General features: G+C 47.1%; 2 protein-coding genes and 1 non-coding gene across 9 annotated transcripts; 2 read left to right on the top strand and 1 right to left on the bottom strand.

Moving 5' to 3' along the window:
* Positions 1-527: 527 nt before the first annotated feature.
* On the bottom strand, positions 528-3,273 carry SOWAHB (sosondowah ankyrin repeat domain family member B). The gene is given in 2 exon segments (XM_056111294.1): positions 528-2,239; positions 2,241-3,273. Coding segments are annotated over 2 exon segments (2,223 nt in total). The 5' UTR covers positions 3,117-3,273; the 3' UTR covers positions 528-892.
* Positions 3,274-41,916: 38,643 nt separating this feature from the next.
* On the top strand, positions 41,917-143,185 carry SEPTIN11 (septin 11). 7 transcript variants are annotated; one of them, XM_056111124.1, is made up of 11 exons: positions 41,917-42,026; positions 92,237-92,351; positions 102,074-102,269; positions 114,437-114,623; positions 118,503-118,664; positions 121,925-122,021; positions 124,352-124,520; positions 130,488-130,620; positions 134,234-134,421; positions 140,255-140,319; positions 143,035-143,185. In XM_056111124.1, exons 1-10 carry the CDS (start codon positions 42,000-42,002, stop codon positions 140,274-140,276), a joined length of 1,296 nt encoding a protein of 431 aa, XP_055967099.1. In that variant the 5' UTR covers positions 41,917-41,999; the 3' UTR covers positions 140,277-140,319; positions 143,035-143,185. The 7 variants fall into 7 exon arrangements, with proteins under 7 accessions (XP_055967099.1, XP_055967097.1, XP_055967098.1 ...); XM_056111122.1 differs by having other exon boundaries at positions 140,252-140,319; XM_056111123.1 differs by lacking the exon at positions 143,035-143,185 and adding an exon at positions 142,380-142,844.
* On the top strand, positions 109,413-109,519 carry LOC130020862 (U6 spliceosomal RNA). The gene has a single exon (XR_008792057.1). It is a non-coding gene; the product is annotated as a U6 spliceosomal RNA (small nuclear RNA).
* Positions 143,186-143,581: the final 396 nt, after the last annotated feature.

Raw genomic sequence — 143,581 nt, 5'->3', positions numbered from 1 at the left:
CAAACTCAACTTCTTATCGGTTGAGTGGAATGGAGGCCCAAAGAGGCACTAATTTCATGAATTAGCCACAACAGACTGCAGAGGACAGCCAGAGAACAGGGGGGAGGAATTCCTTAGCTCAAGTTCTACTGTCCAGTAGTAATTTTATTTCTCTGATTTGAAAGCAGAGATGGTGAGACAGCGACAGTGAAGAGGCCAGGTAGATCGCTCAAAAGTTTGATCTCCAACACCACACAGTTCCCTGAGCACTGGCAGGAGCAAGTCCCAAGAAACTAACTGCACTGGAGCAGCCCTTGAGCGGGGAGGTATTCAAAACACTGAGTCAGAGAGGGAGAGAGAGAGAAAGAGAGAGAGAGAGAGAGAGAGAGAGAGAGAGAGAGAGAGAGCCATCATATTTCAGATGGTATACTTTTCACATTCAGCCAAGATTCATCCTCCAAATGAATAGAAGCCAGTGAGAGACTGGCCGATTGGCTGGGGAGGATTTTGCTGGAGTTTCCTCAATTCTTCAACTTGCCTCCCTACTTATTAGACATCTGTTCCCTCTGGGGCCAAGACTTGGGATTGCTCCTTCAGGCATGATAAGGCTTTCTCTGCCCAGGTAGGTGCATGGCGCCATAGGAAGAGAAAGATCACCTCCTAGGCTTTAAGCGCCTATTCTGTCCTTGTCTAAGCTTCACTGACCCAAGGACTTGAGCCCTCAGAAAGCAGGGGTGAGCCCCAAGGTCTGGGATATGGAGGACCTAGATCCAAACCAAGCTGGAGAACACCAGGCAGGCCAGCTTCTCCGACTCACTTTTAACCAACGGCTCAGCCCGTTTTCTGATGCCCCCTGAAAGCCATCAGCCCAGAGTAGGGGGGCAGCGGCTGCTTATTGGAGAGCGGCCCCTTCTCAATCACTGTACTCTTCCCTCTCTCTGAGGGCGGGGAATTTCTCATGCTGGTTGGCCATTTTCCATTTGTGGTGCTGACTTTTGAGGAGAGCAGCCAGGGAAGTCTTACGGGTGACATTTCTAGCTATTTCCTGGCTCCTCACCTTCCTAGTGGGGGAGGAGCTTGAGACTAAGGAGTAGACGGGGAAGATAGGCTTGCCACGAGGGCCTCCCAGTAGCTGCCATACTTCCCCAGAGGTATTACTGCTCAGGTACTGCCAGGGCTTCTTCCCACTGCTGTCCCGGACATGCACCCGCGAGGCCAGCCTCTGCACCAGCATTCTGATGACCCCGTGGTGGCCGTGAATGGCCGCAAGGTGCAGTGGCGTGTACCCACAGCTGGATTTCACATTGACATCCAGCGTTATCCCCGTTTCCTGCGCCCCCGAGACCAACTCCTGCAGAGCCTCGAGGTTCCCGTGTTTGGCTATCCAGTGCAAGGCCGTGAAGCCCGTCAGGAAGTCTCGGTGCAGGGCCAGCTGGGGCTCCTCAAGGAACAATGCCCACACCCGGCCCCAAGAGCCACAGGCCAGCATCACGATCCACTCGTGCTCCCGCGCGTCCAGAGGCACCAGGGACGACTTGTGTTCAACGGGCCTGTAGGGTGCCAGAGCTGCAGGCCTCTCCCGAGCCGGCGCCCAGAGGTCCGCCGGGCCGCCCCTCTCTGCGACAACCAGCGCCTTCGAGTCTGCGGGCCTGAGTGTCAGGGCAGTGTCCACCCGCGGGCTGGACGCCGCCCCTGCCCGGGAGGGCTTCCTGGAGCGCGGTGGGCGCCGGCTCCTTCTGAGCACGTCCTCCTCCAGGCGCTCCTCATCCGACGACGACAGTCTGGCTCTCGGGGTCCGGGAGCTCCTCCGGAGGGACCTCCTGAACCTGGGGGCGGGCCAGGGCAGAGGTTCCTGGGGGTGACCAGCAAGCCCGTTAGCCCTAGCCAGGACTTGCGGGGAGAGGGGACCCTCCTGTCGGCTCCTGAGGTCCTGCGGGGTGCGGTCGAGGCGCGCTTCCTTCGGAGAACGGTCCCCCACCGGATTCCTGAGCTTTCTCCCCTCCGAGGGGCCCGGGGCCACCTGCAAGCCCTCTTCGGAACCCCCGGGGGACTCTTTGGGCCCGCTGCTGCTCTCCTCGCTGCTGTGGCTCTCTTGGTCCACGAAGTCCTCCAGATCTTGGAGGGACAGCTGGCAACGGATGCTGCGGAAGATTGGCACGGGCGAGTCCCCGGGCCAGGATCCGGGACCAGCAGGAACGCAGGGATGAGAGGCAAGAGGGGGGGCCCAGGGGGGCGGCGCTGGGGGTCGGCCGCCCTAAGTCCAGCTCCGGGGGGAGCCCGGGGAACGAGTCGGGCAGCACACACCACGCGCGGGTCGGGCCCTGCTCGCTGGCCCTGGGCACCTGGCGGTGTCTGGCCACCCACTCTCGGGTGCGCTGCTGCTGCTGCTGCAGGGTGGGTCGGCGCGGGGACACCCCGCTCAGCGGCTCCGGGGATTCGGCAGGCGAAGCAGGTCGGGACCGGGGGGCGGGCGGCGAGGCCGGGCCGCTGGCAGTTTCCACCGTCGTAGGGGGCGAGCGGGGCGCGGCGGGCCCGGGCGGGGGCGGGGCGCGCGCGTCTTCCCGCGGCCGCGGGTGGGCTCCGGCGGCAGCGGCCGCGGCGGGGGGTCCGGGGGTCTCCCCCAGGCCGTTCTGGACACACTCCCGGCCGCGGCGGCCGCGCGGCGACTCCGCCGCGCCCAAGGGCACGGGCTGGCGGGAGCTGTCCCCGCCGCCCCTGCGCGCCGCCTCCCGGGGCCCGGGGCCACCTGCGTCGGCACCTGGCGGCTCCTCCTCCGGCTCCGGGTGGCGCCGCCGCCGCCGGGACTGCTGCGGGGGTCGCGGCGGGCCGGGGCGGGGGGCGGCGGCGGCGGTGGCCGGGGGCGGGTCGCCGGCGGGCTGCAGCCCCTCCTCCCCCAGCAGGTCCCGGTACCTCCTCTTGAGCACCACGTACTTGGTGCCGTCGGGGTCCTGGCGCACTGCGGCGACCGAGTTCACGAAGCCCTTGAAGAGCTCGCGGCGGCGCTGGTGCTGGCCGGGGGGCGCGTCGGGGTCTCGCAGGAAGCGCTTGAAGTGGCCCAGCAAGGCGGCGTTGGTCACTCGGCCCCCGGCCTGGCACAGGAAGTCCAGGAGCGCCTCCTGGCTCAGCTCGCGGGCCATCTCCGTCCCCGAGGGCCCCGGGCCCGCCGCGTCTCGTCCTCTCGGCGCTCGGCGGCCCCGGCCTGGCGTGTGTCACCTGCGCCCGGGGCGGCGCCACCCGCCTCCATCAGCCGCGCGGGCTGGCGCGCCGGGAGGGCCCCGCGTCCCCTCCCCTTCGCACCCCTTCTCCCCAAGGTGCCGGGGAGCAGCGCCCCCCACCCCTGCCCCGCCCCGCGCCGCCCCTGGGCGCCGCGTCCGGAGCGAAAGTTCCCGGGCTAGGTCCGAGTCAGTTTCACCTGCTCGCCGGCGACGCCTCCTGCCTGACTCGCGGGGGCAGGGCCCGGCCCGCCTCCACCCGGCCCTCCTCCCCGCACCCCTGCCGCCCATCCGGGGTGAGTCAGGCGGCGCGGAGCCCGCGCGCGCGGCGCTAGGTGAGATGCGGGGCGCGCGGGGTGGGGTGGGGGGGGTGGCCTGCAGCGGGGCGCGGGCAGGTAGGGGACCCGCCGCCCCTCCGGGTGTCGGGACGCGAGAGCCGCCGCAGACCGGTTCCTGCCCGCTCCGGGCGTGGGGAAAAGCAGGTGCCACTTAACCCGGCTTCTGCGGTTCGTTCGTCCCCAAAGGGGCCTGTTTTTTTGCTGCCGCGGCTTGAGTCATTTCACACCCCCACCCCGAGGCTGCCTGGGGGTGGGGGCGGGGCGCGGCTGGCTCAGCATCCTAAACAGACCTCTCTGGACCTGGGGCTGCCCCTGGGGACACTCTTGGGGCGCTCCTGAAGGGGCCCCCAAGGCTCAAGTGTGTGCAGAAACGAGCTGTCACGCGCTTACGAAGGGACCTTCCTCTTTGGGCTTCTGTCTCTCTCTCTCTCTCTCAGCCTGGATTGCCGCCGCGGCTGTGATTCCCGGGATGTAGCAGATGCCTGGTGTTACTTTGTTTTCACTGCAAGTGTGGGAACGGAAGAGCTCCCTAGCATTTCCCCGCTGGTTTTTGGGGGACTGGTCTGAGCCGCGAGTGCGGGTCTCCTGGAGCACACACAGACCAGCCCGAGGGGACCCGGAGGGTTTTGCCCGTGCTGGTGGCCGCGAGCCCCTGTGGAGACTATAGCTGGTTTCCTCAATGACCTCTTCAAGGTGATAGAACGACAGCACTTTCCCTAACATCTGCGCTGGCCCTCCTCGTGTGCTGCCCACGCATTAATGATCTCGCTGATCTTTAAGAAACAGTATTTCTGATCTTCAATTTATTATTATTATTTTTTTAATTTTGGGATTTTTTTGGGGGGGAAGCACCCCGAGATGCCCAAGGGTTACTCTTGGCTCTGCCCTCAGGAGTCACTAGAGGACCATATGGGATGCTGGGATGGGGATGGACCAAGTCAGTGGCCCTGCAAGGCAAATGCCCTACCCACTGTACTACCTCTCTGGCCCCCTAGTTATTCTTTTTAAAAGTGGGAATATGACTCCGTGGTAGAGTATTTGCTCTTTGTACATGTGGTAAGTCCTGGGTTGAAACTCTAGCAAGGAGGTTGGGGTGGGGTAGGGAGGGGTAGAAAACATTAGTCACTTTCATACCAACTGACTAGAATGATCTAGCAAGACAATGAGTATTGCAGTCTTACCATTTTATTAAGAGTTAAAAAAAAACACTAACAAGTATAGATTTTATTTTTTTAAAAGTTTCCCCAGGATCTGGGGAGATGACTCGAGGGTTGAAGGCCAAAGAGCAGCTGTAAGTGTGATTCCCAGCAGTGCCTGGACCCCTCAAGTGAGGAGAATAGAGTGAACAATGCCGGCTGTGCCCCCTCCCCCCTAAAAAAATCAATTTTCCCCTCAGCATTTAAAAAAAATTGAACACATTTGACATAACATCGAAGATACTGTATATCAGTCCAGTTTGCATACTCAGGGTACCCTCACTGCTGAATCAGGCTCCGCACCAAGTCCATTCTTCTCACTTTCTTCTTTCTGTGGTTTAGACTTGCCTCCCCCCCACTTCCAGTTAAATGTCCTTTTTCACTTTCCGCTTAACAACTGAGCAAGTTCTCTCCTTCCCTTCCCTCCCTCCCCCTTCTCTCTCTCTTTCCTTCCCTCCCCTTCCCTTTCCTTCCCTCCCCTCCAGTCCCTTCACCTTCCTTTCCCTCCTCTTCCTCTCCCTCTCCCCTCTCCTCCCCCCTCCCTTTCCCCTGCCCTAACAGTGCTTGAGGCTACCCCTGGTTCTGTGCTTGACAGTTGCTCCCAGCAGTGGGGGCTGACCATGGAAGGCAAGCACCTTACTTCCCAGGCGGTCTCTCCAGGATCAGATATTATTATTGCATGGAGTCCTCTGCTGCTTAATTTCCTATGATCTAATCTCCATTTTTACCTTGGTGTTTTCCATTTCCGTGTTCACTCCACTATTCTGATTCTTTCACGAGACCCTGTCCCTTTTTAGCCGACTGAGGATATTGAAGGCATGTTGGCCCCAACGTTGCCAGCATACTTCAGCTTGAACGTTAGTTAAACCAGATAATGGCTGCTCAGACCATACTACCTAGGCTCTGTTTTAATTCTATAAATAGTACCCTGGTACTTTTCCATGAATGAATGAGAAGTGTTGGCTTTAGATCATCTCGATCAGAAAGAAGAAGTGAGAAACATGTTTGGCTATTTTGGGTATTCCCTAGAATCCAGTTTGAGTTCTAGAATCCAGCTTAAGTATTGAAAGGGGAACGGTTTTCACTGAGTGAAACATTCGCTTCAAGTGTTTGTTTTCTTTGGGCACATCTGCAGTGGTGCTCAGGGCTTCCTGGCTCTCTGCTCAGGGCTCGGTCCCGGCAGGTCTCAGGGGAACCATATGCCATGCCAGGGATTGAACCAAGGTCAGCTGCACCCAAGGAAACATTTTATCCCTGCACTCTCTCTCTACCACTCACTTCAAATCTGTTTAGGATGGTCACTAAAATAAAGATCTGTTGTTGTTACTGTTAAGCTTCAGCTTCTTATTTTAGTGTTTGTTTCCTGGGATAGAATTTTGAGTGGAGACTGTTGGGTGCACACCTAGGGCAGGAGAAAGTCCAAACAGAGAATTCCGGGGTACCTCTGGGAGGGTCCAGGGGAAAGAACATTTTGCTTTCTTTCTATCTGATTTATCAGTGTTCTTTTTTTTTTCCTTTATGGGTCACACCTGGCGATGTGCAGGGGTTACTCCTGGCTCTGCACTCAGGAGTTACTCCTGGCGGTGCTCAGGGGACCATATGGGATGCTGGGAGTTGAACCCGGGTCGGCTGCGTGCAAGGCAAACGCCCTACCCTCTGTGCTATCTCTCCAGCCCCTGTCAGTGTTCTTTCTACCTGGGTTCCCGAACTCTGGTTACAATAGTGGAAACTTGTCTCAGGAGGGGTGGTGAGGATTTAAACAAAAAGTTGTATACTTGAAACACTTTTAATAGACAGGGGAGAAAGAAAGAGGTCATCAGGACACGCTTTTGAAATCAGATGACTTCTAGCTCAAGGTGGTCTGGGTGGGTCATGAGGAGCAGAAAGCAGGAAGAGAGGAAGCGGTTCAATTGTTCAAGCTCTGCCTGCCCACGCTTAGCAAAGGGAGCTTCTGTCCTTTCCCTCTCTCTAGGTCCCACTTAAGAGAGTAGCTAGTTGGAATGTATTTCATGCCTTAGCTTGGGGAGCGTTTGGATACCTGCCTACACCTATATGCACGTGGCACTAACGAACCTGGGGGAAATAAGAAAGTGGACCCAATAATTCACTATTTTATGGGAGCCACAAACAAGCGATGTAGCGGGGCATGACTGTGTGTTAAATGGTTTAACAAGAATGTGCACCAAATGCCAAAGAGGTGAAGCAGGGAGGAAGGAAAAAACCGGCTCAACTTAGGGAATCAGAAGAATTCTGTATTAAGGGGTAACTTTGAGTAGAAGCAGTAAGGAAGTGACATTAAGGCGGAGGAAATATTGGTGTAAGCACAGCGATCTGGCTTGACCCAGTCCATTTGGGGAAGTCACTGCAAATAGATTTCCGCGGCTGTAAGCAAGAGGGTTAGAAAAGGGGCCGACAGAGAAAATGGGTGGGAGGGAGAAACGGGGGCCTAGGGCGGCAGTGCAGGGCACCGAGCCCTTGAAGAGGTTCTGCAAGGCCAGACCTGACCAGGTTTAGCACTTCAGAAAGCTAATCCTGGAGATCAATTGTGGTTGTTGAATCATGACCCACATTAATGAGCAAAAAATAGCACATTGCAGAATCATAGTGGAGCTGACGATCTCTAAGACATCATGGTTGTATGATACATTTTGGTTTTAGAGATGTTAAATGTGGGAGGGGAAAAAAGGTGCTTCTTAAAGTAGAACAACCATGGCATGCTTGATTAGGTTCAGTATGTATTTACTTATTTATTTCGACAGTACCAGGAATAGAACCCAGGGTGTCCCATAGGAGAGGCGCCTATGTTTAATCACTACACACAGCCCTTGCCCTAGTCCTGTCTTTAAGAAAAAAGCATTTGCATACTTGGGAATAAAGGCGAAGGGCAGGGTGGGGAGACAGAGAGAGAAAGAGAGAGAGAGAGAGAGAGAGAGAGAGAGAGAGAGAGAGAAAGTGTCTTCCTTACATCCCCAAAGACCTAGTTCAATCCCTGGCACTGAGCCCTACCAGGAGTGACCCCTGAGTACATGCCTTGCTGGTGTAGGGCCCAGAGTTCAGTCCCTAAAATCATATGCCTCACCCATCCCCACCCCCACCCCACATTGCCAGGTGACCCCAGTGCCCCCCTGCACCTCCAAGTTCAAGCTGCTCTGCATCCGTGGGCTCACACAGGATCACTGAGCTTTCCAGCCCTGTTGGTGAGTATTGTTGGGAGTGGCCCTCTGGGTCCCCTGAGCTCTGTTTGGGAGAAAAAAATATATCTCTACGTGTGTGTGTGTGTGTGTGTGTGTGTTTGTGTGTGTGTGGTTGTGTATTATATTATTATATTGGAGAAAGGAAATGAAGCTACTGCAGTAAAGAGAACACTGTAGAAGATACTAAAATGATCCAGAAAAAGCATCCCTATAATCTGACTCCAGTCGAGTCCCAGGAAGGGAGAAATCCAGATGTTTGGAAAAGATGAATATCTCTAAATAGTGGGAGACATCGAAAGAATTTGGAGTCTGAGGAGTCTTAAGAGTAAACCACAAGCCTAATGCTGGTTATCACCTCTTTGAGTAGAGAATGCAGAAGAACAAGTTGGTTTTAGAGATGGGAATGATGTTCCATTCAGTTTGGACATAGGAAGCGTGAGATTCCTATGGGCCATAAAGAAGCCATAACTCTAGATCATATCTAGAATGCTCCTGGCAGAGAGGTGGGACGCTCCACGAAGGTATGGCATTAGCGTATATAAATGATCATTTAAACCACAGGTGAAGATAACATTGCAGAGAGAGAGAGAGAGAGAGAGAGAGAGAGAACACGTGAGCACATAGGAAAGGGGAGAATGGAGTGGGGGACTTTCCTCTTTCTCCAGCAAGAATTTGAAGAACTGAGGAGCTGTGTGGAATGGCCAGAGGGGAGGAGCAACCGCCCCATCACGCTATCACCAGCACAGAGGCAGAGGAGGAAGAGTTTTCTAGAAAGGACGCCAAGTTAGATAAGAAGTGAAATCGGAACAGTGAGGTCATGGGGGGCCTGGTCCAGTCTCAGAAGAGCGGGGGGACTTGGGTCAGGCGAGGGTGAGGATGACTTGAATGTCAAAGGGAGCAGCAAAGAGAACTCTTCTCAGATCCATCGGATCATGCAACCCAAGGTTTTGTTTTTCCTGGTAGTGTTTGGAGAGATGCAATCATGCCTGTGTGCAGAGGGAGAGAAGCCAGGAAAGGATAAAGTTGAAGAGGGGAGAGTAAATAATTGATGGAACAGGGCTTGGGGGTGGAGCTGAAGTCCAGAGTTCAGGAGATTCCCAGACAGAGGAGAGCTGAGGAGAACAGAAAGGAGGAAAATGGGTGACACATTTGCTGGGAGGGAAGATTTGAAGACATCCTGGGGGCATTGAAAAGCAGGATCATGGGCTGGAGCGATAGTACAGCAGGTAGGGCACTTTCTTTGCACATAGTTGACCCAGGTTTTTCTTTTAAAATTTATTTCTTGAATCACCGTGAGAACAGTTACAAAACTTTCAAGTTTAAGTCTCAGTCATACAATGATCAAACACCCGTCCCTTCACCAGTACATATTTTTCACCACCAAGAAGCCCAATATACGCCCCCCACCCCACCCCTTCCCATGCCTGCGAGACAGATGATTTCCACTTAACTTTCTCTCTATTTTGATCACATTCATTATTTTATTTTTAGATTTACAATTTTTTGTGCTTGGGTTTCGATTATACAATGATCAAATACCCATCCCTCCATCAGTGCCCATTTTCCACAACCATGGATAATATCCCTCCCCTCCCCCCCCCCATCCCACCCTGCCTCTGTGGCAGGGCATTCCCTTCTGTTCTCTCTCTCCCCCTGAGTTGACCCAGGTTTGATCCCCAACATCCCATATGGTTCCCTGATCACCACCAGGAGTAATTCCTGGATGAAGACCCTGGAGTAACCCCTGAGCATTGCCAGATGTGACCTCAAACATAAGAAAACAAAAAAGAAAAAGAAAAACAGGTACAGTACAAGAGTGGGTGAATTTAAGGCAAGAAGATTAGGGTATCGTGAGCAGAACAACAAATAGCTTCAACTCTTGAGAGTTGGGAATTCCAAAATGAGATAAGTTTGGAGATGCTAACATTCCAAATGTGACCATGCACGTGGTGTCACCTGGGAGGGGGCTTGGAGGGACTCGCATCAGGAAGCTGAGAAAACCTTTCACAGGGATATCAAAGTCATCCAGGACAGAAGGGACCCCAAGAATCCCCTCCGGAAGTCCTTAGTATTGAAGCAACAATAACACGGAAGGCTCCCCCCAAACCCAGGAGTGCTCGCTGTGTCTTCTCTGTTTCAGTTACCACCTGCGTTCGTAGGGGCTCCAAATATGTATGTGAGGTTCAGTAGCAGGCTCTGAAGCAATTACTCTGATCTTTTAAAAAAAATTTTTTTATTGAATCACTGCCACATAGGCCCTTACAAAGCTGTTCGTGGTTGGATTTCAGTCATACAGTATTCCAACACCCATCCTTCCATCAGGGTACATTTCCCAGCACTGGTGTCCCCAGGTTCCCTCCCATCACCCCCTACCATGCTGTATGTCTCTATGGAAGGTGCTTATCCTCTCTCTCTCTCTCTCTCTCTCTCTCTCTCTCTCTCTCTCTCTCTCTCTCTCTCTCTCTCTCTCCTCCCCCCTTTTGGCCATTGTGGTTTACAATATTGATACAGAAAGGTTATTAAGAATACCCCCTTACCTACTTTTTTTTCCTTGCCTTTTTTGGGTCACACCCAGCAATGCACAGGGCTTACTCCTGGCTCTGCACTCAGGAATTACTCCCAGTGGTACTCAGGGGACCATATGGGATGCTGGGAATCGAACCCGGGTTGGCCACGTGCAAGGCAAACGCCCTATCCGCTGTGCTATTGCTCCAGCATTCCCCCTTTACCTGCTTTTAACCCTCAGATCTTGTCCAGCATGATCATTCCCAGATATTGTTGTCATACCAGTCTCCTCTATTTTACCTAGCCTCAGCCCCCAAACACTTGTAGTTAGTCCCAACCATTGACCAGTCCTCCTAGCCCCCGTTTTCCCTGGTCATGGATATTAGTGGCTGCCCCAAAAGCCTCCGTCCATCTTGGAGAGCCCTGCAAGCTACCGAGAGTATCCCACCAGCACGGCAGAGCCTGGCAAGCTCCCCATGGTGTACTTGATATGCCAAATCACAAAATCACAAATCACAAATCATCCTGTTATTCTTCGATTGCCTCAAGTAGGCCCCAGTAACGTCTCTTTCATCGTAGCCCTGAGATTATATTCAAGGCTCTTTAGGAGAATGAGACCCATCATTGTTACTGGTATTTGGCATATTGGGTATGCCACGGGGAGTTTGCCAGACTCTGCCATGTGGGCAGGCTACATTTGGTAGCCTGCCAGTTTGTCCAAAGTAGGAATAAGATACTAAGATGTCATAATAAGATGTCGCGCGGTTCCGGGAGCTGGTTTTTATAGTCTCTGAGTCTTGGTCATTGATGGGAATACACGGCACCAGGGGGCCAGTTGGTGGGTGTGACCCCCGCCTACTGGAATTTGGAGGATCTAGGTGGAGGATGCTCGGCCCCAATCCGAGTAGGCTTGGAGATCTTGGCCCCGGAACCCACATGGCTTTGTCCCTCTGCCAGTACCTTCATGTGTGCGGAGAGTGGTCTCAGCATGGTGGTGGCTGGTCCTTGGGGTCTTCGGCTGCCGGAGCCCTGGTTGGGGTGGGGAGGAAAGCTCAATCCGCTCCCCTCCAAGGGGTCCCTTGGATATGCCAAAAGCAGTAACAATAACGGGTATCATTCTCCTGGCCCTGAAAGAACCCCCAATATGCCATTGGGCTACACTATCACACGACAGGGACGAATGGAGAGATTACTGGCACCCGCTCAAGCAAATCGATGAGCAAGGGGATGTCAAGTGATCAAGTGAAGTGAAGGATATTAGTCTTCTACTTATTTTGATCTTAATGCTACCCATAACTGTCTCTATTAACTTGGCTGGTTCATAAGCTCTGTGGACCTTACTGTCTCCACTTGTCTGAATGGGGTGGGGGGTGGGGGGTGGGATTAGACTAGACGCTGCTGAGCTCCTTCCAGGGCTCCCACTCTGATTCGAAGCTTGTCTCCCCTGCTAACCATCTTAATGTAGTGTGGCTATTAGTACGAGGCAGGAGCTATTATTATCCTTATTGGGTAGTCGAGGCAATCAGCATACAATAATGTAATGTCCTATTATTTTGTAGCACATACCTATCAGAGGGACCGGAGCGATAGCACAGCGGGTAGGGCGTTTGCCTTGCACGTGGCCAATCAGGGTTCGATTCCTCCGCCTCTCTCGGAGAGCCCAGCAAGCTTACCGAGTGTATCCCGCCTGCCGGCAGAGCCTGGCAAGCTACCCGTGGCGTATTCGATGTGACAAAAGCAGTAACAAGAAGTCTCACAAGGGAGACGTTACTGGTGCCCGCTCGAGCAAATTGATGAACAACAGGAAAACAGTGCTACAGTACTACCGTGCTACATATCAGAGCTGGGATTCATACCCCAACAATGTTAGTCTGGATTGAACATCACTTGGTCTGCCCAGCACCTGCTGTTTCCTTGCAGAGACCCGACACCCGACCCGCTTTCCACTCTCAGCCCTTCTTGCTGCTGCTTCCTCTGGCCCTTGTGTCTTCTTCATTCTTTCCCCCTCTTGTCCCCATGGGCTGTTCTCTTTCCTAAAACAAAACACCCTTCTCCCCTCCAAGAGCTCTTGCCCCTCCTTCAGTCACTGCCTTAGCTCATCTTCATCACATCAGATATATCACCTCCTTCCGGAGGCTTCTCCTAAGTCTTGGACAAATGTGCTTCCCACCTCCAGGCATTTCTGTCTGAGGAAACTCAAGTTTGGAACGCCTGACAGACATTGAAGTAGAGGTGGCAAGTGTGCAGTGAGCCACACATTTCTGAAGCTTAGTTATCACAGCAACTGACACATGACTAGTAAAAATAATTTACGTATTTTTTTCATCTGTTGGTGGCACCAGAAACCAGAACACAGATTCTGGAAGGGCAAAGGCTGTCCTGGTCACTAGCAAAGACAGGGCTCAGGAGAATAGCATACTGCTTTCCTGGCGTTGCTGTAAAGCACACAGAGTGCCTTAAAATCACAGATATTTCTTCAATTTGGCTGGGGTGGGGGAAACCGCACACCCAGTGGTACTCAGGGGTTACTCCTGGATCTGTGCTCAGGGATCACTCTTGGGGTGCTCAGGGACCCACATACAGTGCCAGGGATTGAATCCAGATGGACTGTGTGCAAGGCAAGTGCCCTTCCCACTGTACTATCTCTTCAGTCTTCAGATATTTCTTCTGGAGGCCAAGCATTGAAAATCAAAGAGTTGGCAGGGTTCTGCCCCCTGTGTAGATTCTAAAAGAGAGCAGTTCTTTTCCTTCCCCAGGTCTCGGTCACTGCCTGTATTCCTGGGTGTCCTTGGCTTGTGGCCACATGGCTCCAGTCTCCTGCTCCTTCTTCTCTTCTGTCTCCTACAAGGACATTTGTCATTGGATATAGGGCCTACTTGAATAATCAGGATGCTCTGATATCAGCATCCTTGGTTCTAGCCACAATCCTTTTTCGCAAGTAAGGTTTCAGACCTTGGGCTTTAGGCCTGAATATATCTTTTGTGGGTCAAGCATTCAACACTCTGCCTGCATAAAGGAACAGGTAAAAGGTCAAGGTCTTGCTCCAACCTCACAATTCTCCTGTTTTTATTCTAACTTAAATTTTCTTTTAGAATGAATTCTTTGTCTCCCAATCAAAAGAGACCCCTCCCACCCCCATCCATGCCTCTCCTATAATAATAGACAATATTACATTATTATAGCCTCAATAACAACAGCACAGAGGGACTTTGCAGATATGAATTCACTTCCTGCAGCAGTCTTATGAGGTCATCTATATTATTACTCTTATTTGCTGTGATTTTCTGATTTTTATTCTTGTGTTTTCTCTCTTCCCCAGCCGACCTTCCACAGAGGAGCAATTAAGTTTTATTTCTCAATGGCACAGCAAGGCGGGTGGGTTGACTAAATTACTGAACAAGAAACAGGTTGGTAACAGACTGGGGAGTAGTTTTGAGTATCAAATTTGGATTTTATCTTTTAGATCACAGGACACCAATGGAATGCCAAAGCTGAGAAGTGATAGAGTGACAGAGTGACCCCTTTTTCAAATATATCCTCCCTTGAGAGAAGCCTCATCGAATATTGTTTTAATTATCATCAACTCTTTGCTCAAACTCACAATGGATCTCTTTAGGGTCAAACTCAGCATGTCCACTTCAGCCCTCATTCTCCTTTTTCCTCCTCCAGAGTCACTCCTCCTGTGTAATTGGGTCCACAGGCATCCACACTAAACAACCTGAATTAACCCCAAACACTTCCCCCATCTCAGTTCCATTAGACATCAAGTCCTTTAATTCTGTCTCCTGAACATTATCTCAGATCCATTCCCTTGCTCGCTGCCATAGTTCTGGCTCTTACATCATTTATTTTTGCTTTTTGGGTCACACCCGGCAATGCACAGGGGTTACTCCTGGCTCTGTACTCAGGAATTACTCCTGGTGGTTCTCCGGGAATCATATGGGATGCTGGGAATCAAGCCTCCGTCGGCCGCATGCAAGGCAAACACCCTACCCACTGTGCTATTGCTCCAGCCCCCTCTTACATCATTAACAAGAACTATTGCACCAGCTCCTATGCCAGTCTCTCTCCCTTTAGTCTTTCTCCAACTCCAATCCGCCCACCCACCACCCTGTTCATTTTATAAATCAAAAGCCCAGATCTTATCATGCCATGCTCTTGGTAAAACAATAAATACACTAAGCTCCAATACAATGATGCTGCATTGCTTACAATATCAGGATCTTCAAAACATCTACCTACCAGATTCAGCAGTGAATCCCGGAAGAGAGCAGCTTGCCGGAGATCTCTCTGGACCCATTGCAGAGCAAATTTCACTGGGACATCTCAGATGGAGGAAGTGTTCCTGCTCCATCCACTCCAGATGAACCCGTGGTGGCCATAAACTTTCAGAAGAAAAACCCAGGTATGCGGGAATAGTCTCTGAAGACACCAGGTCACATGGTGGCAGAGAGGGTTCATCCCTTTCCGTCTCTTCACTCAGTCCTAGCTGTCATGCCCATGAACTGCCTCCGGGCCATATTTAAGCATCTTGATCCCCAGACACATAAATGAATCTCAAAATGGAGTAGGTTCCTACAGAAATGTCTCTGGACCCAATCATTTACATATTTAGATATTACATATCCCTGAAGCGTGCGACCTCTCATGATATTCTTAATAAGCAATAGAAAATAAATAATCTAGAATCTGCCTGTGGCAGGCAGACTTCAACGGTTGTGGGAAAATTCGAAATAATGGTGGTTGAAAAGTATAATGGGAGTGGAAAGGTGTAGGTGGTGGAATTGATGCTGAAATATTGAATGTAATGAGTCAATGTGAACAACTTTATGAAAATACAATTTAAAAATTTAAAAAAACAGTCTACCTACCAGAGATGTACCTTTCCTCGTACTGATTTACTTAGCACATGTGTATTGAATGCTTACAACGTATCCAGCATCCATTCACTTCTGAGGGAGATACCCACCCCCCCACAAACACACACACACAGATGAGCATAGGTGCTCTCCCTTAAGGTTGCCTGAATTGCAGGAAGGAAAATACTCTCAGAGAAGATACTACAACTGCAAGGGGCTGAGAGTGGCATCCTCCCATTAGCTTTTAGTTTATGCTGAACTTTTTTTTTTTGTAGGAGTACTGCTATTTATTCAGCCACTGATTAGCTGATTGAATTGTGCATGAACTCCACCTTACTTTTTTTCCCCCCATTTTTTATAATTTTATTTATTGAATCACCGTGAGAGCAGTTACAAAGCTTTTGGGTCTAAGTCTCAGTCATACAATGAAACACCCGTACCCTCACCAGTGCCCATTCTCCACCCCCAATAACCCCAGTATACCCCCATCCCACACCCTCCCCCTGCCTGTGGGGCAGATGATTTCCACATTACTCTCTCTCTACTTTGATCACATTCACTATTTCGACACCAGACCCACCATTATTTGAGATTTTACCCCAACACTCAGATCTGCTGAAAAGGCAACAATAGACAATTTGTGTTCTATTGCTGGTTATGAATAACATATGATGTTGTGTGGCTGCAGTAGGGCCATGTGGTTTTGAAATTCCGAAATTTTAACACTTAAATCTGGAGGGATTTCTGCCAAAAGCCACTGGGTTTAGAGATCTGCTCCTGAGTCTCTGGGATCATGGCCGTTGAGCAGCTTGATCAGGAGCCAGAGAGGCCGTTCGTGGGCGATGACTTGGGGTCTCGTTAGGGTGGGGAGGACAGGCCCGGCTCTCCACCCCCCCACCATCCCGTGAGGCCCAACAAGTTTTGTCACTGCGGGCCCAAGCCTGACTGCCCAATGGCCTCTGGAAGATGACAGCCACCAAGTCGCCAAGAGGGAGCAGGCGGAGGGACAGCACAGCACCCATTCCCCCCTGGGGTGGCCTGGCGACAGTAACCTACTGTGGGATCCAGACACATTTCTGCCAAAAGCCACTGGGTTTTGAGATTTGTTTCTGAGTCTCTGGGATCAAGGCCGTTGAGCAGCTTGATGAGGAGCCAGAGAGGCCGTTGGTGGGCGATGACTTGGGGTCTCGTTGGGGTGGGGAGGACAGGCCCAGCTCCACCCACCCCCATCCCGTGAGGCCCAACAATTTTTGTCACTGCGGGCCCAAGCCTGACTGTCCAATGGCCTCTGGAGGATGACAGCCACCAAGTCGGCAAGAGGGAGCAGGCGGAGGGACAACACCCTTTCCTCCCTGGGGTGGTCCGGCGACAATAACGTACTGTGAAGTCCGGATGCATTTCTACCAAAAGCCACTGGGTTTTGAGATTTGTTTCTGAGTCTCTGGGATCATGTCCGTTAAGCAGCTTGATCAGGAGCCAGAGAGGCCATTCGTGGGCGATGACTTGGGGTCTTACACACAGCTGACCCAGGTTCGATCCCCGCAGCATCCCCTATGGTCCTTTGAGCCCGCCAGGAGTGATTCCTGAGTGCAGAACCAGGAGTAAGTCTTGAGCGCAAATGGTGTGGACCAAAAATGGGAAGGAAAAAAATAAAAGTCTGACACGTGTAAACTACAATTGGCACATATCTGAAGAGTATGAAGGATTCTGATTTATCATTCTAATAAAAAAGCCTGGCAGCACCTCCCCTCCAAATGCTTGGCAAATGCACATATGCAGAGAGTTGGATTTCTCTCAAATTTCAGAAAGCTGATTTTCATGCAGTGTCGCTATTGCATTGAAGTAGCTGAAGTTCTGATAACAGTTCTCACTTAGTAATTATGCGTTATTATGAGTTTGGCTTTGTAAGTGTCCATCAATTTGTTGGTGTCACAGCAGGATAGTTTCAGATACAGGATCCGGAAGCAAAATGTCTTATATACAGGCCAGGGATGTACTTCAGTAGTAGAATACTTGTATTGCATGAGTGAGGCTGAAGGAAGGATGGAAGGAAGGGAGGGAGGGAGTAGAGAAGAAGGGAAGGAAGGAAGGGAAGGGTGGAGGGAAGGATTGTGGAAGAAAGGAAGGAAGGAGAGAAGGAAAGAAAGGAGGGAGGGAAGACAAAGGAAGGAGAGGAAGTTTGACTACACCTAACCTACAGTTTATGTGACCCTTTTCTTAAAAAAGGTAATGAAGAAAAGGTCAGCATCTGATCCCAAGTAAAATTTTTTTTTCAAAACTGGGGACATTGGTGTTGGGAAATGTGCATTGTTTAAGAGATGGGTGTTGAAACATTGTATAACTGAGATCAATCATGAACAATTTTGTAACTGTATCTCATGGTGATCCAATAAAATAAAATTAAAAAGCAAAAAAAAAATCTTTCCCAGTGTTTTTAAGAAATTGGACCTAGGGAAAGAGTTCAAATTTCTTCATGGGTGAAGGGAGAAAGTCCAGAGCTCTTCATATACTAACTGTGGGAACGTGAAATAGCGCTGTGGTGACTCTTCAGACAGTCAAACAGATGTCAAAGTAGCTGTATGACACTCTTATATGTTCATGGGAAATCAGAACAAGATCACCAAGAAACTTGCACGTTATTTATATCAGCATCATTTCTTCCAGCCCAAAGCATAAATAGCCCATGTGTGTCACTGACAAATGAATAAGCAAAATGTTGCATATCCTTACAATGAAATATAACTTGGCAATGAAAAGGAAAGAAATGCTGGTCGACACTACAATATGAGTTAATATTGAAAATCTTAAGCTAGGGGAAAGAAGCCACAGCTTACAAAGTATTGATTTATGATTCCCTGTATATGAACTGTGCAGTTACTAGCAAATCCATTGAGACAGAAGGTTGATGACATGACTGAAAGAGGTTGGGAATGGAACGTGACGATATGGGAAGATGGAGTTCAGGCATGCGACCAATGATTGCGTCAGTCATGCCTATATAATGAAATTTTGCTGACACTAGGGAGACTTACTTCCTGGTTACTAAAACTCTCACAAAGAAGGGAAAAATAAAAAAAGGAAAAGAAAAGATTCATAATAGCAACTATTTGCAACAGCAAATAACAAACACAATATTCAATGATAGGAGGTTGTTTTAATAAATGAGAGTACATTTAAATTTTCAAAGATTGTTAAATTACTATAACAAACATTATAAATAGAATACTTTTGAAATAAATTTTAAAACTAATATTTATAAAGTAAGATGTACTAAAAAATAAATGAACATTAAGACACATAGAAAAATCCTGGAAAGAGTTACAATAAAATGTTAGCCACAAAAAAAAAATCTCAGTGTACTGGAGCATGACTCAAATTACTAGACCCCCCCGCCACCCCCATTCCAGACCTCACCTTATGTCTCTCGCATTTGGCTCTGTATTTTCTATAGTAAAACAGACAATAAAAATATAATATATCCATGGTTTTTTTAATTGAAAGGGTATATGAACCCCTAAATTGAGAATCGGGTTGGTCCCTGAAAAGAGTAGATGCCCCCCTTACTTGTGGCTGGCATCTGAACTGGGGGTGACTTGTGGTACTGAGCTCTTGGCCCAGAGAGAGAGAGTGGTGGGTTCAAGTGGAATTGTTCGGCACCGTGTGGGTGAGAGAGTTGTTGGCACACACTGGGGCACTGTCAGTCCTGACTAAGAGCTTGTTATCTAAGAAGTTTGAAAACACCAGAGGAAAGTACTTAGTATAGGAGTCCCAAATCTTGAATAGAGATAGAAAGTAACAATTGTGCTACTTTGAGGCACTTCTCAAAATGAGAGATAAAACTAGTGACATTTTAAGAGTCAAATTGTACTTTAAGATATGAACGTTAGGGGTTGGAGAGATAGCACAGCGGGTAGGGCGTTTGTCTTGCACACGGCCGACTCGGGTTCGATTCCCAGCATCCCATGTGGTCCCCTGAGCACTGCCAGTAGTAACTCCGGAGTGCAGAGCCAAAAGTAACCCCTGTGCATCGCCAGGTGTGACCCAAAAAGCAAAAAAAAAAAAATATGAACATTAACTAGCATTAACTAGGAGTACTTTTCAAGATACTGTCTCTTCTTATCAACCCATTTGAGAAAATGAGGATTTTAACCCAATTTTATTCCCTTTTGGGGGGCTGGGGCACACAGGAGGATCTCCCTGGACCTTAAAACAAAACATCTGCCTCAAATACATATGATGGGTGGTAGGAATGCAACATGTTACATTTTTCCAATAGATGTTTTTATTATATTTATTCTTCTGAGAAGGTAGGTTATTTCCAAACTTGATTTGTACCCTTCTATTATGTCTCCATGCCCAGGTAGGAAGAATGACCTTATAAAAAATTTATATACACAATGACAGATATACTCCAGGCTGTAAAGGGATACTAATGGTCCATTCAGGTTTTTCGTTTGTTTCGGTTTTGAGGCCACATGAGGGCTTTCTCCTGACTCTGGAGTTTGCCAGGAATCACTCCAGGCAAACTCCAGGAGCCATATGGGGTGCCGGGGAGCCAACCCAGGTGAACTGCATGCAAGGCAAAGGCCCCACCCTCTGTGCTATCTCTCAGGTCCCAGAACTGTCCATTCATTTAAAAACGGTGGTGTTCCAAGAAAATGGAAACAATGATATATCCTGGCCTTTATGGTAGGAATATACTCAAATTTGGGTTCAGAGATACAAGCAATTAATGTGTCATAATATAACAAAGAATATTATTAGTGACAATAAATGACAAGAGGACTTTTAAAAATCAACTGTGAGAAAAATACTGAAAATGTAAAGTCCGTGTCCATTGACATAGTCTTCTTCTTCTTCTTTTTTTTTTTTTTTTTTTTTTTTGCTTCTTGGGTCACACCTGGCAATACACAGGAGTTACTCCTGGCTCACTCAGGAGTTATTCCTGGCTCTGCACTCAGGAGTTACTCCTGGCGGTGCTCAAGATACCATATGGGATGCTGGGAATCGAACCTGGGTCAGCCGTGTGCAAGGCAAACACCCTACCCGCTGTGCTCTCTCTCCAGCCCGACATAGTCTTCTTAATGAGAAATAATACCATTATCTATGTGTAATTCTGACCTAACTAAACCAGAATCACCACACCTTACATTAATTACAAATTAAAATTTTTAATAAAAGACTTGTTATTCCCCTTGACACAACAAGTAGTTTTTAGTGTTATTTAAACTGAGACTATTTGCAGGGATTCACTGAATTAGTGCCTCAAATTATGATGAAAATGGTATAATGGCATTATTTTTTCTCATTTTAAAAGATTGTTCTAAATCTTATGACGGGTCCTCATAGATTGCCTTTTGCACTAGAGAAAACATCTTACACTATTTTCCTAAGTTTGAAAACTGTTGTAGACTCTGTTCATAGCACCTTGAAGAAACAGTGAATAGGAATAAAATTATGCAAATAACTTTCACTTTGCTAATTGAATAACACTTTAGTTCATCCAAAGTAGTTCCTAGAGACTATGACAAGTAGTTCATTTATTTTTAATTGCTAATGTATTTTCGACTATAACACGATTATTTAGGAAATGACTTCATAAAGAAAGCATTTGCCAGCGAGAGAAATAATCAAATATGAATTAATCTTCAGGATTCCATCAGGCACAGGACCCACGATACTTTTTAGAAGAAATGAGATTGTCTTGTAATTTTAACTCTCAGATGCAATGTATCTTACATGTGTAATAAAAGCAAATATGCATCTTATATATGTAACGTCCTAATGCATTACATATATTCTCTGAAAGTACCATAGTGGCAGGGGCACTGCCTGGCAGTCTGTCCTCTGGTTTTTCGTCCTTTTCAGAAGCTCTCCAGCTCTGGAAACTCACACTTAGAAGCAGCATTCCTTCTTTATCCTAGGAAACAGACTCCATCTCTATTGTGTGTCTTCTAGAGATTTCTAGAGTTATCTCTACATTCTTCACCCTGGCCCAGCACCACGGCCGGCTCTTTGGAGTAGCAGTGAGCATGAAACTCAACGAAATAGATCTTCAGTTCCATCACTAATTTGCATGCAGCTTGGGGCAGGGAATCTTACTGAATTGCAGTTTATCCAACTTCAAAAATAGAATAAGATGCACTCATTGCCTCTTTTACAAACCACAACACCCAATAGGAGAGAGAGAACAAAAGGGAATGCCCTGCCACAAAGGCAGGGTGGGGTTGGGGATGAGGGGGTGGGAGGGATACTAGGATCCGTGGTGGTGGGAAATGGGCACTGGTGGAGGGATGGGTGTTTGATCATTGTACAATTGAAACCCAAGCACAAAAATTTGTAAATCTACAACTGTACCTCATGGTGTCTCACTAATAAAAATTTTAAAAAAATTTAAAAAATAGGATAAGATAACTGGAACAGCGGCTGAAGTAATAGTACAGTGGGTAGAGCAATTGCCCTAGACACAACTGACCCAGGTTCCATCTCTAGTACCCCATGTGGTACCCTGAGCCCCTCCAGGAGTGATCCCTGAGCACAGTACCAGCAATAAACCCTGAGTATGCCGGGTGTGGCCCCCAAACAAAACAAAATTAGCAGAAACTGTTGAAGTCCTGTCTTAAAGCCCCTCAGCCACTGCTCACAGGGGAGAGCTTCCTTGCTCTCTCTGCCTGCTCACCCTTGACCTGCTTCCATCGCCTTCACAGACCCCTGGCCTTTCTCTGGTGTACAGGAACTCGGCAGCCCAGAGGCACCAAGGATTTTAATGTCCCCACCTTCCCACTCGTATGACATTAGTTGTTCCAGCTCCGCGGGACTATTTGGGGCACTTTCTTATAGCTTATCAGTTGGGTTTCCACCAGACTGAACTTCAACTGCCCACGTTAATAAGCTCTGACTTTTCTTACTTTTCTGTCTCACTTCTCCTTCTGTTTCACTGGTACTTCCTAGAATCATCTCTGGAATAAATTAAATGTACACAACACCAGAGTTCAGCATTTCTTCTTGGGAATCCTCCATTTCACAATTGTTATGACAAGTAATTGAGAACACATGTATGAAAGCTCAACTGGTGCTATTGAAAACCCCCCAAAAATGGTAATTACTATTACAACTGACAAAGAAAACAAAATGTGATGGTCTGGGCAGTACTGAGATTGTGTTTTTATCATTAACCTGATGTTTACAGCCTGCAGACATATTCACATAGTTGGATGAGCTACCTAAAATGCATAGGAAATGTTTTAAAATGGGAAAAGTAGTCTGTTTTTAAAAATGGCATAAATCCAATTCAATCAGCTTGATCAATGGCTGAATAAATAGCAGTACTCCTACATTATTTAAAAAATAAATGGCATAAAGAATAGTATTTGCAAAGAAATTTTTGTATTTTTTCTTATGTTTCTAGTTCCTCTCTATTGTTCTATGCTAAAATCACAATTCTAGTTCCCAATGAGATGTCATAAAATCGAGTAATATTTCCTCAAAGAAATAAGTAGGAGAGTACTGATGATAAAAAAAAAAAGCAAAACCAAACAAATCCCCCCAAAACAAGAGAAGTGAGAGATAGTACAGGGGTTAAAGTGCTTGTCTTGGGGTATGGCTGACCAGGTTTGTTTTTCCTTTTTGGGTCACATAGGGGTTACTCCTGGCTCTACACTCAGGAACTACTCCTGGCGGTGCTCGGGGGACCATATGGGATGCTGGGAATCGAACCTGGGTTTGTTGCATGCAAGGCAAACGCCTTACCCGCTGTGCTATCGTTCCAGCCCCAGGCTGACCAGGTTTGACCCTAGTGCCACATAAGGTCCCCAATCACCACCAACAATCACTTCTGAACACTGGGTCAGGAATAACACCAGAGGACCCTCAGGTATAACCCTAACATCCCCATAATAATAAATTAATTAAAATAAAATAAGTAAATGGTATATAATTATAAAAATTGACTTATTCAGAGATTACAAAATTGTTTAGTCATGAAAATGGAATTTGATCCACATTGTCTAACACGATAATTCTATAGAAGAGTGCTAAATGCTTTGTATTTCTACAGTTAATACAAGTTGAAGTTCTTAAATAATGTCCTAGTCTCTATTTTTCCTAGGTGAGTGTACTTAACATTTGCTGTGATTTGCTGATAATATGTCTCTATTCAATTTTAAAGCCACTGCCTGCAGCTGGTGGTATGGTTCAAGTGGTAAAGTACAACGCCCTGAGCACCATCCCCAGAGCATCTTGACCTCTGAGCACCACTCGTTGTGTCCCCTGTGAAATACAGTTAGCTGTGTCATTGCCTTGAAAGAATTTGATGAACTGGTGGAAATGAGCCTTGAATAAAAATAGTTGTAGATATGAGAGGACCGTCCTCCAAATTCCAGTAGGCGGGGGTCACACCCACCAACTGGCCCCCTGGCGCCGTGTAATCCCATCAGCGGCCAAGACTCAGAGACTATAAAAACCAGATCCCGGAGGGAGACCAGTGCAGTCTCCTGCCCCTGCGCCTGGCTGTTCCTCGCCGTGACCCTTTGGAGGGAGCGGGTTGAGCTTTCCTCCCCGCCCCAACCAGGTCTCCGGCAGCCGACAACCTCCAGAACCAGACACCACCATGCTGAGACCACTCTCCGCACACCTGAAGGTACCGGCAGAGGGACAAAGCCACGTCGGTTCCGGGGCCGAGATCTCCAAGCCTACTCGGATTGGAGTCGAGCATCCTCCACCCAGATCCTCCAAATTCCAGTAGGCGGGGGTCACACCCACCACCTGGCCCCCTGGCGCCGTGCAATCCCATCAGCGGCCAAGACTCAGAGACTATAAAAACCAGATCCCGCACATTCGCGGCCATGCGACATTTTATTATGACATCTCATTCCTACTTTGACAAACTGGCAGGCTCCCGAATGTAACCTGCCCACACGGCAGAGTCTGGCAAACTCCCTGTGTCGTACCCAATATGCCAAATACCAGTAACAATGATGGGTCTCATTCTCCTAAAGAGCCTTGAATATAATCTCAGGGCTAGGATGGAGGAGACATTACTGGGGCCTGCTCGAGGCAATCAACGAAGAACAGGATGATCTGTGATCTGTGATCTGTGATGAGAGGACCGTCACCCTTAATTGCACATGCTAACAGAAAAGACTACCTAAGTCACCACATAATTGTCACAGACTATATGCCAAAGCTTTTGCAAAAAGTGGGGTGCAACTATTATGTAAAGTTTATTTTATTTTGATAGTATTACTTAATAATTATTTATTACTTAACCATCTTTTGTGCAAGATTAGGTATATGGGATACTTGTAAAAATATGTTAAAATTAGGGGCTGGAGAGATAGCACGGCGGGTAGGGCGTTTGCCTTGCACGCAGCCAACATGACCGACACGGGTTCGATTCCCAGCACCCCATGTGGTCCCCTGAGCACCGCCAGGAGCAATTCCTGAGTGCACGAGCCAGGAGTAACTCCTGAGCATCGCCGGGTGTGACCCAAAAACCAAAAATATATATATATGTTAAAATTAAATAGCCTAAATTGATGCACACCTTTTCTTCCTGACAGATTAGCAAATATATTTCTAAGAAAGAAGGAAGGAAGGAAGGAAGGAAGGAAGGAAGGAAGGAAGGAAGGAAGGAAAAGAAAGAAGGGAGAGAGGGAAGGAGGGAAGGAAGGAAATTAAATTAGCTGTCATAGATTTGTGCATTATAGTCAAATATTACTTCTGAGAAAATTTCTATAGTGTTGTAGAAGACTACAAAATTTTCTCATCTGTGTCTGGAGATTCTGCACCACTGTCATTGATTTTAATTCGGATGCACCGGCCTCAGGGCCTCTCCTTTAAGATGTATTTGCTCCATTGCTCTGCCACAGTGCCTTATCCTCAGCTGCATCTGGTACACTGGAAATTCCTGCCCTTTTGCTTTTGCTAATGGTTTCATGTGGTATAAGGCCCCAACTCCTGATTACCCAAGGACAGGAGCTTTGTATTTTTGGTGTATTTTTATGATAAGTTGGTGATCACTGCTCATTGTCAAAACAGCAGGAGTTGGGGCTGGAGCAACAGCACAGCGGGTAGGGCGTTTGCTTGCACATGGCCAACCCAGGTTCGATTCCCAGCATCCCATATGGTCCCCTGAGCACCGCCAGGAGTGATTCCTGAGTGCAGAGCCAGGAGTAACCCCTGTGCATCGACAGATGTGACCCAAAAAGAAAAATAAAACAAAACAAAACAGCAGGAGTTGCTTTCAAAGTGTTTACACAGACTGTGTGCCTGTGGGCACTGAGGGTCTAGGCTCTCGATGCAGTGCTCGAGAAGACAGACACACATCCATGTGCAATGGGTGAATACCTTGCTGCTCTGCTCACCTTTAAGGGCATAACCAACAGAATGATAACATGTGACCATTATGCAGTGAAAGGTCATAGCAAATTTTTGACAAAAAATAATAGGGTGTTATGATTACACAGTGATATAGAGGACCCTGGGATTTTTGTATGTATACGCTTATGTCCTCTGGACTTGTACTAAAAGCTGACAACCAATCCTTGGGTAGTGAGAGGTCCATGCAAAGGGAATAATTGTTCTTTTCCTTTAAAAAATTTTACTTTGGGGGCTGGAGCAATAGCACAGCAGGTAGGGTATTTGCCTTGCACGTGGCCAACCCAGGTTTGATACCCAGCATCCCATATGGTCCCCTGAGCACCGCTAGGGGTAACTCCTGAGTGTAGAGCCAGGAGTAGCCCCTGTGCATTGCCAGTTGTGACTTTAAAAGCAAAAAAAATAAAGATAAAAAATAAAAAAATTTACTTTTATTGAAAGACAATTGGCAGAGACAAGCTGGAGAGATAGTATAGTGGGTGAAGTACTTGCCTTGCATGTGGTCAATCTTGTTCGATCCCAGGCACCACATATGGTCTCCTGAATACTGCCAGGAATGGTCCCTAAACACAGAGCCAGGAGTAAGTACAGAGCAATAGTCAGGCCTAGCACCCTGAAGCAAATAATAATAATTTGACATATAATGTTGTGCAGGGTTAAGGTAATACTGCACATTGATTTGAAACACTTATGGATTTCAGTATGCTTGCCACTGCAGAACTGCCCCTTAACTCTTTCACTCCACAGAATTATTGATTCTTTTGGGGCGGGGAAACAATTAAAAATCCAATCTCTGTAACTTAGATGTTTATGACATCGCCCAGATCTTCCTTTCCAATACCATTCTCCAATAAAAGGAACCAGAACCTAACAGAAAATGAGCAGATTCTAGGCCCGGAGCAGGAAATAGACAAGGTAAACCTGGAGCATTTTAGAGAGCCAGAAATTAAGGAAACACATAAAAAACAAACAAATGAATGAAGGAACAATGACAAGAAGAAACCCCACAGAGACGGGAGTATGTTAAAGGGAGAGCTTGAGATGCCAATGCCATTACATCACATCAAGATACTATCCTGACACCATGACTCATCATGTTGACTCTGGCAGGGGGAGTGTTTGCCCGAAGTCTCCACTGCATTGTGTAGGGAGAACAGCACTTCATCTCAGCTCTTCCTACCACAATTTCATAACCTCAGTCTAGTCACAAGGAGATTATCGGACAAATCCAGATTGAAAGACATTTTATGACAGCACTGTTGGACACGCATCAAGGTCATAGAAAACCAGGAAATTCCGAGAAACAGTTACCATCAAGAGAAGCCCAGGGAGAAACTAAATGCATGGAAGTGTTCTATTAGGTAAACTAAAAAGGAAGTCAGAATGAAGTATAGATTTAATTTTTTTTTTGATCTTTGGGTCACACCCAGCGATGCTCAGGGGTTATTCCTGGCTCTGCACTCAGGAATTACTCCTGGCGGTACTTGGGGAACCATATGGGATGCCGGGGATCGAACCCAGGTCGGCTGCGTGCAAGGCAAACGCCCTACCCACTATGCTATCGCTCCAGCCCTGAAGTACAGATTTAACTTAATAATAACGCATCGACACTGATTGATGAACAGGATTGCATATGCCACCCTAATATCAGCTGCCCATGCTTGGGAACTGGCTATGTGTATTGTGAGAATTCTCTGTGCCACCTTCACAATTTTTTTGTATATATAAAAACACTTTTTAGCTGAAAAGCTAATTTTAAAATGGTAATAGTCAATACAAATAGCTTTGAAACAGGAAGAAATGAAAATAACCTGTAACTTTGTGCTATAGAGAAATAAATATGCAACACAAATCCCTTTCAGTGAAGAATTGACTTCTCAGCCACTGAAAGTGGGATTACCCATAATACAAGACTGACACCCAACGACAGTGGACACAAGGTCCAGGAATATTGCTCCATAGTTGGAAGTCTGTCTCGTGAGCTGGGGGAGAAGGCAGCTGGAATAGAGAAGGGATCACTAAGTCATTGATGGTTGGAGGGATCGGTAGGGATAGGAGATGTGTGCTAGATGAAGTAGATGAAGGACCAAACGTGATAATCTCTCAGTATCTGTATTGCAAACCATAATGCCCAAAAGTAGAGAGAGAGAGTATGGAGAAAATGTTTGCCATAGAGGCAGGGGGAGGGTTGGGATGAGGAAGAGATGCTGGGGACATTGGTGGTGGAAAATGTGCACTGGTGGGGGGATAGGTGTTCGATCATTGTATGACTGAAACTCAAACAGGAAAGCTTTGTAACTATATCTCATGGTTATTTAATTTAAAAACAAAACAAAACTGGGGTTACCATTCGTAGCTATCAGCAGCTCAGTGACCTGACTCATCGGCAGAGATGCCCCAGGTGAGGTGGAAGCTTCCAGAAGCAGCCCAGCTGAGCAAGGTGGAGTAAAGGTGATTTCTGCCTGAAGAGGAGCAGCTTTAACAAAGCAAACGTATTTACTCAGGACGTCCGCACGAGGTTGGTGGAGGATTTGTTGGGTTTACATGACAAAATCTCCCTCTGGAGCCAGAGAAACAGCCTGAGGTGCTGAAGTACATGATTTGCATGCAGGAGTCCAGGTTTGATTACGGTATAACCAGGAGCAACCTTCAGAACCTCCACTGGTGTGGCCCCGCAAATCATAATAGCAACAACAGCAAAATCCCTCTGCCCAATCCAGGGTTTGTTTTTATTATTATTATTATTATTATTATTATTATTATTATTATTATTATTTGAGGTAAATTCCTCTGCCCCTCTCAGAGAGCCCGGCAAGCTACCAAGAGTAACTCGCCCGCACGGCAAATCCTGGCAAGCTCCCTGTGACATATTCGATATGGCAACCACAATAACAACAAGTCTCACAATGGAGACGTTACTGGGCCCGCTTGAGCAAATTAATGAACAACGGGAGGACAGTGACAGTGATTATTATTACTATTATTATTATCATTATTATTATTTTGTCATATGTGACTGTGGTCAAGTCTTGCTCCTGGCTCTGTGCTTAGGGATCTCTCTTGGTCGGGCTTGGGGCGAGGACTTGTGAGGTGCTGGGGATCAAACCCGGGTCAGCTGTGTGCAAGTCAAGTGCCTACCTGCTATACTGTCACTCCAGCCCTGCCCAATCCAGTTTAATCCAACCTCTTTTCACAGGTTTGATCTCTAGTCAACACCTTGTCTCTTCAAACTTCATGGTAGCATCTGTTCCCAGAGATTCAAATCGTACTGGGATCCTTTAGGGATCTCTGTCCTACTGTCTTCAGATCCTACATCAGTAAAGATGAAAGAAATGGGAGAGGAAAACGCTGGCCTCAGTGAGGTAACGGCCGGAAGGATCCGCTCATGGCCAGACAGCTCTCACAGGCAGTTATAGCTGTCACAACAGTTTTGTAGAACGCCAAAGTGGAGAGTTCCTCAGAACTATCACCTCTGACTGACTTACTCAAGATTCTGACTCAATTGATTGAGAGGAGTCTTACTGTAGGATGTTCAGAACTGGAACTTTTACTCTCTGTTCTCAGAGCTGCTCATTTACCCAACTGGGCATCTCTCCGACTTGCCCCACTGGGCCGCACTTCCTACTGATTCTGTTCCTGTCTTAACAGAAAAGTTTTCCTCGGTACTCAAAACCATTCCAGGTCCAAAGACTCTATGAGTTAAAGCACATGCTTGGCATGCGATTGACCCACACTTTGATCCTTTGCACCACACGATCTCCCAAGTTATTTTATTATCACACATCATCCTATGTACAAAGCAAACAAAGCTTCACTTTATAAGTAAAGACTATGGGACTCAGACATCAAAGAATGGGTCAGTATCATATGCGTGGCTAATCCCCATTATGAAAATGTGTCATAGAGATACTTTTCACATGTTCAAAAGGAAAAGCACAAGATTTATTGTTGAAGCATTGCTTAGATCAGAAAGATCAGAAACAGTCCTGAGAGGCTGAAGAGACAGTCCGGGGGGCGGGGGGGCGGGGGTCAGGCATTTGCCTTGCACATGGCCGACCTGGAATGGATTCCTGGCACCTCATATGGTCCCTCAAGCATCACCAGGAGGGATCCCTGAGCAAGAGCCAGAACTAAGCCCTGAACTCTGCTGGCTGTGGCCCAAAAAAACAAAAAATAAAAAAGGAACAAGCCTAAATTTGTCAGTGACACTGTTAAGTGAACAAGGAGGACACATCTTTAAAAATACTAGGCAGGGGCCAGTGTGATAATACAGCAGGTAGGGCATTTGCCTTGCACGAGACCACCCTGGTTCGATCCCCAGCATCCCATATAGTTCCCTGTGCCCCTCCAGGAGTGGTTCCTGAGTGCTGAGTCAGGAGTAACCCCTGAGCATCACAGGGTGTGCCCCCCTACCAAAAAATACTAAACAGATGGGGGTCAAAGCAATTATACAGAGAGTAGGGTGTTTGCCTTGCACATAGCCAATCTGGGTTTAATCTCCAGCATCCCATGTGGTTCCCTGAGCACTGCCAGGAGTAATTCCTGAGTGCAGAGGCTGAAGCAACCTCTAAACATTGCTGAGTGTGGCCCCCCCAAACCAATAAATAAGTAAATACTAGGCAACTTACAAAGTAATGAGGATGATAATGTTTATAAAAGAGTGTAAAACACATTGTTCACATTTAAAAAGTAAGCACTGAATGATATGCACAGTGTGTTTTTCTATTATGTAAAACATGAGATAGGTAAGAAATAGGAATGTGCATTTATATTTGCTTGCAGTTTCTAAAGAAAACTGGGAAGATACACAAGACACAAAGTACGTTTCGAGGAGAGGGGGAGGATTTAACAGATGGTGAGTAGGGTAGGAGATTCATCTTATATTATTATGTCTTTAACCACGTAAAGATATTGCCTCTGAGACTGCTGATTTTACCCCAGTGTTCATTTTCCATTTCTTCCTTGTACAAGTAGTTTCTTTTACAACAACTTTTAGTGAGGCATATTGATGCTATGTAAGAAAGTACCAATCTTGGGTTAGAACCAGCAAGGCATTTGCCTTGCATGAAGCTTACCTGGGTTGAATGCCCGGCACCACATACGGTCCCGAGCCCCACCAGGAGTGATCCCTGAGCAGAGAACCTTGGGTAAACCCTGAGCACTGCTGGGTTCGGCCCTAAACTTAAAACTCTACCCCCTCCAGAAGAAATTGCAAATCATCTTGCAAATTCCGCAGTTACATAAATATACTTAACTGTAGCTATACCTGTGTCAATTCTTTAAAAGGAAACTACTTTTTTCCCCACTTCTTTTTTTTAATCCCTTCCACAAGAGGATATGATGCTGATAAACCAACTATGATCTGAGGTCAGGGAGAAACAAAGTTAATGGGACAACAAGAAAACCAAAACATGGACTCTGAAACGACCACAGTTGCCAGACTTACTGTATGAGAATGAAAGAAATATCTATCTTTCTTCAGGGGGCCTCTGAGTTTTGTATCTCTTTTACAACAACTTACCCAATATTTAGTCTGTACCCAAACTAACCTATCAATTTTTTTTTAATTCTGTAATTTATTATGTTTGCAGTATTGGAATATGAATCTCATAGATCTGACTCCCAAGGCCTGATTTTTCACTGTGGATAAGTAAAAAGTCAATCTTGTGATGTCTGATCCTATTCTCATCCTGTGGGGTATAACAAGACACAAAGCATAATCTTCCCAACGTCATCCAGGGCTGATTCAAGAGCATAACAACCAGCTCACTCTTGATGACTCAGGTGGGACTAAACAAAACAAACACAGGACCTCGACATCCAGTAGTGATAGTATTTGAAATCTTGGGAGAATTAGAGTGGCCAAGCAAATTGAACTTAGAAAATTAACAAAAGGAGTTGAACCCAATTTAAAACACATTGGTAGGTGAAGTAGCAAAGAAAAATATGCCTGTATAAAGAAAAGAGATTTTGGGGGCTAGAGCGATAGCACAGCGGGTAGGGCATTTGTCTTGCATGCAGCCAACCCAGGTTTGATTCCCAGCATCCCGTATGGTCCCCCAAGCACCACCAGAAGTAATTTCTGAGTGCAGAGTCAGGAGTAACCCCTGTGCATTGCCGGGTGTGACCCAAAAAGCAAAAAAAAAAAAAAAAAAAAAAAAAGGAATTCTTACTTTATTTCAAAGGAAGAGTCCAAAATAGGGGAGATGAAGATGCAGAGCCACCCCATGTACTAGAGAATTATTGAGTTGATAGAAATTAATGATGATAGAACGGTGAATAGCAAGTAGGTAGAGATCAAAGGTGAGAATATACTTGTACTGCTGTCAGAATAGGCAGAGATGTACAGTGCCTTTCTCAGTCTATGATAATATTTATTGGTCAGTGGCCAAAAGGAGAAAGAAATTATCTGAGAATGAAAGATGCCTGAATTAGGAAAATTGACCTAGTTCCAGGGCTGACTGCCAAGGAGAATGGTCAACAGCCAAATCATCACACTCCAGGGAGAAAGTAATTTTACATGATGCTCCTTAATGACACCAGATTTCATGAGCATGTTTTAAGAGCAGCACAAGGCTACAAGGATTAATACTCTCTAGTAGATTTAGGTAAACTTTTCTTTTAAAGTGAATGCTGATAAACTTAAAAAATGTATGTATGCTTTTCTTTAAACACCATAATAGCAGTGAATAAAAATGGGCGAAGGCTACTGGTTGGTGTGGCTAGAATGTCATCAATGAGAAAGAAAACACAAAACCTTTCAACCTGACGGTTCTTTGCTTTCCCTCTCCACTGGAATAATTAGAAAAATGCAGAATAAATCTGATTAAAGACTAACAAAATGGTCTTTGGTATGGTAAATAAGCAACTGATTATTTTGAAATGAGTTCAACTTTGCAGACTTAAATAATCTGCAAAATATTTTGCATGAGGATGGAATCAGTATTTGTTAGCTTTGGGAAGGCAAAAAAAAAAAGAAGAAATGATTAAAAAGATTAAAGATTAAAAAGGGAGCAAATGTAATCCTGAATTTCAAAGAGAATAAAAAGGGGCAGGAGTATGGGAGAATCAGAAAATGGTACATTTAACAACATCCTAAATAAACTGTATTTTAAACCTTACCCTATGTTGATTTTCCATTGATTTACAAACTGCAGGTGCACAGTTTCACTCCTCTACTTGTGTATAAAAGGCACCAGGCCCACCATCCAAGTTCTAAACTCTTTCCACTCCTTCCACCTACCTTCCCGTTTCTTCCTGGAAACCATCACACTTTCCAGGAGTCATTTCAGTTTCTCTTCTTTGCTAGTCAGTTTGCTTTAGTTATTTAGGTGCGATTGTGATTGAAACCGGCCAGATAATTGGACTCTAGGGCCCATGGGTGAGTCTCTGGTAGGGTCCAGTGTTGCTGGTGCCACCAGGCCCATAGCTGGTGGTGCTGAGAGGCCATGTGGGTCCAGGGAGCAAACACAGGCCGTTGCATGCACCCTGACCCCTGAACTAGCTCTTTGTTCCATAGAGTTAAATTGTAAACAAATAGTTTAACAGTAGCACTGTAGCTCTGTCCTCTCACTGTTCATCAATTTGCTTGAGTGGGCACCAGTAAGGTCTCCATTCTGAGACTTGGTACTGTTTTTGGCATATTGAATATGCCCCGGGGAGCTTGCTAGTCTCTGCCGTGCAGGTGGGATACTATCGGTAGCTTGCTGGGTTCTCTGAGTGGGATGGAGGAATTGAACCTGGGTTGGCCACATGCAAGACAAACGCCCTACCCGCTGAGTTAAGTCCATGAATTGACATTTTTACGCAGTCTATATTGAGACTTTCCAACCATCTTTGATATGTTCCTGTTGCCTGCACAGTTGGTCACCTCTTATATGGATGGCATTAAATTGATATTCATGGAAACATATTTTTAACATCTGGAGAAAAGAACAAACAACCAACCAAAACCCTAGGATGCGAACAATTTTGCCATCATTTGGCAAGCCCCTGGAAATTATATTGCGAAGCCTTTGAGTAAAAACTAAATGTATTCTTTTTCTTTGTGTAAAATCATGCCTAGATCTCTTGCACATTTACCCTAAAAACCAGGATTCAAGGACAAAGGCAGTTTGTGGCTTTGCTCTCCACAGACCATTTTATTCAACCTTCAAACTGAGTTTACACCTGTTTCAAACACAAGCAGTTTCAAAGTGGAAACTGAAGAAAGATTTGAGACACAGGACTGGAGCGATAGCACAGCGGGTAGGGTGTTTGCCTTGCATGAGACCGATCCAGGTTCGACTCCCAGCATCCCATATGATCCCCCGAGCTCCACCAGGAGTAATTCCTGACTGCATGAGCCAGGAGTACCCTTGGTGCATCTCAGGGTGTGACTCAAAGAGGAAAAAAAAAAGATTTGAGATACCTTCAAAGTATAATTTTGAACATACAGTGATGAATCAGCTAAATCCTTTGAAGACTTGCCAGTCCCTGGTAATTAGCTTTTTTGCTGCCATCACAAATAAATACCCGCTAGCCTTCTACTCTGTCACTGAGAACAATTGACTGATGCTACTACCAGCTATGAGAAAAACAGCCGACATGGATGAGACTTTCAGTCCAGCCCCTCCTGAGTTTGTGACAGACTCTCCACTGCACTCCACTCTACTCCACTCTGGACCTTGCAGTTCTTAAGGTTTATACTGTGTGGCTATTGCATTCAACCAGAGCAAGTACATAATGTGGGCCTGCCTTCCCTCCCTTCCTTCCTTCCTTCCTTCCTTCCTTCCTTCCTTCCTTCCTTCCTTCCTTCCTTTCTTCCTTCTTTCTCTCATTCTCTCTCTCTTTTTATCTTTTTGGGTCATACCCAGGATGCCCAGGGGGTACTCCTGGCTCTGCACTCAGGAATTACTTTTGGCAGTGCTCAGGGAACCAACCATACAGGATGCTGAGGGATCAAACCCAGGTCAGCCGCATGCAAGGCAAATGCCCTCTCTGTTGTACTATTGCGCCAGTCCCCATAATGTGGGCATTTTAATTTAAAGTTAGACCTCATTCTAGTGGCCAAGCAGACATGTGATTTTTTTCTTTTTTTCTCCTATACAAACAGAAAGAAATGGCTAAGTATCATGTGCAGTATTTTACAGTGGTTTGATGATAGTGGATACCTGCTGAAGATTTGCCCTGCTTGGTCTGTTTGCTGAATGCATACTGCTTGCATTATGTCTTCTGGATAAAATTATTGTGAAATATCTAATATTGACAAAGTCTGTTTTAACAAATTGCCTTTTTAATTTGATTTTTGGGTATACCCAGAGGTGTTTTGTGCTTAGGGCCATAAGCACTCCTGTCTGCTGGGTTATTTTTCTGAAGCATTTTTTAAACCTTATTTTTATACTAAAAAATTTAAAAATATGAAGGCACCAGTTATGATGTGCATAGTTATTCGTAGTTGAGTTTCAGGTGGATAGTGTTCCAACACCAGTACTGTCTTCATTCCACCGATGTCCTCAGGTTCCCTGCTTCCTTGTCAGACACACTTCCCAGTTTGATTGTCAGAGTTGTTTGGGCCTCATGTTTCAGTGCTGTTGGCGCTGTAATATATATGTATATATACACATATATCTCTCCAGCTGGAGCGATAGCACAGTGGGTAAGGCGTCTGCCTTGCACGCAGTCAACATGGCCGACCCGAGTTCGATTCCTCTACCCCTCTCGGAGAGCCCGGCAAGCTACCGAGAGTATTCGATATGCCAGACACAGTAACAACAAAGTCTCCAATGGAGACATTACTGGGCCCGCTCGAGCAAATTGATGATCAATGGGGGGGGGGGGGGGGGGCTTTACACATATATATTTATATGTGTGTATATTATATATTTTGTTTGTATGTAGTTTACATATGTAGGTGTATTTTTTTGCCTTTGATTTTGTTTTCCTTTTAGGCACATCCTGCAGTGCTTAGAAGTTACTCATGGTTCTGTGCTCAGGAATTACTCCTGGTGGACTTTGGTGACCATATGGGATGCCTAGGATCGAACCTAGGTTGGATGTGTGCAATAAGGCAAATGCCCTCCCCACTATGCTATCATTATGGCCCCCTATATATGTACATTATATACATATATGTATACTATATATATATATATGTATATACACACACACACACACACACACACAGAGGGGCTGGAGCGAAAGCACAGCAGCTGCGCCTGCTGAGCTGGGCTCAATTCCTCTGCCCCTCTCAGAGAGCCCGGCAACCTACTGAGAGTATCTCGCCTGCACGGCAAAGCCTGGCAAGCTCCCCTGACATATTCAATATGCCAAACACAGTAACAACAAGTCTCACAATGGAGATGCTATTGGGCCTGCTCGAGCAACCTGATGAACAACGGAAGGACAGTGCTACACAATGCTATATATATACATTTACATAAGGTACAGGGATTGTTCCTGGTGGGTTCTGGGGTATCATATGTGGTGCTGGGGATGGGTCCTATCCCTACTGTACTATTGCTCCCGTCCTCTCGATTGCATTTTCAATGTAGACAGAGCAATTAGTCACCTGACTTTACTGATCTAATTTTTAAGAGAGAAAAGCCTTTAGGACAGCATCTAAAGTTCTGAGGTGTGCTTGCTTGTTGTTGGGTCACACCCAGCGGTACTCAGGTTTTATTTCTGGTTCTGTCCTTAGGGTTTCCAAGCTGCAGGGCAATCCTCCTTGCCCTTGCCTCTACTGTCCTGGGTGTTAGTCTCATGTTATGCTATTTTATATTCCACAAATGAGTGCAGCCATTCCATGAGTGTCCCTCTCTTCCTGACTCATTTCACCCAGCACTGCATGGCTTCTTATCCCTCGCCAGGCACCTGCCTGTCTTGGTGCTGTTGCAGGAGCAGCTCTACTTTGTTCTGTGACTCAGATTTCAGTGTTTCGAGCTGGTCTTCTACCTGTGTAGAAAGAAGAGATCTTGACTTGGGGACTAGTGAACCTATTGCTTGGAAATTCAGAGATTTCCCAACTAAAGGCATGTATCACAAAGATGCAAATGAAAGCAATATTAAAAGGGGACACGTTCTATCACTGTTCTATTAGATCTTTGGCTATATGCAGAGAAGCACAAGGATAACAACAAGTCTCATGATGGAGATGTTACTGGGCCCGCTCGAGCAAATCGATGAACAACGGGAGGACCAGGAGGACCGTGACAGTGACCTGTCCTTAGGGATCTTTCTTTGAGAGGCGCAGGGGACCATATGCAGGGCTGAAACTGAACCAGAGTCTAATGTGTCCACGCCCTTGCCTTAAGGCCTTATCTCTGCACCGGAAGGAGCTTACCTGGATATACTGTTTACCTTCTACTGTAGTTGTATTTGTGTGTTAGGATTTCAAATTGTGTAGATAGAAGAATAGGCCAGAGCTGGTCCAGGATGTTTGAAAGTTAGAGCTGGTAGCAAAAGTCTTCTCCATGGATACCAGAGACAATAAAAACCCGAAAGAAGAGGTAGATTGAGGAAACAATCATACAAATCATACACTGTGAGTAGAAAGTAGATTAACAAAAAGGTGGGGTGTTCCCATTCAACTGAAGTGAGGCTGAACACAGCGCACAGTATTTACCTTTAGGCTCCCCGGAGAGCTGTTAGAACTGAAATGGTTCTAAGTCTATAATAGAATTTATGGAATTTACGTTGCTTTCCCCCCTCCTTTCTCATAGAAGTAGTTGATAATTCTGAGGCTTTTTTCCTAATGCGGAAGTTTCAGGTTGTTCAACAGAACGGTTTTGCGTTCAACAATCAGCCAAGGTTATAGCTACACAGTGGGTTTGCTGACTGCTCATCATGGATTCAGCTCAGTGAAATTCCTGTCAGCTAAGGTTCTTTTTGTATTTTTATAACTAAACACTGAGAGAGGATCAGAAGTCACCTTGCTCTGTTACAAACCTGTGCAAGCACCTTTAGAGATATTTTTGCAGCTGACTCGTATTTTCACATCATTACTTACATGTCAATATTCTGTTAAGTATGAAATGACCATCTCTATTTATTTTTTTGCTTTTTTGGGTCACATGTGGCAATGCACAGGGGTCACTCCTGGCTCTGCACTCAGGAATTACTCCTGGCGGTGCTCAGGGGACCATATGGGATGCTGGGAATCGAACCCGGTTTGGCCTCGTGCAAGGCAAACGCCCTACCCACTGTGCTATCTCTCCAGGCCCCCATCTTTATTTTTTATTTTGGGGCCACACCAGGAGATGCTTAGGAATTACTCCTGGCCCTGCCCCCCTCAGTAGTTACTCCTAGCAGTGCTCAGGGGACTATATGAGATGACAGGGATCAACCCGGGTCAACTGCATGCAAGGCAAACGCCCTACCCGCTGTGCTATTAGCTCTGGCCCCTAATGGCCATCTTTAAAAATTACTTTTCTTCCAGTTTGTCTGTTCTTTATTCAAGAGCAAGCAATATTTTCCAGGGCACACATATTCTGTAAATGAAATACGTTCTCTTTCCTAGGGTTTTGTATGTTTATGCTGATGGCAATGTAGAGGTTTGGTTTCCGTCTGTAAGTTGCTTTTGGAAAACAAAAACTGTTCTAAAAAGTCTTGAATATCAGTGACTTTTCTTTTGGCAATTTGGTGGGAATTCATTTGAGAATCTTGTTTCTCTTTTGTTTATTTATTTATTTATTTTGCTTTTTTGGGTCACACCCGGCAATGCACAGGGGTTACTCCTGGTTCTGCACTCAGGAAATACTCCTGGCAGTACTCAGGGAACCATATGGGATGCTGGGAATCGAGCCCGGGTTGGCCGCATGCGAGGCAAAGGCCCTACCGGCTGTGCTATTGCTCCAGCCCCTCTCTTTTGTTTTTATTTTTAATGGTTGACAAAAGGTGTGCTTTTGTACAAGTATAAAATAAGTAAATGTGTAAGTGGACTCCTTGTCAGTTGGAAAGTAGTTTTCATCGAGATGAATGTATTTACAAATAAATATGTATTTTCAAAGGAATTTTAGGAAAAATATTGTTGTGAAAATCAAAATGGTTAATCTGAAACTGCTTATTTCAGCCACACCTTGTGGTGCTCCGGGCTTACTCTTAGCTCTGTGCTCAGTGATGGATCCTGGCAGGATTGGGTACTGTATATGGTGCCAGTGATCAAATCTGGGTCTACCTTGTGTAAGTGCCCAAGTTGCATCTTCCTCCCATATGTGAGGTTCAAGACTCCACAGAAACAAACACAAAAGTGTCCTGTTTCAGAGGAGAGATGGCTCAACAGGCAAAGCAGATGCTTTGCACACAGGAGCCAGATTCAATCCTTGGCATTGTGTGGTCTTCCAGCGCTGTGGAGAGTGACTGAGCACTGGGCCAGGAATAAGTCTTCAGCATCACAGGGGGTGATCCCAAACTAAAACCAAACAAAAACAAAATTGACACTCCCTCTGCTCCCATAATTAAAACAAAACAAAATATAAGATAGCATGGGCACAATTTATTCACTTATTTATTTTTGAATCACTGTGAGCTCCAGTTACAAGGCTTTCACATTTGAATTTCAGTCATACAATGATTGAACACCTTTCCCTCCACCAGTGCGCACTTTCCATCACCCATGTCCCCAGTATCCCATCCCTCATCCCCCCCCCCCACCTTTATGGCAGACAATTTCCCTCTTACTCTCTCTCTACTTATGGGCATTATGGGTGCATAGGGACAATTTAAAATGCACAATTTCATCCCTTAGGGTTCCTATTCAGAAGAAACTGTTATTAAAAAGATTTTAAAGATGAGTAGATTAAAACACAGAAATGCTGAGTAACTTGGCCGTCACCCTCATCCAGCCTGGCTGTGAGCCATGGCCATGTGAGACTCTACCCGGCCTTACCAGGGCCACCAGGTGACACCGGCAGGGCTAGGCGGCAGGTGAGCCGTGCCAAGGATCAGATGCAGGGCCTGGAACACACTAGAGGGTGTGTTCGCTCACTTCAACTATTTTCCTGGCCCCAAAGCCAGGATTTTGAATCTAGATATTCTGGCTGTGGAACAAATAACTTCACAATGAGATCGGAGCTTCTGAAATAGCTTTCCATGGCCAAAAGCAATTAAACTATATTTTGTTGAATTTATTTATTTACCTGCCAGAATCAGGCAGGGGAATTTGAGGCATTGCTCCATGTGATGGGAAAAAAGAAGCACCCTGGCACAAGCTGCAGAAACCACCAAGACGTTTTTTTCTAAAAGTGTTTTCTGAAACAGATGAGACATTTGCATCTGTTATCTTGTCTAATGGGGAATGGGGGTGGGCGCATCTCAGGGACCACTTCCAACACTCTTTGGGGGACTCTGTGGCAGTGTGAACTGAACCTTGAAGCTCAGCAGGTGCAAATACCTCCAGCCTTTTGAGCCATTTACCTGGCTGTGCTCAGGGATCACTCTTGGTGGTGCTGGGGATCAAACCCAGCACAGCTGCTTGCAGGGCAAGTCATTTACCTGCAATCTTATCTCTCCAGCCCCAATGTGATCTTAAGCTCAGGTGATTACCCACAAAGGTAGGGCGGGCATACTCTAATCATCTACTCAGCTGTTGAAACATTTACGAAACCAAACAAGCAAATAAAATCAAAACCAACGGAATTCTGCTCATTGGTGTGATGGGTAAGTCACAAAATGGAGAGTTCGCTTGGACTGCACTCATGATCGGGTCCGCAGCTCCGGCGCTGTCCTTCACTGGGTTTACGGGATCCTCCCTATGGGCGACGGAACGAAACGTCCCTGTACTGTGACATACCTGTCAAAGTCCTTCTCCCCATTAGGATGGCACCGCACCCAGCCACGTGGTAGTCTGAATGCAACACTTACCCTGCACTTAGTCCGCGTAACAGGAAACCGTGGACCCTGTCCTGAAAAGATTTGATTTCTAGGAAGCAAAAACAGGTAGAAACTAAGGGGGCTCGCGCCCTGCAAGTCTGGGGTCCATCCACACCCTGACGGGTCCCCCCGAAGGGCACCCTCATCATTTTGCATACTCATCCCTGGAGGGTCGCTGTCCCCTCTCCCCACCCCGCACGGCCCAATTCTGCAGTAAATGTAGTCTGGGTGGCCTTGAGCCCCGGTGTCCATCCCAGAGTAACCCAGTTTCGGCCCCCCAGCAAAAGCCGGACTTGCGCGCGAGGCCACTGACCCTTAGCCCACGGCGGCGCTGGGGCGCTCGCACCCACCCACCCTGACTTGCCCTAGGCAGGTAACTGCAGGGCCCCGTGAAAGTTGGGCTCAAGAGGCTTAGGTCAGGCTGTGAGGAGCCCCGGAATAAAGAGACCGTTAGTTTTTCCACGAGACCAAGTCACCCCGGGGGGTGAAAGACAGTGGTGCACCCCTCACGACCTTTGCTTGCCCCCCAAAGGTTCCCCGCCAGTCCCACCCGCAGAGGTCGCTCCTTTCAACGGCTTTGGGTGGCCCGTCCGCCTCGATCCCTCCTCTAGGGGCCACCCGCCCCTACGTTACCTCCGACACCCCTCCCCACCCAGCCTCTCCATCCCTCAGCACTTCTGCTGCACCGCACACACGCGGTTATAACGCCCAGGGATGCCGGGGGTGGGGGGCATCCCTGCCCACGGCGGAGAGACCCCCAGCTCCTTCCCAGGCGCCCAGCATCGCCCCCTACTCCGGAGACGCCCGCCCCGCAGCCTGAAACGCGTGCGCGCCCCCCGACGTCGGCGGCTCGGTTTCCCACGCGGCGCTCGGGTTCCCGCGGCCGTGGGATTCCCCGGCCGGGGCGCCCCCCTCGGAGCCCGGTGACCCGAGGTGGCAGCTCCCCCCCGCAGCCAGCGCCAGCGGCTCCCTGAGCCGGGCGGGCAGCGGGCGCCGCGCTGCCCCCGCTCGCCCATCTCCCCCGCGGCCCGTTCCAGCGGGTTCCCCCGGTGTCCCGCTCGGTCCCGCAGCGACTTCCCACGGCCCGCCCGGCCCCAGGCGCGTCGGGCCGGGGGGCAGGAGCCCGGGCGCCCCGACTTTTTATATGGACTCCCCCAAGTGGCGGCGCCGGGGTGGGGGGGGGACGGGCGGTACCCGGGCCGGGGTCGTCCTGGCGGTTCCCGAGAGGGTCGTTTCGGGGCGCACGGTGGCCTCCGCGCGGAGTGGGGTCCGCTACCCGCTCTCGGGGCCCCGCACCCCGCCGCCTGCCGCGCGCCCCGCCGCCCCCCACTCGACCGCCCCCCCTGCCCGGGAAGCGAATGGTCGCGCCCAGGCGGGTGGCCATGTTGCCGGGATAAAGCCGAGGGGCGGCGGCGGGGGGCGCACTGGCCGGGGCGGGAGCCGGGCGCGAGCAGGAGCAGCGGCCCGGAGCGCGGGGGAGCGAGCCGGCGCGATGGCCGTGGCCGTGGGGAGACCGTCCGTGAGTGCCGGGGCGTCGGCGCGCGCGGGGGCGCAGGGGCGCCGGGGCGCGGGGGGCCACTCGGGCCATGCAACAGTGTGTCCGCGCGCGCGGCGCGGGGCTGGGGCGGGAGCCGGAGCCCGCGCCCGTTCTCCCGGGGAAAAGGAGCCCCGGGCCGGGGTGTTCCCGGGCGACTCCGTGTCCCCGGGCGCGCCGTGTCCCGCGTGACGGTGAGCGGAGTCGGCTGCGGGGCTTGCTCCCGGCGCGCCCGGGCAGGGGAAGGGATCGTGGGAGCGCCCCGTGGCACTCGCCCGCCGAAAGGGGTCGGGAGAAAGCGCTGGGGTTTGTGTGTGTGTTGTGTTGTGTTGTGTGTGTGTGTGTGTGTGTGTGTGTGTGTGTGTGTGCAGTCAGAAATCGGCCACCCGGAGGCCCACCACCCGGCTGCCGGGCCCTGCCCAGGATATGGACAAAAGCCCTGGGCGCGCGCTCACACACACACACACACACACACACACACACACACATACATATGCACACACACATATGCGCGCGCACACACACACACACAAAGTTTTCCCAGGGCCCCCGGGTGAGGGTGGCTCGGCTGCCAGGAGTCTGGGGGCGGCGGGTTGCAGGAAGGGGGTGCGGGCGCGTGGTGGACCGGGCGCCCCGGGGCGTGTGCGCGGGGGAAGGACGTGGGGGTGGGGTGAGAAAGGGTTTTTCCCCGGGCGGGTCCCGGCCCGGGCTCCCCGGGGTGCCCGGCGCGGGCTCAGCATCCTGCGGCCAAGGGCCGAGAGGACGGGGCGGCGGCGGCCTCTTTCGCTCCCGCCGGAGGGACCCGGCGCCGGCAGGAAGGCGGAGCTCCTTCTCCTGCCCCGTTTCTTTGTGGATGTTGGAAGCCCGCTCGCCCCCCGCTAGCGTTTGGGGGGCGTCCGGGGCGCCCTCGGGCGAGGTTCTTCCCGCCCTGCTCCCACCTTTCTCTTTTGCCGCCTTCCACTTCCCCACCGAGCAGCTGCAGGTGGTGCTCGGAGATTCTCTGGCCGAGACGAGCGTCTTCTCCCACGCCCCGCGCCCTCGCCTCTGGCCCCCGGCACCGCCCCGCCCGGGAAGTGGGCCCCGGGGGTGGGGTGCGGGGGGAGGCCTTCTTGCGGGTTCCGATTCGGTTTGCGAGGCGGGGCGGCTGCTGCCACGTTTGCCTTCAAAGCCGTTCGACGCTTTTAGAAAACGCGCCGCGGTCGCCTTGAAGTGCAAATGTGGGTCTTGGGGGGCGTTTCGAGTTCTAATACTTAGGGGCACACTCGGGAGATCCCGGCCCCTGGCACGCCAGCTGCGCGCCTGCTAATTAGTGGTCAAAGGCTGTCGTTACGGAGGAAATTTGTATAATCTCTAGATTGTTCCCTTTACTTTCCTCGTGAGGAAATTAAGGTCCAAAGGGGTGAAGTTTTTTAACGGACTGAATTGCCTGCCCCACCCCACTCCCTCGCGGTGCTTATTTCTGGGGCACGGACTCAGCGAACTACATACAATGCCAGCCCTAGACAATGGGAAAGCTTCTAGAAGTGGGATTGGAGGGGGTGGGGGACTTCGAGAGGGGGTCGCTTTTTCCGTAACACCCATTTCCCGCTGTTTTCTTGAGAATAGGAGCGGGGTGGAGAAAATCATTTGCTGCACATTTTCTGTAAATTCATTTCTATATGTCAGTTAAATGGGAACACCATGTGGATTTTAAGGTTTACTGGGCCATAATCATATCCCACACCAGATCTGCCAACGAGATGTGAAAATAATCCCACAGAATTCTTGTGTAAGACCTGTCTCATTAGAAAAACAAAACCAACCTGTCTCATTTAAATAATAGAAATTGAGAAGTGTGTGTGCCAAGGAGGTAACCGCCTTCCCTTACCGTTCCCTGTTGTAGCCAGCACTGAGATGAAGTTACTTTGTTTAACAACTGGAGACCTTGTTACCCTTTGGGCGGAGTTGTGGTAGGGTGATCAGGCGTTGACTACAAAGTTGAAAAGTCTTTTCATACATTTCCAAGGAATGCCTGAGCTGTTGGCTCTGCCGTTCTGTAAGCGGTTCTAGAGTTTTCCGCAGTTCAGCAGCTTCAGTGCAAGTGGAATCTCCAAAGCTCCCCAGCAGCGTGGGAAGATGCCTTGCTTACTTTCTGTTCCAGGTCCTCCCCCTTTCTTTTCTCTTTTGAACAAAAGAAAGGAAGGGTGTGTTAAGGGAAAAGAATCACTCCAGAGTTGATTTTTCCCCCCTCCATTAATGGAGTTTCCCAGGTTACTCCTTTAGAGTAATTTTTTTCCCCTTAAATTTTTATTAGTGAAACACCATGAGGTACATTTGTAGAATTACAGATTTTTGTGCTTGGGTTTCAGTTATACAATGATCGAATACCCATCCCTCCACCAGTGCCCATTTCCCACCACCACGATCCCAGTATCCTTCCCACCCCCACGCCCCCATCCCATCCTGCCTCTGTGGCAGGGCATTCCCTCTTGTTCTCTTTCTCCTTTCGGGTGCTGTGGTCTGCAAAAGAGGCATTGAGTGGCAATCATGTTCGGTCTATAGTCTACTCTCATCACGCATCTCCCATCCTGAGAGAAACCTCCCAACACCCTTTATTTGGTGCTCCCTTCCTTTAGAGTAATTTTTAAATAGTTTTGGAGGGGACATAACACAGCAGTGATCAGGGCTTACTCTTAGTCCTAACAGCTTACTCCTCTTGCTCCAGGAAACCAAATGAGGTGCCACAAATCAAATCTGACCTGGCCGCATGCAAGGCAAGACCCCTACATGCTGTACTACCTCTCTGGCATGAGAGCATTGATTTTACTAATTTTTAAAAGTTTAGTTTTGGTCACAGAGAGTTTTGTGACCTTTCATGTTCTCTTTCATAAAGTCTAGCTTTCAGATGCAAGTATTAAAGTCTCAACAGTAAGTTCTTTAGCAAAATGTGAACTTATCCCCTTTCCCTTGCAAAGTGCCAGATTGGACAAAAATTCCATCAGAATAACTTGCCCTCACTTTGAGACTTCAGTTGTGTTTGAACATTAAGTATGTTATTCCAGGTAAATGCCACATTTCCTGGGCAAAAATCCTTAATGGTAGGTATACACACTTCTTTCATGAAGAAGAAGTTATACTTAGTTAGCATCAAAGCTAAATTTAGACCTCGCTTAAGGGAATTTGTTGATTGGAAAGCAAAAGCTTCAGTTTAGTGGTGGTACTGTTCCTTTAGTGCCGCTTTCATGTTGACCCTTTGCTTCTCCATTTTCCTGCTGATGGTTCTGAGACTTGACTCTGAAGAGACCTTGAAACACATCCGTGGTTTACTCTGCTGTTGGCCCTGCATGTAACTGATAATTTCTCCCCTGGGGAAGCGTCCACATTTTGGATGTTAGGATGTTTTACGGCCCAGTCCCAGGGAAGCTATTATTATTATTATTATTTTTAATCAGAGCACTGTAATTTATCTCCCTGTGAGTCAGGCTCTTCATGCTGCTGACTCTTCTGGTGTGGCGTTCTTCAAGTCTTAGCATCTAGGAGTTGAAAAGAACTTTAGCGATCATTTGCTTCAGCCTTCTCCCCAATGCAGAAATGTTCCTTTCTTCACTCTTGACAGAGATAATGTGTTTACACTTTCCTCAGGGCTGGATGGGAGACCCTTTTATGATCTCCTTCAAGAAAGAAATGGAAAACCAAGGTTATTTTTTCATTCTTTTGGGACACCCTGTCTTTACCAGGTACCATTTGTTCTTGGTGCTGGGAATACGTACACAGCAGTGCCCAAGTGAGAATGCCCCTACTCACCTGGAGAGTTTATTTTCGAGAGATTCAGGGCATTAAAGCAACACTGCAGTGTAGTCAGCTAGGGTAAGTTGTATTTATGGTCCCCCAGCCAGTATGATGCAGGTGAAGGTCTTCTCTGAGGATCATTATAACCTCGGAAGACCTGGCAGAGGGCGGGGACTGACCAGAAAGAGATGACACTCCTTGTTCTAAAAGGGCCATTGCAGGGGGGTTTGGGGGATGTGACACACAGAGGGTTTCAGGTGGTCTGGAGAAAGGTGAATGGAGCAAGAAAGTGGGGGATGATGTTCTGAACGATAAAGGGGTGTCATTTGTGTGGCAGAGGGGAGAAAGCAGTGTGAAAATGTTAAGCTTATTTAGTCAGTGATCTAAGTCATTGCATGATGAGGATCTAGAAGCAGTTATTAAGGAACATCAGCGGTGTTTGAAGGACAGCAAACTCTTTAAATCTTCTCGAGGTACAGATTAATTTTAGAGTGGGGGGCTCCCAAACTGTGCTCAGGGACTACTTTATGGTTATACTCTGTCTGGCTGTGCGGGCTGGATGGTTCAGTGGTGCTCGACCTTAGTAATGTGGTGTTACTTGGGCCTCGTGGTTCTGATGGCAACCAGGGCTACTCTGTTGGTACCAGGAATCACACTTGGGGCCTTGTGCATGCTAAACCTTGGAGCAATCTTCCTGGCCCTGTAGATCAATTTTTTTTTTTAAAGTCTTTTCTTTAAAAATCTTGTGCCTACACTATAATGAAAAGTAGATGCAAGTAGGAATTTTGTTTGTGGGATATACTTGGTGATGCTCAGAAGTTACTCCTGGCTTTGTACTCAGGAGTTACTCCTGGTGGTGCTCAGAGGATCATATGGGATGCTGGGGATCGAACCGGGTCAGCTGTGTGCAAGACAAGAGCCTTGACCACTGTACTTCCTCTTCAGCCCCAACTGATACAAGTAGTTGATAGAAGAATAGAGCTACCCAGAGCCTACCATCCTGATTAGCCTTGGGTTGTTAGTATCCCTGCATGAGCTTTTTGAGGTTCTCATCTATAACCCTAACCCACCGTAACTTGCTATTTAGAATCAGACGGAGTGCCTGACTGGACCTCATCTCACTACTGGGACAGTCACATGCCTGAGAAAACAGCTGCTTGGTGCTGGGAAGGGCCTTCCTTGTACTGGTCAGATAAACATGGGTGACTGCAGCGCTGGGGGCCTCTCTGACTGATGGCAGCAGGACGCGTGTTTACACGTACCGAGGATGCCGAGGATGATACTGATGTTTGGGTTCAGGCTTCTTCCGCAGCTAGAGTCTCCCGGGTCTGTTTCTCTTTATAGCTCTTAGAGCTCCATAAACTTGGTTGCGGGGAAAGGGCTGTCTTGGAGCTCGCTTTTCCGCTGGGCCTGACTGAACTCTTTTCAGCTGGAGTTGTGAAGCGGCACCGTGGTCGAAACAGACCCCATAGCTCTAGGCTGTTACTCACTTCCCAAGGAGTCCTACTTTGTAGTATAATGGAGAGCCCTCTCTCTTCCCTTTAACAAAAAATCCACGTGGACACAAACTGTCTTAGCGCTAAACAGTACTTCTGACCCTCCCCAGCTCCCTGGCATCGTATCAATCCAGCTTATGTGAACGTTATGACGAGGCTTGGGGTAAGATGGAAAAGATAGTCTTCTAAAAGAGAATTTGCTTTGTGATCGAAAATAGAATTTACAATATTTCAGATCTGGCCTGGGGTAGAAAACAGGAGTCTATTTCCTGATGTGGAAAAGAAACTATAGCATTAGGGCCAGAGCTAATAAGGCATTTGTGGTTTTCTCTTTCTCTCTTTCTTTCGGAAGTCAAAAGATGTAGGACGTTGAGTTGCAGAGATGCACTTATTCTTTGGTGGAAGGGTCCATATCTAGTTGTGCTTAGGTCTTACTCCTGGCTCTGTGCTTAGGGATGCTCCTGGCGTGACTCAGGGGCCCATATGGGTGTATAGGATTGAACCCAGCTTGGCTGTGCGCAAGGCAACTGTCTAATCTCTCATCTGGATACACATACTTCACTGCCGAACTGAGACTGCAGAGCTCCAAGCTCTAGGTTTGCCTCTAGTACCTGACAAGCGGAAACTTTGTTTTCTGCCTTATTTTTGATACGTTATACATGCTTGTAAAAATATATATGGCAAAATGCATGGCCTGATTTTGATAAATTGACTTTCCTTTGAGAAGAATTAAAAGGTTTTTTTTTTTGGAGGAGGGTGTGTGGTATGCTTAGGGGACGATACGGGGTGCCCGGAATTGAAACCAGGTCAGCCAGGTGCAAGCTGGTCTCCTGCCCATTGAATTATTGCTCTGCCCTTCTTACATTATTCCCCCCTTCTTACTGCAGTAGATCCTCAATGTTCCTAGAAAAAATGTTAGAAACAGTAAGCTGGAACCTCCTTTAATCCTAACACATCATGGTCATTCTTGGCTTCTGAATCTACCCGTCATTTGTTTTCTCCGTGCAGGTGCCGAGGTTAGGATTCTGAGCACTCCCAGGCCATCCCTGCTGCCCTCATCAAACTTTGCCAGTGGATGAGTGAGCATGGGAAGCAAGGGGGAAAGTGTCTAGAAGGACACAGCAAGTGTGCTGCTCTGAAAGCGAGTCAGAAACCCCGACAGAGACTCCTGTAACTGGACGCTAGTGTTGCAGGGAGGGAGAGAGAGTGGAAACGGATAAAATGGAAAGGGTGGGAAGAGACCAGGTGTGCCCCTCCAGATATATGAGGACTTTAAAGCTTTGAGTGCTCTCTACCCTTGCCCTTCAATTTAGGTAACTCAGATTCTTGAAATTGGCAAAAACCTGCAGTGATGGTTTTTCAGGATTCAGTACAGAAGAGGGGAGAAGAAGTTCATTCCTGGCTTTGACCGAAATGGTCAAAAAATGGTCCTGAAAGAACAGGGGAGGTGGAAACTGAGAAAGGACAGAACAAGAAGGAGAATTTGGGGCTGCAGGAATAGGACGGTGGGTCGGGCGTTTGCCTTGCAAGCAGCCAACCCAGGTTTGATCCCCAGTATCCCATTTGGTCCCCAGAGAACTGCCAAGAGGAATCCTTCTGAATGCAGAGCCAGGAGTAAGCCCTAAGCATTGCTGGGTGCGGGCCCCAAGCAAACAAAGGAGATCACCAGTGTGGTGGAAGAAGGTTTATTTCTCACTCACGGTCCTTATTGGCTCCATCCTCTGAGGTCTGCTCCTGGCCCCAGGCCGAGGAGGCTTCTCTAACTGAACTTTGCTGTTCTGGTGGCAGAGGAAGGAGAGATGCTAAGCCCACGCCGACTTTCCCATGTCTTACGCGTTCACTCCCATGCGAACTCCACTGGCAGAGCATGTGGTCACTCCTGCACTGGGCAAGGTCCTTATATCATGGGCACTCTGTCTGTCACTTGGCCAGGTGGGGGAAGGCCAGGGGCTGGGGAGGTAATTTCCCTGCAGGGCAGGGGCTGTTGAGGATTGTGAGAGTTACCGCCCTTTACTGGGCATGGAACCTACTTGCCGTGAGACCCTATTGTCTTTTTTTTTTCCCTGTCCCCTCCTGCCTAGAGTGACTTCTCTTACTCCACTCACCCAAGTTTTATTCTAGCTGGATGTAGCTGGGTGTTGAGAATGTGAGCGTATATGAATCCACATGGATTCACAGCAGAGGGTGAGAGGGTGTGGTCATTTCTATTGTCCACTCACAGTGAACTTCTGATCTGGTAGCCTCGTAGCCTTGTAAGTGGCAGGTGTTGACCTTCTGAGCAGCTCTCTGGTGGCGCAGCTTCTGGACTATTCTCTCGGAGAGATGGTTTTGAGGCCATTAGGACCTCCTGCTGCGCGACAGAATTATTTCCCTTGGGAAGCTTCCAGCTCAGTTCTTTCTTGGCAAACTTGTTCTTAACCGCGGACGCACGTCAGGTGGCAGGCTGCTTCTCCTTGCTTTGTTTCCTCTCTGGAAAAGTGGGGAGTGGATGGCGTTTTTGTTTTAACATTTTGTGAGATAGGTTTTTTTTTTTTAAAAAAAAAAAACGTTTTTCATAATAGGGTCACAGTCTCTGTGGAATCCGGGTCAGGATTGTGGGCTCTGGGCTCAGGCTGCTGGGCTTCTCTGGCTCTGCCATTTTTTTCCCCATCTGTGACTATCAACCACATACTCACCTGTGTGCTGCACGCCTCACCTGTGAAAGAACAGCAAGGCCTTCTGCAGAGATCTGAAGGATTAAATGAGTTTGTACACACAAGTGCTTGCAATGATGCGTGTAATGTTGGTTCTCAGCAAAAGGGAAATGAGTACTGAAATAATAGCGACTTTAGACCATTGTCTGTGATCGAACCAGAACTGCTAGCACCCCCTTCCCCCAGGCTGCACACCCGAAGCAGGCAAGCTTCCTTTTTCTAACGAGAGCACACTTTGGCGCATGCGTGCTCTTCTCAAAGCCTGCACTCACTGGCCCAGGTGCCGGTGACTTTTCGATCCTAGAATTCATATAGTGTAGATTGTCTGCAACGCTTCTTTCCTCTTTTGTTTTTGGTATGGTAGGTGGGGGCCATGGAGTTTGGAGCCACAAGCAGTGCTGGGTGCCAAGGATTGAACCCTGGTTGGCTGCATTCAAGATGTTCACCCTACCTGCCGGGCTCTCTCTCTGGCCGCCTCTGGCCCTTCTTCTTAACCTGTTGCTCAGCTTAGGAAGGGGCTGTGTTGTCCCTTCGCACCTTCACTCCCCTGACATTAAAAAATATTTGATGGAAGGGGTAAAAATCAGTCCTTTGAATCATTTGGATGGGGCTTGGTTCTGACTTCTGACTCACATCCTGCCTTATTCCAGCTGTTTCTGTGCGGACTTCAGGCAAGTGTAGACTTCCTGTCTCCGGCACCCTGCCTCTGCTTCTCTGTGGTGCCCCCTTGGGGTCTACTTTGCTCTTCTAACCTGTGGATAAGTCAGGCGGTCCAAGGGACTTACCATCCCATGGGCCAACGCTTGGCTGACGGGGCCTTGTTGCTGCTTGATACATACTCTGCTCTTAGTGCCGAATTGGACAGTTTTGAGCCAACTGGTCCCCGCCCTGGTCTTCAAGGTGATTAGCTCTGTATCTACACCCTCAGGCTGCTTCACTTCTTATTTTCTTATACCTGTTCTCCACAATTTCTCTGGGCCCCTTTCCCAAATGTCTGCAAGCATTGTAGCTTGTCTCAAACCCTGTCTCATACCCTGGGATTTAAGGAAGCAGGTGAAAGTGCTTTAAAAACTAGATAGTCCTTTTGCTTTAGGCAAAAGAAGAACCAGAAATGTTACTTTAGAAGTATATTAAATTACACTGGGCATTATGCATCTATGTTCAAGGGATGAAGAATATGATGCAGTTGTAGAGTGCATGCTTGACATGTATGAGGCCTCAAGTTTGATTCTTAGCATAAAAAAATGTATATACATAGATTAGATGGGAACTAACCAATTTTTCTTTCTTTCCTTTTTTTTTTTCCATAACCGATAGTGCTTAGGGCTTACTCCTAGCTTGGCACTCAGAGATCATTCCTGGCAGACTTGGTGGACCATATGTGGTGCCAGAGGTTGAACCCAGATTGTGCAGGGCAAATGCCCCACCTGATTAGAAAGATTGGTTTGACTGTAGTATTGTTTCAGCCCCAAACCAATCTTCCTAATCAGGTTTTGACTGCTGTTGGAAAGCAGACCTCAAACTTGTAAAACAAACAAACAAAAACCTCAAAACGAGAATCAGAAAAGAAAAAAATCTGCATATCTTATAGAAACTTTTGTACAACCTTAATTTCTACTGCCTTAGAATGCAGCTCTCATGCTCTCAGAATGAAGGTCCTTATTGCTGAGTGCAGTACTGTAACTTACCCATTTCAAGTCAGTTTTTATAGACTAGAAACTGGGTAAGAATGTATGGGGGCGGGGTTTCTTGATTTCAGCCATGAGTTGGGGCCAAAATTACAAAAAAAATATTTTGAAAAAAACATTTTTAAAAAAAAATTTAGAATTTTAGACTTAGACTGTCGTGAACTGGGAAAATAAGATAAAAATTGTTGAAATTACTTTTTATTCAGTGATGACTTTAAAAGACCAGATTCATGTAGGTGTCTGCCTGAGAGTTCTTCACTGGGCGAATCTATCTGGCCCAGAGGACTTTGAAACTACAGGACCAGACCAGTTCCTTCTCAGGTTCTCTTCGTATCTGTCACCTTTCCTCCACTCTGTGAGGTGCCATTTGACTCTTTGTGTGGGTGGGATACCCAAGACGGCCTTTGCCTGAGAAATGATTTGGTTGTTTATCTCTTGAATTCCTCTGTGTTTCAAAGCCTCCTCCAGTCCTTACTCAACCCCAGCCCCTCCCCCCTGACGAATGTTGGCTTGGAGATCAACTTGATCTCTGAGCCCTTAAGGAAGTCGTTGGGATATAAAATCAAATTTCTCCCCTTTGGAAACCAAAATTCGTAGGTATTTGATGAACTTAGCACTGTAGCACTGCCCTCCTGTTGTTCATTGATTTGCTCAAGCAGGCATCAGTAATGTCTCCATTGTGAGACTTCTTGTCACTGTTTTTGGCATATTGAATATGTCACGGGGAGCTTGCCAGGCTTTGCCGTGTGGGCGGGATACTCTTGGTAGCTTGCTGGGGCTCTCCGAAAGGGATGGAAGAATTGAACCCGGGTCCACCAGATGCAAGGCAAATGCCCTACCCATTATGCTATCACTCTGGCCCTTAATGAACTTAAGATTTAACTTAAGATGAACTTAAGACAGAAAATTAAATTAAGATTTCAGTTATCGAAGTAAGTAATAAATAAGTTGTTAATAAATAAGTTGTAATAAATAACCTGCTGTCCCAAAAGTGATTTTTAAGAGGGGATTTTAAAACCCATATCTAACTTGTATTTTATAACCCAATGAAAGTTGAGGGTAATGGGACTCTCAGGGACTTTGTGTAATAGATATTCACAGAGGAATGTTGCAGGCTGGGGTATTGCTATCTCGAGGTGTTCTTTTGAAAGAACTTACATTCTCATTTCTTAAAGTCTTTTTCTATTTCCCACCCATTGAATTAACAAACACTGACCCCATAGCCAGCGGCATTTATGAGTGAAAATCTCAAGCACCATATGGTGTCATGCATGAATTAAGATTTCAAGCACCATATCTTTATTCTGCTACCAAATAAGAATAAAAATCTGTTTTAGGCAAATGGATCAGAATCTTGGATCAGAATTCTGGGATGAGTGACCAAGGCTTTTTTGTCATTCTTACCTCATCAGTTAGCAGCCTCATTCACATGGTACCTCATCGCCAATTGGATGATTGAGAATTGTTGGTATTTCTAGTCCAGTGCCCCATGTTGTTTGAAATATTTAAGCTCTAACACCATGGCTCTCAGGAAGCATGTAACTGAAGAAAAAAGGCTAAGACTTTGGCAATACTCAACCTTCATGGTGGAGGGACTTTGCCAACCCTCCCCTTTCATTAAGAACTTGTTTCAGCACTCAGAAAGATAGAGTCCATTTATTTCCCTTCTGTCCCCTTTCAGTGTATTTTTAGGACTGCTAGGAAAAAGAACCTCCAGTTTTCTCTCCTTCTAGACTGTAGCACTGTAGCACTTTCCTCCCGTTGTTCATCAATTTGTTCGAGCAGGCACAGAAACGTCTCACAACAAACTGTGAGACTTGTTACTGTTTTTTTTTTTTGGCATATCAAATACATCACAGGTAGCTTGCCAGGCTTTGCCAGGCGGGCGAGATACTCTCGGTAGCTTGCCGGACTCTCCGAGAGGGGCAGAGGAATCGAACCCAGGTTGGCCGCATGCAAGGCAAACACCCTACCCGCTGTGCTATTGCTACAGCCCCTGTCTAGGCTACCATTAGAAATTTTCTCTTTTGGTTTAAGGCAGGTATGCAAAGGGAATTGGAAAATGATTCCAGATTCTGGAGGTAATGTTTTCAAAAAATCTGCCAGATTAATATGTGAGTATCATTAGAGTACGCTGCATACAGCATATCCAATGTTCTTGACCTCTAGACTGGTATTCTATTCTAGGGCCTACATGAATTTCTGTATCCACATTGCTACAGCTTTAGTGAGCCAGTATCCATGCTTGCTGGGTGAACTTGTTTCTAAACTTGCTTAATGCCAGCTGTAGCAACCATCATAATTGCACAATTTAATTGATATTTTGTGAATCTTTGAGATAAAAGTACAAAAATAGAGTTGCTTCTAAATTAGATCCTTTGGAAAGATTTACTCAAGGTGATAATTTTACCATAATAAAAGTGCTCTGAGTTTAATATGATTAAGACAGTTATCAAAAGTTGGAGGAAAATTCTTAAGAGTCCAAAAAAAGAAATCTGCACTCATATTGCTTTGAAAATGCTTTAAAATTCTGACTTCATTTGAAGGAAACAAACAAACAATAGATGATGCCTATAGGTATATACTGGAAGTAAACTGCTAATAAAAATTCCTCTGGGCCATAATGATAAAAAGAAAACTCAGCCATCTGCCAAAATTGGCAAATGTTATTTGTCTAAATGTAAAATTAAATACTTGTATTGTAACTTACTTAAAAATTTATCCTTGAATAATTTTTAAAATTAATTCTCTAAGCTGAACCTGCATGTCTGTGACCCACCGTGGAGGTTGTTCAGGTTTGTCTGGAATAAGGGCTTTTTCCAAAGATACCAAGTGAAAATCAGAAGACAAAAGAGTAAAACTGTTTACTGTACTGGGAAGTACTTGACAACCAAGGAACAGCCAACTGCAGAATGCCTTGACATAGCCATCAGGTACCATTTGTCAGTTAGCTTCTGGTTATGTACATTCATTTGTGCTGTCATGCATCTGTTCTCCACAAGTATGGTGTGAGGGTTAGCCAAGTGCATCAGCATCTCGTTTGGATCTGCTGCTGGCCCACAGGTGTCAAAGTAGGTTTGGGGGGCTGGAGCGATAGCACAGCGGGTAGTTTGCCTTGCATGCGGCTGACCCGGGTTTGATTCCCAGCACCCTATATGGTCCCCCAGCACCGCTAGGAGTAATTCCTGAGTGCATAGCCAGGAGTAATCCCTTGCATTGCCAGGTGTGACCCAAAAAGAAAAAAAAAATCAAAGTAGGTTTGGTTGGGCAAGGTTATTGAAGGTCAAGTGGAAATAACTAGAGATGAAATAAAGCATCTCTGATTAGGACATAAGTTAGGGCTTCAATTAAGTTGTGGAATTCAGCTTGATGCCTTCTCCTGGAATCAAGCTGAGGCAAAATTATACTTGGAGCGAAATTTTGGGAATCCTGAAGGGAACTGTGGGTAAGTGCTTGTCTCCATCACAGAAGCCAGTGATCGATTTCCTGGTTGTAATTCAGACAGCAGGGAATTCAGTGCAGAAACACTGCATCATGGGTCAGGACCCATCATGGGTCAGGACCGCATCATGGGTCAGGACGTTACAGATGACTTGCTTAATGGGAAAAGACAAAGATTTCTTAAAAGAAACAATTCTCTGCATGAAAAGCAACATGACTCACCGTCATGGAGATGTGTGAGAAAACTCATGCTATTATATGAAGAGTTAAGTCTATGAGAAACCTAAGTAAGAAATTTAAAATAAAAGGTGGAAATTTCTCCAATTATCTCTTGCCCAGGAAAGAGAACTGAGTAACTCAGTGGAACACAAACTTTCTTGGAGTTCAGGAATAGGTCTCAACTAATAAATCAAGTCAGAGCTTTCTATGAAGATTTCTCAGTTAAAGATGATAATAAACTTATTGACTTAAGTACCCTTCCCCCAAAGAGATAAAGTTCCTAACCCGTGCTCCAAATAACCTTGGACAAAGGGACTTGTATATGATAGAACAATTGTTCTCTCAATTTCTGACTCCCACTGACCCATTCCCCTATTTTATTACATGTGCCCGCTGGTTGAGGATCACTGTGTGTCTGGAACTTTCCCTAAGTGGGTTGATGAAGGGAAAAAGTTTGAGAATTACTGGTAGGTCTCCGCTGAGATGCAGTGTCTCTAGGAGAGTTAACTAATTTGACATTGAGCTTCTTTTACCCTTGGATATAAATAACTTTCAGTTTTTCTGTTGTTTTCTTCAATTTCTTTTTAGGTTGGTCCAGAATAATAAGAAATATAATTTTGGAAACAATTATCTCATTTTGGAAAGGCCAGGTTACTTTCGTAATCTTAGTTTAGTGTCCATTACCTGCATGTGTCATGGATTACATATGTATACAAAGATGCACTTGGTCTATCTGGGAAGGAGACGCTGTCTCCTATGCAGATGGAAGTTTGGATTTCATTCTTCATACTCTTCACTTTTGTGTTCATTCAGGTTTACTTCCTCTCTGGTCCAAATGGTGTACCAGCTATCCTTGGGTGTACTCTTCTGACATCAATTAGGTCGGATTTTTAATCTCAATCCTGGGTAAAATTGCACACTAAAAACATCAAGCAGAAAGTTACCCTTCAATTCCAAAATAAAGGGTGTGGGAGGAGAAAGCTTAGCACATTGGAAGCTGAAATGTGTGCTATTTCCATTTCTCAGGTTAGAGCTGGTTCATTTTGCAGGGCCTTTTTCTTTTTGGTCTTTAAGTCCACATTTGTCATGTTGTTGCTAGTGATGCTTTGTCATTTCACTAGTCACTGCACATTGTAGTCATATCTCTGATTAGGACATAGGCTTCAATTAAGTTGTGCAATTCAGCATTTTTTTCCCCCTGTGGTTGGATGTTAGCGGGTAAGAGTTGATCTTCACAGAAGTGTTTTCAGGTAGGTTGATTTGTTTTTACCCTTGACATAACCTCCTGAGGGCCTGTTGGGTGGATCAGGACTAGCCTCAGATAAACGGAGATGAGAGCAAGGCCAAGCTCTGACTCTTGTTACCTTCTCCCTTTACTAAGCTGAGAGATCATCTCAGGCTGCCGAACAGTCTTTTTAGGACTTTCTGTGGTGATGGGAATACTCTGCTATGGTCGCAACTAGCTATACATGGCTATGGGTTACTTCTGGCTCTGTACTCGGAAATTATACCTGGTGGTGCTCAGGGGACCATATGGGATGTTGTGGATTGAAACCTGGCGAGCCACATGCAAGGCAAACTTCCTACTCCCTGTACTATCTCTCCTGCTCCAGTCACCAACATTTTTAATCCACTCTTTTCCTCAGGTCCCCTCATTCCTACCTTGACTTATTTTGAAGTAAATTCCAGGCATAGTCTGATCTCATTTTACTTTAAGAGCTAAACTTGTGAGCTAGAAGAATAGGAATGACATCCAGGAAAGGTTCTTAGGGATCTTCAAGTATATTTGTGATTAAAATACAAAAAAAAAGAAAAGCTTTTAGTATAGGTGGTCCCTGCCTTATAGTGGTTCATTTGACCTATTGAATTTACAACTTTGTGATGGTGCAAAAGCAATGACTTCAGTAGAGACTACTTCTGATTTTGAACGTTGATCTTTTCTTGCTCTGGTGATATACTCTGCAGTGCTCTCTCCTGACACTGGTGGGTTTTGTGTTTTCACATCCATCATGTCTGGTTTTTACTCTGATAATATTCAGTGCCTTTTATATTTTAAAGATCTTTTATGACCACAAGGTACTGGTAAAGGTAAGGTAAAGGCCCTCCCGTAGCCCGGCAAGCTACCGAGAGTATTCGATATGCCAGACACAGTAACAACAAAGTCTCCAATGGAGACGTTACTGGGCCCGCTCGAGCAAATCGATGATCAATGGGAGGGCCTTTACAAGGTACTGATATATGATATAATGATTATATTCATCAAGATAAATCATTACCAGGGAGCTTGGTACTCTTAGAGGGAGGAAAATCTTTCCAACAAATGGTGCTGGGAAAACTAGTTAGTCACATTAAAAGTGGAATCAGGGGCTAGAGAGATAATACAGTGAGTAGGACATTTGCCTTGCATATGTTCGATCCCTGGTATCCCATATGGTCCTCCAAGCATCACCAGGAATGATCCCTGAATGAAGAGCCAGGAGTAAGCCCTAAGAACAGCTCAGTGTGGCTGTTCCAAAAATACAAAGAAACACAAAAATAAGGGTATCATTTCATTTTTGTTTACCTCATACTGTACATCAACGTTCATTAAAAAGCAGGTTAACGTTCTGGATGTTTTATGGACCAGAGTCCATAGAAGTCAAGTGGGGAAAACATAAGCAGAACTCTCCATTATCCTGACCTTAGAGGTATCTTCAAAGATTCAGCTCCATTGACAAAGTTCAAAGCAAACAAATGGGACTCCATTAAACTAAAAAGTTTCTGCACTGAAAGAAATGTTGGTTAAAATAAAGACAGCCCATTGAATGGAGAACATATTTGCACACGGCGACAAAAGTTTAGTATCTAAGAGAGAGAAAGGACTCATGGAGGTCAACCGAGAAATGAAACTACCCTATCAAAAAGTGAGCTGAACAGACACTTCTCTAAAGAAGATATGTAAAGGGCCAACAGACCTGAAAAAAGGTGTCGCACTACATATCAGCAAGGAAATGCAAATCAAAGGGGCCTCACAACCAGTGAGATAGCTGGAGTCATAAAGACCAGAAACAACAGATGCTGGAGCGGATGTGGTGAAAAAGCAAAAAGCCACGCTCAAATTCACTGGGCGTGGGATTGTCGATGGGGTTAGCTTTTTGGGAACACAGCATGGAGACTTATTAATGTTTTTTAAAATATGATTCATTGTTTGGCTTCTAGCCCAAGAACACAGAATCATCAATTTGAAAATATATATGCACAGCTATGTTTATTATAGCACTATTTACAATAGCAAGATCCAGAAGCAACCCAAGTGCCCAGCAACAGATGAATGGATAAAGAAACAAAAAAGGATGACATTTTGCATTTTGCTACAACTTGAGATGGAACTGGAAGGTGTTATGTTAAATGAAGTGAATCAGAAGGAGAAGGACAAATACCAGATGATTCCAGTCATATGTGGCGTATAAAGCAAGGAAATACACATGGAAACAAGCCCTGGGATTCTGCAGTCTGCTCAGGAGCACAGGGGCCAATGAGAAGGAACCTTGGGTTAATGATGGGGGGATATTGGCATTCTGGTGATGGGTGTGATGCAGTAACACTGTCTCTATAAAGCATAAATATTTATAGTATATAAATCATGGTACCTCTATGAAAATAAAAGGGTGAAAACTTACAATAGATATTTTGAGATAGATGATTTTGTCTACCTGTAGGTTAAACTATTTTTTTGTAGTTTATATTGAATATGGGTTGGAGCGATAGCATAGCGGGTAGGGCATTTGCCTTGCATGTGGCCGACCCAGGTTTGATTCCTCCGTCCCTCTCAGAGAGCTGGGCAAGCTAACGAGAATGTCCCGCCTGCCCGCCCAGCAGAGCCTGGCAAGCTCCTCGTGGCATATTTGATATGCCAAAAACAGTAACAAGAAGTCTCACAATGGAGACGTTACTGGTGCCTGCTCGAGCAAATTGATGAACAGTGGGAGGACAGTGCTAGTTATATATTGAATACATTTCAGCCTATATTATTCTCTGTTCTAAGGTCAGGAAGGCTTACATATAGAAGGTGAAATTTATGGTTGATTAATATAATGAATATTCATTTGGCCTTTGAAAACTGAAAGTTTAAATTGTACTCAGACTGTTGATGTATGCAATATAGTATATCCTTTTTCTTATGGTTATGTGAAGCTTATCTTTACTGTAAAAATATAGTACATCCTACCTATAACATACAAAATAATTTATGTTATTGGTAAGACTTCTGATCAGTGATAGGTTATATATGTTTCATGGGAAGCTAGAAGTTATGCTCAGATTTTCAACTGTCCAGAAGTCAGTCAACTGACTAGTTGTGTGATACTCTCTGTGCTTGAAATATTTATCACCACCATCATTATCATTCTATCCAAAGTTAGGCTTGAGTCCAGAGATGCACCAGTCACCCGGTGCCAAGCCTCTCTTACTGGTGCTTACATGGAGCTTGGAATTTATGGATAATTTAAGCTATTCCTATATAATATTTATCACTGAGTTTTATTGAATGCCATCTGGCTTTTAGTCATAGGACCTTTAAAAGGTGGAAGGCTTGCTAATCATTTGAAGTTTTTAGTCCAATTTTTATTTTGTTCTGTGGGCCACACCCTGTAGTGCTTAGGGCTTACTCATGGCTCTGCACTCAGGAATCACACCTGGTAGTGCATGAGAGGGGGGTGGGGGGTGGGAGGGAGGCGCTGGCGTGGTGTTGGGGGCGGGGGCGGCGGCACAAGGGCACTGTGGGATGCCAGGGATTGAACCAGGGTCAGCTTCATGAAAGGCAGATGTCCTTGCCTCTGTACTGTCGCTCTCGCCCATTTTTCAGTCCAATTTTCTTGGAACACAGACTCAAAGTAGGAGGTTGATTTCAGTTCCTACTGATTGGTCTATTGGTTTCTGTCTCATTATATTTGCTAGATGACGTGATTTGCTGAGTTAAAACTTGAAGTAGTAGGTCATTCCCACCTCGCTTTTAAAAGCTGGTTCTTAAGTCCTCTTTTAGAGCAGAGTTAATATTTTGAATTCTACTTGTGAGATTGTAACTATTCTTGTTGGCGAGAAATATTTATGTCATGCGCCATTATAAGAAGTGACAGGAAATTTTATGTATTGGGCTGAGATTTTTTTTCATTTAATTTTCTTTCTTTTTTTTTAAATTATTGAATCACAATGAGATACAGTTACAAAAATTTCATGTTTGAGTTTCAGTCATACAATGATCAAACACCCATCCCTCCACCAGTGCACGTCCTCCACCAACAGTGTCTCCAGTATACCCCCCCTTTCCAGCCCTCCCCCTTGGGCTGAGAATTTATGGGGGGCCATTCTGACCGCTGTTTCTAAAAGAAATCCTGTAGCAAGCACATTTGATCGTGTGAAGGGAATAAGACTGGCATCAAAGATCCTTAAAAGTGTATTCTTCTTCTGCAACACAAAGCAAGAATGGTTGCTGTGCTTTTGTAGTTGAGTTGAGAAGCTAATAACGATTTTCCTCCTCAAGATAAATGCAGAATATGTACATTCTAAATTTGGAGCCCTATACTTAGGATCTCAGGATTTAAGAGGAATGAATTTGTGCTGGTGAAAGGATCTTGTGTCATCAGAAATGCTCCCAGGCTCAGCTGTCCTATTGATGGACAGAGGTAATGTGCTTGAGAGGAGCTATTTGGAATTCCAGTAACATTCTGAACTAGCGCAAGCCGACTGTTGTAACAGGCGCCGGTTCCTTCCCTACAGCCAAGACTTCCGGGGACCCTGCCCAAGTTCTCAGCTCTTTTGTAAATCACTTTCCTGGAGAGAGATGAGCTGAGAAGAGATGAGATTTTCAGCTCATCTGCTCTGCTGCTTCATTCAGTTTGCTTTCATTTACTGGTTCCAGAAGTTCACAAGAGTTGGTTAGTGCCTAATTTATGTGGTACCTTGCCGCAGGAAGATGATGTGCAAAAATGGCATAAATCTAGTGAAGTGAGCTGCCTTATTTTATTTGTTGTTTACATTTCATCACTGTGAGATACACATTACAAAGTTGTTCATGATTGGGTATCAGTCATATAATGTCCTTTGCCACCACCAATGTCGCCAGTTTCCCGCCTGCCTCCCTCCCCAGACACTCTCTCTCTCTCTCTCTCTCTCTCTCTCTCTCTCTCTCTCTCTCTCTCTCTTTCTCTCTTTCTGAGCTGCTTTATCACACTTGATGAAGGATATGTGAAGTATACTAGGGTAATCACAAGATTCAGCATTGTCAAATCAGTTGTGCTAAAGATAAACTGTTAAATCGGTTATATTGTCCTGTTCATACAGAGACAAGATACTAGCAAGGTCTTTTAAATGACTCTGATCTAATTAGGAAAACATAGCTGCGTATTTTCATAAAAATGCTGTAAGATGAATATGAATAGCAGTTGTAAAAGATCTATTAAAATTATAGATTTTAATTTTGTAATAGGCCAAATTTAAATCTTAACAGTAACACATCTTGAAAAGTAAAATTAAAAATTCATGGAAAAGGGCTCTTTAGTTGAAGTACTGTAAATGGGAAAGGTTATGCCATCTTTTAACTCTGGTTGGTAAAATGAGAGTATTACTGGTATAATTTAAAATTTTTTAAAAAGGGACCAGAGAGATAGTACAGTGGGTAGAGTGTACATGGGTGTACATACAGCCTTGTATATGGGTGGCCTGATTCCATCCCTGTCGCCCCGTATGATCCCCCAAACCCTTCAGTAGGAGTGATCTCTAAGCTCAGAGCCAGGACTAGGTCCTGAGCACCATCGGATGTGGCCCAAAGAAAACAAACAATTTTTAGAAGAAAAGATTTTGAGGTGAAGTTTCCCCATAAAAAAATGTTGGCACCAAAAGAAAATATTTTTAAAATACTGTGTGGGCCCCAGAACCACTGCTTGTGGGTTGAAACTGCCAGTTTGCAATCTGATTTCCATTGGAAAGAATCCATTTTTCCCTTGCATTTGAATAAATAAACCATTAGAATTTTTTTTTTGTTTTGATATTCCCCTTTTTAGAATGCTTTAGCAGTTGAACAACTTTTGTGGGAAATGTCCTTTTTTAAAAAAAAAAAAGTAAAGAAAAGAAAAACAAAACACAGAAGTGTCTGCCATAGAGGCAAGCTGTGATGGTAGGAAAACTGGGGATATTGGTGGTGGGGAATGTCCACTGGTGAAGGGATGGGTGTTGGAACATCATATGACTGAAACCCAATCATGAACAACTTTGTAACTATGTATCTCTAGATGATTCAGTAGAAAAAACAAAGTGAAGCAATTGCTTGAACCGCTGTCATGGAAGTGTAGGTTGTCTGAGGATGTGTGAAAACATTTAAGTTGGTTCCTTAGCAGGATACCTCCAGGCCGTTGGAGCCATGGGAGATGAAATGGGAAGTGCAAGCAAACTTGATGCTTGGGTGGGCACTGCAACCCCCAGCTGAGTGGGTGGGATTCTGGGTCTGATGCAAGTGTCCCTTTGCAGAAACATTCTCTGTGTATAGTGGATAGGGTTAGATTTTAATTTTTGGTTGCGGTCCAATGACAGTTAATGGCTGTTCCATATAGGATGTGAAATTATTTATGTGTTTGGCAGCCGGGTGATGTAAAATGCAATTGGAAATAGGTAGAATTTGCTACCCAATCCCAATATATTATTAGTAGGGGTGCCAAGATGGGCTTTAGAGGCCCCCTAATCTGAGGCCTTCTTTTAAGATGAGGAATCCGAGACCTGGGGAGTTCAGGGGAATCTGAAATGTCTCGTTAACCCTTCACTGTCCAGCAGGAACCCAACATTTTTCTTTTTTTCCTCTCTTTCTTTTTTTGGGGGGGGAGGGGGGAGTATCTTGCAGGAACTATTTGGAACAATTTGAGGGTTTTAGAAAAAAATTAAAAGTAGATTTTAATAGACAGAATATTCAAAAAACATCTATGAAGTTGACTTAGCTTGTCTTTGTAATTCCTGTTCATACCATTTCTGTTAGCTTTGGGTATGTTTCAGTACCCCTTCTTTCCAAAAGTCCACTCACTCTCCTGCATTTTTAGAAATCAAAGAAGCAAATAATCCACGGGGAAGTGTGGCAAAATTCCCTTTAGTTCTGTGGAATTTCCTCACGGTAGATTGAATCACACAAAATAGTTTATTTCAGCTGTTTCTGAGCCACAATGAAATGGTTGTTTCATGATTCGAGATAGTAGTTTGAACAAAAGATAATAAGGAATATTGTTCAACAATAAAGACATTCCCGATGGCCTTTGGCCATTGAGTCCTTTCCATTTTTTAACTACTCACATACTAGAGCACTTTCACTGAAAATTGTGGAATTGAACGCTCCTTGTGTACACAAGGAATAGTCTTACGTCCATATGTTATATTTGGCTTGAGAAGTCTCCCTTGCCTTGAAGAAAAAGACTACTCAAAGGCAGATTCTGAACAGGCTTGCAAGTTTTCAGGCCAACAGAAGCAAGTTGGGATGGAAGTCTTGGTCAATAGTGCAATCATGTGATATGCAGTTCCATTATTATTACATCTTGTAGAGAGAATTCGCGTCTCTGGTTACTTAGCCCTCTTAGAACTGAATCCTAGTTTCTGATTTGGTAGTAGTGAGGGCGGTGGAGCTGATGCGCCCACACAAAACAGTGATAAATTTTACATCTTTTTTTTTCCCCTGCTAGCTAAGTCCAATTCCCTGACTGTTGGGTTTGTCAAGCCAACTTTTGTAAAATAAGTGGAATTTTTCAAAAGCATTTTGGAGATTATAAAAAAAGGCATAAATAAAGCATTTGAGCTTAAATCTGATATGAACATTTCTTTTTTCTTGAGATGTTGTAACCTCTGAATCAAATTTCAGACCCGTAACCAAATAAAAGAAATATGTTATCTTTAGGCATCAAGGGGATAGTAATAAGTGGGCATGATATAAGAAACTGGGGGAAAAAAGGAAATCCATCCCAAATCTAATAAATAGCAGAAAGCCAACCTAGCCACTTCATGGTTCATAAGGATCAGGGTGTACCACAGCTGAACAAATAAAACCCGAAAGACAGCACAAACAGCAACTTGGAAATGGCCATTTCTTGGGACTGCTTTGAACCAGAGTTAGAAATTCCCTTCCGATATTTCAGGCCTCTTTTGACCGCTGCTTAAAACGTAGAGTGCTTCATCCCACTTTGTTAAAAGCATTGTGTCATACTTGCACGTAAACTGTAGAACTTACAGGCCCCCTTTCTGGGTTTTTTTTTTTTTTTTTGCTTTTTTGCTTTTTTGCTTTTTTGCTTTTTTGGGTCACACCCGGCGATGCTCAGGGGTTACTCCTGGCTCTGCACTCAGGAGTTACTCCTGGCGGTGCTCAGGGGACCATATGGGATGCTGGGAATTGAACCCGGGTTGGCTGCGTGCAAGGCAAATGCCCTACCCACTGTGCTATCTCTCCAGTCCCCAGGCCCTTTTCTTAGAAGATTTTCTAAAGGAAAAAGGTGGTAGAGAGAGTGAATCTGGTTTGTGCCCTCTTTTTTTTTTTTTTTATTTATTCATTGAATCACTGTGGGAAAGGTTACAAAGCTTTCAGGTTTATGTCTCAGTCATGCAAATATCAAACACATTTCCCCTTTACCAATACTTATTTTTTCCCATGAAGAACCCCAATAAAACCCCACCCCCCACCCCTCCCCGTCCCTGTGAGGCAGATGAATTCTAGTTAACACTCTATCCGCTTTGATTAGATTGTTTCAATAAAAGATTCACCACTATTATTTAGAGTTTACCCCCGCCCCCCCCCCCAAATCAGACATGCTGAAAAAGCATTGTGAAGTGATTTGCTTTCTCCAGCTGGGTTCAAGAATTAAATGTTGGTTTTGGATTTCTGCTATTTTACTTATTGACCCTGGAAGTATTTCTACTGAAAGTCAGATAGTTAAGAAATTGGTTTCTGTGTTCTGGAGTCGTGGCCGTGCTGGAGAGCCGCTCGTGGGGGGCAACTGGTGGCCTCGGTAGGGCGTGAAGGGCGGAGCGAAACGCCCCCCTTCCCATGGTTTGTGCCCTCTTAATGTTTCAGAACACCCTCCCACACTCTGTTCTCCTTGGGGTGCCTTTGGCCCTCAGCATTGTCACCTCCCCTTCCTCTGCTTTCAGCCTTAGGTGTGAATCCTTCTTCCTCTGTCTTTTTTTTTTTTTTTTGCTTTTTGGGTCTCACCATCGATGAATAGGGGTTACTCCTGGCTCTGCACTCAGGAATTACTCCCTGCGGTGCTCAGGGGACCATATGGGATGTTGGGAATCGAACCTGGGTCGGCGGCATGAAGGCAAAATCCCTATCTGCTGTGCTATCGCTCCAGCCCCTCTTCCTCTGCCTTTACATGTTGTTTCAAGTTTCTCTTGTCTTCTTCCCACATCTACACCTACTTACCTCAGCTTTCCCCTCACCTCAGCAAAGATAGGTTGACTTTTTTTTTGGAATATTCATTTGGCCATATGAAGGCTCCCATACTGAGCTTTTGAAAACTATTGAGGTTGGTCCCACAATAGTCTTCATGCCCTGTTCATTTTATTTTGTATTTCAAATACAACATTACGAGTAATGCTGACACAAAGGAGCCTTCAGTAAGTGTTTTACAAATAACTGCAGTAACGGATCCAAGTTTCTGCCTCTGGAGGATGACTTTGTCAGTAAAAACTACTGCAGCATGACAGCCTAGGCGGAGGTTAGGGAACAAAGACTCGATCAGTCTGAAGACTTTCCCCAGGAATTTGCTCCCTTAGCAGTATTGAATGGTTGAGCGCCCGGGTAGAGGGAGTTTTTGTAGACTGAAAATGAACACAAATGCAGTAGGCTGAAGGTTTTGGTTTGTCTTGACCCTTTCTCTTTTCTTAGATGAATCTTCCTCAAACCATACCAGTTGAGTTGACAAGTTGTAATATAATCGACTTCTGCCCATGAGAAAGTGTTGTAGAGTGACTGGGTAAGATGACTCCAGTAAAGGGTATAGTAACCGCTTTGATGTTGTATTCAGGGCCTTCCTCAAGGCTTCGTCTTCCTAATTATTAAAATTATATGTATAGCAATGATGTAGAAAGGAATGAGCTGCTTTTAGCTTCCCTTCCAGGGAGCTGGTTAGAAAGAGAACTTTTAGAAGTAGTGTAAGAGATTATTTGTAGATGTCATTACTTTATAGAAGTGAGGGTACAGGGTACAGGAGAAATAAGAATATACGTTTTTAAAAGTTTATATGCATTCTGATGTCTATCTTATAAAGACATACTGAAGTGGCTAGCAGAATTAATACCGAATACATAGAGAGAAAAACATGCTGTCTACTGTGAAATTGTATAACATGAGCAGGTCTGTAGCTGGTAATTTCCATAATCTCAGTAAAACTGTAACAAACCTATAATATAGATAATACTTCCATTTAACAAATTTAAGAAAAGAGGCTTTGTAACCTTCGCCAAATCATGGCATCAAAAGTGGCAGAATTGGGGCTGAAGCAATAGTACACCTGTGCCACCGGGTATGACCCCCACTCAAAAAAAGTGGCAGAATTGGGATTCTTTTTTTTTTTTTGAATTTTTTGAAATTTTAATTAAAAAAAATTTTTTTTTTGGATCACACCAGCTGATGCTTAGGGGTTATCCCTGGCTCTGAACTCAGGAATTACTCCTGGTGGTGCTTGGGGGACCACATGGGATGCTGAGGATCGAACCTGGGTCAGTTGCGTGCAAGGCAAACGCCCTACCCGCTGTGCTATTGCTCTGGCCCAGAATTGGAATTCTTGCTCTTGGGTGACCTGCATCCTATTCTCATAATACTGTTCCCTACTATTTATTTTTTGTATATTTTTTTCAAGTCTATCAGTCATTGATACTTGAGGCAGAGAGATAGTGTGGGGGTTAAAACATTTGCCTTGCATGTGGCCAGCCCCAGTGAGACCCTTGACCTGGCCCCTTGAGCACAGAGCCAGGAATAGCCTCCAGCTTTACTGGGAATGACCCTCAAACCAAAAAAATGTTATTTGTCAATATTTAAAGTTTTAGATGGCACCACAGACATTTTTTTTTTTACAGATCTGCTTGAGATCTCTGTTGGCCAAAGATAGCACTTGTCATTTTCAGAAATCTGTACCCTTTCAAGTATTGTTCTGGAACAGATTATCAAAGTGGCCGTTTTAATGAAATATTTCTTGATTATGATCTTTGATTCTTATCTGGGTGTAGCGCAATGCTTATGAATCTGCCACAGTTTTTTTTTTTCTGGGCTTTAGAAGAGTAATCCTGGGCCAGAGCGATAGTACAGAGGGAAGGCTCTTTGCTTTGCACGTGACCAACCTGGTTTTGATCCCTGGCTTCCCATATGTTAACCCCGAGCACCACCAGGAGTAGTTCCTGAGTGCAGAGTCAGAAGTAACCTCTGAGCATTGGCGAATGTGACCCACAAAGCAAAAAAAAAAAAAAAAAAAAAAAAAACAACAACAGTAAAAGAGTAATCACGGAGATTTGCTTGGGAATTTGGAGAAAAGGAAATCATCCTGAAGCTGTTTAGTGGCACACTCATCTCCTTAAAAGAAGATTGAATACACCAGCGGGGTGAGAGATGCCCGGGGCATGAAGTGCCAGGTGCTGGTCATATCACCTCTCTTCTGTACAGTTCTGCACCATCCTTTAAAGTACAGGCCTTAGCTCAGATAGAGAAGGGAGCACCAAATACAGGGTGTTGGGAGGAGCCTCCCAGGATGGGAGATGCATGCTGAAGGTAGACTATAGACTGAACATGATGGCCACTCAATGCTTCTTTTGCAAACCACAACACCCAAAAGGAGAGAGAACAAAAGGGAATGCCCTGCCACAGAGCCAGGGTGGGATGGGCGGATGGGGGTTGGGAGGGATACTGGGATCAGTGGTGGTGGGGAATGGGCACTGATGGAGGGATGGGCACTCGATCATTGTATAACTGAAACCCAAGCACAAAAACTTGTAAGTCTACAACTGTACCTCATGGTGTTTCACTAATAAAAAGTAAATAAATAAAAATAAAGTACAGGCCTTAGAAAATGTGGGTGTACAAATACTTTCCTAAAGCAACTCTGCTGGCCAGATGTTATATGTAGGCTCCCCTAGATATAAATCTCCCAGTGGCTAAATATAAATCGCCTAGCAGCATGATGATGGCGAGGTTGAGCATATTTTCATGTGGTTATTACCCAACTGTATTTCTCCGTGGAAAAACTTCTATGCATCCTTGTTCCCCATTTCACTTTTTTCCCACCTCCCCCAGTTGATCTTTTTTTGAGGGGGCTGGGGGTTTGGGCCACACCAAGGCAAGCTCAGGCTCTGTACCCAGGAATCACTCCTGGTGGTGCTCAGGTGAGATGCCAGGGATCAAATTGAGTTGACCGTGCACAAGGCAAGCCCCTTACCTGCTGTACTGTATCTGTCTAGCCCCCAATTGGACTATTTCTATCTTACTGACATTGATCCTTTTTTTTTTTCCTTTTTGGGTCACACCTGGCGATGCACAGGGATTACTCCTGGCTCTGCACTCAGGAGTTACTCCTGGTGGTGCGCAGGGGACCATCTGAGATGCTGGGAATCGAACCCATGTTGGCCGTGTGCAAGGCAAACGCCCTACCCGCTGTGCTATCTCTCTAGCCCTATCTTTTTTTTTTTTTTAATGTGTGCAATTAATCTCCAAGTCGGCTATGTCTTTTTACTTTCATGGTTGTTGCCTTGATTTCAGTTTGTTTTGGTTTAGATTTGCTGCCATGCCTGGCAGTTCCCAGGGGTTACTCCTGGCTCTGTGCTCAGGGATGACTCATAGTGGCGTTTGCGGGAACCATATGTGATGCTGGGGTTCAAAGTCCAGTTGCATGCAGGGTGAGGGCCTTAACCTGCTGTACTGTCGCCGCAGTGCTGCCTTGGTATAAAGATGCTCTGAATATGCTGTCTTCTTTTCCATTTGTGTGTTGGCGTCTTGTTTGAGAAATCTACTTCGCTCTTCACAGAAGTTCATTATATGTAACAACCAGTTTGTCTCTTGCACAGTGGCTTGGAGGGAACAAGAATGCCACAGCTGTTAAGAAGCGGGTCCATTCAGCCGGCGAGAGATACTCAGCACGAATAAATTAGGAGGAACTTAAAAAGAGAAGGCAGAACTGGGAAAGCTCGGAAGCCAGGATTTAAAAAGGAGGAGGACTCAAGAATCCAGCCCTTGTAGAGGAGTTCGGGCGCTTAATGCTCTGTGATTTGAATGACTTTTATGAGACAATTAATTCCTAACTTGTAATTAGCAATTGAGAGCACGCTGAACTCAATGGAGGGCGAGCAAAGGGGCCCTTGAGTTTCCTAACAGAAACTGGTTGTTTTGAGAGAGATCCCATCTGAACACGCCTTTCAACTGGGCTGTTTCTAGGTTTATAGAGCAAAGTACAAAGTTCTCTCAGTGATAATGTTAAAGAAGAATATTCCGTGCTCCCAGTGCCAGAGGCGTGGTACCCTGTCAGGTCTGTGCATCATCTTGTTCAGTCAAGCACCAAACGTCTGAGTAGTTGCTGTTACGCCATTTTATGGAGGAGAAAACTGACTCCAGAGAGCAAATCACTTCTCCACAGTCAGAGCCCGGATGTAAATGGTGCCAAGATTCTAACTCAATTCTGTCCAACCACATGCTGTCTAAATGATATTATCACTCACTTGAAACACCTATTTGTGAAAATATCAAATGACGAGTCCCGGAAGTCGGGGATTAGTTCCTGTTCTGGGTGAAAACTAGGCCCTCTGCTGCATTTGCTGTGGTGACTGAGTTTGTTGCTCTTAGAAATGTTGGCCAGAGAGATGGTCCAGCGAGTCAGGCACTGGCCTTGCACAGAGCCGAGCCACGTTCAATTCTTGGCACCACACAGGGTCTCCCAAGCCCCACCAGGAGTGATCCCTGAGCACTGCCTTCTTGGGAGGTGAGGGTTGGGGGGTACATATCTGGCATTTTCCATGGGGTCCTGTGGGACCAGGGATCCAACCCAAGGCCTCACGCCTGCCAGGCCTGTGCTTAGGCCTGAGCCACATTCCTGGCTGCCCTGGGGCTTTAAAGAAAGCATCGCATCCAGCTCTTTCCTTTGAAACCCAGGAGAGTCAGTGACCTGATTAGGCCGCAGTCTCAGCACTGGAGCCAAATGGCAGACTTGTGCTTGTACTAGAAATCCAAGGACAGTACCACTGCGATTTTCTGTGTAGGTAGTTTGTATGCAGAATCTTCGCTGGTTCTGCAGTGCCCAGTGTGAGGGGAACCCCAACTTCTACTTCTCTTGTGTTTGTGACTTGGTGCCGAGTTTATGCTGATCCAAACTTTCGCAGTTCTGGCATTGGGCTGCAGATGGAATGAATTAAGTTGAACTTAGGACTTCAGCACAGCTGGATGTTTCTGGTGAGCTTCCCTTTGTAAAAAAAAATGTGAGCCCTTGTAAAAAGGCTTACATAATGCAGCTTGGGGTCCCTGTGGGTGCTTCGTTTGTTCACCCCAACCCAGTGCACTAGAGAATAAGCTATGTCTTACGAACAGCACAGGATTACATCGAAAACCCTCTCTCCCATCCCGTAGTGCTTACCCTGGCTGCCAGATGGTCGTCATTTCTGGTGAGCTGACATACTTACCAAAATTAAGTACTTCCTGTATCTATTCCCAGGGTATTTTTTTTTTAAATTTCAACTTCAGTCTACTTTAAAAAAATTTTTTATTTACTTACCAACTCATAATAAGTCACAATAATCTTATTATATCTTTATCCAAGTAAGTGTTCATTTCTCTCAAGCTAAGAAGTAGACAAGATGCAGCGTTGAAATGTTGCCAGGTCTCTTCGGCGTCTCCCCGTAACAGGGGGTCTCAGCTCTGCTGCGGAGTCTCCCCGGGGCATGATGCTGTGTGGGTCGAGGCAGCCTTACACAGCAGGGCTTGGAGAAGGAGGAACTTGTACCCCCTCCACAGGGTCCTCAGAGAGCCTGTGTCCCACTCTGAGGCACGCTCCTCACTGAGCCGTTCCTGGCTCTGACAGTCGGAAGGAAGTCGGCACTTGAGAAGTTGAGGCTCTTGGATTGTGACTGCTGGTGATGCATAAGGCAACCCTTTTAAGTGAGAATTAGGGGGATGTTGCCCTGGGGGTGGGGGCGAGGTCTGAGGGACTGTGGACAGTGTTTCCCAGTCAGGGGCCACATGGTCCCCTGAGGGTCCATGGTGGGGGGGCATAGGTGAAAATCATATAACCAGGTGGCTGCAGCAGGAGACGGTGGGGGCGACAAGCGTCAGATGGGGCCCCTGGGAAGGAAGCAAGATTGGAAGGGGGCCACGTCAGAGGAAGGCTAAGCAGCTGCATCGGCTTCAGCATTGGCCACGGTCTGTGTGTTGGACTGGGCCTTGGGTCCAGAGGTAATTCTGTTGTCTCTCTTACATGATAAAACTCACAGCCACTCATATTTCATCAGAGCTCAGGGTTCCAGGACTTGGAGAAACAAAGAATTCAAACAGGTGCTCTTTAGACCTAGAAAGATGACAACATTCCAAGCCAAATAATACAGGGGGGAAAAAAACTGAATTAGGAAAAAAATAATTAGTTGCTTTTTTTTTTCTCATTCAGTTTTTCTTTCTGCCTGCCTGTCTTCCTTCTTTCCTTCCTTCGAGCTCTAGGATCTTTCTAGGTCTGTCGGGCCGTGATTTGAGTGCAGGAGTAAGGACTGTCTATCTCCCTTAGAGTCCTTCAGTTTCTGTTCCTGTGTGCACCGAGAGATAAGGCCGGTGATAAGAGCTTGAATCAACAAAATCGGAGAGTCTCAAGCTCAAGTGTGGGGCTGGCATCCCGAGACCCGTTGGTGTGGCCTTGGGCTGGCACCGCGGCTTCCTTCTGCTCGAGCCTGCCTTGGCACCTTGACCCGGACCCACGGAGACTGGTGGGATGTTGTGCTTCTCTGGGCTGGATGTTAGGCTGCTTTCGTGACTTCCTCCCTGTACCCTGCTCATGCTTCTCCAACGGGGGAACCTTCTATTTGCTTGCACTTGGGTCCATGCCCATGTGTCCTGCTGTGGGGGTGCTCTGTGTCGTGCCAGGTGGGGTTCCTGCCTTCCGAGCCGTCGCTGTGCCTTTCCGGCAACATTTTATGTGAAGCCCAACAGCCGTCAGAAATGTAGGCTTTGTGGGTGATAGAGGCTCACAAGTTCCAGAGCCAGAGATCACACACCCTTTACCTCGGCAACCCCTCTCAACTCGTCCATGTTAGAGATGGTGAAATTAAAGCCTAGAGAATTGTAGTCCATGTCATATAAAACAGGGCTGGAGCGATGGCATAGCGGTAGGACGTTTGCCTTGCACGCACCCAGCCCAGCCAAACCGGGTTCGATTCCTCCGCCCCTCCTGGAGAGCCCGGCAAGCTACCGAGAGTATCGCGCCCGCACAGCAAAGCCTGGCAAGCTATCCAGGACGTATTCGATATGCCAAACACAGTGACAGTAAGTCTCAAAATGGAGATGTCACTGACCCTGCTCGAGCAAATTGAGGAACAACAGGAGGACAGTGGACAGTCATATAAAACGAACTCTGGCTGGACTAGGGATGAAACTCCGCAAGATTTTTTAGCTATGGAGTGTAACTGCCAAACTCTTAAGTTTGGTTCTGTAAGTACCACTATGCAATAAAATAGGGAGTGAAGGGAGAAGACCTATTTTTGTTGAAAAGGGTATTAAAAATTAGTGATTTTCAAGTATGATAATAGAATGCTTTGCTATTTGTGGCACATAAGAGGACAGTGAAATACGTTCTTTGGGGTCTGAGTAAGCTATTTGTGTTTACTCGGTGGATTGTTAGGAAAATAAAAAACTGGTACTTTGTTGATGCTACAGTAGTTGAGTAATTTGCACATTTTTGTTTCAAATTGTAAGCTGCAAGAAGTTCATAGGAAGATACATGCGTGCATTTATGATGCCTGCAGAGATGAATGTCAAAGTTAATATTTCACAGTAAAAGTGCTAACTAGTGCCCATCTCGGGTGAGTGTTGCTCTTCCTATGGGTGAAATACAAATAGTTTTAAAAGATTTCTTTTTTAATAGCCCAGACGTGTGTCATGGTATATGAATAAGATGTGTGCTTATTTTTGTGTGTAATATTAAATACTTGGTAATGAGTCCCTTTGGCCATTTTTCTCTAGATTGGATGGAGGGTGGCCCTAAAAGTCACTATTTTAATGATAATGAAGCCAGCCACATGGCTCACTAGTCATTGCTCATGATAGATTAGAGATACAATCTCTCTAGCCACTAAAACTCCAAAAGCATTGTTTGTGGCAACACAATCATTTGTGTGTATTTGCAACTCAGAGGTCTAGTTTCTTAAACTGGATTGAGGAACCCGCCCCCCAAATGTGGTCATATAACTTTACAGAAATTTGTTTTTAAAGAAATATTTGCACATGTATGTGTGTGTTTGTGTGTTTGCACATGTGCGCATGCGTGCATAGTAGTGATGGTGGTTGTATAAAGTGCTGTATAAATACTCACTTTAGCTTTCGAAGACCAGTTCACATGTGCTGATGTGTTTGACCACTAACGAGGCACAGTTGCCACTCAGCGTTGGGGAGGTTCCACACTGAGGCATGTGGCTGGATCCTGGATGTCTTCCTCTCTGTTTGCCAAGAGCCTTCTTAAACCTCACCTGTATCCGACACAACCTGGCTGTTTAGCCCACGGTGAGTGTGTGACAGTTGTTTGGGGGCGGAGAAGTTAAAGCTGAGGAAACAGAGACTTTGCGTTTGAAGCATACCACACTGGCTACCAGTGACTGGCAGGGGAAGATGAGGGTCACGTGTGTGGAAAGGGCTCCTTTCCTCGAGAAATTGCTGTTATCTGGGGGTTCTGATCAGTGGAAATGAAGCATGCTGTTAGGGATGGAAGTGACTGGAGGCTGAAATACAGTCAAGTGTGGTAAAATAGAGAGCAACAGTTGCTTTTTCTTTTTTTTTTCCCTATTCTTGGTCACACCGCACAATGCTCAGGGCTTACTCCTGGTTCTGTGCTTAGGGATCGCTCCTGGCCCTGCTGGAGATCTGTATAGGATGCCGGGGATTGAACCTGGGTCAGCAGCGTGCAAGGCAAGTGCCCTGCTTGCAGTACGATCTCTGGCTGCAAAGTAACAGTATCTTATTTAAAGGTGCCTGCAAAGACTTATTGAACAAGATTATTTTGCCTGGAATTAGAGGGATGATTTTGACATAAGTGGTCAGATTATATTTTGATTGAGGATCAAAGGAAATGTTCAAACCCCTCTTTCTGGTTCTCTGGTTAAGAGAATTAGAGCCTATTCCCACTTTTCCCTTCTGAATATTTTCAACTTCATTCTTCAGGTCATTTAGTCAGTATTTGGTTTTCAAAGCTGTCAGTCTACTTTGCTCCATCTTGATGTGGACTGCGGTGGAAGGGGAGACCTCCTGTCGTGGGGGATGAGGCGACCCTGGCCTCTGCCCGCAGGTGCTCTGGCTTTAGAGGGATCGTCCATGAATCTGCGTGCACCAGCAGCCACATGGCTTGTGCTGTGGCATTGGCTTCTGAATCTTTAGTACCTGATCTGAAGAGTGGGTAGGAAGCTACACTGAGGAGGAACCCCGGGAACATCTTTCCTGATTGGTGGTTGCAGCTGCCATTCTGCAGTAACCCCTCTCTTGGCAATGACCAACCTAAGTATTTTTATTTTATTTTATTTTATTTTTGCTTTTTGGGTCATACCTGGCGATGCACAGGGGTTACTCCTGGCTCTGCACTCAGGAATCACTCCTGGCAGTGCTCAGGAGACCATATGGGATGCTGGGACTTGAACCCAGGTTAGGCGCGTGCAAGGCAAATGCCCTACCCACTATGCTATCGCTCCAGGCCCTGACCACCCTGAGTATATGGAATTGGTGCAATTGTGGTCAAAGGGATTTGACTCTGCACAGTCACGATTATCAAAAGATAGAGACTTTGACCCTTTCCATATGGAAGGGATAGAGGCCAGGATTTTTCTCGGCTCCAAATGGCCAAAATTGTTCTTGTTTTTGCTGGAGTCATTATCATTTATTTCCCTTTGCCCGCCTTTCATTTTCATTACACGAATAATAATTATTCTAATGACCCATTAGGCTTTGGAGGAGTTTAGTGGCAGCTACTTGGATCAGTGCCCAAACTTTGCTAATTCTGTTCTTTCTCTCACCCTGGGTCTCCTTGAACTCAGTTTCTCCTTTTTACGGTGCATATGAATTAACAGCAAGGATCATTTGCCAGGCTATAATCTTTCAAGGTTCGATTTCAGCTTCATGCTTCCCTGCAATCATGCTCTCAAAGACGGTCTGAAATGTATTCCCATTCACGTCGCCCCTCACTCTTAATCTATTAATCTAGCAGCAATGAAGTGGAACCGAGCCCTGGCTGAGGAGTCTGGCGGCAGATCAGGCCTCCTTTTGTGTTTGGTGTGAACTCTGTGCGTGCACATATTTTGTTGTTGATTTTGTGAGTTGATGGGATTTTATAACAGATTGTTGCATGTCTTAGCAGTTTCCCAGGGTCCTAGTGGAGTCCTACCTGATTATTCAGAAATAACATAATCATGCTAATGAAGGTGCCTCTTTAAGAAACAATGGAAGGAGTGGAGGGGACTGTGGGAACATTTCTTCTGTGGCAGCATGTGAAAAGAAGGTTTGTTTTGCATTAGCTGATCAAGGCAAGGAAGCCGGCATCCAAAACCATCCATCAATAGGAAACATTTGCGAGTGGAGGAACCCTGTAATGTGACCTCCCGGGTCTGCTTTCCTAAGCACACCAGTAAGTCGGAGAAAAATCCCTAAATGAACTTTCTGCCACACGGAGGTGATGCTTTTAGGATGTGCAGTTGTTGACCTCGATAAGGCAGAACGGAGTCTTAGGATGTGCAGTTGTTGACCTTGGTAAGGCAGAACGGAGTCTGATCTGCTAGTGAGAGTATGTATATTTTCAGGGGCTCCTAGGCTCTATTTTGGGCCAAGAACACAGAAAGGAAGAAATAAGAAAGCTTCAGCTTGATGAGACCAGCAGAAATTGTAGCCATGACTGTCCGCCTGGGTCCTTTGCAAGATAGGCATTATTTTTAAAGAGCCCTGAAGGAGATTCGGAGCCAATAGCCGGTTTTACCATTTGGACGTGTGCCCGGATGATAATCTGTATAAAAACCTTGGCTAAAAGGCAGTTCTATACTCAGGGTCCTGTGGTGTGCGGGGAAGATGTTTATAAGTGCCGAGCGGGTGGAACACAGAAAGCTCTTTCAGAACGTGGCTGCGTGGTGTTTGGGCCTCTGCCCTCTTTCGTATTTGAACGCCCCCGAGTCAGATCCTGGACATGTAAGTGTTGAGTTACGCGTTGCTTATATGTGTCTCCCTGACCTTAAGAAAGCGTTCCAGCAAACTGAAATGTGAACCACCGTGAAAAAGTCCTTTGCTCTGGATGATTCCGGAGTTTTCCCAGGTCGTGGGTTTCCATGCCCGTTCCTGCCCTTGGCAGGCGGGCTTGCTCCCTCCCGGCCCCACGCCTCCTTTTCTGCCGCTCCCCAGATCTTAACTGACTTGATGGTGACTAAGCCCCAGCCGACCTTTTCTAAGAAAGCCTTGCTTTTTATTAACCGTCTTGCGCTCACGCTGTTAAGTGCGGTGGTGCATTTCGTCAAGAAATATTGTGCCTGTTTTCTCTCCTCACTTGCCTCCCTCATGAGACGTCTGTTTCCAGAGGAGCCCTTGCGTTTCTCACAGTTCTCGTGCTATGGTGATCGTCCATACTTAAATACTTGTAAACTTACTTTCATTATAGAGTGATTTTTGCCTGTCAAAGGGACTTTCTGGCAAGTTAACAGTGAGCTGCAGTATCACATTTGGGAGAGACCCGGTTTAACTCTGCATTCATGACTTTCTGTCCTTTGCCCCCTGGTGATAGAGTTGTGGTTTCTTTTAGGATAATGTTTTTACTAATATATTCTATTCTAAAATTACACGAGCGAAACATAAGGGTATCACATCAATGCATCTCATCTATGATATTTTATATATAATATAGATATGTAAAACAAATATATATAAAATTATAATATAAATATATGTATACATGAAACTTCTGATTATGTTATGAAGTAGCCGGCTTTAGTTAAGAAGGTTATCCTGTGCGGGACGGACGCTGTCAGTTCCTGTCGAGGGATTGGACCTTCCTGCAGGAGATCTGCCCTGTGAGGAGGCCTGGGGGATTCTGTGTTGGGGCTTGAAAGAAGTGGCCTGGGGCTGGAGAATAGTAAGTACAGCGGGTTTGGCACTTTCCTTGCACACAGCCAACTTGGGTTCAATCCCCGGTGCCCCATATGGTCCCCAAGCCCTGCTTGGAGAGATTCCTAAGCAGAGCTAAGAGTATAGTGCTGAGCCCTGCTGGGTGTAGCCCCAAACAAAGGGAAAAAGTGTCTTAGTATCTTTGGGGGTGTATTTTAAACTGGATGCAGCCCCTGAGTGACAGACAGCCATTGAGGAGAAGAGAGGACCTCGCCCTCCACTTGCAGGAATTGAACTCTCAGCTCTCTGAATGAGCTCTTTTGTGGACTTTATCACCCAGGGCTACCAGACAGAGAATTCAGCTGCCTCCATTTCAGTGTTGTCATATCCTGAGCGGAGGAACCAGCTCAGTCACACCCAGCCTCTGACCGCTAGGAGCCAGAGCTAATGAGTAGGCGTCATGTCGTGCCACCGTATTTGCAGCAGAGGAGATGCTTCCCTCGGCCTTACGTCAACACCCTCTGCCTTCCTGCTGCTGTTTCAGTCAGGTTCAGTGTGAGATGCAGCTTGACACTTATTTTAGGCCTGCTTTGGATTTTTATTTTATTTTATTTGTTTTGTTTTTTCTTTTTGGGTCACACCCGGCGATGCTCAGGAGTTACTCCTGACTCATGCACCCAGGAATTACTCCTGGTGGTGCTCAGGGAACCATATGAGATGCTGGGAATCGAACCCGGATCAGCCGCGTGCAAGGCAAACGCCCTACCCGTTGTGCCATCGCTCCAGCCCCTGCTTTGGAATTTTTAATTCCAGGACTATTTAATAATATTGCAGAGTGAAATTAAATGTCAATTTGTGCGTCTGTCCCTTTCCCCCCCAACATATTTACCCTGGGGTTGGTCTTTTTGGGGAGTCTTAAGTGTTTTTAGGGATTCGAAGTAGATCTGCACTCAGAGGCATTCTAGGTTGGGCTGATCTTGGGAACTGAGGCTGCATTGGGAGGGGATAAAGAATCCAGCTTGTGACTGCAATAGCCTTTGTGGTTTTTTGTTTGTGACTGCCTTTGAGCTGGTTTGAATTTTTTTTTCTTTCTCTTCTTTCTCAGATCCTACCCTTAAATCCATGGCCATTGCCGTAACCGAAAACTCCTTCCATTGTCAGAAAGAAACAAAAATGAGTGATATCTTCCCCCAAAGGAAGTAGCTCATTTATATCTGGTGATAGAAACGGTAGCACAGGGAAGGAAGTGTCCCATCCATATTTGACTATTTGCTGATGAATGCCTTCAGTGACTAGAAATAGAGGAACCAAACCATGGTAGTTTTCAAATAGAAAACACTGAGGCATTGAGTTTGAAGTGTACATGAAAGGTTGAGAAGGAAGCCCCGGGGTGTAGCTCAGTGGGTAGAGCACGTGCCTTGCTTGTTTTTGATCAGGAACTCTATAAAAAAAAATAGAAAAAAAGTTAAGAAAAATCTGGTTACTGATGGGTAGAAAGAGGGAGCAGATGGGACACAAGGGAGGGGGGCAAGGGCATTGGGTGCATGGTGGTGTAGAGAGGTGGTAGATACCCAGACTGCAGCATCAACACCCCCGAAGGCAGGAGATCCAAACCACGGCTGAACTGAAAACCATGCCTGTCCAGGAAGCAGGTGGGGGTGGGGGGGTACAGTGAGCAGCAGTGGTGCTGTGATTGGAGCCAGAGCGTTAAGTGTGCCTGGAACTCAACTCTGAATGACTTTGTAAATCACGATGTCCTAAAATTCAAAAGTTTCAATAAAAATAAGAAACTTCCCACTGCGGAGATTGAGTTATCCGTGAATTCCTGTTCATCTCTGTTTGCGCAAAACTTGCCTGCGTGACGGATAGACCACGTGGTAAAGACAAGGCGGAAGGGCCAGAAGGACCCTCAGAGCAGCTAACTGTGAGGCAGGCGGGTGTTGTGTTCCCTGCAAGATGGGGGATATGTTTGGAATGAGGTTGGGTTACTCGGGATCCCGGTGGGGAGCCAGAGGTTTGGGAATGATTAGTGACCCTCCTCCCTCGCTTCCCGTTGTTTCCCGTTGGCTGTCCTCGTGGGCTGTCCTCGGTGGTTTGCCGGTGGTTTGCCGTGGAGGGGTTTCTCGCCGTGCCTGCGATGCGGAGCAGTGGGAGCGAACAGCTGGAGCATGTGTTTCTAATTCCATCCTGCCTTTCTAAATACTTCTCGCCTATTTGTCACTTTGCTTTCCTCCCACCCCGTCCTCCCCTGAGCCCTGCAAACTGTGTTCGAGCCCCTGGAATGCACATGTGGGCCTTGTCAGCCCCCAACATGAGACTTTCTCCCCATCAGCACTTTACAGCGTTCAGCTGCGCCAGGCCTTCGTCACTTTGACTTGGGAAGAAAGATTGGCCTCTGGAAGCTTCAGGAAAATTCTTTTGTTGTTAGACTTGGTATCCAGTGAGACTTAAGCTGCTAGAGTTTAAGTAGACTTAAATATATATATATATATATATATTCCAAATTAAAAATATATATATATATGGGGCTGGAGAGATAGCACAGCGGGTAGGACATTTGCCTTGTACGCGGTCAATCCGGGTTCGATTCCCAGCATCCCATATGGTCCCCTGAGCACTGCCAGGAGTAACTCCTAGTGCAGAGCCAGGAGTAACCCCTGTGCATCTCTGGGTGTGACCCAAAAAGCAAAATAAAATAAAAAAATATATATTCCAACCCATATTTATATATTGTTGTCCTACGGGGAGGGCATTTGTCTTGTACGGTCAACCCAGGTTCGGTCCCTGGCATCCCACATGGTCCCCTGAGCATCACTGGATGCTCAACCCAGGAGAGATTCCCGAGCAACCCAAAAAGCCAAAAAAAAAAAAAAAAGTTGCCTGAACGGGGGGAGGAGGAAAGTGCTCCTATGTTTTACAAGTTTGGGGCTGTCACACTCTGTGACGCAGTGACAGATTTACTGTGCCCTTCACTTCCTCTCCCCGCCCCACACCCGCTCACCTCCTCCAGGGTCCCGGCCTGTGGGCAGCTGCTGAGGAATCTCTTCCCTTCGATACCTCTCTGGGCACTGCCTTTTGCGAAGTTTCAGTATGATAATGATTGTTACGAAGTCTTGTGAATGCCAGGGAATACACCCTGGGCCTCATATATCCAAGACAAGTGTTCAGATACTAGGCAGTACCCTGACTGGGTGCTGGGCTTTGTTTGGCTTTGGATTGGGGCCTCCACCTGGGGGTTGCTCATGGGCTATTTCCAACTCAGTGCTCAGGGGTGGCTCCTGGTGGTCCGCGGAGGACCTTTCCATGCTTTGGATCAAACTGGGCGGGGCCCTCTGCTCCCAGACAGCAGATCTTTCTCTCAATGGGCCATTCTTTTTTGTTTGCTTGTTTGTTTCATTTCTTTCTTATTTAAAACAATGTAAACAACCATGATTTACAAACTTGTTCACAATAGTTGTTCCAGGCATGTACTGTTCCAGGATGGATCCCACCCCCATTGTGACCAGTTTCCCACCCCTGCTCCCCCCCCCCCCCCCCCAACCTGGCCCTTTGGCAGGGACAAACAGATTTACTTCTTTGCTCTTGACAACAAAATGGCCCATGGAATTATCCAGAAACAACTGAATAGAAATCAGTGTGTGATGCTTGTCACATCTCCCAGCGGTGTTCGTAATGTCTGAGGAGTCACCATGCTGGTGGTGCCAGTCGAGTCTTCTGTGTAACTGTTTCCACTCACTGGGCTTGGTGGGCTTCTATGCAACTTTCCCATCAAATTTGCTGCGTTCCTACTGGGCCTTTGTTCATCAGAGGAGGGACACGTTTGAAGGGGTGGACTGAAGATGAGCCCCACGTGGGATTGTGGACTTGGGCCAGCCTGGGCCCTGTCCATGCCTGTACCCACAGACACGGGGCTAGGTTGGGATGGGGGGCCTGAGGCTAGGTCTCGGGAGGTGTGCCCTAAGTTGGTCCCTTACGCAGTGGGCAAGGATGAGGTCATCCAGGAAGTCTGTAACATGAGTTGAGGATAGAGAGTTGTGTTAATTAATTCTTGCAGCAGGTCTGCGATATATGAAACTGAGAATGAGGCGTTGCCTGACTTCCCCGAGGCCATACTGAGCACTGGCAGAGTTTGCCCTGCGTCTGCAGTTTTGTGTGTAAGACATTCCCACTGCTTTCTTCCTCTTCTTTCCAGGTGGCGTGATTCTGTCATTGGGACAATGAAGTCCTTATAGATTTTATCCTTTCTCCAACCTATCCACTGTAATCAAAATGGAAGTTCTAACCTCCTTTGAAGAGACTTTAATTTTATTAGTGACAGTATCTCGCCCGCATGGCAAAGCCTGGCAAGCTCCCCGTGGCGTAATCGATATGCCAAACACAGTAACAAGTCTCACAGTGTTACTGGGCCCACTTCAGCAAATTGATGAACAATGGGAGGACAGTGGCAGTGACAGTGGCGGTAACATTTAGAACACTGATTTAAAAATTTTTAAATATACAAATGTGAAGTAAGTTTTGGGGTAGTAATTAAGCAGAGAGAGGCAAACTCATTTAGGAATTAAAATTATCCTCTATTCTACTAGCCCCCCCCCCCCCCAAGAAACCCTGTAATCACAATTCTTTTTTCTTTTTGGGTTATACCCAGCAGTGCTCAGAAGTCACTCCAGACTCTGCAGTCAGGGATCACTGGGGTGCCTGGGATCAGCCTGGGTCTGCCATGCAAGGCAAGCACCCTACCCGCTATACTGTCGCTCCAGCGCCATGTAATCACAAGTGTTTGCAAGAACCTGGAAAGGCAATATTTCTTTTGGAGAGAATTATTTGAGCCCTTGAAGTTGGAGCATGCAGTCAATATTAATGTTTCGGTTTGGGGTGGTGTATTTAGGGGTGGCCCCCCAGGTTTGGCAGAGCAGATACCTGACTTTGATTTGGGGCCTGCCCCACCACCACCCCTCAGACCCCTTCCGGTGGGAGCAGCTCTCAAATTCTTCGCTCAAGGGTTTGTAGTTTTCTCCCTAGCTGTTCCTCTCTTCCTGGCTTCCTGTCCTGCGGCCTGTGTGAGTCAGTCTCCTTGGAGGGTTTTCTTGGCTCCAGCCTTAGGATTTCATGGTATAGAGGTCAGGCAGAGTGGCAAATGTTGTCCAAGTCAGCCTTCAAGAATGCGGTCCTCACGGGCAATGAGATGCTTTGGGAATTTAGCACTGTGGAAGTCACCACAGCAGCCATGCCTTGCCCTGAAAACATCCTGGTGCAAGCTTCATAGTTGTGGTTTGAGTTAATGCTTAGCATGCCATACTTCACATTTCTTTTTTCCTTTTGCATGGGAAATAAGGGCGTTTCCCATCTCCCTCCAGCTTTTCTTTCAAAGAGAACTTGGAGCCAGCTCCGTACTCCATAGGATGTAGATTAGCGTGTGCATCCACAGCTGAGATCAGGCGGCACTTAGGTGACTGCATGCTTAGTTTGGGAGGTCCGGATTCCTCCATGGTCAGCCACTGGCTTCATGTGCAAACATGCATGTACTTGTTTTATTTGTTTGTTTGTTTGCTTTGGGGTTACAGCCAGCGATGTTCAGGGCTGACCCCTGGCTCTGCACTCAGGAATTACTCCTGGCGGTGCTCGGGGGATCATATGGGATGCTGGGAATTGAACCCCGGGCAGTTGCGTGCAAGGCAAACACCCTGCCCGCTGTACTGTCACTCCAGCCCTAAAGATGTTCTGCTCTTGGCCTCTTTCATCATTTGCTCGACTGAAGCAGGACCTCAAAATAAAGACACAACCTAAGATGAAGGAAGGGGTGGTCTGTATCTCCTCTGTGCTCCAAATGTCCATCTTCAGAGAGGAGAGGGCAGCAGGGTCATGGCCCAAGATGCCACATCAGTCCCGTTTCAAATTGGACATTTGCTTTATTTGCTTTTCTTTCTTTCTTTTTTTTTTTCTTTTTGGGTCACACCTGGTGATGCACAGGGGTTACTCGTGGCTCTGCACTCAGGAGTCACTCCTGGCGGTGCTCAGGGGACCATATGGGATGCTGGGAATCGAACCTGGATTGGCCGCGTGCAAGGCAAATGCCCCACCCGCTGTGCTATCTCTCCAGCCCTGGACATTTGCCTTTTTTAAAGGGTGAGTCTTAGTTGTTTCTGTGTCCCATCAGGCTGCTCCAAGAGACTCTTTATTTTCGTATAAGTATATTAAACACACAAACACACACACGCACACACCAGCTTTACAAAGGAGTGATCCACTGAATTGAGTCTGACAGTGATTCCGACTAAACCATGCTTGACGTACTCTTGATCGGTGGAGAATAACCCGTCACATGAGTTCTAAGCTTACACGGCACCGGGTGCTTTTGATCATTCTACCTTTCTGACTTTTCAATTAAAATCTGACTGGCCCACCAGACTAATTTTGTGATGCTTGTTTTCTTCCGCTGTCTTTGAGCACATATCAAGGACACATGTTGAATATTTGTGGGATAAATATAAGCATGATTCAAGATTTATTTTTGAAGACAGGCAGTGAACTTACAGGGAGGAGTTATTTCCTCTGTTTTGTTTCATGCTTATAAATCTACTTTTCAAATATCTTCTGGAAGATTGCAAATAGAGCTGATGGAGGAACATCGTCTTTAAGCAAGATGATTGTGAAGGGTGGGCACATAACTTAGAACTGAAAAATAAGACAAGCAAAACCAAGTTATGCAGTGAAGCATACACGAAAAGTTCAGGTAGAAAATGCATGCAGATTGCTGTAAGGTTTAGAGTTTCTTAGCGTTTCACAGGATCATTTATAAATTGAGCCATTTTAATCTGGCAAGGGAAAATACACCACCAGGAATTTTTCACCCTGGGTTGGCTTTATTCAAGTAAAATGACAGAATTGGACTTAGGCATCTCTAATTTCTTAACTTGAGAAGCTATAGAATTAGTATGAAATACTTTGCTTAAGGTGATTTGGTGAAATCTTGTTTAACAGATGAGGAAACATCACCCTAGAGATTAAGTGACTTATACTAATAAATATAATTATTGTTCGTAAACTGAGGCTCTGCAGAGAATGTCATCACTACTTCTCATAAACAAATTCCAGCACTCTAAATGAATGCATGAAAGAAGTTTCCTCTAAGATTAAGAAGGATTTAAATTTTAGAGGCTGGAGAGAGAGTACATGGGTTAAGGCACTTGCCTCGTATGAGCCTGGATTCTGATCTTTGGCACCACATAGGGCCCCAAGCACCAAAAGGAGTGAGTGACCCCTAAGCCAGGAGTTGCAAAAGAGACCCCAACATTCCCCCACCCTTTCCTCAAAGAATAATTTAAATTTTGAAGTGGCAAAATCTTTCTTAACCAAAAATAGAATATCTGCTTTTACAGGTGAAAATAAAACTTGTTTTAATCTACATTAAAACATCCATCACCCTCGGACCTTTTTTTGTTGCTTCCTTTGATAAGGATCAGCTCTAGCCCTACATCTCTAGGAAGCATTTTGTTTTCAAAGTCAAGAGGTGGGATGGCCCTTCTCTCTGACCACACTGAATAAAACCCATCTGTGCGGATCTAGTTCATCTCAAGAGGCTCTGGGTTGGGTTATAATTGGAAAGTGGCGGCTGGGCATCTCGAATGGTTTCCAGCCGTGGGAGATGTTGATGCCTGCAGACAAGAATGTAATTCTGTGGCTTGCCCCAGCTGTGTAAGTGCATTTCTTATTTAGGGAGGATTTTCTTTATCTTAGAGACCTCTTCACTCTTCCACTTTTTTTTTTTTTCAGCTCGCTCTAGCTCCTGTTGGGATTTTTCTGTCTTGCTTAGTCCGAGGGTCACGCTGAGAGCAGCTTCTTCTGGCATATCCAGCAGCACTTTTTCCTAATTCATTTCAGATTTGACCCTTAAAATTATCTTGTCCAATAGATTGCTCCATATCTGGAAGCCTGCCTCATGAGCAAAGGGGAGAAGGCAGCGGGAATAGAGAAGGGATCACTAAGAAAATGATGGCTGGAGGAATCGGTCGGGATGGGAGATGTGTGCAGAAAGTAGAGGACCAAACATGATAACCTATTAAGGGACTGTATTGCAAACCATAATGACCAAAAGTAGAGAGAGAGTATGGGAAATATTGTCTGCCATGGAGGCGGGGGAGGGTGGGAAAGGGGGGGATATACCGGGGAGATTGGTGGTGGGGAATGTGCACTGGTGGGGGGATGGGTGTTTGATCACTGTGTGATTGTAACCCAAACATGAAGGCTTGTAATTCTCTCATGGTGATTCAATAAAATTGAAAAAAAGAAAGAAAGAAAGAAAGAAATTATCTTGTCCTCCCACCTGGTTTAAGGGAAAGGAAATCCCAGTTTCCTGCGTGCCTGTAAAGTGCAGTGTATTCTCACCCGTGCTGTTTCCTCAGTGACTCCCAACTATCAAAGTTTTTTACTCATGGGGGAGAGATTAAAGCAGTAGAACAGAGAAGTAGAGTTGGGTCCCCTGACTGTCCCATCGCAGACATTTTGCTGCCCTTCAGGATAAGCAAGATCTGGTATTGTGGGACCCCCAGAATGTAGATGTTGGTCTGTCCTTATAAAAACTTGTTGATTTTGAACTTTTAAGTATCTATATTCCTGTGGGCATAGTTAAACCTTATTTAAAAGTCATTTTACAAGCTGAACTTTAGATTTCCTGTTAGAACATCATCTGGGGAACATCATTCTTCCTGAAGCCTTCCTAAAATATGCCCCCTGATTTTCCTAGTGAAAAGTCACATCTCTTACCCTGCCCCCTTCACTCCATATCACCCAAACTGTTAAAGTCACTGGTGTTATTAACTTTTTGTTGTTGTTAGTCTGTTTTGGGCTCACACCTAATGGTGCTTCGAGTTTACTCCTGGCTCTGTGCTCAGGGATCACTCTTGGCTCAGTGCTCAGAAATCACTCTTGGCAGGCTCAGGGGGCCATCAGGGATCCAGGGAATTGAACCCGGGTCAGCCAGCTGCAAGGCAACATCCTACCCACTACAGTTTCTCTGGGTCTATGGTTTTATTACATTTATCTTCCACAGTAGTACATTTACTTAAGTGAGTTTGGATTCTATTGCTACATTGTAAAACCTTTTAAAACCCCGACTGGGTATTATCAATGAGAACAAAGTAATGTTTTTGTTTCCTTAGTTCTTTTGAGCGAGTGTCTTGAATGAACAGACATACAATTATGGCGATAGTTCCAAAAGCGAAAAATACGGTTGTCAAGTTCATAAAGTTTTGTGATCTGATTTTGTACCACAGATTTGAATCACAATTTATTTGTAGGTCGGGGTGGGCTTGAAAAGTGTCTCAGTACACACCTGCCCTGTATAGATTAACAAGGGGAGGACTGCATCAAGTTCATCTGTTTAGTTGTATTATATATTGTGGTCCTTCTATGACACTTTCATTTCAACAGTTGTGAGAACTAAGCCGAATTACGGCACCGGAGGCCACAGCTGCAAAATTCAAAATTTCACTTTTGGCATTGCCAGAACTGAACGTAGTTACTTTGTCAATTCTGATTTTTCAATTCATACCTCTATAGTTTCCAAAGAACTAAACTTTCAGAAGACTCCCTTCCTGGCTCACCCCCCCCCCCCCATGTTAATAGAAGATATTTTATTTATTTATTTATTTGGTTTGGGGATTCAGGACTTACTCCTGGCTCTGCAGGCAGAGATCACTCCCGGTGGGGTTCGGGAGAACATATGGGGGGGCCAGAGATTGAACCTGAGTCAAGCGCCCTGCTTGCTCTCCTAGCGCTGCCCAGCATGTTACATTGTTTACACAGCAGAATTGGCTGGGAGGTCTGGGTTACCTGGGAACTCAGGTCCTCAGGAGACAGCAGTGGCCCCGTGTGAGGACTCTGGACTCTGGAACCTGCTTTCCTGGGTTCAGATCCCAGCTTCTCACTGGACTACTGGTATGATACGATGAGACAAATTGCTAAAATTCTATTTCTCCTTTTTCTCAAGATAAATGACTAAATACTATGTCTCCTTTAACTCACGTGTAAGTTGAGGCTGGGTAATAATAATAACTAGCTCATAAGATTGTCCAAGATTTAAAAAAAAATCACTCCTGACTTGTTTACTTTTGGGGCATTTCTGAATTTTTGGGAAGGCTCAATGAATGTTAGCTTGTATGATGATGATCATAGAATTGTTTTATCAAGCGTTCTTTCCTGGGACTCAAGCTAACGGGGCGCTCTGAGATCTCACAGTGAAAACAAGGGTAGGGACACATGTTCAAAGGCCTTTTCAGATAGAGAAGATCATGCAAGGAAACCCCGGGCTGTCCCAGAAATCCTTATCTATTTTTGTCAAAAACTGCAACTTTAAAACAAAACTACCTGTAATGAAACCAGGCCCTGAACAATGTTTCATTCATTCAAAGTTGATTTTTTTAAAGCATCAGTGTTATTAAAAACAACCATACTGAATGAGATGTTGTATTTCAGCCCAGTCTCATTCATGCTGTGTCAGATGCCCCATGGGGTGAGTGGGACACCGAGAAAGGGGTGCTTTGGGTCTGCCCCCGAGATGAGTCACCAAAGCATGTGGGTCAAGAACCTTTGACTGTTTGGGATCACTGTTGCAGCCAGGTAGGAAGAGGAAGGATTAGAAGGAAGTGGGCGACCTGAGAGACTGTCCCAAAGCTGTGGATGAGGCATTGGCAAGGGGCCTTGAGGAGACGGGAGTCGCCGCAGGGTGATGGTCTCCAGCTGAGGGGAGTGCTTGGGCAGAAAAGGACTCTCTCTTCATCCTTGGGGGTGGGCTTGGATTTGGAAGGTATGATCATCTTCATCCACAGCCCTTTGCCCTGCAACCCAAGAGCACTGTTCCTTTTGATCAAAATTCAGTCCAGTAACTCTTGAGTTCAGAGTTAGAAATACATTTTCTCAGAGTCATTTCCACATGGGAAGAATTGAGAATATATATAAAGGCCTGAGGAGCCAAAGCCCACAGAATCAAAAAAAAAAAAGACCCCAAATGTCTTAGACAGTGACAACAAAAACAAAAAAGGTAGATGCTGGCATACTGGGACTCTGTGCCACCGTGTGCCATGAGCCAAGGGTGCCACAAGCCACTTTACCTTCTCCTGCAGCACGTCCCGGTTTGAGCCTGAGCGGGAATTGGAAGAGGCACGTCTGTCTCCCGTTTCCCCATTGCAGACCGGCCAGGCAATCCCTCTTCGAGTTTTTCCCTCATCCGGGACAGCTACTTAGGCTCCAGTTCGGGTATTTACAAATGACAGCAGATTCACATATCGCAGAGTTGCAAGCTAGAGACTCCAAAGACAAAACTTAAAAAAACAAAACACACCAAAAACAAAACAAAACCAAAAAAAATTTCAAGACCCAAATGGTTGTATAACCCCTCATTCTGTCTGTGGTTTTCAGTGGGTATAAAAATACTCCGTGGGTGTGTGGGAGGTTCCTTGTGCTTTGGAAATGGCGAGGAGAGGATGGGAGGGAGACAGAGCCGATTCCAGTGACTTTGACCGCGTTGACTCACGCGTGGATATCTGCATTGGAGGCCTGGAGATGCGGAATCCAGAGTGCTGGGCCCCTCTCCCCACCTCCCCTCGCTCCCGCCGACCGGGCTGGAAGGGAAAGAAGACTGCACGGGCCAGGGCAGAGGGTGTGCAGACCAGGTTCTTCCTCGCTTTGTCTTTCACGCCAGGGATGCCACAGAACTGGCGGCTGGTTGGTGGCTTCTCCTCGCCTGACACAAAGCCGCCAGTGCACAGCTGGGATGGAAAATTCTAAATATAACCCAGACTCATTGCAAATCACCTCCCCCCCCCTTGTCTTGGCGGATGTGGTAAACACCCTAAAAAGACTAAAAATACCTGTCGTTAGAACCTTTGAGGTATCTGAAGGAAGGGGAGAAGGGCCAGGCACCAGAATCTCAGGCCTGGCTCACTCCCCTCTCTGGCACACCCAGGGCTGGGCAGGGAGTGCGGCCATGCCAGGCTGGCCAAGGCCAAGTGCTCCCTCTGAGCTTCATGTTCGGTGTTGGCAGGTTTCTAGGGGACTATTCATAGACGCAGCATCTGTTGTCTGTCCCCTTGACCTCGAACCTGCAGCTGCCACCGCCAAGTGCAGGAAGTGATGTTTAGTCTTATTTTACAGAATCAGGAGTGTAGAGCTGGCAAGGGCCCTAGACATCCCATTGTTCACAGAACATTCCTTTAAAGGTGTTGGCGTGTAGAGAATCACGTTTCTCTGTCCATCTAGGATGGAAACTCAGACCTGAGTTATTAACAGAAATCACTCTCATTATGCAACACTAATGAGAGAGAGAAAACCAGCTTTTGAGAAATTCTAAGAGATACTGGGCAAAGTGTTGGTTTTTGTTGTTTTTTTTTTTTTTTAATTTTTATTAGTTAAACACCATGAAGTACAGTTGTAGACTTACACATTTTTGTGTTTGGGTTTCAGTTATACAATGATTGAGCACCCATCCCTCCACCAGTGCCCATTCTCCACCACCACTGATCCCAGTATCCCTCCCACCCTCCATCCCCCCTTCCCACTCTGTCTCTGTTGCAGGGCATTCCGTTTTGTTCTCTCTCTCCTTTTGGGTGCTGTGATTTGCAAAGGAGGCATTGAGTGGCAATCATGTTCGGTCTTTAGTCTGTCAGCATGCATCTCCCATCCTGGGAGGATCCTCTCAACACCCTTTATTTGGTGCTCCCTTCTCTATCTGAGCTCCCTTTCCCCCTAGCATGTGCATCTGGCCTCCAAGCCAGTAAACCTCCTGGTACTTATCTCGGCTATTCTTGGGTGTTAGTCTCCTATTTTGTTACCTTATGTTCCCCAGATGAATGCAAACTTTCTATGTCTGTTCCTCTCTTTCTGACTCATTTCACTTAGCATGGTACTTTTCATGTAGTACCTACCACTTGTATATAAATTTCATGACTTTATCTTTTCTAACAGCTACATAGTACTCCATTATGTAGATGTACCAAAGTTTCTTTAACTTTTTTTTTTAAAATAAATGCTGAGAACTTTGGGACTCATGTCTTACCCAAATAACAGGATTTTACATACAAACTTTCTTGGCAATACAGCTAGACAACATGGAGGCTTGTCTTCATGAAGGCTTTTTATATCTAGTTTCTGAAGTTTCAAGTGATAGCTAAAGTATTGTCATTGAAGGTCAGAGATGAGCTCTCTTTCTGGGAATAAAGACTTTACAGTTTTTCCCTGAGATGCATTCAGAGTATTGGAGGCAGGTAGTGCCATCTGAGAAAACAGAATATATCTCGACTGGAGAGATAGTATAGTGGATAAGGCATTTGCCTTGAATACAGTCAACCCAGGTTTGAACCATGGCACCTCATAGGGTCCCCCAAGCACCATCAGGATTGAGTGCAGAGCCAGGAGTAAGCCTTGAGCATAACTGGGTGTGGCCCCAAAGGAAGGAAGGGAGGGAGAGAAGGAGGGAGGGAGGGAGCGAGCGAGAGGAAAGAAGGAAGGAGGAAGGGAGGGAGGGAGGAAAGGAGGGAAGGAAGGAGGGAAAGAAAGAAATTTAAGTCACCTAGCTTTTAAGTGGACATGATAACTCCCTTGCCCCAGTCTCCAGCAAATACATCTCACTCTGGTAGACCCGAGGGGAGCAGAACCTGTATTAGTAGTTGTGCAGAGAAGCCCCTGGAAGAGTCAGGCTAATAGAGGGGAAGGGGTAACATGTGCCAGGTGCCTTAGGGTGGGTACAGATCTTCCCATAATAGTAATAAGTGTATCCTACAGTTCTCAAATTCCTTTATGAATCCACTGTATCACTGTCACTGTCATCCTGTTGTTCATAGATTTCCTCAAGCAGCACCAGTAACGTCTCCTTTGTCCTAGCCCTGAGATTTTAGAAAGTGCCACATTCGAGGCTCTTTCAGGGTCAGGGGAATGAGATCCATCATTGTTACTGGGTCTTGGCAGATCGAATATGCCACAGGGAGTTTGCCAGACTCTGCCATGTGGGCAGGATACTCTCAGTAGTCTGCCAGGTTCTCCAAGAGTAAGAGCTAGATAATAAGATGTTGTGTGGCTGCAAATGCGGCCGTGTGCTTCTGGGAGCTGGGTTTTATAGTCTCTGGGTTTTGGCTGTTGATGGTATAATGGTGCTGGGGGCAGTTGGTGGGTATAACGCCTACCTACTAGAAGAATCCAAAGAGTATTTTAAAGTTCTGGATTGATTGCGAGGTAGCTCCAAGCAGCTGAAGCTCGTGGGAGCTCGGTGTCCCCTGATACAGCTCCTCCACCCGAACAGAAAAAGCAAATTCACATCGATTGAAAATTCTTTTCAGTGCTGGAAACTATCAAAATGGTTGAAGTGTGTTGTTGCTTGTCCGTTTGTCTTCCATGTCACTTAACGAATCTCCAGAAATCATCTCAGGGAATGGGAGTGTGTGGGGACACTGACTTCAAGAGGTGTCTCGAGGCTTGGGGGCTGTTAGTACCGGCAGGCTGGGTGAGGGTCTGGGACAAAACCCCCTTGCCCGTGCTTGTTGACAAGGGGGGTGGGAGGGGGCATCTGGAATGGGTGAAGTCCAGGAACGCTCAAACGTTTCCGTTGACATTCCAGAATGAAGAACTCCGAAACCTGTCCCTCTCCGGCCATGTTGGATTCGACAGTCTCCCTGACCAGCTGGTCAACAAGTCCACTTCCCAAGGCTTCTGCTTCAACATCCTCTGTGTCGGTAAGTGACTCCACACCCGCTGCCGAGTAATGGTGCCTCAGGTGGCTGTCCGAGGGATGCAGTTTGGGGAACCATGGAAGTGATATTTTTACTCTATTTTTTTAAATAAACCAGGACAGTAATTATCACTTTTTTTAAAAATCACACAATTACAGAGACTGAAACTGTGTTGGGTAAATGCCCCACTTTGGGGTATTGCCCAAGTTGTTGATATTTTTGCCGTACCGTCAAGTGGTTGGTTTAATATTGTGATTAAAATAGATTTTAGGGGCCAGAGAGATAGTACGGTAGAGTGTTTGCCTTGCATGCGGCAAACCCGGGTTCAATTCCTTGGCACCACATACGCTCCTCCAGGTCCTGCCACAAATGATCTCTGAGTGCACAATCAGAAGGAAAGTAAGCTCTGAGCACCACCAAGTTTGACCCCAAAACCGAAATAAATAAGATGAAAAGATTTAGAGGTGGGGTGGGGAGGAGGGTGGAGGGAGGATGTAGACCCTAGCTGGACTATAAGAAGTATAAAGAAGAAGCAAATGTATATGCAGCCTAATGTTATTCAGAGCAGTGGAAGATGGTTGTTTTGACGGTCACTTACTTCTGTGTCCTAGTAGTCTCCAGTGATGTCTTTTTTCAAAGACATGCTACTTATAATATGTGAAATCTCACTCTACTGCCTTCAGCAAACCTATGGTGTTGACAGTGTTTGCTTCTAGAGCAAAAGACAATTTAAGATCCTGTTTCATAAGTGAAGTAAATTTTCTGCCTGAATTATTAAATTCACCTTTAGTCCTTACATTTGACTCTCAAATTGATCTCAGTTTATTCTTGGTAGATAAATGGAAAAGGTCAAAAGATCTGACTTATTTGCAGCTTCGTATATTTTATTCATGTCGGTTTGACATGAGATGTAGCCTCTGCCCGTGGTCCTTTTTCTTCTCTAAGTTTGTCCTTATAAAACCCCAAGGCGGAAGGGTACTCTCCTTGCACACAGCTGACCCTGGCTCCATCCCTGGCACCACCTAGGGTCCCCCAAGCACCGCCAGGAGTGATCCCTGAGTGCAGAGTCAGTAAGCCCTGAGCATCTCCAGTAGGACCCAGAAAAAAACAAAACTGAACTGATAAATAAACCTGAGAGGAGGAAGGGTGGAAAAGATGGTGGAGAAACAGGGGAAATCTTACTGGTTTGAAGCAGAAATTCCCCAGAATAGACTCTTTCCTCCCCGTCCCCTCCCCCACCCGTGATGGACAGCCGGCTTTACCTTTTTATTCTCATGCTTCAGGGCCGGCACTGACGCGGGCCAGGAGCACATCTACTTCCTGTCTGGTGGACAGATGCACCCTCCTTACCTCCGACTCAGCGGGCTTCACCCCTCATTTTTTTGGTCCTAGTTTGCAAGGTTGTGTGGTCTGAAGCAGCACTGTCCACTAACTGTCATGGGGGGGGGGGGGCCTGGTCACGCAGGGCCTCTGCCCTGGACATCTGCTGCTCGTCGCCTTTAGAGCTGAGCTCCCAGGCCTTCCCCTCACCCAACGTGGAACCTTTGACAGTTCAGCACAGGCTGCCTGGAGGGCGGCGAGTTCCCCGAGTGGCATCAGTGAGCTGTCTTCATTGACAGTTCATTGATTCTTCTATTGGTGAGTGTGCAGAGTTGTAGGCTGGTTGCCACTCCGTCCTCTCTCCCCAGCCTCGCCTACAGACACCATCGCGAGGATGGGCGTGAGAATATATCTCGGCCCCTGCGAGAGAGGAGCTTCGTGCCAGGACTGCCCAGGACCCCTCAAGCGCGTGCAAGGGAGGACAGGCTAGTGCTGCCCCTCAGGTGGTTACACCTGGCCACATGCCCTGTACCCCGCACAGCACTTCTGAGCCGCTGCTGCGAGGGGCTGATGACACCATGGCTTTTTACCCACATTTCACCTTTGGTTTATTTTGAATTTCCTTTCTTTCTTTCTTTCTTCCTTTCTTTCTTTCTTTCTTTCTTTCTTTCTTTCTTTCTTTCTTTCTATTTATTTTCTTTTTGGTTCCTATCCAGCCATGCTCAGGGGTTACTCCTGGCACTGGACTCTGGAATCTCTCCTGGCGGTGCTTGGGGGACCATACGGGATGCCGAGAGGATTGAACCCGGGTCGGCCGCATGCAAGGCAAATGCCCTACCCGCTGTACCATATCTCCAGCCCCTTCTTACCCACATTTCAGCCTGAAACGCGTTTTTAGAAAGTTTCCCAAGCGGTTAAAGTAAGACCATATGTTGTTTTTTAGTTGTCCGAAATTCGGGAGGGGCTCAATGGAATCCCTCTGGAAACTTTTTTCTTTTCTGTGGGTTTTGGTACTTGGGAATGACTTTTGTTGATGTCAACCCCCCAATTTCCTGGTCTTCTGTAGTCCCACATGTCTCACCAACTGAAATCAGAGCACCCGCAGGGCTGCTTTTCTTCCCAGAACCTCTGGGGCAGGGGGTGGGGTGGGGGAGAGTGTGTGTCCTTCCCTTTCCCGCCCCCCAGGAGCTGCCTGCATTCTTGGGTGACCTCTTTCCTCCACCTTCTCTCAGCAATGCGTGCTCTGTCTCTGTCGCTGTCTCTGTCTCTCTCCCCCTGCCTTCCTCTGTCTCTGTCTCTGTTGCTGTCTCTCTCTCCCTCTCTCCCTTTTCTCCCTCTCCTCCTCCCTCTCCCCTCCTCTCTCTCAGCCTTCCCTTCCTGTACTCCTACAAGTAGGGTGAAGCTGGAAGGGCCTGGGTTGACCTGTACGTAGTGTGCATTGGCGTGTGTGTTGTCTCATTGCCATACTTAGGGGGTCATCCAGTGAGCTGCCCTCCCTCCTCTAGTCCCACTCCCCCTCTCTTTTTCCACAAAGATGAGCAGAAACCCATTTTATTTCATTTTTTTAACTAAAAAAAAAACTAGTGTTTTTTAATTACTGTATTTTATTTTGTAATTAAGTCCATATATTATAGAAAACATAACAGGAAAAATGAACAAATTTATAAACTGATGTCTAGATGAAAAAAAAAACACGAGCTTGCCTTTGTGTTTATAAACTTTGTGGATATGTTGGTGGTCTTGCACTTTGGGTATCAAAGATATCTAGACTGAAAGAAGTTGATATGCAGCAAGTTTAAGCCATAGTTAGATGACAGGCCGTGAAATAGTAGAGTTTCTGAATCTTACTCTTAAGAGGTAAGTTCCATTCGAGTGTCCCTCTTGCTGTCTAATAACAAAAGCTTGTATTTTGCTATCTCAGCATTTGTTGTAACTTTTTTAGTTTTTGGTTTTGGAGCCCCACCAGCGGTGCTCAGGGGTTACTCCTGGCTCTGCACTCAGGAATTACTCTTATAGTGAGACATCGGATGCCGGGGATGAAGCCAGGAAATCACCCTACCCATTGTGCTATTACCCTGGACTATTTTTTTTTATTGGCTTCTTTTGTTTTCCGGGCCACTCCCTGCCATGCTGAGGGCATACTCCTGGTTCTGCACTCAGGGATCACTCCTGCCAGGCCGGGCCATATGCAATGCTGTGGATCAAATCTGGGTTGACCGCAAGGAAAGTGCCCTGCCTGCTATGCTATATTGCTCTGGGTCAAGACCAGAGAGAGGGATATTTTAGATGGCATCAAAACATTTTAACAGCCACTCAGAAGAGTAGATGTCGTATTTAACTCACGACTATATTTTCTCTTACTTGTCATTCCACTATCCATTGGTTTATTTTTTAATACAAAATATATTCAGTGTATATAGCATCACTTACCTTTATCATTTGATAAATATAGAAGGGGACTGAGGTAAAACTAAGTTTCTGATACTTGTAAGGAAACTGATGGTCTCTATCAGAAACATCTAGAATCGCATTTCATTTTGTGGTAGGAAAAGGAAATTAGGGTTTGGAATTAATCCTGAGCTTGGGTCTGCAGTAGGCACTGAATTAAATGTCTACTCTTCGGACCCATTTCTGTGGAGTTCCACAAAGGAAATGTAGTAAGGAGGAGATTAGGGGTCGGTGAGATAGCACAACCTGCATAGAGCCAAGCCGGATTTGACCCCTGGCCCCATATGGCCCCCCAAGTCCACTAGGAGTAATTCCTGCTCATCACTAAGTGAGGCCCCAAAACAGGAACTGCACCTGAGCGGTGAGTGAGCAGTGCCCAGGGGTGACAGGGTTCACGCATGTGCTGAACAGACCTGTAGAATATATATCAAGGGCTGAACAGAAGCTTCAGGTGTAAAGGGGACAGGTGTCTTGAAAAACATCTTGAAAAACAAAACAGTTGCTCACAGGTTTGCGTGGACACATTTCTCTGATTTTACCTAAAAATATTTCTTCCATCAATTTCCAGAAAGGAGATGTGATGCCCATTCCCCCCCAACTCTGGCTGGAGCGATAGCACAGCGGTAGGGCATTTGCCTTGCACGCAGCCAATGTGGCTGACCCAAGTTCGATTCCTCCGCCCCTCTCGGAGAGCACGGCAAGCTACGGAGAGTATCTCGCCCGCACGGCAGAGCCTGGCAAGCTCCCTGTGACGTATTCGATATGCCAAACACAGTAACAACAAAGCCTCCAATGGAGATGTTACTGGGCCTGCTTGAGCAAATCGATGATCAACGGGAGGGCCTTTACCTTACCTTTACCTTACTCTGGCCTCAGTTCAGGGGTTCCCCATTCGGCATCCCTGGGCAGTACAGACTGGGGTGGGTGGCTGGGGACCTGGGCCTCAGCTGACCAAGGACCTCCAGAGCATCTTTCATCAAAGGCAATTCTCTAAGGCGTTAAAGCAGCGGAGAATGAGTTCTGGAGGACTTGGATGAGCTGACCTGCCCCAAGAAGCAAATCTTTTAAATCATTTAAACTTGGCTGTGTGATTGCTTGGAGCCAGGGGTGGGCAGAGTGAAGGATGCTGAATCATAGGTCTAGTCTTGGATCAGACTGTAGTTGCCTTCTAATGAATAATACCTCAGGATTTTGTTTTCTTCCTTTCTTTTGAAATGTCCATTTTAGAGCTTGGGGTTTTTAGTAAGCCCATTTAAGAATCATAGTATCAGTTTATATTTAAAATATTCATCAAATGCACATTAGACTATGTCTCAAGATTACTGGAAAGATAATACAGTGATTTTACTATTTGCCATATAAATATTATGATTCATGCTAACTCAGGATGACTTTTTCTAAGGTGAGTAAGGATCTAGGAATTTAAAAGGAGAAAACAAATCACCCTATTGACAAGTTAATAGTCTGTGTCTTTTTTTGTCTTTTTTCCTTCTTTCTTTCTTTCTTTCTTTCTTTCTTTCTTTTTTGCTTTTTTCTTTTTGGGTTACAACCTGGCACAGGGGTTACTCCTGGCTCATGCACTCAGGAATTACTCCTGGTGATGCTCGGGGGACTATATGGGATGCTGGGAATCGAACCTGGGTCAGCTGCATGCAAGGGCGTTTGCCCTACCTGCTATGCTATCGCTCCAGTCTTTCTTTCTTTCTTTCTTTCTTTCTTTCTTTCTTTCTTTCTTTCTGTCTTTCTGTCTTTCTGTCTTTCTGTCTTTCTATCTTCTTTCTTTTTTTCCCTTTCTTTATATTCTTTTTTTTTCTGTTTTTTTGTTTTTGTTTTTTTTTGGGGGGGGGGGGAGTCACATCTAGTGATGCTCAGGAGTTACTACTGGCGTTCTGCACTCAGAAATTACTCCTGGCAGTACTCAGGGGACCAAATGGGATACTGAGGATCAAACTTGGGTCGGCTGCATGCAAGGCAAACGTCCTACCCACCCTACTGTTGCTTCTACTCCATCTTTTTTTCTTTTAGTGCATCAGAGTTGATGGTAGTCATTCATTTTATTAAAATACTGTTGTGGCTATTTGTTTGCCATTGGAATGTAGACTTTCAGTTAGGCGGTTAGAAAGAAGCCTTCCTTTCTGCCCTTGAGGGTTCTAAGAACTACAGAACATAACGTGTGTCTGGGTCTGGGTGGGGCGGGGCTCAGCAGCTAACATACTGAAAAACTCCCCTCTTGCTTCTACTCCCAAAGCCGTCATTTCTTACTGAACTACCTTTGGTGCATCGTCTGTATGTAATTAAGGCTCTTAACAGAAACAATAGAAATGGAAAGCAGAGTGGTTTTTCCAACCCATTGATTAACCTGAGGCTGTAAGTAGGGCCTGCAATGCTGATTGTTATGAATAACCCACCTTCCTAGAAATGATTCAAGTAATGTTGCCCTCAGGAACAGAACCAAAAACTAGCAGGATGTTCCTGATACCTGTGCTCAAATAATTTGCAGTCTGTTAAATGAGACAATAGGGGCTGGAGTGATAGCACAGATGGTAGGGCATTGACCTGGCACGTGTTCGACCCGGGTTCGATTCCCAGCATCCCATATGGTCCCCCAAGCACTGCCAGGAGTAATTCCTGAGTGCATGAGCCAGGAGTAACCCCTGTGCGATGCCGGGTGTGACCCCAAAAGCTAAATAAATATATAAATAGGTAAAGGTAAAGGCCCTCCCGTTGATCGTCGATTTGCTCGAGCGGGCCCAGTAACGTCTCCATTGGAGACTTTGTTGTTACTGTGTCTGGCATATCGAATACTCTCGGTAGCTTGCCGGGCTCTCCGAGAGGGGCGGAGGAATCGAACTCGGGTCGGCCATGTTGGCCGCTTGTAAGGCGAACGCCCTACCCGCTGTGCTATCACTCCAGCCCTGAAATATATAAATATATAAATAAAAATAAGTAAAATGAGACAATAATTTCAGTCTTGTCCAGGTATCCTAAAATCCTTGCCGTGTATGTTGAAATCTTTATTGCTGTTCTTAGCATGGGCGCGGGTCATTGAAGATGACTTTTTCCTGTGAAAATCTCTGGCCTTTATAGAGAGCTTTATAAAGTTGTTTGATCATGGTCCCTTTGTCTGTGTCCTGAAACTAGGCCAATCCTAAAAAGAAATTTACTGCACTTGACAGTTACCTTGGTAACAGGTATTTAAAGTGAGTTCAGTTAGGAGAGAGAGAGGAGGGGGGAGGGGAGAGAGAGAGAGAGAGAGAGAGAGAGAGAGAGAGAGAGAGAGAGAGAGAGAGAACAGATACTTAAGTGTGTTGCCTTGCATGCAGCCAACCTCAGTTCAATTCCTGGCATTTGGAGGTCTCCAGAACCCTGCCAGGAGTGATCCCTGAGCACCCTAGTTGAGTAAGCCCCGAGCATTTGCAGTTATAGCACTTGGCCCCCAACTAAGTTCAGTACCTATAGTGTTGAATTGTCAACCAGATTTGAAGTACCTTAAACAGGAAAACCTCTGTTTTATGTCTGTATCCATATATAGTAAGTTTCTTAAGTTCAGTTCTATTTATATGTTGAATCATCAATCTGAGCTGCTTGAATTCAATGAGATTAATTAGAACAGACCAGTTTATATTTTACATTTTCTTGATGAGTGTTTTTGGTAAGAATATTCAGGAAAGCGGCTGGAGCGATAATACAGCGAGTAGGGCGTTTGCCTTGCATGTGGCCGACCCTTGTTTGAGTCCCAGCATCCCTGAGCACCACAAGGAGTAATTCCTAAGTGGAAAGTCAGGAGTAACCCCTGTGCATTGCTGGGTGTGACCAAAAAGCAAAAAAAAAAAAAAAAAGAATATTCAGGAAAGTAAGGACTAGATAGGGGATAGACTCCCACCAGTATCTACTGTCTCATGGCTTCTGCCCGTTCACTTCTCTGTTTCTTCCTTTCTTATATCATCACCTCGTAATCTCTCATTCCCTCTTCCAAAGAGAGAAGTTCTGATTGGGTAATAGCTCATGCCCAGGGTAGAGTCCTCTCTCAAGGTGCCGACGATCAGGGCAAAGTCACAAGTATAAAGCATGCCTTGCTCATAGGAGGAATATGTTTGTGGCAGACACTTAGAACATTGGTCCCATGTGAATAAGAGTTTAGTATTCAGTCATGGTTGGAGGTTGATTGTAAGTTCTGTGAGAGCACCTTAGCGGGATAGTTCATATCAAAATCTGACCAAGAGTTTGATATATAGGAGACTGTGGAAAAATACTGGCTGGCTGTCAGCTGATGGAGAAGGCAGTTATTTGATCTTAGATGTGTCAGGGCACAGTGGGAAAGGTTAAAGAGTAAGGCCAATGCGCTTGGACATATTTTACCCACTAAGTAAAGTACTGTGGTCATGGCATACCACATACGGGTTCTAATTAGAGAAAGCTCAAACTCAGAAAGACTCCACTTGATTTCACTTTCGGGTTAAGTTGGGAAGCAATGAGTAATATGGAACCTGTCGATAGTAACATCGTTGAGCTGGTTGATTTATCCTCAGGCTCTACATCCCAGAGCTCTACTTTCTTTCCCACATGGAATTGTTACCATCGTCAAAATCATCACAGCAATATATTAGGAGAGGCTTTGTTCCTGGGAGCATTGACGATCAGGATTTGTTCCTTTTAAAGGCTAATGGCAAGCTAAATTGAGTTGGAAATCTAATAGAAAATTTTTCCAAATTAAAAACAAAAGAACATTTCTGGGACTGGAGTGATAGTACAGCAGGTAGGGCATTTGCTTTGCACAGGTAGAGCAAGGTTCCATCCCTGGCATCCTGTATGGTCCCCTGAGCCCTGCCAACAGTGATCCCTGAATGCAGAGCCAGGAGTAAGCTCTGAGCATCAGCAGGTGTGACCCCCAAACATAAACAAAAAATAAACATAAACAAGAGTGCATTCTTTCATTGCCAACTAGAGGTAACATAAGCAATAACAACCAGGGACATTTTTTTTTAAGAAACCATATCTTTATAGTTAAGCTAAATGTTCTTCATGGCTCCATACTTGGGTATCATGGGTCCAGGTGTCGCCACACTCTGCTGAACACACGTCTAAGTCTTCAGGAAACACTGACTTGGATTATCAATATGATGATAAGAGACCATTTTTTGCAGGTACATCTCATGTCATTTAACATTATTCAATTTCCCTGATACAGTTATAACCCTGAAATTGGGAAAACAAATACATTGGACATTTTTACTCTAGGAGAACAAAAAAAAAAGAAAATGGAGATGATATGGTAGGCTTCTACAGATTCATAATTATAACTGGAAAGCATGAGGCAAACAGTTTCCTCAATGATCGCAGTGTCCGGCTGTTGTGGTAGCTGAGTGTAAGCCAGAGAATCACACAAACCAGGCAGAATGCCGGCTCTGCCAATGAACTGTGTGACTTCAGGCAGCAAGGTCACTTGAACCTTATCTAAACCTTAGGGCCCCATCTGTGAAGAAACCAGGGTCTAAGAACTTGGCACAAAGTAAATGCTCACTAACTTCATCCAGGGTTAAGTTATTGTCAGACGTTGTTGCTCGGAAAAATTTATCTTGACATCATTAGATGGTGTCAGATAATTTGCTCTCAGTGTAATGTCCTTTGCCTTAGTGACACAGATTCAACAATACAACAGTTTTAGCTAATACAGTTTTTACATGCTAACATTTAGGGGAGGGAAAGATACAGTTTATGTCTTTGAATGTACCAGTGAAAGTTTTTAGGTTGTGCTATATTTTTTTTTTAAATCAGGTCTAAAGAAGAGCATTTTGATCTGCAGTGTCTAAAACTTTTGTGCTCAATAATCTGAACTTATTCAGGCATTTTCAGGGAGAAATGACACAGATCACATAGGGGAAAGCCTTGTCATTGTGATGGGATTTCCTGATGTTGAGCTTTATTTCTTGTCTGATTTCTCCTCTGTGCTTGTCCAGGTGAGACGGGCATCGGCAAATCCACCTTAATGGATACTCTATTCAACACCAAATTTGAAAGTGATCCAGCTACTCACAATGAACCAGGTGTCCGGTTAAAAGCCAGAAGTTACGAGCTTCAGGAAAGCAACGTACGGCTGAAGTTGACCATCGTTGACACTGTGGGATTCGGAGATCAGATAAACAAGGATGACAGGTACATCTCGGGGTCGTGTGGGGGGACAGAAATAATTGAGGGAAGTCGTAGAACCTCTCTTAAGTAAACGCAAAGGCAGATGTTCACTAGCTGAGGGGCTGGGTCTTCTGTCACCTAGAGGATAGGACTATCTTGTCTTCCTCTAAAGCTTCTTAGAATTTTCATCCTCCAAGTTCAGATCAGCTACTGTCATTGGTTCCAGCTTATCTAAGCAGAAAGGGGGTTATTTGAAAGAATATCAACTTAGGGCATTTTCTCAGGAGTCATAGAACTAGATTTAATGCCTTTTCCACTAGAAAATGCAACCTAGAGAAACACGCAACCACCCTACAAGACAATAAACAAAAACCCTGACAACCAGCCACTTTATATGACACCGTGAGGCCTCTGGAACCTTCACCCTCCTTGCCGCAGAGAGTCGGATGCCTTCCTCGTGGCTTGCAAGAAGAGCCGTTGGCCCAGCGTGTGACCTCTGCCTGGTGTTAGTCACTCCTTGCTTCTAGACTGTGCCTCTGCTTGACAGGAAGTAAAATATTAGTTGCCAGGGAGTCTGGTAAATGTGTTTTACAACTCTGCAAAATAGCAGTGGATTCAAAAGCAGAAGGAAGTTTGGGATGAGCTTCTGCCTTTATGTCCTAAACCTGGAGGCTGATTGGGAAAGTCCACATACTTCCAGAATTCTACAGATTTGAATGCAAATTGAGAGTCAGTGTGGTTTTGCAAGAGAAGTCTCAGCCCAGGATTTAGGACAACTGGCTTGCAGACAGGGTTCTTCCAGTAGTGGTTACGAGACTCTGGCGATTTACCTCGCTGGAAAGGACTTACACTAAATGTTCTCTGAAGAATCTTCCACAGCAATAGTGCACACACTCCCAAGTCTTAGGTAGACGCTTCACAGAAAGAGAGAGAGAGAGAGAAAGAGAGAGAGAGTGCTGTGAATGGCAGGCCTAGCAGGGGTGTTAACCTGGGTTTTGATGGCTTTGACAAAACCCCTAACATGAAAATCATCTTTTTTCCTGATGTGAGTTCCGTTGAACAAAATCTTCATTTCTGACTGGTACGGGATCCCTCCCCTCCCCACTTCACTGCTTGCTGGGCTGCCTCCGAGGCTGCACGGGGCGGTGGTGGTACCGCCTGAGGGTCCGTCTTGGGATGTGGCTTGCACACATCACGCTGCTGGTTGTGGGTTCTGCACCCACCCGGCTGTGCCGCCCGGGAGCTCACCCTTTCTGTCATGGCACCGGCCGCCCCTGTTTCCTGCCAGGCTCATGTGGCAGATCTGGGATTGCACTTGACGGGCGTTTGGCCCCATGTCCTCCCTGGTCCCCGGGCACTGTGGTCTTACTCTGACGTTTCTGGGTTTTCCTGTGGCCACTCAGGCGTGGTGCAGAGTTGGGGCTGAGTCTGAGTGTGGTTGCAGACTGGTCATATGAGGCGTTCGGGTCAGCCGGGCGAAGGCTTCCCTCCCCGACAGACACGTCCACACAAAAAGTTCTACCCACTGCGGTGGGGATCCGCGTCCTTCCTTTTAGGGGCCCACCCATAGAAGCAGCGACAGTGCCCATCCGTACACGATTGGATGAAGATGTGGTACATTTCCACAAGAGATTGTTCAGCGATAAAAAGGGATGAAATTTTGCTGTTAGCAACAAAATGAAAGGAGCTCAAGAATTGTGCAAAAGAAGTCAAAAGGAAAAAGACAGGAATCGGATTGTTCACCTGTGTGTGACACAAGGAGAGAAGATTGATAGAGAGGGACTGCCACAGCAGTACAGTGGGCAGGGCACCTGCCTGGCACAGGGCCGACCTGAGTTCGATCCCTGGCATCCCAGATGGTCTCCCAAGCACTGTCAGGAGTAATTCCTGGGTGCAGGGCTAGGATTAAGCCCTGAGCCCTGCTGAATGTGTTCCCTGCCCATCCCCTCCCCCCCCCCCCGAAAAACCAAGAAAGAAAATCAACAAACAGACAAAATAAAGTGATAAACTGGTACATGGCGCTGGAGAGATCATATTGCAGGTAAGGAGCTTGCCTTGCACACAGCTGGCTGACCCGGGTTCAATCCCTGGAATCCTAAATAGTCCCCCTGAGCACTGCCAGGGGTAATTCCTGAGTGCAAAGCCAGAAGTGACCCCTGTACATCACCGGGTGTGACCCCCAAAAGCCAATAAATAAATAAATAAATAAATAAATAAAATGAAATAGAAAAGATAAACGGGTGCACAGTGATAACAGAAACGAAATTCTATTCGAATTAGAGCCCTTGAGAGAAAGGTGTGGTGGGCAGGAGATAAGGTTGGTAGGGAATGAATTTTATGCCATGAAATGATTTGAACAACTTTTAAAAAGTTTTTAAAAGTGTGTGGCACGATTCTAGGGAAAAGAAAGTGTTTGTGAATATTTCAGAATCTCCTGAATGCGGGGCTGTAATGATAGTACAGCAGGTAGAGTTCCTGCACCCCTGTATGGTCTCCTGAGCACCACCAGGAGTAATTCCTGAGTGCAGATTTGGAGTAACCCCTGAGCAGACCCAAAAAGCCAAAAAATGAGAGCGAGATGGGGCGGTGGGGGGAGGGAGGGAGAGAATAGATTCTAATTGACTGGGCCAAGGTAAAAAAAAAAAAGATATATAAAAGAAGGAACATTTAATCTGTTTTAAGAAATGCCTTCAGCAGACTGGCTTTAGAGTCCATCAGCTAGAGCATTTGCCTTGCAGGGGCTCACCCGGGTTTGATCCCTGGCAATGTGTTTAGTTCCCTGAGCCCTGGCAGGAGTGATCCCTGAGCACAGCCAAGTATGACCCAGAAAACAGAACAACAACAAATTTTTTTAAAGAATTTTTGTCCTGGGCCCTGGGGAGTCAGGAGTCAGGGCCTGCATCCGTCCCAGCCCCGGGCTCAGCCCCCTGGCGACCCGCAGCACTGGGCCTGAACAGCCACACTGGGCCCAGCCTGGAACCTTCTGACCCAGTTGGCGTATTACCGAGATTGGCCCCTAGGCCCCCTGAGGTCCCCCCAGATAGAAAAAAAATGAGGAGGGGAGCATTTAGTGGCTTATGTGTAGATAAGAGGTACCAGCCGGAGCCAGTGTTAGGGTATTTATATATTCAGACTGGCTGCCTCAGGCAGAGAGAGCCTACAGGGTTGAGCATGTGCTTTGCAAGCTGGAGGCTCAGGGGTTCCCCCCACCAGCTTTGCTGCCGCTACCCACCCCCCACCCCCCACCCCCGAACAGCTGTGTGTGGCCCCCTCCAGGGAGAAACAGAAAAACCTGACTTACATAAACCAATCACGAAAGTGAGGCTTTCCCTTTATGAAACATGCAGACTCAGTTTGTAAAGCTGAGCTGTTGAGACTCTTCTCAGAGCTGCTCTGAGTCTGCCGAGGGGACCCTGTTGATCTTTGCCCCCACCTCGTAGACAACCCGGATGTTAATCTTTCGCCCCAGAATATTGTTCACACAAACACAAAAGAGACGGTTCCCGCTCCTTTCTCGAGATTATCCTCTTCGTCTAGCTTGAGCAAAGGCCTGATAGCAACCTAAAAATACTACCTTCATTTCCAAGGGATGTTTGAGGGAGTGAGAACTGCCCAGGTCACTGGGAGTGACCCCAGGAAGGGGCTTCGAGACACATAATGTGGGTATCCTCTGCCTAGGTTTAGGGAAGCTGAACTTGAAATAGTTTTGTCTAGAAATGTGTACTGCCTCAGCACATTTTAGCTATCCATATATACATATATATATATATATTTATAGATATATAAAAGCGCATAGTCATAACAAGTAATTAATTCATTCTCGAGTTGATCACTGAACTCTAGTTTATGTATAGAGCAGTTTATATGCGTTTTCAATAAACACTGTCTGGTCATAACAGGAGCATTTGTTAGATAGAGGATAGCATTTGTTAGGGAGGTTTTTCCCTTGCATCTGGGTCAAATAGACTATCTGTACGGTGGAGGGGCAGCTTAGCCCGAACTCCGCAGCTGAGCGTTTATGCCCTCATTTATGCCCACCATGCCAGTGAGCAATGGAGAGAGAGCTTCCTGCCCGAGGGCTGTTTGTAAGGCCAAGTGGAACAGATGCAGAGAGAACCTTATTGACAAGAGAACGAGCACAGGTGCGTTGGCGCCGGGGAACCACCATCCCCTGTGAGGCCCCAGTGCACACTCAGAACAAGGCTACTGCCATTCCTCCTCCCCACACAGATCCCCCCCGGGTAGAAGCAGAGCCATCGCAGGGTCCCATCCTGCAGGAAGGAGGCCCTCTCGCCAGCATCTTGCTCCCAGGATTCCACGTGTTGTTCCCGCGCAGACTGGTGGCCGAGGGCTGCCACTACAGCTTAGCGTCTCTGCTAGCGGGGGACTTTCCCGGGGCAGGAGGGTTTCCACTGAAGGGTGTAGCAAGTAGCTAGTGCCCTGGGGAAGCCGTGACCTGCAGCTGGAGGCCTCTTTAAGAAACCGGCTGACTCATTTGGGTCAGATAATAGTTTCCAAGGAGATTTAAAGAGAGGAAGTATGATACTAACCTAGATACCAAATATTTTTTTTCTTCTTTTTCTGAAATATCTTGACAGCCCTTGCTTAACCTCTTTCCATGGCATTGGGAACTCTGTACCCTCGAAGGCACTGTTGGCATGGCTGGCTGGAAAGCCTACAGCTATTGTTTAAAAATAGTTTTTCACACAGACTGCTTCCATCAAAACACTGGAAGAGGGATACACATTTTTTTGCACTGATCCATGACCCTATAGGAAGGGACGTGCTGATTCTCTAAACCCACGATCGCTTCTGCCACTTTGGGGGGTTGGGTAAGCTTTCCTGCCACCCATGCAAGACTTTCAGAATGTCCCTGTTTGTTTATTCAGCATTCCTGCATTATTATCTGCCTGGGACCAGGCTAGCTAGAAGGAGACAGGAAGAGAGATCTGGGAAGGTTTCCTGTTCTGTTTAATAGCAGGATTAACTCCCCAGGGTTTGAGAACTTTCTTGTCCTGACATCTGTACTCTTCAGTGAAGGAGAAGGGGGTCTGGGGCAGAAAGGAAACTGAGTTGAACAGGAATAGAATTATTTGTTGGCCTCACATTTGAGTGATGGAAAGTAGAATGTCCATGACACATCATTAACTAAAATGGAAGTAAATCCGGAAAAGCATCAAGAGTTGAAGTTCGCTGAGTGAATTCTCAAGCTTGCCACATCTTCATCGTTTTTAAGATTTTAGCACTATAGCACTATCCTCCCCGTTGTTCATCGATTTGCTCGAGTGACACCAGTAACATCTCCATTGTGATACTTGTTGTTACTGTTTTTGGCATATCAAACATGCCATGGGGAGCTTGGCATGCGGGCAGGATACTCTCGGTAGTTTGCCAGGCTCTCCAAGAGGGACAGAGGAATCGAATCCAGGTTGGCTGCGTGGAAGGCAAACACCCTACCTGCTGTGCTATTGCTCCAGCCCTTCTAAGATGTCAGGGAAGTATATATTGCCTAGCTTCGAAATTCTGTTCTTATCGCACTTTCGGATAGTGGTTGTTGAGAGAAAAGAAAAACTGACTTTGACCATGGATGTGGTTCTCGTGGTCAAGCGCATGCTTTGCACCATGTGTTCCCGTGACCACTGTTGGGTGGGACCCTGATGGCCCCTAAGCATCACTAGATATACCCCACTGTCCCCCAAAAAGGAATAAAAATGAGAGTAACTAGCTAACAGCAGATCAATAAAAATATATGGTAGGTGTCTGATCACATATAAAATAAAGAAGCAATCCGCCTTTTTCCTTCTGGAAAGCAAGGTGGCGGCTGCCTCGGAGCTTTTTGCAAAGCCAGGTATGAGCTGGTAGTGGCGGGGCAACTGAAACCTCATGGGAAGGGGGGCATTCCCGGCTCGTCCTTCACACCCTACCGAGGTCACAGGTTGCTCCCCACAAGCAGCTCTCCAGCATGGCCATGGCTCTAGAGCCACAGAGACCAATCTTATAATTATCTGACTCTCAGCAGAAATACTTCCAGGCTTAATAAGTAAAATATCAGAAATCCAAGATAACAGAAATATCAGAAATCCAAAATCGTGCGGCCGCTATTGCGTCTGCGCGACATCATTTGCTTCTTGTAACCAGCTGTAGAAAACAAATTATTTCATAATGCCTTTCAGCAGGTCTGATTTTGGGGTGTAGCAGGTCTCAAAGGGTTGAAAGACATACTTGTGTACAGGAGCCTCAGATTCCGTCCCTAGCACCACCCCACCATTGTCCCCCAAGCACTGAGCAGGGTAGTAGCCCCGGAGCACCACCAAGTCCAAGTTCAAAAGCAATCAAAAATTAAAGAATGAAGGTGTAAACTTTAAATAATAGTGGTGCATCTTTTGTCGAAACAATGAATCTAATCAAAGTAGATAGAGTGTTAACTAGAATTCATCTGCCTCACAGGCATTGAGAGGGTTGGGAGGGGGGTATATTGGGGTTCTTGGTGGTGAAAAATAAGTACTGATGAAGGGAAATGTGTTTGGTGATTGCATGACTGAAACTTAAACTTGAAAGCTTTGTAACTTTTCCCACAGTGATTCAATAAATAAATAAATTTAAAAAATAAAATAAAAGAAGCAATCACAGTCACTGTCACTGTCCTCCCGTTGTTCATCGATTTGCTCGAGTGGGCCCAGTAACACTGTGAGACTTGTTGCTGTGTTTGGCATATTGAATACGTCATGGGTAGCTTGCCAGGCTTTGCCATGTGGGCGGGTTACTCTCAGTAGCTTGCCGGGCTTTCCGAGAGGGGTGGAGGAATAGAACTCGGGTCGGCTGTGTGCAAAGCAAATGCCCTACCCGCTGTGCTATCGCTATCAATGGGCAACTGAATGGATAGAAAATGCAGATTTTCCCACTAGTTTTGGTGTCATTTATTGTCTTTGATGGTTGAAGTATATGGGGTAAATGGTCAGTAAAAAGGAATAGCCCTTGCCTTGAAAGAAAATTATATGATAATATAAGATTTGAGTTCTTCTCTTCCTCTGATTTATATGGCTTTAATTGAGAGAAGTTTGAATTGATTGAACAGAATAAATCCTTTCCTGTAAGAATGGAAGTTTGCAATTGGGATCAAGCTTCATTATCTTGGTGAGTATGAATGTGGATAAGAAGTGGAAAGATGTGCCCGCTTCAGCAGCACATATGCTAAAATTGGAACGATACAGAGAAGATTAGCATGGCCCCTGCGCAAGGATGACACGCAAATTCGTGAAGCGTTCCATATTTTTAGAGACTCAGAAACAAATCTCAGAACCCAAAAGCTTTTGGCAGAAATGCGTCCTGTTCCTGCAGTAGGTTACTGGCGCTGGGCGACTCCGGGTGGGAATAGGCTCCGTGCCTTGGCCTGATCCCCTTGGTGGCTCAGTGACCGCCATCCTTCAGAGGCCACTGGACAGTCAGGTTTGGGCCTGCAGCAACAAGACACGTGGGGCCTCACCAGATGGAGGTGGAACCGGCCCTTTCCTCCCCATCTGAATGAGACCCTGAGTCGCTGCCTACAAACAGCCTTTCTGGCTCCTGATCAAGCTGATTAACGACCATGATCCCAGAGACTCAGAAACAAATCTCAAAACTCAGCGGCTTTTGGCAGAAATGCATCTGAACCGCATACAAGGTGGCTGCCACCTCAGAGCTTATAGAACAGCCAGGTATGAGCTGGCAGTGATGGGGCAACTGCAGTCCCATGGGAGGGGGGGGGCGGTACCGGCTCGTCCTTTGTGCCCTACCGAGGTCACGAGTTGCCCCCCACAAGTGGCTCTCTGGCATGGCCATGGCTCCAGAGGCAAAAGGACTTAGTCCAGAGCCCAGCAGCTTATAGCAGAAAAGTGAATGGATCATGTGTTAAACTACGACACCATGCCTCCCCGGGAGGGAAAGGGTGTTGCTCCCTTCTGCCTTTTCCTGCCCCAGCAGCAAGGTGGCCGCCACCTCAGAGCTTTTTGGAAAGCCAGGTATGAGCCGGTCGTGGCAGGACAACTGCAGTCTCGTGGGAAGGGGGGCGGTACCGGCTCATCCTTCATGCCCTACCGAGGTCACTAATTGTCCCCCACGAGCGGCTCTCTGTCATGGCCATAACACCAGACGCACAGAAACCAATTTCGTAATTATCTGGCTCTTTGCAGAAATCCAAAATATTGCGGCCGTGTGATATTATATGATTCTCATAACCAGCTATAGAAAACAAAGTATTTCAAAATGCCTTTTCAGCAATTCTGATTGTTGGCTGGGGGGGGGGGGGATTCTAAACAATAACGGTGCATCTTTTGTCGAAAATAATAAATGTAATCAATGTAGAGAAGAGTTAAGTAGAAATCATCTGCCTCACAGGCATTGGGAGGGGTGTGAGGGGGGTATATTGGGGTTCTTGGTGGTGAAAAATGAGTACTGGTGCAGGGAAAGGTGTTTGATCATTGTATGACTGAGACTTAAACCTGAAAGCTTTGTAACTTCTCCCACAGTGATTCAATAAATAAATATAAGGAGAAAAAAATAAATAAAATTATGAGGGAAAAAAAAGTGGAAAGATGTAGGAGAAAGGTAGAGAATTTATTTAAAAAATAGTGAAGGATAGTGAATAAAAAACTCTTAACCAGCTTATTATATACCGAGCAGAAACTTTTACCAACATAAGTTAAAGATCAACAGAGGCAAGAGAGATTTTTGGGAAATCATACTCCTGAGTACATTTCTAATATTTGTTTACTGTGCTCTTTGAAGGCAAAACAGTGGACTTTTGTACTTGGCCATGTGAGGAGATAGAGTAGAGGGGTAGCAGCTGGAATCCCAGTGTTTGACTCCACCAGAATCTAGACGGAGGTACCGTCACTGTGCTAATGAAATGCAAAGGTATGGAGCTGAGTGCCAGAGGAACAGAGATTCTGGACACGGAAGAGGAGATGGCAACATCTGGTAAAAGTTGGTTGCATGGGTCTAAAGCGTAAGTGAAAGATGTGGGCTAGCTAGAAATAGAGGTTTTTGAATCATCGTCGGGAAGATGGCAAGGGAAACAAGACAGTAAAAATGAAAGAAGGAAATGGAAAGATTGACCAGGGCTTCCTGACAGAAAGACAGAAGGAGGCCTGAGGTTATGAAACCCAACCAAAGCTTTCCCTAGACACTGTGAATCCGGGTCTGAAAGCACCCTTTACGGGCGCACTCAGATCTTAAGTTGTCTGTATTCTCCTGAGGATCAGGATCAAAACCAGCAGTGAAAAGGGGGATTCGTTGAAACCAGAAGCATACCTGGAATTTTTTTTTTTGGGGGGGGGGCTGTTGATGCGCTAAAAAGCCTGGGACTTTGGGGCAGGAGCTGGGCACGCTCATTGGCCCAAGAAGGTGCTCTGGAGGATGTAAGAAGGTGCTCGCTCTGGAGGATGTATCCTGGTGCCTCAGGTCCAGGCCATCTCAGCTTCAGGACAGTTGCAACGGGTGCCCCTGAATCTAGGTACCTTTTCCTCTCTTTATTAAACTCAGCTTTTCTCTCATTTGTGCTTTTGGGGTCACACCCAGCGATGCACAGGGGTTCCTCCTGGCTCTGCACTCAGGAATCACCCCTGGCGGTGCTCAGGGGACCATATGGGATGCTGGGAATTGAACCCGGGTTGGCCACATGCAAGGCAAATGACCTACCTGCTGTGCTGTTGCTCCAGACCCTCATTTGTGCTTTCTTTTATTTCCTCTGGATTTTACGTGGCATCCCTTTACTTGTCACAGTAGTCCTCTGAGCTCCATAGCCGTTTCATTCTTGATTTTTAAGTGAAGAAATTAAGACACATTGAGTCAATTAAGCCAGAGTCGTACATCTAGCAAGTGCTGCAGCTAGATTGATTCTGTTGGTAGTTGTTTAGTTTGGGGGCCACACCCAACCATGCTCAGGGCTTACTCCTGGCTCTTTGCAAAGACATCTCCCTCCTGGTGGGCCTCAGGGGCCAGATGGGCCAAGGATCAAACCCAGGTTGACTGCACGCAAGGCAGACACTTTACATGTCTACTGTTTCTCCAACCTTGCAGCTAGGTTTTGCTCTTAGGTGATCTCTGTGGTTTAAATCTGTACAACTGTCCTAAAATAAAATAATAATGATTATTAATATTGTTATATAATCCCAGCTCTATTTTAAAACTGGAAAACAGAAGCGTCATACCACTTGCTCATTCTACTGAAATTTTGCTTGTTATGATTTAGAACATTATTATTGCTGGTACACCTGTAGAGATTTTGTCTGTTCAGATTGAACCAATGGATATGATAAATTACCAATGAGAAATGTCAGGGGTTTTTTTTTTTTCCTTTTTTATGATGGCTTTAGTTTTAGTCATTCTTTTATCCCCCTTGATTTTTCTCTTATGGTATCTTCTATCATTCTCCCTTGCGAAAGATTTATAGTTCTCGTTTAAGGACTTCAGCCCCATTTATGAGGTGGAATTTCAATGTTGAAAGGTTTTGTTTTTCTTAGAGATTAAGTTATAAATTTGGGGAAGAATTAGGGCACTTTAATCCTAATAGACCGGTCTCTTTGTGGCTGACCCTCACTTTGGAGCAAACCCCTTGGGGAACCTGCAAGAGTTCATGGCATTTCCGCAGCAACCTCCTTTGCCCCTGGGGAACATATAATTTATTGAGCCTCTATTCCCAATCTGCTGTTCATGGTCGTGCTTGTGGTCAGCTAATTGAATCATGCACAGTCGTCCAAAACCTATTTGAACTGTGGTTTGGTGAGAAGACGTTCCAAAACTTACTTTTAAATCTTCGTATCTTAGAGTTGGAAAGGAACTTGAGGAACGTTGGAGCCCAGGCGCTCGGTTTCTGGGTGGAGTGGTGGACCGTGCACAGGGCTGGGGTCCCCGGGACGCTCATCGCTAGAGGAATGGCCAGAGGACCAGGGAAGGACTGCCCAGGGCAGGGTGCTGGATGCGGGATGTGGGATGCTGGGTGAGACTCTCAGGGCGAGACTGTCGCATCACTTTATTTATTTATTTATTTATTTATTTATTTATTTATGGATTACACCCAGGGATGCTCAGAGGCTCGTCCTGGCCTTGCACTCAGGAATTACTCCTGGCGGTGCTCAGGGAACCATATGGGAGATGCCGGGTATCAAACCCGGGTCGGCCGCTTGCAAGGCAAATGTTCTACCTGCTGTACTGTCGCTCCGATCCCTGTCGCATCATTCTACTGGGACGGCTTTTGAGGCTCAGAGTTGGCCTGACCGGAAGGGTCGGCCTGGGTGTCATGCAGGCAGCGACAGCATGTCCCACATATTTAAAATCTCTGCTTTGAAGCCAAAATGACAAGAAGACTGAGAAGACTGTGTAGCCGAGAGGCGTCCAGAGATGGAAGCAGGGGAGAGCTTGGACGGTGGGGTCTGTTCCAGGGGGTGGCAGAAAGGATGGAGCGAGGGTGGGAAGGGGTGAGAGGAGTGGGCAGCACAGCTCGGGGACCAGGTGGTGAGGGCCTGCCGTGCCTCGGTGAGGACCAAGGGCTTCAGGGCGCAAGGACGAGGTCAGCCCGAGGGGTTCCGAAGGGAACTGAGGCTGGCGTGAGAGAGGTTTGAGGCTAGGATTGTGAAGCTCCCAAAATTGTTTTCTATTTGTATTTTGATTTATTTTCAGAATTTTATTCAAGACCCGCCCCTCTCGGAGAGCCCGGCAAGCTACCGAGAGTATCTCGCCCACACGGCAGAGCCTGGCAAGCTACCCGTGACGTATTCGATATGCCAGACGCAGTAACAACGAAGTCTCCAATGGAGACGTTACTGGGCCCGCTCGAGCAAATCGATGAACAACAGGAGGACAGTGTTTTTTATTCAAGACCCATAATTCACACATTCTGCATGGCTGAGGTTTAGGCATTGTACCAGCACCAATCCCACCCCCTGCGTTTTCAGCTTTCCAGCAGGTTCCCAGATTCCCCCCTCCCCCCAAGTTTGCACCTTGACAACCCATTTTTAAGTTGGTGGTTGAAGTTCGGGCCTCTTGTTTTCAGTGCTGAGGTCTGCGGTTTGGATATTCAGCCATATTACCGCTCTGCACCACACTGTACTCACATTCCCCTGACCTCTGCTCCCCACTGGTGGTCTCCGTCTTATTTCTTCTTCCCCTCCCCCCACACCAATGTGTTCTTCAGCAGCTGTTCTTTTGCATTCCAGCTATAAGCCAATAGTGGAATATATCGATGCCCAGTTTGAGGCCTACTTGCAGGAGGAACTGAAGATCAAACGTTCCCTCTTCAACTACCACGACACGAGGATCCACGCGTGCCTGTACTTCATCGCCCCCACGGGGCATTCCCTGAAGTCCCTGGATCTGGTCACCATGAAGAAGCTGGATAGTAAGGTACAACCTCTCCCCCCAACTTGTTTTAGATTATCTGTACCCGAAGGCCCTGACGGGTCCCTGCGTTCCATGTGAGCTGGGTTTTGCTTTATTTTGGATAGGAAGTCTACTCTCGAGTACAGTTTTCAGTTCATGACTGAAACAGTTGGAGGAAAGGACGGAGACGGCCCAAGCACACTCTGTCTCTTCACAGGCCAGGGGCTTCCCCGGGGGACATTTGCTACAGAGAACTCTTGCCATGGGGCGATGGGACGGCAGCAAATGGCAACCCCCACCACACCCTTCAGAGTCTGCCAGAAAGTCTCCCCGTGCTCCGAGGGCTTTTCTGGGTTCCACTCTTTGGACTCACAACACAGTGCTCACCGACACTTTGTTCAGAAGGACAGAGTAATGAGGGGAAAGTGCCGTGAGACCAGCCCATAGAGGCAGAGCCCGGTCCCAGGGCTTCCCACAACATTGCTGTAAAGAAACAGATTCTGACAGCCTCGACCATCCCACTCCCACGGCCGGGCACGTCAACAGAGCCACACATTGGGGTCAGCTGCAGTGTACCAGGATGCTCCACACCCTGGACAGAGCCTGGGGAGACAGAGCCCCGTGCTGGGGGCTTGGATGCAAGGCAGGGAAGGTGGCCAGGAAAGTGGTTCCCTACCAGAGGCGGAGACTGTACCCCTCCCCCAGCCAGTCTGAAGGCAGCATTGGATTTAGGAGAGTTGATTTTGGGGGGTCTGGAGCGGGCACGTACCCAAGCGATGCTCAGGGGTTAACTTCTGGCTCTGCGTGAGCTAGGGGGACTGTCACTCCTAGCAGACTCAGGGGTGCCAGGGATCAAACCTGGGCTGGCCACATGTCAGCCGAGCTCCCCTGGAGCCGAGAGATGACTTTTAAAAGGCTAAGAAAACAAAGCCCAACAAATACAGCCCATGAGAAAGCAACAAGCGCTACACAGCGGGTCAACTACACAGCAGGTGAAACGGCTTTCAGGGAACATATCCCGTTGGCGTGCCAGGGAGCATCTGAAAATCGTCCCGGCACAGGCTGTGCGAGCAGGTCCAGGCGCCAGGCGGCAAAGAGGGCACCATTTGGAAAATGATGCTGAAGCCTTTGCTGTGGAAGGAAAAAGGTTCCCCTTCCCCCCAAAAAAATTTAAATTGCATGGTTTGGCGGATCAGATTGGTGAGGAGACTTTGAACCGCTGCCATTTCATCTGCTTGAAGTCACGGTCTGCTGAACGTGCACAGAGAGTCAGTCAAAGCAACTGAGGAGTTTGGTCCCTCAGGGCCCTCGCCAGAATCCCCCTCCTTGGGGATGGCCCCGCAGCCTCTGGGACGAGACCCGGAGTGGGTCCGAGATGCTGGAGAATAGGTTTTCCTCCCAACTTGTTGACTCATTTGAGTTTGTCAGGGATAGCACAGCGGGTAGGGCGTTCGCCTTACAAGTGGCCAACATGGCCGACCCGAGTTCGATTCCTCCGCCCCTCTCGGAGAGCCCGGCAAGCTACCGAGAGTATTCGATATGCCAGACACAGTAACAACAAAGTCTCCAATGGAGACGTTACTGGGCCCGCTCGAGCAAATCGACGATCAACGGGAGGGCCTTTACCTTTACCCTTACCTTTTATATTTGTTAGGGCTGGAGCAATAGCACAGCACTGGGGTGTTTGCCTTGTGCGCAGCCAGCCCAGCAGAGCCGGGTTCGATTCCTCCACCCCTCTTGGAGAGCCCAGCAAGCTACCGAGAGTATCTTGCCCGCACGGCAAAGCCTGGCAAGCTCCCCGTGACGTATTCAATATGCCAAACACAGTAACAAAAAGCCTCAAAATGGAGATGTTACTGGGCCCACTCGAGCAAATCGATGAACAATGGGAGGACTATAATTGTTACTCTAAGTTTAGGTGATATTTACAATGGTATTTATGTTAATGGATTTTTTTTTTAATAAAACCAATTTGAAGGCCCTGTGATTTACAATACTTTTACCGATATTGTGCCAAGTTTCATGCCTGGCGCATTCCAGCTTGAAGCCCTTCAAAGAGGGACCACTTCCCTCGCTGTGTCTCAGTGTCCCACCCACCTACCCCACCCACCCCAGCTCAGCTTCCCCCCGCAGTTCTCCCCTCTGGTCAGCACCCTCCTGAAAACCAGTCCTTCGTTTCTGTTGATTGGGCACTGGTCATTCTTTGCTCTGTTTCTGTTACGTTTTGCAGTGAGAGACATCATTGTTCCCTCTACTTCTTGTCAGGGGATTATTTTGTGTGTTGGAGTAAAGGGAGATTAGAGGCATGGCGGGGTGACTGTGGCAAACGCTCCGAAGGGGGTCTCCTTGGGGCTGTATCCTCACCAGCTCTAGTCCCCTCTCCAGAGCCCCGGTGGAAGAGTGGGACCCTCAGTCTCACTGTTAGGAGCATTTCATCGAGACCTCGTTACCTGGCAGGATGGAAGGAAGTTCCTCTTAAAAACTGCTACGGGAGGAAGGCATTTGCCTTGCATGTTGATGACCCCTGTATAGTCCCAAGGGCGCAGCCTGGAGTGATCCCTGAACACTGCTGAGAGTGGCCCACTTGGTGTGGCTCAGGATAAGAGCACTTTGCAGCATGAGGCCTGACTTGGATGTCCAATACACCACCACCCCCAAAAGTCCTGTTCAGTGTTCAAGTCTAGCTCAGTTCCACTCTGGAGAAGTGTGTTTTCTCTCTCTCTCTCTCTCTCTCTCTCTCTCTCTCTCTCTCTCTCTCTCTTTCCCCGCCCTGTGTGTGTGAGAGAGAGAGAAAGAGAGAGAGAGATCTAAATTTCTTTCAACAAAAATTCACTGTAGCACTGTCACTGTTGCCCTGTTGTTCATCAATTTGCTTGAGCGGGCCCAGTAGCGTCTCCATTGTGAGAATTGTTGTTACTGTGTTTGACATATCGAAGATGTCACAGGGAGCTTGTCAGGCTCTGCCATGCGGGCGGGATACTACTTTTGGTAGCTTGCTGGGCTCTTTGAGCCCAGGAGGAATCGAACCCGGGTCTGCCCATGCAAGGCAAACACCCTACCCGCTGTGCTATTGCTCAGCCCTCCACAAAAATTATTTTGGAAAAACAAATTGTCAAGTTTGATTAAAAAAAAATGGGTACTGAGATTAGTCAGCTGTGGGAGGGTTGGAAGAAGAATGTTTCACCTTGGAATTGGGGGCTTCACTACAGGGTCCCGTCAGCTGTCGTTGTGGGTTTTCTGCCTTGTCAGATCCGCCTTGGTCTTTATAACCTTCTGAAAGCAAGCGCCGCCTTCGGCTCTGTCTCTCCTGGCACTCAGGAGAACTGTGCTAGAAACTGATTTTCAAAGGAATTCATTGGTGCGACTTTGAAACATTTCAAAGTAGGCGAAACCACCTTTGTTGTGGTTCTCTCCTAGCAGAGTTTAGATCATTAGCGCAAAGAAAGGCTCTGACACACCATTCACGGAGCTGAATGTTCTTCCTTCCTCAGGCGGACTTTGTCGTCCCACTGTTGGGAACAGGCAAGAATCAAACTCAGGGAGCAGGGAGGGTCTGAGGCTGAGGCGTGGCTGCTGCTTCAGAGAATGGGCTTCTTTGTTATCGCGCGCTTCCTTTTACTCTGTGGAGAAGAATGTGGTGGCACCGAGGAGGAAATGACAGGACTGCTTTCTATGCAGGGTGGGAGGAAGTAAAAGTGTTTGGCGATGAGACTAGAAGATTATCCCATATCTGCTGAATTGGGCACCAGGTGGGCGGTTCACGCTCAGTATCTACTTTTATCTCTCGCAGTGTCTCTATTTTCTTAAGTTGGGCTTCACAATTTGTAGGTTTGGTGTAGTTACTCATTTGTTGTCCTTCCCTCACGCGGCAGTGGTGTAAAATCGCATCTGTTTCCTTCCCAGGTGAACATCATCCCCATCATCGCAAAAGCCGACACGATTGCCAAGAACGAACTGCACAAATTCAAGAGTAAGATCATGAGTGAACTGGTCAGCAACGGCGTCCAGATCTATCAGTTCCCCACAGATGAAGAAACGGTGGCAGAGATCAATGCAACCATGAGCGTGAGTCTCCCTGGGGGAAGGGAGCGAGTGGCCGTAGCTCTCCTGGCCTTAGTCTCCCATTTGGTAGATGGAGAAACTGAGGCGGTGGGGGGCGGGGCAGGATCTCAGGACGTGCAGGGAGTTGGGGGAGCTGGATGTCACTGAAGATGGCAGTTTCAGGTCCGAGAGCTCCAGGTTCATAGTTGTAGGGTCGCTTCAGTGAAATGCAGTTGGAAGCTGGCTTGGCCATTTTTCCCTGAAAGCTGGGTTTAAAAATTGATTCACGGGGCTGGAGCAATAGCACAGTGGGTAGGGCATTTACCTTGCACCCGGGTTCGATTCCTAGCATCCCATGTGGTCCCCTGAGCACCACCAGGGGTAATTTCTGAGCGCAGAGCCAGGAGTAACCCCTGAGCCTCACCGGGTGTGACCCAAAAAGCAAAAAAAAAAAAAAAAAAAAATTGATTCACAACGATGTGCTCATGGCAGCGGAAGTCAGTCTAGATGTCATAATTTGTGGTAGGTTCAGATACGATCTGCTCCCTTAGACCTGATCATGAAAGGGGGGTAGTCCAGTCATTATTAAATGCATTTTTGAGGCTTTCTTTTTTTTTTAACGCTGGCAGTTTTATTGCAAGGAGGATGAATGTGCTGTGCAGCCCTCTCTTTGGAGGTACCCAGAGATGTTCAGTCTACTCACAAAGTTGTACTGCCTTTGCCAGAATCAATTGTAGACCGCTTTCATCACCTCTGAAGGAAACCGTGTCCTTTTGGAGCTGTAGGTTGAATTATTTCAGCCATGGGAAATCACTAATGGACTTTCTTGCCTACATAAATTTGCCTGTTCTGGACAGTGCATAGCAAGGGAGTCATTCCGAGGCTCCTGATAATTAAATGACCTGATCAAGGCTATCTAGTTAGCAGGAGCACTGAAGCCGCACCCCAGTTTCTCCGGATTGCCACTCTTGTGTAGCATGTCATCCTGAGATCCTAGGAGGGGATCAGAATCATTGCACAAAATGAATTCTTATTTCTTCAGGCCAGCCTATGGGCTTTTCTATAAATGGGTGGTTATCATTTTGGGGAGGAAATTCTTCCTGAGATCATGCCCAGTGTGATCAGGCGTATGGAAGCAAGTGTCACCTTCTACAACAGCTTTTCTATCGTCTTGTAAATAAAACAGGAAGCAATCTCACTCATGGAGAGAGAGTCCCTGTCCTGTTCAGCCCAGTCTGGTCACCCCCAGGTCACGTGACTCCCTGTGACAGATACTGTTTTGTGGCATGTTCCTTTCTTTCCCATGGGCAGCAGAGGTTCTAGGATCCCTGGAGGAAACCGAAGAACAGACTCTTCCTGGAAAGTAGTCAGGAGGGGCTGTGAAAATAAGGTTATCAGGGCTGGAGCGATAGCACAGTGGGTAGGGTGTTTGCCTTGCACACAGCCAACTGGGTTCGATTCCCAGCATCCTATATGGTCCTCCGAGCACCGCCAGGAGTAATTCCTGAGTGCATGAGCCAGGAATAACCCCCGTGCATCGCCGGGTGTGACCCAAGAAGCAAAAATAACAGTAATAATAATAATAAGGTTATCATTATGGAGAGGAAGGGTGCCGTGTTTGTTCATAAGACAGAACCCAGACTCAGGGGCAGAAGGAGCCGCGAGGTTTGGGCCCAGCTGGTCCCGAATGCTGAAGTTGGGGCCCTGGAACCACACGGACGGCAGCTGAGAGATGCTCTCCAGCAGTGAGTGCTCCACCAGCCATTACTGCAAGCAGATTCTGTTTCAGCTCACTTAGAGGAAGCTATGTCAAGGGCATTCGTGTGCAGTATCCAACCAGATAACGGGCAAGATCTCTTTCACCCTGAAAAGTCGTCTCTAGTTACAGGTATCAGTGAGTGAGTCGTTGTGGCAGCAAAGGTTGACAGAAATTGTTTCACACAAAGGAATTCTAAAACAGTGAGGTGAAGAGCCAGAGAGATGGTCCAGGCCCAGACTCTTGCCTTGCATCTACTCAGTCCAGGTTCCCTGGCATTGTATAGGGACCCCGGCCCTGTCGGAATGACCTCCTGAGCCACATGTGGCCCCCAAGGCAAAACAAACCAAAAAATGCCAGACAAGTTATACAAAAAATTTTACAGTTGAATATATGTAAGTCATATATACTTACTTTGACGCTGCTTTCAGTTTCTTTTTTTTTTTTTTTAATAATTTATTTCTTTATTGAATCACTGTGGGAAAAGTTACAGAGCTTTCGGGTTTAGGTCTCAGTCATGTAAATATCAAACACATTTCCCTTTACCAATACTTATTTTTAACCGCGAACCCCAATAGAATTCCACCTCCCACCCCTCCCAATTCCTGTGAGGCAGTTGAGTTCTAGTTAATACTCTATCTACTTTGACTAGATACCTTGTTTCGATAGAAGATGCACAATTATTGTTTAGGGTTTACAACCCCCCCCCCCCCCAATCAGACATGCTGAAACAGCGTTGTGAAATGATTTGCTTCCTACAACTTGGTTTAAGAATAAAATTTTGGATTTCTGCTATTTTACTTATTAACCCTGGAAGAATTTCTATTAAAAGTTAGATAGTTAAGAGATTGGCTTCTGTGCTCTGGAGTTGTGGCCGTGCGGGAGAGCCGCTCGTGGGGGGCAGCTGGCGACCTTGGTCGGGCGTGAAGGACGGCCCAGAACGCCCCCCCCCTTCCCATGAGGCCCCTACCGCCCCCCGCCCCCGGCTCAAACCTGCTGTCCACAAGGCTCCCGTGCGGCCGCCATGTTCTTTCCAGAGAGGAGCAGGCGAGCGGGACAACACCCTTTCCCCTCCGGGCAGGCATGCTGGCGTGGTTTAACACATAGTCCATTTGCTTTTCTGCTCCAAGTGGCTGGTTCTCTGTGCTAAGTCCTTGTGCCTCCGGGGCCGTGGCCGTGCCGGAGAGCCGCTCGTGGGGGGCAGCTGGCGACCTCGGTCGGGCGTGAAGGACAGCCCATTACGCCCCCCTTCCCATGAGGTCCCTGACGCACCCCCCCCCCCCCCCGTGCTTTCATTTTCTTAAGTGAAAATGAGAGTCAGTGGGGCTGGAGTGATAGCACAGCAGGTAGGGCATTTGCCTTGCACACGGCCAACCCAGGTTCGATTCCCAGCATCCCATATGGAGAGCAGAGCCAGGAGCAACCCCTGTGTATTGCCGGGTGTGACCCAAAAAGGAAAAAAAATAAATGAGAGTCAGTGCACGTGTGTCTGGACGCTAGAGCCCTGCTAATCCCCGTTCCCTTGCAGGTCCACCTCCCGTTTGCAGTGGTCGGCAGCACCGAGGAAGTGAAGATTGGCAACAAGATGGCGAAGGCCAGGCAGTACCCCTGGGGTGTGGTTCAGGGTAAGCTCGTGCTGCGGGAAGGGCCTCTGCACTCTGCACTGTGGGCGGTGAGAGACACAGGGAACGGCTGGGTGGACCCTGGAGAGGGGGGAACGGGTGGGTCCCTGAGCCTTGTGTGGGAAATGTCCTCTAGACCTCTGGGCCCTCAGAGTTCCGGCAGCCACATCTGAGAAAGTCGTGCAGAGTGCGTCGGGCATGAGAACACTTGTTTCTCCTTTTTCTCTGAGAGAATTGTCTTCCTGTGTGCTTACCTCAGCTAGCTAACTCTCCCACCTAAACATGACACCGTGGCTGTGAGTAGCTTCTCGTGAGAAGATCCTTCCTCCTGCGTCACTCTGCATGTCCAGACCACAGTTCCCACACAACCCCCCCCCTTTTTTTCTTTTTGGGTCACACCCGGAGATGCACAGGGGTTACTCCTGGTTCTGCACTCAGAACTTACTCCTGGTGGTGCTCAGGGAAACATATGGGATGCTGGGAATCGAACCTGGGTCGGCCGCATGAAAGGCAAATGCCCTACCTGCTGTGCTATCACTCCAGCTCCCATAGTTCACTTTTTTAAAAAAAAATTTTTTTAATTTGTTAGCTACCGAGAGTATTCGATATGCCAGACACAGTAACAACGAAGTCTCCAATGGAGACGTTACTGGGCCCGCTCAAGCAAATCGACGATCAACGGGAGGGCCTTTACCTTTACCTATTAAATCACCATGAGTCCCTGTTACAAAGCTTTCATATTTGAGTTTGTCATACAATGATCGAACACCCATCCCATCACCAGTGCACATTTTCCACCGCCAGTGTCCCCAGTATCCCTCCCCACCCCACCCACTCTCCCACCCCACCCTCTGCCTCTATGGCAGACAATTTCCTTCTTTCTCTCTCTACTTTTGGGCATTGTGACTTGCAATACAGAGAGGTCATCGTGTTTGTTCCTTTATCTACTTTCAGCACACATCTCCCATCCTGAGCGATTCCTCCACCCATCATTGACTTAGTGATCCCTACTCTATTCCAGCTGCCTTCTCCCCCTGCTCATAAGGCAGGCTTCCAGCCGTGCAGCAATCTTCCTGGCCCTTGTGTCTACTGTCCTTGGGTATTAGTCTCATTATGATAATTTTATATTCCACAAGGGCTGGAGTGATAGCACAGTGGGTAGGGCGTTTGCCTGGCACGTGGCTGACATGGCCAACCCGAGTTTGATTCCTCCGCCCCTCTCGGAGAGCCCGGCAAGCTACCAAGAGTATCTCGCCTGCACGGCAAAGCCTGGCAAGCTACTTGTGACGTATTCAATATGCCAAACACAGTAACAATGAAGTCTCACAATGGAGACGTTACTGGGTCTGCTCAAGCAAATTGATGAACAACGGGAGGACAGTGATATTCCACAAATGAATGCAGTCATTCTATGTCTGTCCCTCTCTTTCTGACTCATTTCACTTAGCATGATACTCTCCAAGACCATTCACTTACAAGCAGATTTCATGACTTCATCTTTCGTAACAGCTGCATAGTCTTCCATTGTGTAGTTGTACCAAAGTTTCTTTCAGCAGTTGTTCTTGGGCACACTGTTTGTTTCCAGATTCTGGCTATTGTGAACAGTGCTGCAGTGAACATACTGGTGCAGATGTCATTTTTGCTGTGCTCTTTTGCACCCTCGGAATATATTCCCAGAAGTGGTATTGCTGGGTCATAAGAAGCTCAATTTCTAGGACTTGAGCTTAAGGAATGCTCATATTATTTTCCAAAAAACCTGGTGTGTTTTGAAGGAAGATGGCTTTAGAATGTGCTTCCCTCCCTTAAAGTCTTTTCCTTTGTTTTGTTCCAAATGGAGACAGTGCATCCGAGAGAAGCCGAAAGAACTAGACCCTTTAAGATGCTGGGAGGTGTTTGATTTTCCATGAGTCTTGCCAGTGACTGCCAAAGGAGCCCTTTCTCCCTGCAGTGTTGGTGCCAGTTCGGGAGGTGGTACTGTAAGGTCGCCTGCCCAGTGTCCAGAGCACACGGAGCAGGGAAGTTGGCTGCGCTCTGGGGTTGAGTATAGCTGCTGCTCTATCCCGGGGTCCGCTTGGCTTCTCCCAGCTGTATTTCTGCATCCATCAAGCAGCATTGCTGTGGCCACAGCATCCCCACTGAGCCCCGAGCTCTCCCCTCAGCTGGATCAGAAGTCGCCTCTTCATGAGGAACGTTCGGCAGATCCCGTAGAGGATCTCCGCGGACTTGGGGGGCAACGACAGAAACGTTGGCAGCCATTCCTGGAAGTGTCAGCCCCGGCGCTGGGTCCCAGTGGTGCTGAGCTGCCCGTCTTTCTCTCTCCCCGTGTCCCGCAGTTGAGAATGAGAACCACTGCGACTTCGTGAAGCTGCGGGAGATGCTGATCCGCGTGAACATGGAGGATCTGCGGGAGCAGACGCACACGCGCCACTACGAGCTGTACCGGCGCTGCAAGCTGGAGGAGATGGGCTTCAAGGACACCGACCCCGACAGCAAGCCCTTCAGGTGAGGGGCGCCGAGGAGACGGAGGGAGGCGACCGCCCAGCCCTGACTGCCAGGTGGTGCCCTCCGCCTCTCACGCTACCCCGTGTCCCTGTGCTGTCCCCAAGGCCAAGGCCGCCCAAGCCCCCTCCCAAGTGTCTCGGCTCCTTGGGTGCGCCCTTCTGTCTTGCTTGCCTTCCCAAGCCTCTTGCTTTGGAGGTGTTGGAGGGTTTTTGTTTTTTTGAAGTAAAACAGATTTTTATTTTTATTATTTATTTATTTATTTGCTTTTTGGGTCACACCTGGCGATGCACAGAAATTACTCCTGGTTCATGCACTCAAGAATTACTCCTGGTGGTGCACAGGGGACCCTATGGGATGCTGGGAATCGAACCTAGGTCGGCTGCGTGCAAGGCCAACGCCCTACCCGCTGGGCTATTGCTCCAGCCCCAGTAAAACAGATTTTATTTGGTTGTTTTGAAGGGAAGGAGGAAGAGAAAGTGAGTAACGTGCTCAAGAGAGAACTCGGGCTTCTCCAAGGGTGAAGTGAGCCCCTATACAAACCCCAGCATTTAGAGAGGGAAGCATGAAAGTCCACATCTCAAGGAGGGAGAGGTGGGCGACACATGTGCTTGGGCACCACCTGTGTGCTCAGCTGCGTGGGCGCAAGCAGCACCTGGGCTCGGGCAGCTGCGCCCCTGGGGGTGTTTTAAACTCTCAGCCCTGGGGCGGGGGGCAAGAGCACAGTGGGTAGGGCGTTTGCCTTGCACGCGGCCAACCCGGGTTCGATTCCCAGTATCCCATTTGGTTCCCTGAGCACCGCCGGGAGTAATTCCTGAGTTCAGAGCCAGGAGGAACCTCTGTGCATCGCCAGGTGTGACCCAAAAAGAAAAAAAACAAAAAATTAAATTCTCAGCCCCCGTCCAGTTCTAGGTAGCGAGAGCAGGGTGGGGAAAGTCACGTAAAGACGATTCCTTAGGATTTTCTCCCATCATGGATGGCTAAAGATGAAGCAAACACCAGGTTGCAGGCGGGAGCGGGGGTGGTGTGAAACCTCAGAGGTGATGGGCATGAGCTGGCAGAGGTGGCAGGGGTGGAGGACAGTGGCCATCCCCGGTGGTAGCGGGAGCTGATACAGAAGAGACCGACTCATCCGGGGTGGACCCCGTAGTGAGTTCATGGGGATCAGAGTTGAGGGTGTGGGGTGCTCTGGGCCCGGGGCCACACTGCTTGGAAGTGACTGTGCCGTCCTTTTCCTGTCCAGGCAGGTGGGAGGCAGCTGGCCGGAGTGCCTGAGGTGGTCTGCACACTGCCCCCCCCCCCCCCCCGGCATCCTCAGATCCCAGCTGCCACTGAGGCCGTTTTTGGCACTGCATTAGACATAGAATCGGTTAGAATCTGGACTTGCCTGCTGGTGCGGTGCTGCTGTGAGCACTTGGAGAACCCAAACCCAAAGCTGCTTTGGGTCATACCTGGCGATGCTCAAGGGTGACTCCGGACTTTGCACTCAGGAATTACTCCTGGCGGGGCTGGGGGGAACATATGGGATGCTGAGGATCGAACCTGGCTCGGCCATGAGCAAGACAAACACCCTACCCGCTATACTATCTCTCTGCCTCTCAACCCCCCAGACCCAAAGCTTCTAACCCAGAACTGACTTCCCTGCGTTTCCCATCTTCCAGTCCTGCCTGGGGTGCTCATACTGCAGACCCTCTGCTCAGGCACAGGAAATGTGGCTCTGAGGCCTGCCTCCAAGTGCCTTTGGGGCCGCACAAGGTTAGCTGGCCTTGTGATGTAGCGGCCGAGAAGTCATCCCTACAAAACACGCTCCCTAGGGCGCGTAAACCTGCTGGAAATGGTTGGGGGGCCCGAGAGAGGCTCTCTTTGTTTTTTCTTTTCCTTTCATGCGTAGACAGAGAACTAAAGGCACTCGGAGTAAAATGAGACTTGCTTTCTTCCTCTGTGACATCAAGAGCCCGTCTGGTTCAGGGACCAGTCAAAGCCCTTTTTGTGTCACGGACCAGAGCGTCAGTATCCTCGGCTCTGCCGGCCGTGTGGTCGCTCTCAGAAGGACTCCGGGGACCCTGGCAGAGGGGCCTGGCCATGTGCTCAGGGACGGCCGGCCACAGGCTTTCTACCCGCGGGCCCCTCTCCCAGCTCAGACAGCAGATGCCCACGTGCCCTGCTTGTCTGAAAGGAGGAAAGTCACCTGCCTGATAGTAAGATTCGGCCTCTCCCATCCCCTACCTATTGGCGCTGTGATGTTGCTGCACCCCCTAGGTCCCCCAGAGGGCGCTCCTTGGGGTCCTTGGGAAACCCGGGGAGGGTGAGGACTTCTGAGGCTTGTGATGAATCATCTGCTTGTTCCTCTGGGAGGAGGTGTGGCTGGCTTCCCCAGAAGGGCCTGGTCCAGGGGCTGGAGTGATAGCACAGCAGGTAGGGCGTTTGCCTTGCACACGGCTGACCTGGGTTTTATTCCCAGCATCCCATATGGTCCCCCGAGCACCACCAGGAGTAATTCCTGAGTGAGGAGCCAGGAGCAACCCCTGTGCATCTCTGGGTGTGACCCAAAAAGCCAAAAAAAAAAGAAAAAAGTTCCAGGTCCAGCCCACTACCCTGGCCTCCCTGAGCATAAGGGGTTTCCAGATCCCTCCTCGGTGAGCCTGAGGTGGGGAACCTGTTTTATTCACATCCTCCACCCCCTCCACATTGGGTTTCACTTCTCCAGACCCAAGGTTTCCTTTTGATGTGAAAAGGGGAGAGGGAATGGGTAAGGCCATTTTCCTTTTCCTTAACATACAGGCAAGTAGACTATCTGAAGTAATTCCTCTTACCGGCCGGGGGCATAGTGCAGCAGGTAGGGAGCTTGATTTGCATACAGCCGACCAGGGTTTGATCCCTGGCACCACGTATGGTCCCCTGAGCACTCCCATGACGAGCCCTGAGTTGCAGAGCCAGGAGTAAGCCCTGAGCAGCACCAGGAGTACACTAAAACCAAAACAAACAAATTCTATGATCTCTCAACGCCTAGGAATACTGGAAATTGTTTCTTCTCTTAGAAACCTGTTTATTTAGAGGCCAGAGAGGTAACATATCTGGTAAGGTGCTTTTCTTGCACTCTGCCTACATGGGTTCGATCCCCAGCACCTCCTATGGTCCCCCAAAGCACTGCCAGTTGTGGCCCCAAAACAAGTAAACAAAAAAATCTCTTCATTTAGACTCGGCTGGGGGCTTCCATGTCCTGCCCCTTTCTTCCTCCCTCCTCCCCCCATTTCGGGAGCATGGTTTGGAAGGTAAAGATTGCTTTTTTTTTTAATGAATTTTTATTTTATTTTATTTATTTTTTAAATTTTTATTAGTGAAACACCATGAGGTACAGTTGTAGACTTACAGATTTTTGTGCTTGGGTTTCAGTTATACAATGATCAAGTACCCATCCCTCCACCAGCGCCCATTTCCCATCACCACGGATCCCAGTATCCCTCCCACCCCCCATCCCCCCCATCCCACTTTGCCTCTGTGGCAGGGCATTCCCTTTTGTTCTCGCTCTCTCCTTTTGGGTGCTGTGGGTTACAAGAGAGGCATTGAGTGGCAATCATGTTTGGTCCATAGTCTACTTTCAGCATGCATCTCCCATCCTGGGAGGACCCTCCCAACACCCTTTATTTGTAAAGATTGCTTTTGACTCACAAACCTTAGCAGGTAATACAAGTAACAAGGTGACATGAACTTGGTTCCTTTCCTTGGAAGCCACCACTTTATAAAGACCCCAGCACAGCCCGTGATGAGGTTCCTCGAAGCAGCCAGGCAGTTAAAGAGGAAGTGCGGCTGCCGTGGGTCCCCGATATCACTCCCAGAGTCGACTTCAAGTTTGTCACTCCTGTGGGCACGTCAAAGAATCCCCCCCCCCCCCCCGCCCCGAAGGCCAGAGAGATGGCATAGTGGGTAGCCCAGGCTTGGCCTCCCATAGGACTTGGCCCTTCAAGTCCTTCCAGGAGTGCTCCCTGAGCACAGAGCCAGGACTGAGCCCTGAGCACCACTAGATATGGCCCAAGAAAAAGAAGAAGAGGAAGAGGGGGAGGGGTTCCCACCCTGGAGGTTGATCGTGGCCCGCTTCTGTGCTCCTGAGGCCCAGGAAGGAGCCTTTCTTAGCAGTCTCTCTCCTTCCTCATCTCAGTTACCTCTGACCTTTGGGTCTGGGAGTTAGGGAGCAAAGAGAAGTGCCTGTTCTCACCATTCTCTCAAGAGGGCACCAGGCCCGTTTGTTGAGTGACCAGGAGGACCTGGGCTCAGCAACCGAGTTGAGAGGTGAGGTTGGGTTTCAGTTAGGTGAGCGGCCCGTGTGCAGGGCCAGCTCTGACCCCTGCACCATGAGATCTATGTGGGTCCGAGTCCCTCTGAGCCCAGAGCGCGGGGGAGAGAGGAGTCGGCCATCCTGGGCTGAGTGCGGACTCAGAAATCCACAGTGGGACACTACTCCAGCCGAGGGCACCCACTCGGGACATGGGGACCCTAGAGCGGAACTGTGTCGAATGCGTCAGCAGGGGCAGGGTGAGGCCGGGTGCCGGCCCTCATCCTTCCCGCCCTGGGCTCCTGGGTACTAAACCCGCCTCTAGCAGGGGCTGGTGAGAGAAAAGGAGAAGCTCATGTCCCCACCTGCACGCCAGCCCGAGACCTGATAAGCTGCACATTTCTCACCTAGCGAAGGGCGTTAATAACGGCAATTAAAAATTAAGGCAGAAGAGCTAAGAGTTGCCAAAGCTGCATCGTCACTTCAGGGTTCTGTGAATGGATTCCACGGGACCTGCTCCTCCGGGTCTGGTCTTCCTGACAGACGAGTCAAGGGTCAGGAGGGGGCCTGAGATGCCTTGGTTGATCTAAGTCATTTCTTCTCTTCCCACTCCCATTCTTGACCGAGGCACCATGCCTTAAAGCTCATAAGAGTTTCATTTTGCTTTGGGTTTGGGGCCATACCTGGCAGTGCTCAGGGGTCATTCCTAGAGGTGCCTGGGATGCTGGGGATTGAATCGGGGTCAAGGCAAATCCCCTCCCTTCCGTACTGCTGCCCCAGTGCCTGGACTAAATCAGTTCTGCGTAACTCACTATTGTTGTGACCCTTGGTGTAAACGTTTACAATCTTCCTTTCACATTCCCTGTCTTGGGCTTCCTTCCGTTGCTGGTTCCATCCTGGGATACTGAGATGTAATGAGAGGCATTTCTTTTTTCCTTTTTTTTGCTTTTTGGGTCACACCTGGCGATGCTCAGGGGTCACTCCTGACTCTGCACTCAGGAATTACTATTGGCGGTGCTCGGGGGACCATATGGAATGTTGGGAATTGAACCTGGGTCAACCATGTGCAAGGCAAACGTCCTACCTGCTGTGCTAACACTCCAGCCCCTGAGAGGCATTTCTTGTGTGTATTTTTTGTTTTTGTTTTATTTTTGTGATTTATTTGTTTGGGGGCCGGGCCCAGAGGTGCTCTGGGCTTTGCACTCAGGGGCTACTCCTGGCTTAGGCACCTTCGGTGGTGTTGGGTATCAGACTGGAGTTGGCAATATGCCAAGCAAGTTCTTACCCACTGTACTACCTCTCTGGCTCGCTAGTGGCATTTGTGAAGCCCCTGTGTCCCTCATCCGACACTCCCGGGATTTCTCCCTAGCCCTCATCCTCTAGTTTGAGGCCCGTCTTCAGTGGCCAGCCCAGACTTCCCGAAGTATCTGTGGGCTCCGGGAGTCCTGTCAGAGACAGACCGTTAGTGCTGCATTGTGTTTGCTGACTTACCGCTGGTTCTTGGGGGTCTTGTCTGAGGGGCACCGAACTAGCTAAATATGGGGGGGGGGGGCGCGACTCGGTGCCCTTTAATCTGTTTTCCGGTCTGCGGCGACTTTAGCTAATGTTTCTAAGTGGGTGGCTTGAGAGGATCTGAATTGCAGTTTCTTACTCTGCATCAAACATCCTGACATCATCCTTGGTTTGTGACTTTTGACTAGTCTTCAGGAGACCTATGAAGCCAAAAGGAACGAATTTTTGGGTGAGCTTCAGAAGAAAGAAGAAGAAATGCGACAAATGTTTGTTATGAGAGTGAAGGAGAAAGAAGCTGAGCTCAAAGAGGCTGAGAAAGAGGTAAGTCCCTCAGTCCTTAGGGAACAACATCCCAGGGCGTGTTTATTCATATTTCATATCTCATAGAACCTCATGCTGCTCTAAGTACTTCCTACATGCATATTGTTTTTTTTTTTAATTTTTTGCTTTTGGTTTTCTGGCGGGCTGGAGAGATAGCACAGTGGGTAGGGCGTTTGCCTTGCATGCGGCCAACCCGGGTTCAATTCCTCTGCCCCTCTCGGAGCCCGGCAAGCTACCGAGAGTATCTCGCCTGCAGGGCAAAGCCTGGCAAGCTGCCCATGACGTATTCGATATGCCAAACACAGTAACAAAAGTCTCACATTTTGTTGTGAGATGTTACTGGTGCCTGCTCCAGCAAATCGATGAACAACGGGAGGACAGTGCTACAGTGTTTTTCTGGACCCCCTATATACATTTTGTCCCATGAGAGGCTTACTAACCTGACGTGAAAAAACAGGTCAGATCTTTTTTTAAAAAAAAAGGAGCCACAGTCCTTGATGATGAGAGTTGGGGGGGGGGGGGGGCTGGGGGCAGGACTTCTCCAGCAGTGCACCCCGAGTGATGCAGGCTGAGAGACTGGTACTCAGGCCTCACAGTGCTCAAAGGCCACGAGGGCCATGCCTGTGGTGCTCTGGGGCTACCAGGCCACACGCAGTGGAGCTAAATTCATTGGTTTATGTAATTACGGACTTAGTAGCAGAGACAAGATTAAACTCTCAAGTCTCTGGATTTAACCAGAGACTTTTTAAATTTTAAAAAATTATTTATTTATTTATTTATTTATTTTTTCCTTTTTGGGTCACACCCGGCAATGCACAGGAACTACTCCTGGCTCATGCACTCAGGAATCACTCCTGGCCGTGCTCAGGGGAACCATATAGGATGCTGGGAATCGAACCCAGATTGGCCAGTGCAAGCCCTACCCACTGCGTTATCACTCCAGCCCCTAACCCCGTGTTCTTTGTAGCTCTGATGCCCTCAGTTCACAAGTGACTGTCTGATTTGGGATTCTGAGGCTCGCTCGGTCTATTATGCGGGTTCTAGAACTTTCTCTGAGGGCAGTGGTTTTTCTCTCTCTGTGGTTTCCCCTTTTGCCCGGCAGGAACTCCCTGCCCCTGCAAACTGCATGCCCACCTGGTTCCCTCTCCTCAGGCCCAGTAACTTACATTTCGGCTTTTGCCCTCACCCCTGTCAGAGGACTTGGAATTAATGGCTGGTGTGGGGGAGAGAAAGAAAATATGACGGCAGGCACTCGGGCCCTGCATTTCCTCATGATATCGCCCGAATCTTTTCTTTATCACCCCCTTGTAATTGATGTTTGTAAAGACTAGGAATCATAGAGGTTACTTAAATAGGTAAGTGGTTGACATATTTTTGCGACTTGCTACGGAACGGAGAAAATCAACTCTTTCTTTGCTCTTAGCTTCAATACCACCTGGATCCTGGGTGAAAATCTATGATTATCTAGCCAGACTTTTCCCCTCCTTCCCTATTTTTCTTTCTTCTTTCCTGCTTTAGTTCCTGCACTGTGGTTTTGTTGTTCTGAAGAAGGGGATCATACCCGGCAGTGCTTAGGGCTTACTCCTGGCTCTGTGCTGAGGGAGATTCTAGGGGCACCACCTATGGTGCTGGAGATCAAACTAGACTTGGCCCCATGCAAAGGAAACACCTTAGCCTCTGTACTATCTCTTTGGCTCTGCGATTTTTTTTTTCCACTTTGTCAAGACCCAGATACTTCTTTTTGATTTAAATGCCCTTTCTGTGTTTTCGGGTTTTTTTTTTCTTTTTGGGTCACACCCAGCGATGCCCAGGGGTTATCTTGGCTCTGCACTCAGGAGTTACTCCTGGCAGTGCTTGGGGGATCATATGGGATGTCGGGGATCGAACCTGGTTCAGCCACGTGCAAGGCAATTGCCCTACCCTCTGTGGTATCACTCCGGCCCCTTAAATGTCCTTTCTCTTTTTAAGACAGAGATAGCATCTGTAGTATGTCATTAAATTAGTGTATATCACACACTTTGAAAAAGAAGGAGAAATAGAGCTCCTTTTATTACTAAGATGCTTTCTTTGGGGATCATAGGTAATCTGTGTTCTTTATGTCTTTCACGGTGATTTTTTTTCCTTGAGGCACTGTGAAGCTGTTCGTGATGTATACTGTCCTGACAGGGTTTCATGCGCACTGTTCCACACCGGAGTGTCACTTCCCTTCACGCCCTGCTTCTGCCACTGCCCCAGGCCCCTCTAATCCTTGGTCAGCTCAGATCTAGAAAGTTCTCAAGTTCTGTTGCCTTTGCTGTTCACTACTTCCTCGCTTTCTTTCTTTATACCCCACATATGCTGGAACGATAGCACAGTGGGTAGGGCATTTGCCTTGCACGCGGCCAACCTGGCCGACCCAAGTTCGATTCCTCTGCCCCTCTCGGAGAGCCCGACAGGCTACTGAGAGTATCTCGCCCGCACAGCAAAGCCTGGCAAGCTACCCGTGACGTATTCCATATGCCAAACACAGTAACAACAAGTCTCACAATGTTACTGGGCCCACTCGAGCAAATCGATGAACAACAGGAGGACAGTGACAGTGATGATTCCAACACCAATCCCACCATCATTATTTCCAAATTTCCCAACCACCACCCAAGCCAAGAGCAGGCCCTAAATGAGTTATTTAGTATTGCTTGTTATGATTAATTCACTAAAAATGATCAAAAAAGATTTCCCTAGAGGAAAATATGTGAAGATTGTAGTGTTTCACCTGGAGCCATTAAACCCTTTTATAAGAGACTATTAACATGTTGTCACAGGTTAAGCCTTGTGTGTTAATATTTTCTTCATTGAGATTGGTTGTCTTCTACTTTACATCCCCACCAATGTGTGCTGCTCCTGGCACATCAGTGGTGTAGACTATGAGATGTCACTCCAGGAATTCTAAACTTTTGATGGAGTGGCACAGCTGGAGTTAAATTTTTAACTGGATGGTGAATTTGGGATCCAGAAGCATCCAGCCGTGAGCATGGCGGTGATTAGGGTTGTGAAGGTTTTTGGCTGCTGGGGCTCTGTTTGGGCGGGTGGAGGGACTTACCCTCCCCACTCTGGGATGCCCCAGATATGACACTCCACCTGGAGCAGGGTGTGGAGGCATCTCTGTAGCTTGCAGATCTCTTTTGAGGTTTATTTATGAATCTCTGGATAAAGGCGGGTTAATGAGCTTCTATGGCACCAGAGGCAGTTCCACAGTGAATTCTTTTTTTTTTTTTTTTTTGCTTTTTGGGTCACAACCGGCGATGCACAGGGGTTACTCCTGGCTCTGCACTCAGGAATTACTCCTGGCGGTGCTCGGGGGACCCTATGGGATGCTGGGAATCGAACCTGGGTCAGCCGCATGCAAGGCAAACACGCTACCCGCTGTGCTATCACTCTAGCACCCCCACCAAAGTGAATTCTTTATCAGGAACTAAATCCACAAGGCTGGCCTTGCACGCCAGGCCTGGGCTCCGAGGGCTCTCAGGCCTGTGAGCGCTTGGGAGGAGTTTGGGAAGTGGGCACAGCCTCGTGCTGGGGGCTGGACCATTCTCATGCCCATCACCTTGCCTGTCCTTCTCTGCTCTCTCTCCAGCTCCACGAGAAATTCGACCTCCTCAAGCGGACACACCAAGAAGAGAAGAAGAAGGTGGAAGACAAGAAGAAGGAGCTGGAGGAGGAGGTGAACACGTTCCAGAAGAAGAAAGCGGCTGCGCAGCTCCTCCAGTCCCAGGCCCAGCAGTCTGGGGCTCAGCAAACCAAGAAGGACAAGGATAAGAAAAAGTAAGCAAGGGGCCACCCCCGGCGCCGGGCCCACTCACGGTCTGTTCCTCTTGCATGTTTCTCCTTGTCCATTTTCAGACTGGAAACTGACCAGACAGGTAAAAGGCACATCCTCTCTCCACGGTGTGGGGAAGATGCTAACGGTGGTAGCCGTTCTCTAACGGTCCACACCATTAATTGACCCACATGATCAGGACTGGAGTGAGCGGTGGTCCCCCTTAGCGCCTCCCCAGCGACACTAGGACTGTGGAGAGCCAGTCAGTTTCTCATCACCACCCCCCGGAGACGGTCCCCGCCGCTCCTGAGAGGAGCACCGCCAAGTCCTGGCTGAAAATGATTTTTCTGCCAAGTGTGATTAGCCCGCCGTCCAAGGTCTTGCTCTAAAACGGAAGACTGGGATGAAGCGCTAGTGGTCACTAGTTTTCCTCAAAATCCAGCAGGATGAGAGATGTATTTGCTTGTGTGCAGGGGGAACAACCCGCCTGTCCGTCAGAACCCTCCACTGATCCTCCTGTAGCCTCACACACAACCTTTCAACGCACGGGCCCCGGTTTAACAGCAGGGGGTCGGCCTCTGCCCTGGGCAGTGGCAGTTGCCTGAATTCAAAGGGAGCTTTGGGGCCGCCTTTGAATGTCTCCAGTGATTTGCAGTCTCCGCCCAGGCAGGTCAGGGCTCGGGAGAGCAGAGTAAGGACGGTCACTGTTGGTCTGACAGCGAGCCCAGAGAGCAGTAGGAGCCGGGGCTCACGGTCAGTCCCTGGGTGGCCCCTCCTTTGTCTGTATGACACATGGTGGTGCCCTGAGGAAGGTGAGAGGGCAGCTCAGGTGCTCTCCAGGGTTCCTGCTCCTTGTCCTTAGATGCTATGGTTCTAGGGCAAGTCAACCAGAATGTTGTACTCAAGCAGGTCAAGAATTACAATCCTTTAAAAAAAAAAAAAAGAGTAGATAGGACTGGTCCTGCTTGGTAAGGAAGGCCCATAGGCCCATCTTGAGGACTCCCTTGAGAGTGCTCATGCCGTCTTGGGGGAGATGCATTCTCCCCGTAGGAATCTTGATGCCATGCCTGCAGGAGAAATCGAGACACGTTTCTCCAGTGCCACGTGGAGGGTTGCATCACCCCTCACCAATGTGGACTCTGGAAGCGCTCAGGCTGCAGGTGCTGACACATCAAGAGAGCCAGGAGGAGCATTTCCGAGCAGCAGGAAGTAGTTGACTAGAGGGCCTGTGATTCCCACAGGGCTGGGACACACGCAAATGACCCGAGACTCCCAAGGGCCCACACTGCCAGGCGCTGGAGCTGTCCCAGAGTGATAGGTGCCTATAGTAGAACCCAGATCAAGAAAACGCCTGGTGGTGTTGATATTGGGAGAGTAACGGTCACTCGTTGTCCCCATGGCAGAGAAGCAGAGATGCCATGACTGCTGCAGTGACAGTGAACCGAAAGCCGATTAGCACCCTAAGCTTCTTGGTCCAGACTACCCCAAGATAAAAGCGTGTGTGTGTGTGTGTGTGTGTGTGTGTGTGTGTGTGTTTCTACATTTATACGAGCGAATGAAACTGAGACGCTGCTCACAGCTTAGGAAACCCAAAGTCAAGTTTCTCTTAAAATGAAGCACAAACGTGCACAAAGGAACATGTTTTCAAACTAAAAATGTGTACAAAGACCAGCAGTGTTCCACGGGTACTGCACGCATTCTGGATGTGCCTTTAAGCAATAAGAATTCCAAGAGCTGATCAGCCTTGTGCCTCCATTGGAACAGACGTTCGTCTAGTGACATGCCCTCCGCCGCAGAAGGAAGGCTTTCCTGGCCCTCGGGAGCCCAAGCGTTTATTTTCTTCCCAGTCATGGGACTCAGCAGTGTCTTTTCAGGTTTACAGGAAGTGCATGCGAAAGCTATTTTAGCCTTATTTCTGTGTTCTCGGCTATTATTAATGGAACTGGGCTTCATTTGGTGCCCAACAGTCACCCGACAAAGGCACCTATTTTTTGGGGTGGCTTTCGCACACACCTGAAGCGGGACTGTGAGCACAGGGCCTGAAGTCGGAGGCCTGAAGTGGAACAACAGAAATAATTTACACCAAATTGCTCTCCTCACGGCCTGCTCGGGGGAGGGTTTGGCTAGGGGCAACCACAGCACTTTGAAAAGAGATTCTTCCTTCCCTCCTGGTACAGCTGGAGGACTAGCTTTGTTCTAGGCAGAAAGCCAAAAAAAAAAAGAGAGAGAGAGAGAGAGAGAGATGCGCTTTATTTCCTATTTCTAATAGTTTCAAATTCTGTTTTTTTCCCATTCTAATGACACGCTCCCTTCTTAACGTAGGTAAGGCTTTATACTTCTCCTTGACCTCTAGTGGCATGAGAGCACATAACATTTCCTAAGAGTACAAAGTAGAACTAACCCTGGCCCTGCCAGTAGCCGGACCCCACCTCCCGCCATCTCTGGCCACCTAGCCCCTGCCCCCGTTTGCAACGACCCCTCAGTGGTGGGACTGCCCGGTAAGTGTTCCGCAGACAGTGCTCAGCTCTCCTGAAAACCGCGCACAATCGGCAACCACACGGGCTGGTTAGGATGCATCCATCCCCCAAGGCAGTTTTAAAATGTAGCATTTTAAAACTATCCCCGGCATCCGGTAACTACAGTTTACATCATCATCCACTCGCCTTTTAGAACAGTTTTTTTTTTTCCCCCAAGTGTTGCTAAGGAATGAAGGTGCATGTTTTGGACTTGCCTAAAATTAGCCGCGTGGCTCTTGGATTTAGCGTCCCTTTGTCCCTACACGAGGGGGGAAGCTCCTAGCATCGCTACCGCTGTTGCCAGATAATGATCACCTTTTAATTTTTCTCCTTCCCAAGCCGATTAATAGCATGTCCTTCATCCATGATATTCCCGTCCTCAAGTTCATTGTACAAAGACATTTATTGCATTTTTATTCTCTGATTCCAGCAGTTCAGAAATGGACGATGACGCTGTCACTCACTACTGATTCGATGGTCCAAATCAAATAGATAATGGTTTTGGGTTATTTGGGGGGTGGAGGGGGGAAATACACTTCGAATTCTCCCACTAGATCAAGTCGTGGTCTCAAGAAGTCACGTGTGAATTCTCAGTTACATGCAAATGGAAACTAACAGTGTGTTCTTTAATATTAAAATTTTGCTTTTGCTTGTCATGTGGAATAGCTTACTCAAGTTTTCGGTTTTAATTTCTGTCAGTTCCATAATCATTGCATGAGCATTCACCATCACCAAATGCTGGTGCTGGCGCTCCTAATTTTACTTTCTTTTTTATTATTATTTCTAACTTTTTTGTTTTGTTTTTTAACTTGCAGTGCAAGCTTCACATAAAGCCTGGCAAGCCAAGGATGGTCCCGCATTCACCTGCTTTTGCAGTAATATTGTATCTCTGCCATCTGTGTCTTTTTTTTATTATTATATATATGCATATATATATATGCCCTTCCCCAAATACCAGTAACTATTAACTCATTTTGCTGAATGTTGTTGGGTGGTGAAAATGATAGAACCAGTGAACAATGTGGCTGGACTTTGTTTGTGGAAAGTCAATGATTTGCTTTTTATGCCTGTGAGGGTGGCCGCAGGAAGCATGCCTGTGACTTGTATGTGGCTTTGGACAGAGGGACGGAGGGAAACGCTTCATGTACGGCTGACAGGAAACTTCACCATCTCAGCAGCTGAACTAGAAACCTGAATAGTCACGACAACAGCCTGCCTTAAACACACAGACACACACACACAGACACACACAGACACACACACACACACACACACACAGACACACACACACACCACTTATTCATCTGTAGGATGGCAGAAGTTCTGAATTCTGAATTCTCCCTCAGCATCTTCTCCACATTGGCCCCATATGGAGGTTCCTTGGTCCCTAGGCAGAGTGGTGGGGAGACAGACAAGGATGTGACTCTTGATGCCTGCAGGAATTTTTATTTTAAGCCCTTAACACGATTTGGCCTGGATTGAGTCTGTTCAGACCAGCTGTCTCCTTGGAAGGCTTTAAAACCTGTGTCTGAACCCCTGGCTCACCAGTGCTGGCCCAGTCAGACTCCGCTGAGGCCAGGGCGATTATGTCGCGTGCCCTTGCTGGCCTCTGGTGGGTGTGGCCCTCTGACAGTACTTAGTTGGAAGCAGTTTCTCCCGAGGCAGGTGGGTGGTCCCTCGCCCCGCGTATCGGCACACCCCAGCTTGATCTCGGGGCGCTGACGGGAGAGGCCTGACTGCCAGGACATCATCGGTCCTTCTATGACACTTTCCCAGTCACCGTGCATGAGAAATCATTTCCAGGAAGACGCCAACTAGAAAATCCTTAGGTGTCACCTGCAGGACTGTGTCAGTTCAGGTGGGGATAAGAGGACCCAGGAGCCAAAGCCCAGGGGTGGGGCGAGGAGAAAGTCAGCTGACACGAGCGAGCGAGGCCTGGCTCCAGTGCCCGCCGCCGTGACTGACCCCGGCAGGAAGCAGGTGTTTGTCTTAACACCGTTTCCTGGCAGCGTGGCCCTTCAGCATGTGGTGCCGAGGGGACCAGCCCCAGAGCACTTGCTCAGTGGGACCCCCCACCCCACCCCCCAGCAGCACAGATAAGGAACGAGCCGTATCTGCAGCCCAGTCTCTGGCCAAAGCCTGAGTTTCTCCTCCCTGTACTGTTCCTTTCCTTTCCTTTCCGATGCTTCAACTCTTTCATCTTCTCGAGTTCCCACGGCTACTGACAGGATTCTCCCAGGGTGCTCGCTAACGATGATCTCCTGTTTCTCACTTGAAAGAACAGAACTTGACCCTTTTCCTCTTTGTTTTCCTTCACTGGCCATGCCCGGAGGCAGCGTGACAGCCACTCGATGCCCCCAGTGCCCACCCACCTTTTTATTAGTCATGTCTCCAGTCGTTTTTTTTTTTTTCCTCCTTCTCTCTGTCTTCAACCATATTAAGAGAAAGAAGGAATGGTCTTCTGTGAGCTAATTTAATTAAGCAGAGCAAGTCCGTTTCATTGACGTTTCATGGAAGCCAGTTTCCCTGAAGCCCAAATTAATCAGGATAGAAACTGAAGAACAGCAGCAGTAATGGTGGCGATTAGACCAGCTTGGGGCTGGGGAGATGGACTCAGCATATAGGTCGGGCCTTGGTCCCCCTAAGACTGCTGGGAATAGCCCCGAAGCACCCCTGGATTGGCACAGAAACATCCCCCTCTGCCACCAACACCCCCCCTCCCCCCGCATACATACACACACACACACATCCCAGAGCCAGGTTTAGAGCTCTCGAACCAGGGTTTTTGCTTGGGCTCCCTCCCGCCTGCTTTTAATGATTTTAGTCTGAGGCTTGCTGGGGCAGCCAAACTAGCTGGCATGTCGAGGCTGACGGGGCTGAATTTGCTCATACGCTGTGCATCAGACAAAAGCTTGAATACTTATGTTGTGTGCTTGTTCCAAACACCGCTTGTGTGAGCATTTTTGTGCCTTGTAACAGAAACTCCTTTTCAATTCTAAAAATGCATCACTTGTAGCTCATCATTGCGGCTGAATCACTAATGCCTGGTTTACAGTGAAGCTCACTGAGGCATCCAGCTGACTCTTTGATTCCAAGATTATTGATCGATGGGTTGATTATTTCTTTTTTTCCCATTACATTATCACGTTAAAACGGAACATGGAGCGTCAGGGAATAAAAAGTCAAACATATAGGAGCTTAAAAAAAAAAAAAAACTGTTGCTTCCGAATCTTTTTTTCTACCACTTTTGCCCCAGCCTTGTTTGGTTTGTTACTGCTGCTTTTCTCTTTTCTTTCTGTATCTGTGCCTTTTTTCACAGTAGTCCTTGGCTCTGCACGGAATAAATGATACCCTCAAATCTAATTGGATGTGCTTTCGCCTTTGCATGTAAGTACGATTAGTAAGAAACGTTTGAGATCTTTCTGACTTTTAAGAGAAATGGGATAGATGATTTTTTTTTCTTTTTGGAGGGGATTCTAGGGAGGCTATGGTTTATCCTTTGTATGTGTGTATATATACATACGTATATATAAAGATATAAATGACCACATTTATATCTTTTTTCCCCCCCACAAAATCAGAAAACTTAGTAGCAGTATGGAAGTCAGAACCTGCCGCGTTCCATACCGCACCAGGGGCATCAATGGATGTCCTTTCGGATGGCATCAAACTAGAAAGAGAACCTCCCTTCCGCTGCAGAGAATTGAGAGGGAAAAGGTTCTTTGTTTTTGTGGTGCTGGAGATCAAACCCAGTGCCCCCCCCCCACACACACACATACACACACATACACATGCATGCACGCACGCACGCACGCACACACGCACATGCTCGACGACTGAGCCACATCCCGACCCGAGTGAAGGGTTGATGCCAGCCTCTCTCTTTGACTGCTTCCAGTTTGGATGATTCTGGTTCGGGGATCTCTCTCCCTTCCGCTCACAGCTGACAGGGATCTCCCTTTATCCTCGCCCCCATCAGCTCCAGCAGGCCTCTCCCCTCATCTTTTATTCACCCACAGGGACCACCTTTTGTTCCTTGAAGACAGTAGGTGGCCGTAACAGCTGTCAGAGGGTGGATGGTGTGATGCACAAGCACTCATTAGAACCACAGGCAGTTCAGAGACTTTTCCCATGTAGGCGCTTGGTAATTTGGGCCGCCTTAAAGGGGAAAGGCATCGTACCCAGGGGAACATCTGATGCAGCTCTGGGAGTGGGTTACTGGTTGTCTTCGTTCGGAGTTTGTAATCTCACCAGCAGTAACGTTCTTTATCTGTTCACCTCCAATGAGAAGACTGGTCTCCTCACTTCCTCCTTGACATGTTCATGAGTGTTTCACATTCATGCTGTGATCAGATTTTCAGCTGTTACCAGCCCATGCCATTCTCTGTGTAGTTCCACCAAAACTGTCCATTCAGATCTCTTTGCTTTGTCGTTTTTTCAAGTGTCTGAAATTGTCAAGTCTCGGCTACCAGAATTCTTGGTTCCGTTAACGGGACACATGTGACAACTCTTTTAGTGGAAATTCTAGCATACAAACTCTAAATTGTATGTAGGTATGAAGGACGTTTTTTTAAAAATAAATTGAAAATTAAGCTGTGAACAGCATTAGCAGTTTGTCTATTTCTTAATTTTTAAATATGCTGATATGCCTTAAACTAGAGTTATAGATTCATTGTCATTTTGCTGTTTCAAAAATAACAGATGTGTTTCTAAAACTGTTGTGTAATCTACTTTTGGTGTTAATGCAGAATTGTCATATATGTAAGCTGCATGTTAGACACTTGTCTTTTAAAAGCCGAAATAATTGTATCGATGTGAAGTATAACATTTTATCAAGTATGAAAGTAATCACTTAACACACGTGCTGGATCTGTGGTGTGTGTAAGGTAGGCGTGCTGGGCAGATATCTATGCATATATATCACTAGTGCCAAGACCTAACGTGGGGGAAATATATTTTTACCCAAACACTGCGTGCCCTTTTGTGAGTTCTTTGCAGTCACAGCTTGGTTGCCTATGTACACTGCTTGCGGTACGGGATCAAAGCGGGGGTGAAGGTCTCACGCCTCCTGGTGTTGTCTGCGGGATTTCCGATGCAGCTATCTTGGCAGCACCAACTTCTCCAAGATACTTGCCACATGGTACCCAGGACTTCGCATCTAGCATCTCCGCCACTGTTTCTTCCCAATCCCTTTTCCCTGGTTTGCGCCCCCCCCCCCCAAACCGGCCCCCCTAGATCCTGCTGCGGCTTTCTCTTCTTCCTGGCGCCTGGTGCCACCACCCCGGCCACTGCTCACCCAGCCACGCTCCTGGAAATCAGCCTTTTAATTACCACGCTGCTCTTTCCCTTTGCTCTAGGGAAGTCCCCGGCCCCCTCACCTTTTTTTTTTTTTAAAGACTTTTAAGAATCAAATTTGAATCTGAACCTTTCTTTTTTCTCTTCTGTAGCTTCTTCTTTATGTAACCATCCTGTTGACAAGCCCTACTCTCTCCTAATGGACATAGAGCATTAGAAGAGCAGGAACTGTCTGTTCACACGTGTTGGGGAAGAGTTACCTCATTTCCACCATCGCCTCCTATTCTCTTAAGAGTCGGGGTCAAAGATTGCACTGCTGTTTGTATCTGTCAATGTCTGTTTTGCAAACCACTGCCCATAGTGACTCCTAAGGGAACTTGTCACTGCCTCCCCCGCAGTAACCCTTCACACTACAACTTAAGTGGAAATGAAACTGAGGACACGGGCCAACCCCAGCCAAGGTGCCCACGGATGGGGACCCTCTGGCCTAGCGGTCAGTGCTCTCGAAGCTGCTGGTCCGAGAACGCACGGACTGAAGATAGCACAGCCCTAATCTCAGGTGGCCCCCAAATCCATCACATGCTAACTCCAGACCTCTCTGCCTGGGCATCGGGATCCTCAACAGCCCCTGGGGATCGTCAGCCATCAATCACGTTCCTCCTCCTTGTGTTTTATGGGTTGAGTTGGAGTTTGACTGGGTTTTTTTTTTCTTTTTATAAAAAAAAAACATTTGATATTGCATGAACAGAGATGGCTGCATCTTTTTTATTTGGAGTGTTCTATTGATACCATGTTTTTATTTTTCAGCTGACCATCTGCCTCTTGAGAGAGAGAAGTGGGCATCCTTCCTTTAAATTCGGGAACCGTTATCGTTTCATTTGATTCTTTTTCTGTTCTCTGCATCCCTTATATAATTTGTTTTGGAGTTTGGGATTGTTTGGGGGTGGGAGTGGGTTTTATTTTTTTTCCTTTTTCAGTTAGCCAGTTCCACTTTATGTACTGGATCAAGATCATGTGAGTTTTAAACTCAAGGGAAAATTAAGTGAAGTTTCAGTCACAAAACTCTGTTTAAGATGTTCTTGTCTCAGAGACAAAATAGCCCATTGATGTCACAGGGATTTAATGTCTAAAATGTGCCAGTGTTAGATAACTTATCTCCCTCTGGGGCTCTGTTTATATTTAAAATTTCTCCAAAATAACTTTTCGGCCCATCCTGCCTTTTCATTTTTTGAGAGAATGTTTTGTTTGCCTTGTGTCCAGAGTTCCCGTGTCCTGGACCATGAGATGTGAAACAAACCCCAAATAAGTACATAGTCTTTCCCTGACAACAGCATCCTGAACATTGTTTCTGGGC

This window comes from Sorex fumeus, unplaced genomic scaffold (assembly GCF_029834395.1).
Source record: "Sorex fumeus unplaced genomic scaffold, SorFum_2.1 ptg000013l, whole genome shotgun sequence".
NCBI lineage: Eukaryota > Metazoa > Chordata > Mammalia > Eulipotyphla > Soricidae > Sorex > Sorex fumeus.
The sequence above is the reverse complement of the archived record's forward strand: the minus strand, read 5'-3'. Positions and strand labels throughout refer to the sequence as shown.

Coding starts and splice junctions, on each gene's coding strand:
- SEPTIN11 (XM_056111122.1), top strand. CDS start 42,000: ATGGCCGTGGCCGTGGGGAGACCGTCC. Junction 102,270..114,436: donor CAGATAAACAAGGATGACAG/GTACATCTCGGG, acceptor TTTGCATTCCAG/CTATAAGCCAATAGTGGAAT. Junction 114,624..118,502: donor TGAAGAAGCTGGATAGTAAG/GTACAACCTCTC, acceptor TTTCCTTCCCAG/GTGAACATCATCCCCATCAT.